Source organism: Xenia sp. Carnegie-2017, unplaced genomic scaffold (assembly GCF_021976095.1).
Source record: "Xenia sp. Carnegie-2017 unplaced genomic scaffold, XeniaSp_v1 HiC_scaffold_6, whole genome shotgun sequence".
In the NCBI taxonomy this organism is placed as follows: domain Eukaryota; kingdom Metazoa; phylum Cnidaria; class Anthozoa; order Malacalcyonacea; family Xeniidae; genus Xenia; species Xenia sp. Carnegie-2017.
The window spans coordinates 3,047,120-3,191,298 of NW_025813526.1; the positions used below are offsets into that span (position 1 = coordinate 3,047,120).

The 144,179-nt window shown below is 36.8% G+C and overlaps 13 protein-coding genes, 4 long non-coding RNA genes and 2 pseudogenes across 19 annotated transcripts; 8 read left to right on the forward strand and 11 right to left on the reverse strand.

The window, feature by feature from the left end:
- Nucleotides 1-11,043: 11,043 nt before the first annotated feature.
- On the forward strand, nt 11,044-27,968 carry LOC124457541 (piggyBac transposable element-derived protein 2-like). The gene is made up of 2 exons (XM_047007767.1): nt 11,044-12,081; nt 27,954-27,968. The coding sequence occupies exon 1, from the start codon at nt 11,139-11,141 to the stop codon at nt 11,913-11,915; it is 777 nt and encodes a 258-aa protein (XP_046863723.1). The 5' UTR covers nt 11,044-11,138; the 3' UTR covers nt 11,916-12,081; nt 27,954-27,968.
- Nucleotides 12,827-14,776, forward strand: LOC124456874. The gene is made up of 3 exons (XM_047007185.1): nt 12,827-12,934; nt 13,432-13,475; nt 13,838-14,776. The coding sequence occupies exons 1-3, from the start codon at nt 12,827-12,829 to the stop codon at nt 14,469-14,471; spliced, it is 786 nt and encodes a 261-aa protein (XP_046863141.1). The 3' UTR covers nt 14,472-14,776.
- Nucleotides 14,641-15,614, forward strand: LOC124456875. Its single transcript, XM_047007186.1, has 2 exons — nt 14,641-15,254; nt 15,575-15,614. Exons 1-2 carry the CDS (start codon nt 14,641-14,643, stop codon nt 15,612-15,614), a joined length of 654 nt encoding a protein of 217 aa, XP_046863142.1.
- On the reverse strand, nt 19,116-21,501 carry LOC124456876. The gene is made up of 6 exons (XM_047007187.1): nt 21,332-21,501; nt 20,824-20,984; nt 20,636-20,722; nt 20,140-20,524; nt 19,408-19,804; nt 19,116-19,273 (listed from the first exon to the last, which is right to left on the reverse strand). The coding sequence occupies exons 1-6, from the start codon at nt 21,431-21,433 to the stop codon at nt 19,116-19,118; spliced, it is 1,290 nt and encodes a 429-aa protein (XP_046863143.1). The 5' UTR covers nt 21,434-21,501.
- On the forward strand, nt 27,166-29,035 carry LOC124456877. Its single transcript, XM_047007188.1, has 3 exons — nt 27,166-27,630; nt 27,808-28,305; nt 28,853-29,035. Exons 1-3 carry the CDS (start codon nt 27,166-27,168, stop codon nt 29,033-29,035), a joined length of 1,146 nt encoding a protein of 381 aa, XP_046863144.1.
- Nucleotides 29,036-30,659: 1,624 nt separating this feature from the next.
- LOC124457542 (calcium-responsive transcription factor-like) lies at nt 30,660-31,576 on the reverse strand. Its single transcript, XM_047007768.1, has 2 exons — nt 31,330-31,576; nt 30,660-31,235 (listed from the first exon to the last, which is right to left on the reverse strand). The coding sequence occupies exons 1-2, from the start codon at nt 31,535-31,537 to the stop codon at nt 30,721-30,723; spliced, it is 723 nt and encodes a 240-aa protein (XP_046863724.1). The 5' UTR covers nt 31,538-31,576; the 3' UTR covers nt 30,660-30,720.
- Nucleotides 31,577-35,697: 4,121 nt separating this feature from the next.
- LOC124457928 lies at nt 35,698-37,054 on the forward strand (annotated as a pseudogene).
- Nucleotides 37,055-43,457: 6,403 nt separating this feature from the next.
- LOC124457586 lies at nt 43,458-44,042 on the reverse strand. The gene is made up of 2 exons (XM_047007809.1): nt 43,861-44,042; nt 43,458-43,780 (listed from the first exon to the last, which is right to left on the reverse strand). The coding sequence occupies exons 1-2, from the start codon at nt 44,040-44,042 to the stop codon at nt 43,540-43,542; spliced, it is 423 nt and encodes a 140-aa protein (XP_046863765.1). The 3' UTR covers nt 43,458-43,539.
- On the reverse strand, nt 43,755-45,919 carry LOC124457585. Its single transcript, XM_047007808.1, has 4 exons — nt 45,809-45,919; nt 44,613-45,063; nt 44,187-44,534; nt 43,755-44,123 (listed from the first exon to the last, which is right to left on the reverse strand). Exons 2-3 carry the CDS (start codon nt 45,057-45,059, stop codon nt 44,439-44,441), a joined length of 543 nt encoding a protein of 180 aa, XP_046863764.1. The 5' UTR covers nt 45,060-45,063; nt 45,809-45,919; the 3' UTR covers nt 43,755-44,123; nt 44,187-44,438.
- A 5,654-nt stretch (nt 45,920-51,573) lies between these two features.
- On the reverse strand, nt 51,574-52,923 carry LOC124456880. The gene has a single exon (XM_047007189.1). It carries the CDS (start codon nt 52,408-52,410, stop codon nt 51,574-51,576), a length of 837 nt encoding a protein of 278 aa, XP_046863145.1. The 5' UTR covers nt 52,411-52,923.
- A 2,774-nt stretch (nt 52,924-55,697) lies between these two features.
- LOC124457768 lies at nt 55,698-58,569 on the reverse strand. 3 transcript variants are annotated; one of them, XR_006952784.1, is made up of 4 exons: nt 58,217-58,569; nt 56,506-56,597; nt 55,937-56,305; nt 55,698-55,848 (listed from the first exon to the last, which is right to left on the reverse strand). It is a non-coding gene; the product is annotated as an uncharacterized LOC124457768 (long non-coding RNA). The 3 variants fall into 3 exon arrangements; XR_006952783.1 differs by lacking the exon at nt 58,217-58,569 and adding an exon at nt 56,903-56,918; XR_006952782.1 differs by lacking the exon at nt 58,217-58,569 and adding an exon at nt 56,755-56,823.
- A 29,511-nt stretch (nt 58,570-88,080) lies between these two features.
- Nucleotides 88,081-88,812, reverse strand: LOC124456881. Its single transcript, XM_047007190.1, has one exon. The coding sequence runs from the start codon at nt 88,810-88,812 to the stop codon at nt 88,081-88,083; it is 732 nt and encodes a 243-aa protein (XP_046863146.1).
- A 208-nt stretch (nt 88,813-89,020) lies between these two features.
- Nucleotides 89,021-90,032, reverse strand: LOC124457535. Its single transcript, XM_047007764.1, has 2 exons — nt 89,554-90,032; nt 89,021-89,313 (listed from the first exon to the last, which is right to left on the reverse strand). Exons 1-2 carry the CDS (start codon nt 89,771-89,773, stop codon nt 89,051-89,053), a joined length of 483 nt encoding a protein of 160 aa, XP_046863720.1. The 5' UTR covers nt 89,774-90,032; the 3' UTR covers nt 89,021-89,050.
- Nucleotides 90,033-90,242: 210 nt separating this feature from the next.
- On the forward strand, nt 90,243-91,927 carry LOC124456882. Its single transcript, XM_047007191.1, has 4 exons — nt 90,243-90,859; nt 91,115-91,231; nt 91,369-91,515; nt 91,616-91,927. Exons 1-4 carry the CDS (start codon nt 90,674-90,676, stop codon nt 91,925-91,927), a joined length of 762 nt encoding a protein of 253 aa, XP_046863147.1. The 5' UTR covers nt 90,243-90,673.
- Nucleotides 91,928-96,278: 4,351 nt separating this feature from the next.
- On the forward strand, nt 96,279-96,617 carry LOC124457536. The gene is made up of 2 exons (XR_006952651.1): nt 96,279-96,310; nt 96,401-96,617. It is a non-coding gene; the product is annotated as an uncharacterized LOC124457536 (long non-coding RNA).
- A 3,993-nt stretch (nt 96,618-100,610) lies between these two features.
- On the reverse strand, nt 100,611-101,676 carry LOC124457534 (annotated as a pseudogene).
- Nucleotides 101,677-105,421: 3,745 nt separating this feature from the next.
- LOC124457931 lies at nt 105,422-108,586 on the reverse strand. The gene is made up of 3 exons (XR_006952892.1): nt 108,564-108,586; nt 108,222-108,259; nt 105,422-105,531 (listed from the first exon to the last, which is right to left on the reverse strand). It is a non-coding gene; the product is annotated as an uncharacterized LOC124457931 (long non-coding RNA).
- A 14,112-nt stretch (nt 108,587-122,698) lies between these two features.
- On the forward strand, nt 122,699-123,876 carry LOC124456883. Its single transcript, XM_047007192.1, is given in 2 exon segments — nt 122,699-123,386; nt 123,388-123,876. Coding segments are annotated over 2 exon segments (816 nt in total). The 5' UTR covers nt 122,699-123,059.
- Nucleotides 123,877-124,493: 617 nt separating this feature from the next.
- LOC124458401 lies at nt 124,494-124,828 on the reverse strand. The gene is made up of 2 exons (XR_006953153.1): nt 124,737-124,828; nt 124,494-124,665 (listed from the first exon to the last, which is right to left on the reverse strand). It is a non-coding gene; the product is annotated as an uncharacterized LOC124458401 (long non-coding RNA).
- Between the last annotated feature and the right edge of the window lie 19,351 nt (nt 124,829-144,179).

Consider the following 144,179-nt stretch of genomic DNA (forward strand, 5'->3'; position numbering starts at 1 on the left):
ATAGTGGTTTTCGGAATATTACTTCCAGGGGTTTATGGTCGCTTTCTATGGTTATGGTTTTACCGTAGACGTATTGATGGAAGCGTTTGCAGGCAAAGACGACAGCTAGCAGCTCCTTTTCAATCTGTGCGTAACGTCGTTGTGTGTCATTCATGGCTTTTGATGCGTAGGCTACTGGACCCTGGTCTTGAATTAAAGCAGCTCCAAGGCCATTCTGTGAAGCGTCGACTTGGAGTATCACTGGTTTTGCTACATCGTAATAACGGAGAGTATTAGGATGAGTTAGTAAATGTTGTAGATCTTGAAATGCTTTCTCATGTGTTTCATGCCAGTGGAATTCAATGTTCTTCTTTATAAGTTCTCTCAGTGGAGCGGTGACGTCCGAAACATTTGGTGCAAACTTGGCGATGAAATTAACCATGCCCAACAACCGTTGGACGTCCTGCTTGTTTTCTGGTTTGGGGTAGTTCTTGATTGCTTCAACCTTACTCTCATCAGGTTTGACACCATATGCTGTTAGCGTTTCTCCAAGATATGTTATCTCGGTTTGCCGAAACTGGCACTTATCCTTGCTTAGTGTCATATTGACATCTGCTACACGATTGAGAACACGCTCCAGGCTGCGATCGTGTTCCTCCAGTGTCCGTCCCCAGATTAGTAAATCGTCGATATCTGTTTCGCATCCAGGTAGATGCTGAAACTTCTCGTGTACTGTTTTATGGAACACCTCTTGTGCGAACACTACTCCAAAGGGTATTACAGTAAAACGATATCGACCAAATGGCGTATTAAACGTCGTCAGGTAAGAGCTCTCCTCGTCAAGAGGCATTTGCCAAAATCCCGAGTTTGCATCCAGTTTGCTGAAGAATTTGGCATTGGTCAAACGGCTGGTAATCTCTTGCTGAGTGGGAAGCTGGTAATGTTCTCTGAGCAAAGCTTTGTTGAGGTCACGTGGATCGATGCAAATGCGTAATTTCCCAGAGCGTTTTTCATTAACTACCATCGAGTTAACCCATGCTGTCGGCTCATTCACTTTCTTAATTATTCCTTTGGATTCCATATCTATTAGCTCGTTGTGGACACGTTCTCTCAGTGCTGAAGGTATCTTACGAGGAGGATGAACGACAGGTGTTGCATTAGGGTTGATCTTGATATGATAAGGATCTGATATGCGTCCTAATCCGTCAAAGCATTTTGAGTATTTCTGAAATATTTGTTCTCTGGAAAGTCCTGTCAGTGAACTTACGTGTGTAGCCCCGTCGTTCTGTTTACTGCGCAATTGATCTACATTGTGGAATGTTACAAGCTTCATACTTTTGCAGTTGGCGCATCCAAACAATGATTTACCATTTTCAACCACTTGAAACTCGAGTACTTGCGTTGTTCCTTTGTATTTTAAATAGCATTTCCCTATGACTGGAATATTGTGACCTCCGAAAGCAGTCAATTTTGCTGTGCTGAGCTTCAATTTACTAAAACGTTGACGCTTCGGAGTAATAGTTTCATAATCTTTCTTACTCAGAACGTTTGTTTCTGCCCCAGAGTCAAGTTTCACTCGGATTGTCTTGTTGTTTATTTTTAGATATGCGTGTTCCTCACACTTGTGACAGCTGTCTTTACCATATCTATTCCGTGCGCTGAAGAGTCGCTTTCATAATCGACGTCGTGTATCGATTTCTTGTTGTTTTTTGTTTGTGATCGGCAGTACTTAGCGAAGTGTCCCAATTTCTGACAATTGTTACATTTTTTCCCATATGCCGGACATGATTTCGGCTCGTGAATTCGACCGCCATTGCCGCATTTCTTTGGAGATCTTCCGTTTTCCGGTTTGTTGTTTTTGCTTTTTTGGTTGCGAAATTTCCCTTTATAACCATGTTTTAGCTAATCATTCCCCAATGTGTCGACATTGGCAGAATTCTGGTCGTTTAGAGATTTCATTTGCTCGCGAGATACTTCAGACGCTCGACATATATCTACAGCTTTCGGCAGTGTTAAATCCGACTCTCGAAGTAAGCGTTCTTTGATATTTTGGTTTCGTATTCCACATACTATTCGATCGCGAATAAGCCCGTCATGAAGTGCTTCAAACTCACATGTTGCGGCGAGAGTGCGTAGAACAGTCACATACTAGTCGATGCTTTCGTTGTCTTCTTGATTTCGTATGTTGAATTTATGTCTTTCATACGTTATGTTCTTTCTTGGGTTGCAGTAGGTTTTAAACGCGGATTTTAACTCACTCGTTGTTCTCAACCACGTTATTTCTCCCTCAGCATTGGTCTCTGTTTCTGGCGTTGCGAATGTTAAGGTTTTATATACTTCTCTGCCCCTTTCTCCTACACACAAAAGAAAGTAGGAACATCTTTCCTCTTCAGAGCGTCCTTTAAGTTTGGTCTTCTCGAACAGCGTCCAGTGCTCCTCAAACTTACGAAAGTTTTCGCTAACGTTCCCGTCTAATTTCAGAGGTTTGGGGGCTGCCCATTGAAGGTTACTTGATGCCATATTAATTGCTTTTTATGGTATCCCACTTCTGACACCATGTAATAACTCTGATGGTTATAAGTCTACGTTTATTGTGCTGTCTCTCAGCTTACACGTTGTGCTCTCTACATGTGCTATTGTAATAATAAAATCATGCCTCAATGCATGTTAATTATATATGACGTAACGGAAGTTTATAGTTAATTATGTGCATATATTACAAATTGTTTACAATTTGACTTCATTGAAACAAACTCAAAATCTTGTACCAGTTGCAGATTTTACAATTTTGACAGTTTCTTTTTTCTTGATTTTGCAAGAAATAACTTACGAGAGTGCTTCTTTACAACAATGAACCCATATTATGTACTAAAGTTTTGTTGGGATATATATTGAGGTAATTATGAGTTTTCTTCAAAGAGTTATTGTTTTCCCCATTATATTTTTTGAGTTGCGCTCTGTGTTTCGACAATTGTAGTTTTTTCATTGAAATGCATTTTGTTTATATTGTTTATTGAAAAAGAAAATAGATTATCATTTTATGGTGGTTGGCATTGACATGTAAAGTGGATTGTAGATTAGATATAACTAGTTGCTCACATATTTTCATAATAAATTTTGTTTTGTTTGGTAATTCAGAAACACGCGTTTATGAATAATAGATTCTTTCATTTACCTTATAATTGGAATAAACACACAGTCCATGTCTATTTCCTTTTTAATTAAGATGTATTGTCAACACCATATCAATATGAGAAATAAGATTTGAAAATAGATTTGAAAATCTTCCAGTAGAAGACTGCGATGGAGATCAAGCATTGCCTACACTTAGCCCTCAACCTACAGAAACGATCAACACTGAAGCACAACTGAAAGCTTACCGCAGTAAGCATAAGAAAAAGTTTGCCGAATCAAGGAATGGCATTTCGAAGGAAGATGAAGAGCAGACCCACTACAAAAACCGCAAAGAATCATTTTCAACAGCTCTGATCATTGGTGACTCAATGGTCAAACATATCAAACCAAAAAAGATCTCAAGGGCAGCCAGAGGGAAATCTACTTGCCATTCTTTCAGTGGTGCCAAAGTAAAGGATGTACACCAAAATTTCTTGGAGTCCTGTAAAGATGAATATGATACCATAATTCTTCATGTTTGTACCAACGATCTGGTCAACAGTTATGCTGATGAAGTTGCTACAAGCATGGAAAGTTTGATTGCTGATGTGAAGAACCAAGCAAGTAAAGTGGGAATTTCCAGTGTAATCAAAATTTTTGATGGTAAGGTCCCATTAAGTAAAATAGCTTATTACAACACTCTAATTTATAGATTATGTGCTAAACATAATGTTTCATATATAAATAATGATGATATAGGCAAAAATCTTCTAAATGGCTCCAATCTCCACTTAAATAAATTTGGAGACAAATCATTAGGTAGTGCATTTTGCACTTTTGTTAAACCAGTAATGAATAGTCATGATGCTGCAACACAGTCAACAACCCACCAGTCTTTTTTCCAAAGACCTGGCAGATGGAGCAAAGAATGGACAAATTATTTGAGATATGTCAAGAGACAACTAAGCAAGTAATTAATTTAGATAATTTGGATGAGAAGAATGTGGGCAGCGATTTTTCTACCTGTTTTAAATTGGTTCCTAAAACTAGAGGCTTCAAAATGGCTTTTCTCAACATAGCCAGTCTTCCAATGAAGATTGATGAAATACGGTTGTCAAGGCCAAGCAAGCACATTGATTTGTTTGCCCTTAATGAAACACGTCTTGATTCTACTATAACGGATAATATGATTCATATTGATGGGTATGATGTGGTAACAAATTTTAGGTCAAGAAATGGGGGAGGAGTTTGCTTATACTTGCGTAGCTCCATTAACTACATAGTTCGAAAGGACCTAATTCCTTCAGAGTTAGAAGCTGTTTGTGTAGAAATTTGTAAACCTCATAGTCGACCATTTTTCGTAACTACTATTTATCGCCCACCAAACTCACCTAATGACTTCTTTCTACATTTTGAGAAGTTAATCAAACAAATTGATGATGAAAATAAAGAAATTTATATTCTTGGTGATCTCAATTGTGACATGAACCTGATACAGCTACAAAGAAAGTCAAATATGAATTGTATCAACAGTCACAGCTTATTAATGAGGCTAGACGGGTAACAATATCAAGTTCCACTCTCATTGATCATGAGGTAACTAATACTCCAGTCAACATTTCTGATTCCGGAGTTATACATACTGGAATAAGTGACCGCAATTTGATATTTGCCATTAGGAAAGGATTTTATACAACCAACTTTATGATTATTTGAATAAATTTCACGTATTAAGTGACTCTCAGTTTGGCTTCCGAAAACATCACTCAACAGCTACCGCCTTACTGGACTGTACCAATAGCTGGTATATGAATATTGACAAAAAATTATTCAACCTAGTGGTATTTATTGACTTAAAAAAGGCTTTTGATACTGTAGATCATGAAATTTTACTAAGCAAGCTTGAACACTATGGCATAAAAGAAGACGCTTTGTCTTTATTAACATGTTACTTGACCAACCGTTCTCAGTTATGTCAGATAAATGGAGCAATTTCATCTCAACAGTTGGTCAAGTGTGGTGTACCACAAGGTTCTATTCTAGGACCACTACTCTTTGTATTATACATTAATGACATACCTCAATGCTTACAAAAGACAAAACCCAGATTGTTTGCCGATGACACAAATTTAACAGCAGCAGGAAACTCACTGAAGTTGAAGCTGCTATGAATTTCGATCTGGAATGCCTAAGAAGGTGGTTGATTGCTAATAAACTAAGCCTAAATGTTGCAAAGACTGAATTTATGTTGATTGGCAGTAAACCAATTATCAAAAGTATAGCAAATCAGCAACCAAACATTGCGATAGAAAACAAAACAATAAAACAAGTTTGGGATTCTAAGTCTCTTGGTGTGACCCTCGATCAGCACTTGTCGTGGAAGAAAAATACTGACAATATTTGTAAGAAGATTGCCTCAGGGATATCAGCTCTTCTTGGGCGAAAGACTATGTCCATAAAGACACTCTTCTTTCCATTTACAACGCTCTTATACATCCTTTCTTTACTTACTGCTGTGAAGTTTGGGACGTTTTCGTCGACACTCAATCCAAACGCTTACAAAAACTTCAAAATCGAGCTGCTAGAATCATCGCAAACATGAGTAATGCTGATCACGAAATTGCTTTGAGAGCTTTAGAGTGGGAGCCTCTTGATATTCAAAGACAAAAAAGTAAAGCAAAGCTCATGTTCAAATTGCTTAACAATATGGGTCCAAAATCACTTACTAGTTTATTTAGTTTCAAAAGCGAATCAACTGATTATGAACTTCGTGGTTTTGATAAAACACTATGCTTACCTCAGCCACGAACCAATAGCATGAAAAAAAGCCTAGCATTTAATGGGCCACAAGTCTGGAACTCAATGCCAAATGAACTTAAAGAAATTAGTTCTCTAGCGACCTTTCAAAGAAAAATCGCTTCCCACTTTCCCAAAACAAGTCTGTACTCAACTAATTGTAAATAGCTTTCTCAACTAGCTATTACTTCATTTAATGTACATTTTAGTGTCTTGTGTATCGTAAAATGTAAGTAGTTCACTATTCTATTGTAATTTTCATTTTTGCACATGCCCCATGTGGAAATCAACTTGTATGTTGACAATGGTAAGCGTATGAAAGAATGTTATATGCAGTGCGGTGTTTGAAATTAAATGAAGATATGACCTTCGCACGTAGCTGGACAATTAAAGCAATTGTCTCATGAACCTGAAAAATTCAGGTGACTCAACGGGATCCCGTTGGGTTACCGTGAATCCAGTTGTTTGACATAATCTCTTACCACGTAGTACTGCTCTACAACGTCACCATTAGTGTCAATAACTTCTCTTATAATTGTATTCAATTCATTTATTACTTTTGCGTTGAAAGAGAATATATTTTCTGGCACCTCTACTGTTGATGCTTCAACTTCAAGTTCTGCTGGAACAAAGCCTGTCCAGTCTATGCCATAAGTCTCCCAGTCTATGTTTTCATGAGGAAGAGCTGCATTTTGATTCAATCGCATGTCATTGATCCAAAGCTGCAAAGGAGTACTGTTATGCTCTGTTCGAAGTGGATGCCTAATCCATGCTTCAAGCCATCGAAACAGACAATAGTCGATTTCCTTCATAAAGAGAGACCAGATGTCTGCTTCATTGAGGCTGATTGCTGCTATTCAGCGTGGTTGTTTTCTCGTGTAATTTGCTTGAGCGTTATCTGTTCAAGTTAATCTAACTATATCTACTTCACGCGAAGCACGTTGATGTTTTCAATCTAGTTTCCTAACAAAACTAGTGTGTTGTGCCTTTGCTTTTTCTGTTCTACGGTGAAATCAGTATTCGCTTGTAAAATTTTCTTGCCATTTTGTATTTGCATTGTTATACATTTAAACGGCGATTCTATATCTCTTGTGGGCGTAGTCAAGCGCATTTGCATCGAAGATACGCTATTTCCTTACGTGTATTTACACTAGTTGTTAATACTAAACTGGTGTAAGTGTGCTATAAACTTTTTTCATGTATTAATTGGTCTGTTTGACCAAAGACATTTCAGCTTTAGGCGTTTTTTCCTGTATAAATGTCTCTTCTTGTTTGTATGATCGAATGCATGACTGCATGCATTTCTAATTAATCATACGCCCCCCTTTTGCAAGTAATTTATAATAGTAATTAAAATAATAATATAATAACAATAAGTAATAATAATAAGATAAATAATGATACCTTAGGCTTCGAGGACCATTGATATCATTCTACATCCCGATTGCCCACTTCCCAAAAAGGGGCTAAGGATGTTATCACTTTGCTGAAGACAAGGGAGTTGTCTTGTATCGTCGAGGCTGTGGTGCAAATTTCGCCAGAGCGATATCGACTAACTTTAAATCATGCACGACAAATGCAAGCGTTTTCCAATCAAGACTGCTTTGTCCATGGTAAACCCGTGGAATTCAAATCAGTTTCACCTTTTACCTGGGCATATATATCCCGATTGTCTTATGGCATCCCTGACGAAGCCATTACTACAGCTCTTGCAGCATACAGTGGAGGAATCAAACCATTGAACCGGTGGTGCACAAAAACATTTACACAGGAGAGCATAATGTGCTCATGAAAATAACTGCAAACATACCAGCTCGTTTGCGTATATCAGGCCACTGGTGTGTAGTTAAGTACAGGGGACAAAAACCCGTGTGCTTTAAATGTCATAAGGAAGGGCATGTCATTGCAGACTGTCCTAACAACAAAAATACCGGCTCACAACAACAAGAGCAGGAATTAAATAATAATCAAAATAAAAATAATAGTGCTACAAGTCGTAGCAATAATAGTAATAATAATACAGAACTTTCTGTAACTGTTGCTCCTTCACTGCTACTAGTTTCGTATGCGGCAGTTGCAGGGAGCAATCTTTCTAAACTTACTCTCTCTGAGAGGGCCGATGGGTCATCCACCCCATTAAATAATAATAACCAGCCAGCTCCTGACTGCGCTTCCGGTGCTATGATATCTTCTGCCCCTACCGAAAGTGGTTACACTGCTGAAAACGGAAAATTTTTGGACCCACCAACAAGTCCAACTAGACGACGTGAGAAAAGACGTCACTCCCCGACTAACTCGCCCCAACTTGAGGAGAAACGCATTAACCAAGAAGAGTCGTCCGAATATCCCAGTGACGAAGACAAGGAATCTCTGCCACTCGTCTCGATGGACAAGAATGACGAATGCCCTTGGTCCATGATGGGTACGGATCAATCTTCCAATAAAGCGACATCAACTACAGCGAATGCGATAGAGGAATCTCATCCAGAGAATGTGCCCCTGCCTATGGATGATGAAAACGATGATAACAATTATGAAAGGACAATGAGCATAACAACAAAATGAACGATGATGATGATATTGATGATATGACGGAAAATGAAGAATCAAACAATGACCCTAATGATGAAGATGATGTAAATTCAAATGATGACAGTATGGACCAAGACAAATATCTCGATCTATTTGATATTGAATACCCGAGTGACGACAACGCCTCTTTTGCCACAGGGTCGGAAATCGACACAACGAATTCTCCATTTATAAAGAACTTATCAGTTGTGGTATCTGGTAAAGACACCTCTACAAATGATACAGCAACTGTTAAAGATCCAACAAATGTAGCCGAACAGGCACAACAACTGTTTAATTTGTCAGCAGTGCTTCCCACCGAGGGAGGTCCTTTCACCTTTTAAATTTTTTCCTTAACCCTCTAGGGGCCAAGCATTCTAAAACTTGTGCTAAAATTATAACCAGCTGGATTGTGGGTACATTTGGGGTCACATAACAGGTAAAGAGGCTATTTTAATTTTTTTGCTAGTATAACTCGCCTTTCTGAAATGTTGCTCCTGAGCAACAATGTTCATTTAGGTATAAAAATGCAATGAACATATTGAAAAGAGATATGCAAAAATTTGGCAAAAACAGTATATAATTTGATAAATTTTTTGAGTTCTTTTTCTGACTTTAGGGGTGCTTTGTGTAAGCAATTGGCCTTAATTGTACCAGTATACTGGAGACCCCTTTTTTTCAATTCAGTAGCCATAGCAAAACTGATGAAAAAGTGGTCTGCAAACACCTTATATGGCTTCTTCAGCAGGGTCTCAGTTAATTGAAGGACAACATTACCACCGAATCCACACCTATGCAGTTTTCTCCTTCTAATCCTGTACCTTTCCCTTGATAGACATCAAAGCTGTGGAGAATGCCATTTGGTGAAGCACAACCCCATAGTTTTATGCCCCACTTCTTAGGTTTTTTTGGAACGTACATACGCAGAATAGACCGTCCTTTGAATGGTACCATGATTTCATTGACTGATTGAAATTCCTCACTGCTGATTATTGAAAAGTTAGTCTGTATAGTTTTTTAAACCAAGGTCATACTTCCACACACGATCAGCCTTGTCTTCATCAGACATCACATTGTTGTCCAAAAAATGAAGGCTTTGATGAATTTGGCTGAATGGGTTGCGCGACATCTTGTCTGCAATTTGTCCATACCGCAATTCATTGCTCCAGTAATCATCAGTCTTTTGTAATCTAACTATTCCCATGAAACAGTAGAAGCATGTCATCCATGTATTTAGCATCACCATTGTCATGCATGTCTTCAGCATGACCAATGTCATTTATGTCTTCAGCTTTAGCATCATCACAACCTGGTGTAGCTCTTTCAACATCATTCCACCCCAACAGCTCAACATCATTTAATTCCAACAGATCATCAATATCATATCTAGCTCATCTTCATATGACAAAACTTCACATGCACTATCTGAAGCTGTCACAGCATCCAAAACATTGGTAAATTCAATAACTTTGACTGCAATTATAAAACATACAAAATTTTACAAAATGTCACAAAGAAAATCAAAATATATGGAAAATATGTTACAAAAAGGTATCTCAGAGAACAATTGTTTGATCTACAATTACAAGTTTTGTATTTTTTTAATAAAATTCAAGTCATTACTTCTAAGAATAAATGAATATTATAAAATACAGCATCTACTTACATGACGTCCATATTCTCATTAGAAGCCAATGTTGCTTGTGAGCAACACATTTATGTTACGATCGTTTCTACAAGTATGTTACAGTAAATCCTGAGTTTGAATATGTCAAAATATTTTTTAGATATTTATTATTCTTTGCTATGTATAAAAATCCCATAAAATTTACGCATAAAAGAGAACTAGATGAAATTTTCTTACCTTACACACACTCCCACACTGACTTGTTGATGCAGCCATTTCGATGACATATAGAATCTGTAGTATTTAGCTGAGCACCATTTTTTAGGGCTGGGGACAAGTTTTGGATGTTGTTCAGCAGCAACATTGGCTTAAAATGGGAAAATTTTGTATGCAAGATCAAAGACAGGGTAATATATTCAATGTTGCTAGGGAGCAACAGTGGCCCCTAGAGTATGGGGCGCCGTTTGTAAAAAAATTAACCCTGGAGGGCCCAAGGGGTCATATATGACCCCACGATTTTCATGGGCCGATTTGAACCTATGCGTTTACACACAATAAATATTGACCCTATTGGGCCAAAGTCCCATATATGACCCCTTATTCGTGTTGGTCTGGTAGCTATTGCATATGCTATGTCAGCAGAATATTTTCACAAAGATGGCGTCCTTTGCCCATGAGTGTGTTGATGTTTGTTGGTGAATTTCAAGTCTCCATCATGCTTTTATAGGGACTTTGTGAGAAAATCACTGCACACTGATAAATATTTAGCTCTTCCTTTATCTTTCAGTAGTTTTTGTGCAGTATTGTTGCTTTCTTCATGAAATAAATTCAATTTGAAATATACGGGTCATATATGACCCACTGGGCTTTACGTCAGGTGAGCCTCTTATTGCCTTGTTGATATATAAGCAGTTTATATTGAGCGTATGAACTATATTGTAGACGTTTTGTCGAATTGTTTGTTAAATACAAATTTCTTATTTGTATATATGAATTCATTTTGTAAATTTTCAGTGTTTAAATCTTTTCCTCTACATTGTATTAGTCAATCATGTCCACAAAGAACAATGATTACACAACCAACGATGTTCTCGCAATTCTTGATGATGACAAAAGCGATTTCAGTGAGGGTGGTTATACTGATTGGTCTGAAGATGATAGTATGTCTTGTGGGGACAAATCATGGAGCTTGGCTGAGGCTGGTTTTCAGAATGAACCAGTATTGAGTGGCAACGAAGATGATGGTTGCAATTGCAATGGTGAAGATCCCGAGGTTTATAATAGTGCTGAGGACATACCCTTGACTGCCAGATTAGTCAACAACAAGAATCGCAGTGTCCAGTATATATGGGAAAAGAAAACATTCGAGCCACAGAGTGACAAATTTCAAGGAAAAACTGTGACGGCCACAGATCCTATTGGTTTGTCTGAAACGCCATTACAGTATTTCAAGCGATTCATTACTGACAAAATGTTAGAGCATATTGTGAGGCATACGAACCGATATAGCACACTGAAACATGGAAGATGTGCCAATGCATCTTTGAAAGAAATGGAGCAGTTATTAGGTATGTATTTCAAAATGGGTCTTGCTGAAATGCCATCTTACAAAATGTATTGGGAAAATGGAACTAGATACCCAGCAGTTGCTGATATTATGAGCAGGAACAGGTTCAAGCTGCTTTTAGGTACAATTCATTTTGTGGATAATGAAATTGTTACTGATGACGAGAAGAAAAACAATTTTTGGAAAGTTCAACCATTCTTGGAAATGTTTCGCATGCAATGCCTTCAAGTCATTCCAATTCAGCATCAGTCAATTGATTAAATGATGATTCCATACAAAGGCAAGTTTGGCAACATTCGTCAGTATGTAAAAGGCAAACCCCATCCATGGGGATTCAAGGTTTGGTGTAGGTGCTCACCGAGTGGCTTGCTACATGACTTTGAAGTCTACCAATTTGAAATTGTTATAAGGTATATCATGTAAAATAGTTTTTGCCATGTTCAAATCTTTTTTAAATTACCCATTTATATATTTTACCAGACACATACAGTTTTATCATAGTTCTTTTTTTTATAAACGGTTACAATTTTAATATACAGTCATTATTTTGTTGTTAGTGTATTGTATTACTTAACACCCACGAAGGCCCAATGGGTCACATATGACCCATTTGCCCAATTTGTTCGGATTGCACGAAATTCTTAAAAAAGACCTCTGTTATGTTTAACCGGCCCATAGTAAGTGTTCTTGACTGATAAAAAATTTTTTTCTCACGTAAGCAAATTTTGGGCCCTCCAGGGTTAAACACACAAAACATTTATGTTTCTAATGCAATTTAATTTGTATTTTGACTTGCAGGCATCAAAATTGTTGCAATTTATTAAATGACAAGTGCAATTGCATTGTCATTTATTAAATCACAAGTGCATTGTTTTTACGATTTATTAAATCGCAAGTCCAATGTCATTGCCATTTAATATATTGCAAGTGCAATTTATTTGTGATTTATTATATCGCAAGTGCTATGTCATTGCGATTTATTAAATAGCAAGCGCAATGTCATTGTTATTTAATAAATCGCAAGTGCTATGTTATTGCGATTTATTAAATAGCAAGTGCAATGTCATTGTTATTTAATAAATCGCAAGTGCTATGTCATTGCGATTTAAAACAGGCTTAGCCTGTTTTACCTGAAAATTGGGTCGATAATTAATTGGCGGGAGAAATTCAACATGGAGGACAACGAACAGTTAACGAGAGTTATTTCGGAGGCAGTTGCTAACGCAATTCGACAAGCGAGCAACGAGTCGTCGGGAAATTCCAGCGAGCAACTTAATCAGGTATTTATCCCTTTTTCTCAGCACTTTTTCATCACAATAATGGTACACAGAGATGTTTGTTTGTTGAAATGCTTTGACGAGGGGCTGTCTCAGCCTGTCTACTTATACATATAAAAATGATGTTGAATAAAAAATTGAGGGTCATCGCCATTGCTGGTGATTTCCCTTAGATTATTATAGAAATTCATTTTAAAAAGTCAAACTTCTGGAAACCGAATATTTGTCCTTGACTTCTCATTAGGAAAAAAGTATTCTTGACTTGCAACCATTCTCTTGAGATTTGCAAAACAATGTTGCTCGCCCACGCCTGCTGGTGCCAACAATAACTCTGATAAAATATTCTTTTGTATCAGACCACCAACATGGATGAATTGCACGTCAAGATTCTGGGATTATTGTGCTAACCCAGACGTCTCGTTACCTTGATCACAATTATTTCAAATATTGACACTGGAGTAGCAATATGACAGTCTAAAATTATTATTTTAAACTGACAGGTTGATCGCTTTCAAAGTAATTCAGGAGATTTTGAAATTGACAGGTATACATACGCACACAACATACATTAATTTTATTTCATTTCGATTGGGATGGCAAAAGTACTGCCTCACAATAACGAGCATTATCGTTATCTTTTTTTGGAATCTCGACGCAAGTCTCTTTAAATAATAGCTACCAGCTCAATTTTATCTTCCTAGTTATTATGTCATTGGCTTACATGTAACATATAATAGAAAGCCATAATAGTGTTTTAATGATGTGTTTAGAAGATAACTTCGAAGATAACAAAAATCTTGTTTTATGTGAGATGCATACACATAACATTAATATTCCTAGTATTTTATTTTGAAATAGAAATTGTATGAAAATAGATGTTTAGAAACTTGTTTTGTCATTTCATAGTGTGCATGCTCCTGGTAGACCTAGTAAGAATATCCCGAGAGAGTATTTAGAAAATTTTCTATCAGTAAAGACACCTATCAGTGAAATAGCTCGATTATTGGCTGTTTCCCGGCCAACAGTATATGCTGCAATACAAGCATACAATATTCCTTACGAGGGACGATTTTCAAATCATTCAAACGACGAGTTACGTTGTTCTGTTGTAGCAATCAAACTAGGTCACCCAAATGCTGGTGAGGTGATGGTACAAGGTCACTTGCGCGCCAAAGGTGTTAACGTTCAAAGAAACCGAATCAGAAGTATCATTAAAGAAGTAGATCCTCGTGGTGTTGAAACACGTAGTAGCTTACGAATTCGCCGACGACGTTACTCTGTGCCATGCCCAAATTACCTGTGGCACATTGACGGCAATCATAAACTAATACGTTGGAAGTTTGTGCTGCATCATGGCATTGATGGCTTTAGCCGATTGGTTACATTTGGCAAGTTTTCAAACAATAACCGCGCATCTACGGTCTTGGATCGATTTAACAAAGCAGTCGAGAAGTATGGCCAGCCATTAAAAATACGCACCGGCTATGGGGGTGAAAATGTTCAAATATGGAGGAATATGGTTGTAGTGATTATTACATGAAGTACACCCACCTTAGTAACCGCACCTAGTTTAAGATAATTACTTATAAAGAGACATTTTGTAGATTTTAATTTAGTGTTGAGTAAAGCGTTATTTTGAAAGGTTGTTCTTTGGTGTTTACTTGAATTCAAACTTCTACTTCAATTTACTCAACACTCGCCTTATACCTATGGATAAAGTTTTGAGACCTGAACGGTTTGATGTTATTCCGAACGCGCAAGGCGCTGCAAAACGTTGGACGCACTGGCTCGCGACATTTGAGAACTTCATCGATGCAATACCGTCCATTCCTGATACACGAATAAATAAACTACACATTCCGGTGAATTATGTCACCTCTGATGTTTATCAACTGTTCTGTGATACTGAAACCTACGATGAAGCCATCACCATGCTGAAAACCTTATATGTCAAGCCTCCGAACGAGATTTTTGCTCGGCATAAATTAGCAACACGGAAACAACAAGCAGGCGAAACCCTTGACGAATACCTACAAGAACTGAAACACCTAAGTAAAGACTGCAATTTTCGTCAAGTCTCTGCTGCTCAATATCGGGATGAAGCAATCCGGGATGCTTTCATTAGTGGTCTATTGTCGGGAAGCATTCGACAACGTTTACTGGAGAATAAACAGTTGGATTTAGAAACGGCATTTGATCAAGCTCGAGCTTGGGATTTGGCACAAAAATCATCGGGGACATACAATTCGAATCCCTTCACAAGCGCTGCTGTTACGGCATCTAACGGACATGACGAAAATAATGAAGAAGGACTAAGCGAGAGGTATTTAGCCTCCACTTCACGTTCCGCTAAGTGCTTCTTTTGTGGTAATAAGCAACACCCCGGTCATTATGCCCTGCGAAAGAAGCTATTTGTAATAAATGTAAAAAAAAAAGGGCACTACCAAAGAGTTTGCCGTTCTTCAGCAGTAGTCTCTAATTTAACTCAATCAGCTTACATAACTCTAGCTGCAATGGGGGAGTCATTGCTAAGTTCATGTATTGACATTCGTTTAAAAGAAAGAACTGTTACAGCTCTGGTAGATTCAGGAAGTACTCATTGCTTCATACATGCTGATTTGGTTGAGCAACTTTCATTGACAGTTCATCAGACCAAAGAAAAAGTTACGATGGCTACATGTAATTATTCCACAAAAATGCAAGGATATTGTCTTAGTGTTATAACGTTAAAAGGCCGGTTGTATTCTCAGGTTAAGCTATATATTCTGCCCAATCTGTGTACTCATGTTATTCTAGGGCAAACTTGGCAAGCCCTGCACGAAAGTGTCACTATCCAGTACGGTGGTTCTGCCCCTCCTTTGAAACTTTGCAGTTTAACAGCTTTGAACCTAGACCCCCCACTTTTGTTCCAACATTTAACAGAGGGTTGTAAACCGATAGCTATTAAATCAAGGAAATATAGCCGAGAAGACAAAGAATTTATTACAACTGAAGTACAAAGGCTTCTAGATGAAGGTAAAATTGAACCGAGTGAATCACCGTGGAGAGCACAAGTGGTCGTAACTAGAAACGATCGACAAAAAAAAAAAGATTAGTGATTGACTACTCGCAAACTATAAATAGATTCACACACCTGAATGCTTATCCTTTGCCTAGAATAGATGATATCGTCTCTAAAATCGCTCAGTACAAAGTTTTCAGCACCGTTGATTTGAAAAGTGCGTATCATCAAGTCCCAATTCAAAAGAAGAAAAGAAATATACTGCTTTGAAGCTAACCAGCGTTTGTACCAATTCCGTCGAGTATCATTTGGAGTAACGAATGGAGCAGCAGCTTTCCAAAGAATGATGGACAACTTTATCGCTAAAGAATGTCTAGAAGACACGTTTGTGTATCTTGACAACATCACGATTTGTGGCCGGGACCAAGCCCAGCATGACATAAATCTCGAAAAGTTTCTTCAAGCAGCTAGAAAGCGAAATTTGACGTTTAATCAAGACAAATGCTCCTTCTCAACAACCAGTATTTGCATCCTTGGTAGTATAATCGCTAATGGAGAAATAAAGCCGGACCCGGCATGATTGAGACCTCTGCGAGAGTTACCTGTCCCCCGTGATTTAAAAGAACAGAAACGGATTGTGGGTCTCTTCCTACTATTCTCAATGGATCAAAGACTTTGCAGCAAAAGTAAGACCACTGACACAGAATTCTGTATTTCCAATGGTAGGCGATGCTCTTACTTCGTTTAATCTACTTAAGTCCGATGTCGAAAAATCTGTGGTCCAAGGTGTTGATGAAGCAAAGCCCTTTCAGGTGGAAACAGACGCTTCCGAGTTTGCTCTTTCAGCCACTCTCAACCAAAACGGTCGCCCAGTTGCGTTTATTTCGAGGACGTTAAGCAGATCAGAACTTAAGCACGCTTCAGTGGAAAAAGAAGCAGCGGCTATCGTAGAAGCCGTGAGGAAGTGAAGACACTACCTTACGGGTAAGCATTTTATGTCAATGAGCATGACCTCCGATAAGCTGATAGAGCTCCATGAATCCTTGTGTCACCCAGGAATAACGCGGATGGCACATTTTGTAAAAAACCGTAATCTCCCTTTCTCTATGGATGAAATTAAGCTCATGACACAGTCCTGCAAGATATGCAGGGAAAGTAAGCCTCAATATTACAAAACAGAAAATTTCCATTTAGTAAAAGCGACTCAACCCTTCGAGAGACTTAGTTTGGACTTCAAAGGACCATTGCCGACGACTAATCATAAGTTTCTTCTTACTATAATAGATGAATATTCAAGATTTCCTTTTGCTTTCGCTTGTAAAGACGTTAGCGCGGAGTCAATTATAAATTGTCTCTGCGAATTGTTTTCGATTTTCGGTATGCCAGCTTACATACATTCGGATAGAGGTTCTGGCTTTATGAGTGCAAAAGTTAAAGACTTTCTCTTCCAGAAAGGAATCTTGTCAAGCCGAACCACACCATATAACCCAGAAGGGAACGGCCAAGTAGAACGTTTTAACGGCACTCTATGGAAGACTATTTCCCTCGCGATGAAGACGCGAGGACTACCGGCCAGCTGCTGGCAAGAAGTTTTGCATGATGCTCTTCATTCCATCAGATCTCTGTTGTGCACCGCTACTAATGTAACACCGCATGAACGCCTCTTTATCCACCAACGAAGATCGACGAGTGGAACTTCCATACCAACGTGGCTATCCAAACCTGGACTGGTACTGTTGAAGCGTCAAGTAAAACAATCTAAGTATGACCCATCTGTCGATGAAGTAGAGCTAATCGAAGCAAATCCTCAGTATGCGCATGTAAAATTTCCTGATGGAAGAGAAGATACCGTAGCCACTAAGTTCCTCGCTCCACAAGCTGAGGAAAAAGAGAAGTTATGCGAGAAACCGCTACCACTATCGCCTTATAAAGATAATACTGTAGACGACCCACGTCAATCTCCTTTGGCCACAAAAGACGCTAGGAAACTAAATTATAGTTCGCCAAAGAAGGAAAGAGAAGGGAACTCACTACTAGAGGATCCCGCTCTACCTGATCAGTCGTCTTCACAACAGACACTACCGTTACGCTGCTCGCAGAGAGAAAAGAAACAACCCGACCGCCTGACATATACATGACATTGAACTAAAAGAAAAAAAAGACAATCGGGCAGGACCAGTCTTATTTAGATTATTTAATTTAGATTATATAGTTATTTCAAATAGGAGAGGGTGATTTTAGTGATTATTACATGAAGTACACCCACCTTAGTAACCGCACCTAGTTTAAGATGATTACTTATAAAGAGACATTTTGTAGATTTTAATTTAGTGTTGAGTAAAGCCTTATTTTGAAAGGTTGTTCTTTGGTGTTTACTTGAATTCAAACTTCTACTTCAATGGTAGACGTGCATGGCTCATCATCCCAACCTGTTATTGTTGGCAGCTCTGTACACAACCAGCGAATCGAGCGCCACAACAGAACTGTAAAGGAGCAAGTTATTAATGTTTTCAAACAAAAGTTTTACAATTTGGAAAATCAAGGGTTGTTGGACCCGTCGAACAGTACCGATTTGTACTGTCTTCACTACATCTTTTTGCCAAGGCTAAACAAAGCGCTATTGGAGTTCATCGCAGCACATAACAATCATAATATCTCAACAGAAGAAAATTGCTCACCAGTACAACTGTTTTACAGATATCGCCATCGTACCACTCTACAATTTGAAAGATTTAATGCAGGGGGTCAGGTGCATGGACTGAGTGCAGGACAACTGTTGGAGTTGAATGATAACCCATATGTAGATGTTTCTTCTAATGAAAATGTTCTCGATGAACATGGTTTGCATCAACTTTTGCAAACAGTTGAACCGTTATCTACTGAAGATGGAGAAATCCTGTATCAAAGAGCTATTCAGTTTGTTGGTGAATACTTACTTAACGTTAATGACTACAACTTACATATAAACCATTCAAATTAATTAAATGTAAAAGTATTGAAAAAAAAAACATTGTAAAAAACACTTGAGATTGTTTTTAAAATCTGCAACAACCTAAACTTGTTAATTGAACAACATAACACACAGCTGCACTGTACTCATTAATCTTCAAGCTTTCCCAAAACTGGGCGAATTTAATACTCCAAAATCAAAGCTTGTCTTGAATGTGGAATACTCGCTGTGTCCTAACGGTAAATAAAGAACTGGAACACATGTATTTGCTTTCGAAATTTTCCTTCTGTGAATTCAAGGGAAGACTCATTGTCGAATCCAAGAGGAGGTGGGCAGTATGCCCCAGTTGCAAAAATAAATACTTGAGTCAGGCTTGCCTCGGCGTCCCCATCTTAAATTGAATGAGAACAATAAAATGAAACTAAGAAAAGCAAACAGTTACAAGAGAGGTTTGTTGCTCCAAACAGAAAAATTGATAGCAGAATATTGTTGAAATCACGCTAAATATTGGTTCATTTTACCTACCCATGCAATCCTGTAAGTAATCTCGAAAATATACAACAGCCTCTTCTTGTGAAAATCGAATATTTGATCCTTCTTTGTCGTAATTAGGAATGAACAGAAGATCAACCAGTTGCACATCTAATTTACTCATTTCGCCCATGAAAAATACTTCTCTAAATTTTTCAGGATATCGTTGAATCGATTCCAAAACGCCAAATGTTTCAAGTCCTTCTTTAAGCTCATTGAGAAGAAACTGCACAGAATCCAATAGAGCATGTTGGACCAACAACGTACAGATTTGGGTTTTCTCATTTACATCTGACACAAAAGGAAGAGCTCCTTGGGCTTCTAACATGTTCTTTAAAACGTTGTCTTCAAGTATTTTGTTGATGTCATCAACACTACTGGCATCACTAATCTGAAAATCAAGAAAACAACTTTATTGAAAGAAAAATGGAACGTAAAAATATCTTTAATACGTAATAAAGTTTTGTCCAAGTCAAGTAATGATATATCTAAATCATCTCAACAAACCAGGGTAAGTTTTTCACGAAGTTCTATGTCTGCAATATCTTCCATACATGTTTGTCTGCAATTTCCATTTAATGCAATAGCGTTATACAGCGACCTGCTGAAGAAATTCCCTGCAGGTCCACCGTGCACAAGCGACCAGGCAATAACCAAATTACATAACCTCCACCCGTATTAATAATTTTATGTATTAATAATTACATAAAATTATTAATACAATACGAAATCATAACTTCGCTTGATCAATTCCCTGTTCTCACCCGTGGCATTTTTGAAAAGAACGCGATTGTCCTCAGGACCACAAAATATCCCAGCTTCAAGATTCACAGCGCGGAGCAATAGCCTAAAGTATTCTCTGCACGGTCCTCCTGCATCTACAGCACCCTCATTGCCTCCATGGCTATCAGCAAATTTAATTGACACAGCAGCTTTTGGATTGAATTTTGGATTGAATTTGATTGATTTGAATTTTTTCTTCTTGTTTAAATGACGACAAGAGTCGACCCATATTTGGCTACGATGAACATTTATGAATGATCTAGACTCCTTGTCAATTTCCTTTGCAGAAATATCTGACAATATCGACTGTAAGGATGCATATTCCTCACTGAAAAAATACCCACAAAATGGCCATCGTTTAAAGTGTGTTCCACCAAATCAAACTGCAGGACAATTAGGCAATCGATACAAATTACTTTATTTTGACCAATTATCTTACTTTCTCTCAGCCTGTGACGTTTCAACAAGCTCGACCTCATCGTCTGAAATAATGATTTCTTTTTCTATGATCATATGTTCATAATTGCTGAAAAAGTATTGAAAAAGACAATAATGAGCAAATCAACTGAATGTGCTTTTCCATCAATAAGGAAAATTATTTGTGACACGTAGTTAATATGTGACTACCTTACTCTTGGAGTACAATTCAATTCTTCACTTATACTGCTTTTCGAGTCATTTACAGTAATTTGTTCTTTTACAGGGTTTTCTTCATTTTCAAGCCTCTTGTCATTTACCAAATTTTCACCTCCGGGAGTGAAATCATTTTCAGACTCTGAATGCGAGATCTAAAAATACAATTATCTTTCATGTTATAATAATAATGACTGTAGCACATTGTTAGAAGTTGGCAATTCACATCTTCACAAATACATTTATTTTAACTTAACACTAGCTACTTTCCTAGTTTTACCTGTTTATAACTAAAAGTACTCACAGCTGATTAAAAGATAAAAAGATGAAAGGTCTCTACTTTAAATGCGATTTCTAATTTATTTGGAAAATTTTGTTTTACTCTCCCTTGCATTTGCAAAAATCAAATCAAAAAGCCAGTTGTAGACTGAAATTACACATAAATATGTTGTTGCAATCCTACAAATTCATACCCAAGACAATCTCGTTTTTGTAAACTTACAAAGTTATTAATAGTTGATTGTTGTATTTTCATTTTGAGGGGGGGTTGTTCAGTTGCCACATACAACGTATCCCTCAAGCAGATAGACAAAACCTCTTGCATTCCAATGAAACAAGGTGGAGGTTATGGGAATACAAAGCTTCTTTGCACCAGGAAGAGTGCTATATAAAAGTAATAATAAAAAAAATTAACTTATTAAACGTACATTCTAGTACCTTTTTTAACAGACCTGTGACAAAAAATCCAACAAATGATTTAATTTATACTGTGCGACAAAATTCCACAAAACAGCATAATTCACATGAACAAACCTTAAATACTGGAATGTGAACATGGGGCTGCTATCATTTTCAAAAAGCTCACGAAACAAACTATAAATTTCAGCGTTCATTTGATTTTCATTCCACGTGGACTCAAATGTCATTTTTGCCATCATGCCGTTTTCAACTAATTTTGTCCTGGCTTCACCCCTTGGAATTGGTATATTCATACCAATCACAGGGGGCAAGCAAAAAACATTTTTCGTGTGTGTTTTAGGCCTTGGAAAAATATTCGACTGTCGTCTTTTCCGGCTTGATGTTAGTGTGGCTGATGGTAACCCACCAAAAGAACTTGGCAGCTGTAGTGTATGCATTCGCACCAGGCAATGAGCGCCAAACTCGCATCGTTGTAACGCGCGTCGTGAAGTCTGAAGGTCTCTAATGCTGGAGAAGACGTTACTGCTGACATTTAATTAATAGAGGATCAATTATATTATCATCACTTACGGAAAGCAGCTGGAGCACGTATACGTGCCCAAGAACAGTGGGCAGAAGAATGCACTGCAGCTTTGCATTCTTTCTCTTCCAATAAATCTCCAGGAGTGGATGGCCTCACTTATGAATTTTATCGTACATTCTGGGAATGTATGGGTCCCGATTTAGTGTCGGTGCTCAATGCATGGTGTACCTCAGGACAATTTTCTCTCTCGCAAAGAACTAGGATAATTACTTTACAATATAAAAAGGGGGACAAATTGGATTCCAAAAATTGGCGTCCCATAACTTTATTATGCACTGACTACAAAATTTTAGTGAAAGTACTTACTGGCCGCTTGGCCAAGGTCCTATCCAGTGTAATTTCACCATGTCAAACGTGTGGTGTTCCAGGGCGTTTTTCGGGTGTAGTGGTAAGGCTAGTCCAGGACAGCATAGACTATGCCAATTCAAAAAATCTCGGTGGAGCCTTGTTGTCACTGGATCAAGAAAAAGCTTTTGATAGCTTGCATAAAATTTTGGAAAACATGAATTTCGGAACATCCTTTCGAGCATGGGTTCAAATATTATATACCACTTTATACTCGCGTGTTTTAATTAATGGAACTCTCGGGGGTACTTTTGCTATTTCCCGGAGAGTACGGTAGGGTTGCCTTCTTTCCCCCCTTTTGTATGTTTTGGCAGCCGAACCTATCTCGCGTGCCATTCAAGATTCGACGGAGATCGACGGTTTTTCTCTGCCATCTGGTGACCGATCGAAGATCCTTCAATATGCACATGACACCACCTGTTTCGTGATAAAGGATTCCAGCCTGCTGGTATTGGTAAATTTGTTTAAACGATATACAAAAGCTTCAGGAGCAAAATTAAATATTGATAATACCGAAGGCCTGCTATTTGGTCCATGGAAATCAAGAACGGATCTACCTGTTAGATTAAAATGGTCCACAGAATCTTTCATAATTTTGAGATGTTGAGTCGGCAATTCCACTCTGCCTGACTGGGACAAATTAGTTAAAAAATTTAAATATAAAATAACCTCTTGGTCCTTTAGATCTCTGTCTTTTTGCAGGGTCGGACACTACAGGCAAATACTCTAGGATTAAGTATTTTTTGCTACCAAGGAACGATCTTTGGTATGCCCAAGACAGTCGTACATACTGTTAATAAAATATTATTCCCATTCATATGGAGGAAAAGTAAAGAACCTATAGCACGCAGCTCTGCCGTTGCTCCTCGTCTTCAGGGGGGGTTGGGTGTTGTGCATGTTGGCACAAAATCTTGTTCTTACGTGCAATTTGGCTTGGACGTCTTTTGCTTTCCCAATATACCATTCCTTGGCCTTCTTTTTATTCCATCCACGTCAAGTCTTTAAACAAGATATTGACAGTTTTTTCTCTCGGGAAACCACTCCAGCCTATTTAATCAAGAGACTGCCTAAGTTTTATCAGTCCGTGGTGCATACATGGATGCAGCTCAAGGGACGATGGGAGGATAATTCGTGGTTGGTGGGAACAATGCCAGGTTCTTTGGTTTTTGTTCGGAGGTGGAAGTTGTTTGATGAAGTCCCATTTAATGTTGTAGTTACGTTTGTTTTCTTTCAGTGTCCACGTGTATTTAGAAAGTTCTGTCTCGTTCCGGTATTTAATGTTCGTAATGGATTTAATGTGGTTTCGATATCGTGTCTTAAAAGCGCATGCAGTAACACCTATGTAAGTTTTTGTTTCGTTGTTGTCAGTCGTTGTCACGTCGGCTTTGTAAATCACGTTGGGTTTCAGGCAATTGCCATTTGTCGGGCATAGGTGTTTCTGTCTGCAGTTACATTTCTTTGGGGGGTTGTTCTTGTTCTGGGTTGTGTCTGGGTTAAGTCTTTTTAAAATAGTCTTGTTGTGTCTGGTTATGAAAGTTTTCATGTTTTCGCCGCAGCTGTAGCTTACGCGTATTGTGTGTCGGTTGAATATCTTGGAGAGTATAGTATTTGGTGGGAAATGTTTGTCGATAAGTTGTAGGAAGTCATGGGCGATGTGTGTTTTTACGTTTTTGCTGTATGGTGGGTTAAACCAAGTGACGTTACGTTTTCTGTTGTACGTGGTGTTTACATTGATGTTTGATAGATTAAAGGTGAGTTGGGTGGTGAAGTTGCTTTGTTTAAGAGCTTGGTTGTAAATTGGTGCGGCATTTTCGAAGGTGTCTTTGCCAGATGAGAGTGTGTTAATTCGGTTGTTGATGGATGTGGGTAGTTGGCGTAATACTGATGGTGGGTGGTTGGACGATCTGTGAATGTAGAGGGGCTCGTCATTGGGTTTTCTATATGGTTTGTAGGTGTCGTTGCTAAGGTCAAATGTTACGTCAAGGAAGTTTGTGCCTTCATGGTTTCTCAGGGCTATTCTTACTCGACCAACTACAGCAACGGTACGGAAACAACGTCGGCTTATACCGTGACGATGGCCTTGCAGTCATAAAAACGAAATCTGGAAGACTCTGCAACAAAGAAAGAAAAACCCTCTCACACCTATTTGACGAGCTTGGACTAAAAATCACAGCAATTTTGCACACTCCCAAAGTTCCCTGATAGGAATAAGACAAAGTATACATGTACAGTATGTAAAAAGGAGACAAAATGAATTATGGTGAATGCCAGATTAGTAATGACCAGAGTGACCTGAAAAATATTTTATAATTGTATAATTGTTGTATTTTGATTGCAGTTGCATTATTATATATTTAAGTTACAGATACAAATACAACAGATACAAATTGACACACCTGTCATTTCTGGGAACTTTTTTTTCAGCTTCATTTGCTGTTGTGAAGGTTTTATGGGTAGATGACCTGAGCTTGGTACAGAAATAGCTTGACAATGCAATGGAGGATTGTTTCACATTTTCATCAGCATATTCAAATTTGAGGTATCTATATAGCAAGAATAATAATTATATTAATTATTAATCTACTGGATTGTTTTCATTGAGAAAAAATCATCAATTAACCCATTAATCCTCTCTCTTTTTACAAGTACTGTACAAGGCAAGTAAAATTTTCTGTAATTATAAAATTAAAATAACAAAGTGGAGTGAATTGCAACTTAGTAATGAGTTAATGATGCCCATAAGCAATTAAAACAAATACTGTACTACACTTCTTGTAACTTTCTTACTGAAGAAAAGCTTCAATAATGAGGTCGCTAACAAGACAGCCTGGTTTTAAACATTGAAGTTCAGCTGGAATCAGGAGATTTCTGTACATGTTTCTCCAGTTATCAGATGTGGCATGTAGACATGAGTAGAAATTCTGTTGCTCTTCTTGTTCTCCATCCTCTATCGTTTCTACTGGAACATTGACCTTGTACATTTTCTTTAGCATATTTGCCCTTGTACCAACGCGATTTCGATGCCACCAATCCAACTGTTTTTTTCCTGTTTTTTTCATCTTTGCTATGCAACCGATATTCTTTAACTTTTCCATTTTTCGTTTACTGTTTTCCTTTCTTGACTTTTTTGGAGAAGCACGAATATATATCCCTTCACTGCTCTTTGGCACAGTGGCACTGAGCTTAGAAATAAGGGTCTGCAGCTCTTTCGTCACATCACTCAAAACGTCTGCATCTTGGCTTAGGTAAGTCAGTTCTTTAAGTTGCTGTAATGTAGCCCTTGTTATATTTGCTGCATGTTTTGCAGTATCTCGTACGATTGTCCTTTTTTGTGGAAGTTGTCCCACAGCAACTGGTTGTACATTTTTGCTGTCTTGGCTACTTGACTCGATTTTGTCTGTGTGGGTGCTGGTGTTATTGTCGTCAATTTCCATGTCTTCTGGTTGATCATCATCACATTCCAATTCATTAACATCCTTATCAATCGTTTACAAAGATGATTCTCTGTAGTTTAGTGGCAGGTTATACCAGTCAGCACTTGTGTTTTCAAACACTGCAAACATATGCTTACAGGGGCATTTGAATTTTCTCCAGTCAGGGCAGCTGCAAGTGGGAGAGGCTAAATCAATCGAGTAAGTCTGCTTTGAACTCTCTGATGTTACTTGAAATCTTAACTCTCCAAGATCTTGCACGTCCTTCGTTGTGTACACTGCTGACGAATGTATTCTTTGCATGCAATGCTTGATAAATCCATGAGGCTGACCATGCAGAAAATCTGGAATTTCTTTGTTGTAAGCCTTGATGTTCTTATTAAGCTTCAGATTCTTCAGCACGTAGAGTTTGTACTGTTCTGGGCAAAAGCATTCCACAATTACTTTAGCAACACCGCTTAGTGTCTTGTCAGTTCCCTTTGAGAGGTAGTTATACTTGAAAACTTTATTTTGTGCTTCAATACCATTATTTGTATTGATCTTAATGTCTATTTTAGGTTCCCTATATGCTCTTGCCCATCGTTTTTCCTCAGGAAACCACGTTCCTTCGAGCCATCTCTGAACTTGGGCATTATTTTTATACACATCTGAATCTACAAGCTTCTTTTTTGCTTCTGCAACATTTGTAAATGGAGATTCTGTATTTGAAATCCACGGCGTGTAAACCATGCTTCTTAAGAGGTGTAGCAACTTCTCTCTATCCTCGGATGTCAGACCATGCTCACTTTTCTTTGTCCATCTTTCCCATGCTTGTTCCCTGTGGAAATCACATAGAAACAGTGGCGTAGCTAGAGGTCATGCTTGTCATGCTGAACATGACTTACTTTTTCGGCAATTTAGATTTTTTTCGATAATTAATTCTTTGATTTGTCTGTAAGACGTAGCTTTTGGTTTGCAGGCTTTTACAATAAAGTGCATGGAAGAAATGCGCTTGGGTTTTTGGACTACGCGTTGTGTTACGAAAAAAAGCCCGCAATTAGGGAAAACCTTAGCCACCTGAGCGCTGTATACGTTGCTTATTGATGACGTTTGAAACTCCTGCTTTCCACTTGAGAGCATGACTTCCTTCGAAAATACGCTTCTTTGATTGGCCAAATTAGGCTAAGTTCTTGCATACTTCCGCCAAAAGTCATGCCATGAACTCATTGCAGGAGTTTGATTGTTTTGACGATACGCTATTATACGATCATATAATTACTTCGATTGTTTATTTCGGTCATGGAAGGAGTTGAGCAAAATCAATCGACCATTTCCTTTTCCCCCTTTGATGGTCAGGATATAGTAGCAGAGCTGGTAGAGAGATCGTTTTCCTCACGAAATATTAGTGAGCAGAAACAAATAGCTCGCATGTCAAGGCCGATACCGAAGCTTACACTAAAGACGAATGATAGGAGCTTTCAAGAAAGTTGGTATTCGAACAAGGACTGGCTGTGTGGTAGTGTGAGGAAGAATAGATTGTTTTGCTGGCCATGTCTTTTGTTTCGTTCTTCCCCTAGAAAGTCTCCATGGGCTTCAACAGGCTATCATAACATGCATAGTTTTAGTGGTGACAGCATAAAACACGAGAAAACAAAATCTCACATGGAGGCATACAAGCAGTGGAGGTTATTTGATTCGAGGGAGAGTGTTGATGTTTTGTTTTCGAGAGCTCGGCGAGAAGCAGTAGAGAGGCACAATGAGGAGGTAAGGCAAACAGAGAGATGCTAAAAAATATTGGGGAGGCAGTTTTACATCTTGCCAAAGAGGAATGAGCATTTAGAGGACATGATGAGAGCAGGGCTAGTCTTAACCAGGGTAATTATAGAGAATTACTAAAATGCTTTGGAAAATTGGATTCTGTTTTTGACCGTCGTTTGCAAGGTAGACTGCAAGGTACAGAGAGAGTGGATGAAGGTGGAGTTTTTTACTGGGGTTTCAGCTGATGTCCAAAATGATTTAATTGAGTGTATTGACTCAGTCATTCAGGATGAGATTGATGATGAAATGAAAGAGTGTCAGTTTTTTAGCATTCAAGTTGATGAAACAACTGATGTTACAGCAAAAGCACAACTCAGTGCCATTATACGACTAGATAAAGGGAGTGAAATTGTGGAAAGATTTTTAAAATTTAGAAATGTTAGTACCGACCGAAGTGCACAAGGTATTAGTGATATAGTTAAAGGCATCTTAGAGAGATATGGAGAGGCTGTAATACCTAAATTAGTGATGCAGACTTATGATGGGGCATCTGTGATGAGTGGTCATCTAAATGGTTTACAGGCAATTTTAAGACAGGTGTACCCCTATGCTTATTTTTTTCATTGTGCAGCACATAGGCTTAATTTGGTTTTATGTCAATCTGCTTTGAAAATTAAGGAGGTGAAAATATTTTTTGCTAATGTTTCTTCATTTTCCACCTTTACAAATTCCAGTCCTGAAAGAAAATCCCATTTGAAATCTCATGGGGTTGATATACCTGCTCTAGGGGAAACTAGGTGGTATTTCAAATCTCGAGCTGTGTCTGCTATTTTTAATAATTATGATACACTAGTGAAAGCCTTTACAGAGATAAGTGAAAATCCTTGGAAATGGACTGATGAAACAAGTACACGTACTGATGGCCTCCTCCACTACCTTGAATCATTTCTTTTTTTGTTTCCTTTTACTACTTTACTACCAAATCTTGGAGAGATCAGCCATTTTATATGATATTCTACAAAATAGGTCTACTGATTATGCATTTGGCATGAGAAAAATTGAAGAATTTGGTAATTTTCTAATTTCCCTCCGCAATGAAACAGCTTTTGAAATTTGTTATTCTGCAACTGAAAGTAAAACTGGTCCTCCATCTCGAAAATCTGAGATAAATATAAATTTTAAACAGCTCTATTACGAAGTCATTGATTGTGTAACAAATATGCTTAAGGAAAGATTCACGGATGCAGAGAGCTTTTCATTTCTTGACTTAGTCAATCCTAAACTTTTTGTGCAGTGGAAAACAGCTATTCCTAATGAAAAAATTCAACAACTATCAGCAAAATATGGTCCTCTCTTTAATATACCTAGGCTTGAAGTCAACTTTTTTGTGTACCAAGATAAAGATTTTTAAAAGATAACTCCATGGAATTATTGAAATACATTTATCACATTGGTATTCACCAGTGTATACCAATTTGTTAAATTATTGAAACTTAACGCTGTTATTGCCATTTCTAGTGCTTCAGCTGAAACATCGTTTTCATGTTTAAATAGGGTGAAAACTTTTTTAAGGAATTCAATGGGGGATGAACGCCTTGGCTCATTATGCAGAATTTCAATTCATAAAGATATTTTAAAAGCAAAAGACGATCAAAAGCAATTACATCCAGCCATCCTGGATAAGTTTATTAAAAAACCTCGCAGACTAAATTTTTCATACAAATGAGTCTGCATGGCTCATTTTTCACTCTCTAATGCCGCTTTAAGCAAACCAAAAACAAATCTTTGAAAATGTATGTTTTTGATAATTAGTTATTGCACTTGATACAACCATTTGTCTCCTCTGAAGCAGATCAGCAATAATCACTAAACCAAATAAACTGCGCTTAAAAAAGGTGCTTGATAAAGGTTAAACTTTTCTGGAAAAATTGTGAAATGGTTTTGAAGGGTTGGAAAAAGACCGAGATAAGATGAGAATTGAGCATTTTCATTCTTTAAAAAATGTCCCAGATGGTCTCCCATTTCTAACCAAATTCCTCTTTTCAACTGAGGTGTGAGGGCGAGAATCTGGCGCCTTAAAACCAGACTGCTCATTAAAAAGGCTCTAATGAGGGCTGTCTATGTCGGAATCACATTTTTATACTTCCAGAGTGGATGTGTTGTGTGTTTCCTAGGCATGCTGATGAGCCCTGACATAGGGCGAAACAGTCCAAGACTGAAGGATATTTGAAAAATAAATTTAAACGGTTGTACGAGGCGTGACGTTCCATGTTATAGCTTCGTAAATACAAACCAAAAAAAGCGTTTTCCGGGAGTTTAAGGCATTTAATTTTCAAAATTTTTGACATTCGGCGCCAACCATGGTGGTGCCTCGTGGGCTGTGCACTAGCGTATGAGCATGACCTTGTTATCTCAACCAGCTTCGCCACTGCATAGAAACACTGATGCTCCCACGTCCTGAAAAACTGTAATTCGGAGAAAAAATCAAAAATCAACTAACTACTGTACATATAATGAGGCATGGCATTCTCAATGACTTTGCTCTTACTGCAACTTACTCTACGTTCTCGCAATTAGTAAGCCCTCAGCAAGCCATTTAATTCTAAAATAGTTTTTCAGACCCTTGACAATTTATAGTATAGTTTAGCAATGTTGCAACTTACCTGACTCAATGGAATGAATTTCAACAACTGAGAAGTCGGTCATAAAATTTGCTGGCTTCCATTCAGGATTCCACTCCCGCAAGACGTGAAGTGCTTCACTTACTTGCTCTTCCGTTTCATCTTGAACAACAAAATCTCCTAAAAAAAGTGTTGTATATTGCTTAAAAACAATTGGACTTCACAATGCACCATGCACCAGCAGCAGTCAATTGCCAGCGTGGGAGTTAACATAAGCAAATGATGTTGAAAATGACCATAATAGACTATAGTTGTTGTCTTTGTATGGAATGAAAAACGGGCTAGTAAAAGAAGGAGATTAAGTTTATTGTCTTGCTTCACTGTTACTTCTACCTTCATCTTAGTTTTTTTTTACCTTTCTCTGCTTTTAAAACATACGGGCATGTATGTTCATTTTTCCTCTATTTTATTTTATTTAGGTATTTTTTGACAAACATGTATGCATGCGCATTTTATAAGATGCAAAACTGCAGTAAATACCGACAACTGCGTATCTGTTGTTGGTTTTTACACAAACAAAGAAGAAAGGAAGGGCATAGTTGGTGGTTTTGTATGTAGCATCAATGAGTGAAATCTCGTTGCCATATTTGACCATCAGACGTTGTTGCCACTGTTCCTGATGAACATATAAAAGTTTCTGGCTTGGCTCTGCCGTTTCCCTTTCTTCCTTCACTGTACACATGCGTAAGTGAAACTTTGATGTGGGGTTTTTGCTTGTCCATTCGTCAATCATTTTTTGCAAATTCACCTGATCCAGTTTGCTAAGTTTTTGTTTGTTGGTAGCTGAGTAGATATGATTGATGATGTCTGTGCTGGTTGGATAAAATGACCGGTTAAGTGTTGAGGGCCTTGGACTTTTATCATCTTGGAACAATATGTTTTCCACATGGTAGGTAAGTAACTTTTTAACTTCCTGCCACTGTGTTACACCTATTTAATAAAAACAGCCCAATAGTTCTGGATGATAATGTAAGGCCGTATTGCCGTTAGAGTTTGATGAATGTTTAAAATCAGTATGCCTCACCTGCTGCAACAAGCTCGTGGATTTTCTCTATTATAAGCGGATGGACCCCATTGGAAATGCCGCACACTTCTCCGTGTGGGTGGTTTGTGTGTGCTTGCTGGTTTGGACCTTTGACAAAAAACCTCTTTATTTTTTTAATTTGCGCTTCATTGTGTTCTTTATCGATTTTTAACTTGTTCAAGAGCGATGGTTTAATGACTCGTTCCATCTACAATAATTTGGACACAACGCAATTAGTGTTGAGGCTGGCTTTAAGATGATTAGTTCCTTTAAGCAACGTCATATGAATCATCACTCTTCTACACAAGAAGAATCATAGATTAGAGATGAAAAATTGGCGACCGATCACTCTCCTGTGTTTGGACTATAAGATCCTGTCAAAAGTACTCACTATTTGTCTGTCTGCCGTGATAGCTTCGGTAATCTCCCCATGTCAGAGTTGTGGCATCCCTGGTCGATTCTCAGGTGAATTGATCTGTCTCGTCCAAGACATCGTGTAGCACGCTAATACTAACTCTATGGGGGTTGCTCTGATCCCTTTAGATCAAGAAAAAGTGTTCGATCGGGTGGATTGGAGCTTCATGCAGCGTGTTATAGCACGCATGAATTTTGGACCATCTTTTCGTGGGTGGGTATCCATGGTGAATGACACTTAGGGCGCACCTTTTTCCATCTCTCGTGGTGTTCGTCAGGGATGCCCACTTTCCCCACTGCTCTACGTGTTGGTAGCAGAAACATTGGCTCAAGCAATCAATTCAGACCCTGAAATAGATGGATTTCAACTGCCCTCGGCACAGACATCAAGTTGCAACAATATGCAGATGACACAAGTTGCCTTGTGTCATCAGACGCCAGTCTTTGTGCATTATTTACCCTATTCGCCCGTTTTGAACGCGCATCGGCAGCTAAACTTAATATTGCAAAATCCAATAGGACTGATTGATAGGACTGATTTACCCATCGCTCTACAATGGTCCAAGACCTTTTTAATCAGATTAGGCTGCCACGTCGGCAACGGTACTTTGCCGGAATGGGATGTCTTACTAAAAACATTGCACTTGCGCCTATTGGCTTGGAAACAACACTCGCTCACCCTGGATGGTGGAGCCCTGATTGCCAACACGCTAGGGCTCTCTCTTTTCTGGTACCAGGCAACCATCTTCTCGGTACCCAAAACAGTACTCCATGAGATTAACAAACGATTGTTCCCTTTTATTTGGAACAAATCTCGGGAACTTATTGCCAGAACATCCATCGTTCAGCCCCCCTCTCATGGTGGCCTTGATGTCATTAACGCGGCAGTTAAAATCAGCTCGCTCCGAGTCATTTGGTTGCGGCGTTTATTGACAAAAACCTTTGCACCACCATGGCCAGAAATGCTGGCTTATCACCTGAACAATATCTTTCGGCAAACAATCTTCGAACTCTTTCAAAGAGAAACAATCCCAGCATATCTCATCCGACGCAAGCCCAAATTCTATGGCTCACTCATCACCACCTGGGTGGAACTACGAGGTAGTCGTGATAAAGATGCATGGATCGTCCCTAGAGAGAAATCAACAATCTTCCTCTCGGATATGACAGCCAAAATTGGCTATACTATCCTCTGTCATGCCCAAGCCAAACCGCATAAGTCAGTCAAACGTTTTGAAAATCAACAAATCCAGGTACACTAGCCCTTGGTGTGGAGCTCCCTCCCATTATGGCGTTATGTGCGCTCGATTAATGACACAGCATTTATGTCATTCCATGGGGCCCTTCCAACAGCTGATCGTCTCGGTATGGACGTGAATGCACTTTGGTTTTGTGGGCAATCAGATTCCTTGATCCACCTATTCATGGACTGTCCAGCTGCAGTATGTCTCCTTGCTTGGATCACACCATTAATCCAAGCACATCGTCCAACTGTAGTACTTACCACCAGCACCATCTTCTTTGGATCCAAAAACTAGATAAAATGCCATCGGTATTTACTGCTCTTCTAGGAGTCATTCGCCACCATCTCTGGCTTAATCATCCGTCACCGTTTCGATCACCTTCGATCCGATCTTGTCCTGGCACTCCATAAATGCAAAGCCACTTGCCGCTTTACGATAAAGATGCAACAGCGACATTTAACACCACACATGTTCCAGGTTCAGTGGCTACTCGATGGTATCGTTGGACATTTACAAACGGACGGGTCGTTGGTCTTCTCCAAAGACTTTGTCACATAATGTGTTGTCTTGTGTGTGAATGGGTGAGAGAGGGGGCGCCTTCATTGGAAGTACTGCCTGATCACCTGTTCTGTATTGTTGACCTGGCCTCGCTTCTAGTGGCCTCCCTGAGTGTACCTGTCTTGCACTTGTGAGTTCGTAGTTCTTGCACACCCCGACTACGTTAACTCAGCCAGTCCCCACCCAAAATAAGATCAAGTGTAGTTTACATGACGTCTTTGGATTGCGCTCCGGATTTTTCGAAATTTTCCGCCTAAATCTCTACATTTTCGCCATAAAAATTCCTACACTTCGTAGCTAAAAGTTTTCTGGTCATGTTGAGACCATTTTCGTGTACTTTGGTGGAAGAAATAGTATAAAATTTGTTTCTTTCATTTCGATAATATACGCGCGCTGTTTTGTTCACGTGGCATCGAAGACATCGTTGGATTTCTCGACGTTCCTCGTACAGTTTATATTGTTTCTACATATCTAAAGATTCCTTGGAACCTCATCTACATTTTGGTAATATTTTTCTTCACAAGTTTATTTTTATTTTTATTCACACGAAACCTATGGCAATATATCCATCGTCAATGAAGGATCTCCAACACAACCATTTAAAAATATATTTCCCACTACTTCTTCTGCTTTATCTGATGTCTCCTCAAGTTCTTTAATGTCAAACTCGCCCACCCTCGCCAGTTCCTGTTACCCCAGATTAACATATTCAGATGAAGAAAACTCAACCAATTAATAACTACTCCAAACGATGCAAGAGAAAACAAGACACAAATGAAATGGTTGATGCCCTTTTGGTCAAAGCTTTACATAATGATTCACAGCTGTTGGGTAAAAAAGAAAACAATCATGATCAAGATGATACAGACAGTCTTTTTTGTCGAAGCATTATTGGTCAAATGAAACAATTGACCCCAAAAATTAGAAATAAAGCATGTTGTAAAATTTCTCAAGTTATGTTTGAACTCATAAATGAAGAACAATGAATTATTGTTTGTTATTTACATTTTTGGGGATTGCATTGAAATGTTTAGTTTTAACTGTTCATCCTTATTGCTAGACGAATTATAAATAGTGTTATGTCAGTACTAGCACATTTTGATATTTTACAACATTTCAACTAATTTCATGGAAGAAAATAATCTACAGCATTGTGGGAGATTCTGTGAGATAAGTTGCTATAGTTAATGATGGTCAAAAGGATTTGTTGTGCTGTTTATCATTTGTATTTGCCATGGTACAGAACCAGCTACAGAAAAGAAGTGGTCCCTAAAACTGTCTCAAACAGTTTTTGCATTTCTTGTGTAGATTTTTGTGCCAAGCTTTCCAATGTTTATCAATCCAGTGTAGTCAGTGACAAAACATCTCCATTCACCTGGTTTAAATCCATTTTGTGTCTCATTGTCACTGAATCCTGGAGGACAATAGAGTGATTCAACTTGATTTGGTCTTTTTATCATACAAAAGTTGTGCAAAGCTACAACAGCCTTGGTTACTTTCACAACAGTGTCAACTTTTGCAATGATAGGCCTTCGAAAAATCCTGAACCGTGATGCCGCAATGCCAAAACAGTTTTCTATTATTCTCCTTGCCCTTGATAATCGATAGTTGTAAATTCATTCTTTGAATCCTAATGCTGCTGCTGTATAAGGTTTCATTATGTTCACTTTCAGAGGAAAAGCCTCGTCACCTACAAATACATAAGGAAATTTGATAGATGTTTGCTCAATTTCTTCATCCGGAGGAAGATGCAATCGGTTTTCTAAAATACACTGGCCAAGAGCACTATTCGCCAATACCCCACCATCGCTGTTTCTTCCTGTATCACCTATATCGACCATTGTAAACAAGTAATTTGCATCACACACAGCCATCAGTACTATAGTGCGTCTTTTATAATTGAAGAACATTGAACCTCATTGATGAGGGAGTTGCATAGCAACATGCTTTCCATCTATTGTGCCTTCGCAGAGATCAAAATTCCATTTTGATTGAAAATCGTGTGCAATTTGTCTCTACTCGTCTTCAGTGGTAGATCCTTTTAATGTATCGCTACTTAGCATTACAGTCCAAATAGAGTCCTTAAGCGGTGACTTCACGTTTCCATAGTGCTAAAAATCTCAGTTCTAAACAATAGACCATTCGATTAAAAATGGCGACATTATCCATCGCTTTGCTTTTTTCTTTCGTCTCAGAAGAAAGAAAATCTATAAAAAAGGGGGAAAACCACTTTAAGTCAGATCACATTGAAGCATTTACTTACCAGCAGGGTGTTTTACGAGGAGAAGTACATGCAAGCATGAAAAAAAGTCTTATAAAGTGACGGTGAGTTGTTATTTGCATCATCAATCTTTTACTAGTAGCATCTTGCCGAAAAAACCGTTTCTATTTGCCGCACTAAATGCCATTAATCTTGACATCTTGCAGATTTATTTGGATGAAGAACATGAAATCAAATCAACCGAGTGTGAATGTCCAAGAGGCGTGTTTAAATGCAGTCACGCAGCAGCCCTCTTTATTCACGGTATTCACAATCTGAGCCGAACCGACGTGGAATGCCAGTGGCGGAAACGAAAGTCAAATACATCGCTTTCAACTCAAGCGGGCACAGAAATGTTCCCCCCACCTAAAAGGTATTCTGCTTTGTCGAGAAAGCCTACACAAGCTGACCGTTGCGCTTTGTACGAAGACCTGAAGGAATATGGGCGGTTTACGGGGCTCTGCTGGCTAATCAGCCCTGAGCCACCTATTGCTTACCAGCTTCCTTTTCCAACCATAGAAGAAATTATTTTCTCTGACGAGTTTCTTCAAGCCACTGGGCGTCAGGAGCAGCTGGACTGTTTGGTTCGCCTTTCCAGATTACAAGAAACGGACATTTTAAGCGTTAGCAAATTAACTGCTGGCCAGCAAGACAACCCGGCCTGGTTTTTGGCGAGAAGGGGCCGCCTTACAGCCAGTAACTTCGGCTCTGTCCTAAAGGCAAAGAGGATCACTCCTTCACTTATTAAACGTCTTCTCGGAGAGTACGACCTATCAAGGGTAAAGGCAGTGCAATGGGGAGTAAACTAATGAAGAGGAAGCCATCAAAGCATTCACCCTGAAAATAGGGTTGGCAGTGAAAGGAACTGGAATCTGGTTTCATTCATCTGGAATTCTTGGTGCATCTCCAGATGGTATCATTGATGAAGGAACTGTTCTTGAGGTGAAGTGTCCGTACACAGAACGGAACTTAACAGTAGCAGAGGCAGTGGAGTCAGCAACATTTTGCCTTGAAAAATGTACAAGTGGACAGGGCTACGCCTTGAAAAAAGAACCATGTTTATTGGCACCAGATCCAGGGAGAATTGTACTTCTCACATAGGAGGTTTTGTTATTTTGTGGTATGGACCACAAAGGATATAGCTATTGTAAAAATAGAAAGAGATGAAGAATGGGTGGCAAACATTCCTGTCTTGACCCAATTCTATTTTGATAATATATTCCCTAGAATAGTGGAAGGAGAATTGTAATTTGCTAATTATGGATAAATATTGTAATCCCTAGGAGGTAAAATCATCCCTTTACTGTTATATTAGTATGCCACCCCAACAGCTGTATTTTCTTCTAAGTAAGCCTCAGTCTACAAATTATTTTATTTCTGTTTGAACAACAATAATTATTAAAAAACTGTCCAATGTAGTCTTCAAGTATAAGACTACTCAAAAACCATATTTTCACATCCCTCTTTGATGAGAGGAAATGGCAAATTTACAAGTGCTGCACATAACTGAAACAAAATGTCAGCATAGCAGCGCAAATATGAAGGAATGAATCCTAAAATTTTGAATTCTTTCAGCCTAGCATTGGCTCTTTCCACATGAATCCGTGCTTTAGCTATGGCTTTTGTTTTCTTGACGTCACTGTCTGTGAAAGTTCCATTATTAAGAAAAGGTGTGATATTGACACAGACACCATGTGGTACAACATCCTGGATAAGGAAACCATGGTCTGCCAGAATCATATCTCCAGCTGTCAAGTGATTAAGGAGTCCAGACTGTTGCACAATGGCCTTGTCTGAATACAGCCGACTGACATAAGTAATGACTCCATTGGGCGCAACACCAACTATTGCCTTAAAGGAATTCATTCCTCTGTATGATGAATAGGTTGCATTTTGCTGACTCATCAATCCAGTGAAGTCGATTTGTTCGATCCTATTCCAAAAATGAAGCTCAACACTTTCCAAGCGATGAAGGCGAAGAAGTCTTGTAAGATTAAAGATAAAACTGTTACTTTGAAAAGTGACCGATATATATTTGCTCGATTGCTGGTGATACGTGGTAAGCGCGATGTATCATTACAAGAAGTACTCGCCTACTCTTTGGGCCCTATTCCATGGTCCTTAGCGACAACCGATGGTGGTTTGGTTAAAACTGTAAAGTCTAAATTGCTTGATTCTTTAGAAAAAGATGTTCCGGATCCTTTGCTTGATACTTTTCCAGAAAATTGAGTACAAGTTTTTGATGGTATGGTCATCATTCAGCAGCTCCCATCTCTCAGTTTGGAAACATTTGGTGAAATGTACGAGTACGTTTTAAAGCGTATTACATCTCACGCAGCACGTATAGTTTATTTTGTCACAGACCAATACCATGACCAATCGTTAAATGGTAGCGAGCGGCAAAGACGTGCAGCTGCTGGCTGTATTCGTGTTCAACTGACCAGAAGAGAACAGAAGCAATTTAAAAAGTTTCTTTGTTATGGTGTAAACAAAATCGATCTTGTAAAGTTTTTTTTAAACGATTGGTCAGATGCCGAGCGATTCAAATCTACTATCGGAGATACACTTATATTCTTCACATTAGAAAGTCAATGTTATCAGCTTAGAGTCGTGGACAACAAAATAGTATCAAAGTTAGAAGAAGACCTTTGCTCTAACCAAGAAGAAGCAGATACCAAAATGTTTCTCTGTTGCAACCATGCAACTCAGCTCATTCCACATCCAAATATTTGTGTATCGACTGTTGACAGCGATGTTGCTATCTTAGCTGTGTATTACAAAGCACAAATACCATGCAATCTGTTTGTTCAGATAGGAATGAAGGGGAACAAAAGAATCCTTGCAATTTCGAAGATTTTTGACTGCATTGGTGAACAACTGGCTGCCGATCTTGACACATACACTTCATTTGACAGTTATGAGGAATAAGAATATATTCTCTATTTGAAATCATTATTAGTTTGCAAACAATGAACTACTAGCATAATCGCAAAAATTCAAAAATTAAATTGTGTGATAGAATAATTTTGATGTTATGCATGCTACACAACAAATGAAATTATTTGAAGTACCGCCAAATTACATATGCGATGGTCGAAATATCGCTGGCTTATTTCTTCTCCGACTCAATTTTCATCATAACACAAAAGTCATCTAGTTAGCGCAAAAAAACGTGTTGGCTTGATTTCACAAGAAAAATTACCAAGGCCAACATCTGGATTTGTGTTCTATATCCGTACTCGGACAATTTTAAAGCAAAATGGAATTGCCCCGCGATATGGTGAGTTTTTTGACGCCATCTGCCGGACTATATGCACAGCCGCTCGTAAGGGTTATTACTTTCCTTCGTTGAGACGATTTCTTCAAATAAGGACCAATAGGGACCTCCTATCAGACCTATAAATTCTTCAATCAATTCTTATAACTACAAATTAACCAAATACCTCAGCTCTTTACTCCAACCCATAATACCTAATGACCATTCTGCTAAAGATTCTTTTAGTTTTGTCGATGATTTTTATCTTTTAACACTAACGCTCCACATGACAAATTCTTTATTTCTTTTGACATTGAAAGCCTTTTTGCCAACATACCACTGACCGAAACCATAGACATTGCTATTGATTTAATTTTTACCAACAACCCTACATTCAAAATGAACAGAACAGAACTAAAACTATTGTTTAACATCAGCACGGCCGAGACTCATTTTTTTGTTTAATTTTAAAGCAAAATGGAATTGCCCCGCGATATGGTGAGTTTTTTTGACGCCATCTGCCGGACTATACGCACAGCCGCTCGTAAGGGTTATTACTTTCCTTCGTTGAGACGATTTCTTCAAATAGGGACCAATAGGGTCCTCCTATCAGACCTATAAATTCTTCAATCAATTCTTATAACTACAAATTAACCAAATACCTCAGCTCTTTACTCCAACCCCTAATAACTAATGACCATTCTGCTAAAGATTCTTTTAGTTTTGTCGATGATTTTTTATCTTTTAACACTAACGCTCCACATGACAAATTCTTTATTTCTTTTGACGTTGAAAGCCTTTTTACCAACATACCACTGACCGAAACCATAGACATTGCTATTGATTTAATTTTTACCAACAACCCTACATTCAAAATGAACAGAACAGAACTAAAACTATTGTTTAACATCAGCACGGCCGAGACTCATTTTTTTGTTTAATTTTAAAGCAAAATGGAATTGCCCCGCGATATGGTGAGTTTTTTTGACGCCATCTGCCGGACTATACGCACAGCCGCTCGTAAGGGTTATTACTTTCCTTCGTTGAGACGATTTCTTCAAATAGGGACCAATAGGGTCCTCCTATCAGACCTATAAATTCTTCAATCAATTCTTATAACTACAAATTAACCAAATACCTCAGCTCTTTACTCCAACCCCTAATAACTAATGACCATTCTGCTAAAGATTCTTTTAGTTTTGTCGATGATTTTTTATCTTTTAACACTAACGCTCCACATGACAAATTCTTTATTTCTTTTGACGTTAAAAGCCTTTTTACCAACATACCACTGACCGAAACCATAGACATTGCTATTGATTTAATTTTTACCAACAACCCTACATTCAAAATGAACAGAACAGAACTAAAACTATTGTTTAACATCAGTACGGCCGAGACTCATTTTTTTATTTAACGGTAATTACTACGACCAAATTGACGGGGTAAGTATGGGCTCACCCTTGGCACCCATTCTAGCCAACATTTTCATGGGTTTTCACGAACGAAACTGGTTAAATAACTACAGCAACAACAAACCTTTATTTTTACCACAGATACGTTGACGACATTTTTTGTATTTTTCATAACAAAGACGAAGCATTACTCTTTTTTTAATACATCAACAAACAACATCAAAGCATAAACTTTACATACGAAACCGAACAAGACAATCAGTTACCCTTTCTTGACATCTTACTAACTAAATCACATGAAAACTGTTTGACCTCTGCGTACCACAAACCAACATATACAGGACTACTGACTAACTTTTTTAGTTTCACACCATTAAATTACAAAATTGGACTGATACGAACACTGACCGACAGAGCACGGAAACTTAACAACACAGACATCGGCTTTCAACGTGATTTAAAGAAACTAATATTCACTCTCCAACGTAATTCTTTTCCTTTTCATTTCATCAACAACACTATACAACACTATTTGGACAACAAGAAAAGCAGTGACTCATCTAACTCCACAACTAACACTAACGATGTACAACAACCTGACAATAAACGTTATTTCAAACTACCTTACATAGGTGATTACTCACGACACACACAACGCAAACTCACACAAATCATTAAGCGCTACTGCACTGACATTGACGTTAAACTTATTTTCACACCTTTTAAAATAAAATCGTTATTTTCGTTTAAAGACCCACTTCCCGAACTTTCCAAATCTATGGTAGTTTATCAATTTTCATGTGCGGGATGTAATTCCCGCTATATTGGTGAAACTTCTCGCCAATTATCTACCAGGATAAAGCAACATACTCACACAGACAAAAACTCCACTATCTACAAACATCTTCAAGCCTCTACTTCATGTAAAAACAAATTCTCACATTCCTGTTTTAAAATCATCGACACTGATCAATCCACTTTCTCACTCAAAATCAAGGAAGCTCTACACATTAATAAAACTAATCCCGATTTAAATATCCAAGTTCACCACTACAACACTATATTTACTTTATAATAATATTTTTTGTTATAAGTTCTTAATACTTATTTTTCTTTTCCTTTTTTGTAAATATTTTATAATTTTGTAACTTAATCATATTCCTATTCATTGTAATTAATTTATTCATATCATATTACGTATCATATTACTTAACACTAACCATTCTGCACTGAAGATGGCATTCTGATAATGCCGAAACATGTTTGCTTTAAAAAAAAATCGTCGTTTTTCTCAAGTGTTTTTTAAAATTGCTGCTAATTAGAAATTAGGGACCAATCCATTGAAGCAGTTCCTCGAATTGTTTTGGTGTCATTCGGAAATATGTAAAAAATAAAACTTGATCATATAACCAAAGATCTTTGATTAGTCGATTCATTTCTCCTTTAATATCACTTCTCTGTATAGTTTTCGCACCCAGACACTTTTCTTATACTTATCTCTTCGATTGAGCCTCCTCTTAAGTAAATACAACATCAAAAGTCGTTTATTTAAACTCCGAGCCTTGATCCGTTTGAATGTACGTCGGTTTACGTCCTGATGACAAAATCTTGTTTCTCTTTGCAATAACTACTCTTGCCTCCAAAGGTTTACGTCCTGATGATAAAAACAAGTTTCTCTTTGCAATAACTACTCTTGCCTCCAAAGGCACAATTTTTGGAGAAATTCTTTCAAAGTGGCTTTCAACCCAAGTCTCAGCTTTTTCAGCAGGTGTTAAGGCTTTCATTTTACATGTCGAATACTGGACTTGTGATGATTCACACTCTTCTTCATCTTTTGAAACTTGTTCTTCCTGTACTTGCAAGGCTTCTTGACGTATTTTTTCTGCATTTATTTCTTCTGACTCTTCATCTTTGCTTTCATGATCAGCAATTTCCTTTAAGTTAGTGGTCAATTTTGAAATGGCTTTAGATATGTTCACATCTTCTCGGTCGGTGTTGCACACATTGTAATATTTCTCAGCAGTCCTCACATCATGCGTCATTTGTCTTGCCAACTGATCTTTTGTTATGGTGGAGTGCTGCTCTCTTTGCAATGATATTATAGATTAGCGTAAGTTACTACTTTTCAGCGTTCCAGGTAAGTCTATGTTCAACTTTTTTCCGAACTCTATCAGCCTTCTACTAACTTGGCTCTCATCCAGAGCTTTTCCAGAAATGGCAATGAAAAATGCACCTCTACTATTGCTTCTGCCAGGCTCAGGACGATGATGAGAAGACAATGTAGCAAAAATTTGCCTCATGTTATTTAAGTAGGCATCTGCTATGCATTTTAGGGTATTGTCCCAATATAGCTTTGCGGGACCTAACGATTGTGTCTTGTGTACCAGTGTTTTTGTTACATAAGTGTGCTCTATCCATTCCCCTTTTTCAAACTCATCCACAGTTAAGTTTGCAAGTGCCCCGGATCGTTGGGCACTTCCAAGGACAAGCATTAACATGAGATAATCTCGGACTGTGCAAAATTCATTCACTTCAATGTAGTAGTTAGGTTTTGTGCTCTAGCACAAATTCCTTTCACTTCTTTCAATATTGAAGTGTTGGTCAACTCTCAAAGTCCTTTGACCTCAGCCGTTGTTTTTCTGCTTTTTCTATTTTCATTTTGCGTTGTTGACTAGCCGTTCTGAATGAAGATGGCCAACATTCAATCTTTTATTGCACTTTGAATTAATTCAAATTGCTCTGAATTTAACTGAGGGAAAATGTTGTTTATCATCACTTTTCTGGCAAGCATAAACTTCAACCATAACTTCAGAGAGACAACATATGTTTTTAGCGTGTTTGGAGCCCTTGGCTTTTGTAAGAGATCGTTTCCAAGGAAGAATGAATTTCTTAGCTGATCTAAGCTTTCATCTTGCCACAAGATGGATCGTCATTTGTTCATCTTGTAGCTCGTAAAACAAGCGACAAATCGGCGAGAATGATCTGATGCATCCCTTGGTTTTCTGAACTTTCCTTCAAATGATATCAAGTATTGGTAAAACATTTTGATAAGAGGCAGTTTTTCTATTCTTTTATTCTTTCCGATGAAAGCTCATCTTTCGGTTTCCTTGGTCTTTGGGACATGTTTTGGACTGCTTGTTCGACATCATCATCCTCTGTTGTGTTATGTTGTTCTTCTTCATGAGGTACAAACTGTGAGTAATTTACGTAGTTGCTTCTTTCTTTCCGTCGTTTTGCCATTGTTTTCTTCATTTTCAACTCATCTTTTTTATATTTTCTTGCAGCAATGGCTTCTCTGTTGTAACTACAAAATAGTGGAATACGTAATGACATCACCACTGGTTAGATAGAGAATGCTCATTTAACAAGAATTTTTTGTCATACCGAATATATTCTTCACTTTCCCTTTGAAAGCGATGAAAATTAATTAGGTGTTTGTCAAGTCTAATTAGAGTTTTTTCACAGTTTATAACAGGACATTTAGTTTTTCGTTGTCTTGCAGATTTTGGATTATCTTTTAAAGCTCTGTGCTTTGAGGCCAACGTTTGTGCACGACGCTTGGACATTTTGTGGTATTTTTTTAAATGAGATGATAAATACTTGAATTGTCCTTTGCACTGAGGGCATCGCTTGTATCGTCTTTGCCACTGAATAATTAAAATATTAAATTGACAAAACTTCAAATGAAAGCATCTAAAAAAGTTTTTTACCTTTTTGTTCTTCTTGTCAGAATAATACTTTCAGAAAGTGTTTCTATTTCCTTCAAATATAAATGTGTAACAACTAAAAATACAAAATCAGGGAAAGACACCGAAAATAGCACCTTCTCTTCTCCATTTGAAGACACGTCATCCCCAGGCATTTCGTCAATTTCTTCCTCAGTTTCACATTCCAGTTCTTTTCTTCTTTTTTCGGGAGGCTCATTGTCACTTTCCTTTTGGAAAAAGGTTTGTTAAATTTATTCATACAATGTAAAATTGAATAGATAAAAATTCCTCAAAATGAAAAGCAATATTTTTCATTTTGTGCCTTGTTCTTGTTGGACTGTCACAAATCTCCTAAAAATGAAATAAAACATATTTCATATAAAAAAAGCATAGATAGTAAAGCTTTGTTCTTTTTAGTTACAAAACTACCTCTTCGCTACTACTTGATGACAGTTCACCCTCTTCTTTTTCTTCATTCGATGATGTTTGAATAATCTCGCCCTCCTCTTTTGACGATGTTGATGACTCGCCACTTTTTTCTATAAACAAATTTGCTTCGGCCTTTTTGTAATTGAAATTGTTGGCAGTTCCATAAATTCTAATGAGTGCTTCAGGTAGAAGCACCGAAGATGCAAAGTCAAATAGATTACTGGCTTTGGTAATGTTGTATCTTTCAAGAATTAACTGCAATGTCTCCTCATGTTCATTCGTTGTAAAAAAACCCATTGGGACATTAAAGTTTAAGTCATCTCGGTCACAGGAAGACTTATAAAAAAGTCTGTATCTTTCACAATCACCTTCACCCTGTCGTATCATGTCCAAATCTTCAGCAATCTCATTAAAGACAAGTTCTACATTGACTTTTTTTGCTGACATCTTCCTAAGTAATAAAGATGAAAAATGGATTTTTTTGTAATTTTGCTAAAAAAATTTAAAGATTTATCTCCCCCCGGATTATTTCCACTGTCACCAAAATTAAATGGTTACATTGGCCATTGAATGTCCTTACATATACCTTTAAAACATTAAAGAAAATAGGAAATTGACATTTTACAAAAATTTCAAATTTTAAAGCTGTATCTCCCCCCCTGGATTTTTTTAACAGTCACCAAAGTTAAATGGTTAGATTGGCCATTGAATGTTCTTACATATGGCTTTAAAACGTTTAAGTAAATAAGTATCACTTTTAAATAATTGGAAAAAATGAAGAAAGTCAATTTTCCCCCCCTGGATTTCATGGCGGCTCGAGACGCTCAAAGGCATTTGCCTAGATTTGGTAATGATAAAGAAGATAGCATGGTGTTCTTTTCTTAAAACGATTAAACAAATGAGTTATGGACTCGGAAGGGTATACACTTAACAACAAGTTTAACAATATATCATCTGTAGTAATGATGACAAAAAAAAAACACTGCAAACTAGATTGACAAAGTTCAAAAACCAAATAAAAAGCAGTTGCAAGCATAAGAAGCACGTTACATGCTTAAGATGAAGTTTTAATTTTCAAATGGAAGTTGAAATACAAAGATGAAAAAATAAAAACATGGAGTGAAATGATATTGTCAAAGTTTACCCTCTTTTAAATGAAAACTTTAAATTTTCGTATCAAGCAGGTTCTTACATACCTTATGTTGCTAATTATTAGAAAAAGCTAACGAAAAAGCTTCAGATTCCCCCAAACGAACCAAAAACACTCCTCTCTCAAAACATGGTGTTTCCAATATGGCTGCCAGGTGAAAAAGGAAGTAAAACTTATAAAACAGGCGTTTATTAGAATAAACTTGTTTTATAGATATAGTTTAATATTTTCTTAAACATGTTAAAGCCATATGTAAGAACACTGTATGCCAAATATACCATTAAACTTCGGTGACTGTTGAAGAAATCCAGGGGGGGTAGATACAGCTTTTACAGAATTATTAGAAGAAACTTGTTTTAAAGATATATTTTAATATTTTCTTAAACATCTTAAAGCCATATGTAAGAACACTACATGCCAAATATACTATGAAACTTCGGTTACTGTTAAAAAAATCCAGGGGGGATATCGACCATTTAAAATTTTATATTTTTGGAAAAAATCAATTTCATATTTTCTTAAACATTTTAAAATGATATATGTTGTAAGATTATTAGATGGAAAATATAACCATGTAATTTTGATGACTTTTAAAAGAATCCAGAGGGGAGAACCACCGTTAAAAATGATATTTTACAAAAAAATAGAATCAATATGACAGATACTCCTGAAAGTCTGTATGGTAGTTCACACACCATAGACACACTCACATGGCCATTTTTGTAAAAACTGAATAAGATTTAAAGACAATTTCCCTTCAATCCACAAATTTCCATCAAAAAAAGTAAAAAATCAACAAATTTCCAAATAATCAACAATATTCCACATTTTTTGTCTTGGAGGTAGTTTATTGAGATTTTCCCAAATTTGAAAAAAAAAACACACAGTTAGATAGCTTATGAAATGCCAATCATTGGTAGCTAAGGACAAATTTTCATATCTCTTAAGGGTAAAACGACAATTAAGAAAAAGTAAATCAGCCAGTTTTTTTGTCTAAAAAATGAATCAAACAACATAGCACAAGAATAATTTGTTATTAGAACACTCATGCAGTGTTTGGTGCTTCCAATATTAAAAATTCCTTAGATAAAACAATTTTTAAAAATCCACAAATTTCCACGATGGTCCTAACTCATTTTAAAAAAATCAACAAGTTTCCATAAAAAAATCAACAAATTTCCACAGATCAACAAATTTCCAAAAATCAACAAAATTCCATAATAATTCAATTTGTTCAGATTTCAGCATAAAGATCGAATTTTTTTTTTAAAAAAAGCACAGATTCATTCTAAGCATCGCATTTTACTTAGGGAACAATAGCTTTTTTCTTTTCTGAGATATTTTAAGTTAACTTTTTCAAAATTTGGTCTTCGTATGAAGAAGATGTATCAATGAGTGAACTACTTGACACTACCTAGACTTTGCCGAAAACCAAATCGAGAGGTAGGACCATCGACAGGGTTTTGCACTGGAAGGTCGGGGGAGGCAGGGGAGTGCACCCACGAAATTTCAGCTCACGCGGTGAAAAGGGCGTGGCCTTTTCAGAAAAGTGGAAATTTGTTGATTTTTTTTTGTATTATTAAATAACTCCGCCCCTTTTAGAGATATAGCCGTCCCCAAGAGGTATGTAATTGTGTGTCAGTAGCACTATCCTCATGCAAAAGCAGGTCACCAAAGACGGCCTCGTTACTTCTTAAATGCCTTTAAAGTATCGATCCACAAATTTCCAATGGTCCTAATTAGGGCTAGATACGAATTGAAGTACATCATCAGAAGGTCAACCCACTGCGGACCTCATAACCACATATCTGTCGAGCACCAAAGAGCCCCGCACAAAGAAACTTTATTATACATACTCCTCCTTATGGTCCAAAGTACGCCATACATGCCGACGACTATCTATAACTTTTATGTACTCAGATAAAGAAGCCCCCACAATCTCAGCTGAGTCCCTACCCATCCAATCTGAAAAAGCAACATACTTCTTACACCAACTTGCTCTGGATCGCTGGTCAAAAGAACTATTAAATGCCAATGACCAGGGCAAAGTGGCACGTTGTCTCGCAGAAGACCAATATGGTAATGGCTCAGCTTGGCATTGCACAGGCCTTAACTTACGCTTCAAAAATTGGAGGTTCATCCACCGAGCTCGTCTAAACCTACTCTCTTTGAATGCAAACAAAGCAAGATACTCGAACGTAGACCCCACTTGCCGACTCTGTACACAGCCTAAGACCCTTCCGCACGTAGTTTGTCACTGTAGACCCCATATGATGCAAATCAGATCACGTCACAACGCCATAGTCAATCGACTGACAAACGCAGTACGCTTTGGAAAGATCACAACAGACAGGACGATCAAGGGTTCGAATCTCAATCTACGCCCAGATATCGTTGTTGAGGAAGACCAGTGCGTGTTTGTTATCGATGTAATGTGCCCCTTCGACAACGATGAAGATGCATTATTAACAGCTGCCCATGCCAAGATCAACAAATATCTCCCATTGAAACATTATATCGAATCAACGGGGAAGAAATGCGAAATCCTACCCTTCGCTGTCGGCGCTCTGGGCTCATGGTACAAATCCAACGAAATCGTCCTTACAAGCTTAGGAATGTCACGAAAATATAAAACCCTCTTCAAGAAGCTATGCTGCACGGATGCCATCCAAGGCTCACACAATATCCATCGGCTACACCTCGGATGCGATGATGAACTCCAAGACGAAGAATAAACATTTAAGGAAGAAACTATACATATAGAGATATAAACATACAATCGTCATATTAACACTATATAAACTTTTTATTATTTAGAATGAACGTTGATACTTCGCAAAATAATGACTCACTTTGTTTGGTTCTATGTAAATACGTGAAAATGCCTCCTGTAAATATGCCAAGACAACTAACTGGTCCCATCATTTTATGATATTAAACTTGATAATAACTCTGCAGTGTCGATGATTTTAAGCAAGATGGTGAATAGTTAGTTTTGCATGAAAGTGATTTTAAATGGTGTCGATAGATATGCGAGTTTTTGTCAGTTATGGGGTGTGTTCCCTGATTCTAGTGGATAAGTGATGGGAAGTTTCACCAATGTATCGGGAATTACCCCCGCACAATCGAATTGGTATACCACCATAGATTTAATAGAATCAGGGATAGGATCTTTGAATGAGAAGTAGTTTTTGATTTCAAAGGAAGTGAAAATTAGTCAGATTTAAATGTCAGTGCAGAAGAGTTTGATGATGTTTGTAAGTCTGCGTTGTTTGTGTCGTGAATGATGTCCGATGTACAGTAGTTTAAAGTAAAGAGTTTCTATGGACTGTTCGTTGTTGTTGGTCGTGATTGTTATATCGGATGTTTTGGTGTTTGCTTTGCAGTTAGTATTAGTTTTGTCATGGAAATATCGTTTGACACTTTTGTTGATTAAGTGTAGTGGGAAAGAGTTGCTTAGTAAAATAGATGTGATGTTCTTTAGGTCTTGTTGAAAGCCATTGTCGGTGTTGATAATTTTGTATGCTCTGTCTATAAGTGTGTATTAATCTAGTCTTGTAAGAAAGTGGTGTGAAACTGACTGCACGTTGTGCATGAAAGGTAGAGCCTTGTTCTTCATTACATAACTAAAGCCTGGTTTCCATTAAATCGTAAGAGTCGTAATGGTTGCAAGGATCGGAGTGCGAATGTCGTCACAACTTTGCTATTGACACGTTTCCATTAAATCGCAGTCGCGTGTTGAGTCGCGTCCACTCGTGTGTGACAAATTCAAAATGGAGTCAAAGATTGTTGACGAGGCGCTTGTATTATTTCACTTTGGCTGCTTTCTGACCTTACTCGGCCTGTGGAGATTATATACAAAAGCAAGAAAACGAAAGCACAGATTCTGGGTTCGCAGTATTTTTACTGAGACTAAACGACGGCGCTATAGTGACTATTTTAATCTAGTTCAAGAGCTAAAATTAGGAGACAGAGAATTTTATTTCAGGTACGCAACTTAATAGTTTTACAGGTGAAACCAAGTTAATTTTCATAAACTGAAAATTTTCCTTAATTAAATTTGAAGGGAAATATAATGGCATTCAGTTACATAGCCATCCCCACAACGGTCCTGTAACGTGAATTTCTGAGCATTGTAAGTTTTCATTGCTTAAAAAGTCTGCACAAAAAATATTTGCATTGCAGGACCAAATTTGCGTGCTGGAAACCTTGATGTATATATTTTTATCTTTTAAGATATTTGAGGATGTCACCTGAGCGATTTGAACACTTGCTCTCAATAGTGGCACCTCTTATCACAAAAAAAACCATGCAATAGCAGAACACCTATTTCTCCTCAAGAGAGACTTATCCTAACATTGAGATTTTTGGCCAGTGGAGATTCACAACAAAGTCAAACATTTGCATTTAGACTTGGTAAAACTACTGTGAGCAATGCAATTATAGAAACAACACATGCTATTTGGGTTGCATTGAGCAATATTTATTTGAAATGTCCCATATCAGAAAATGATTTTTTGAGGATAGCAAAAGTTTTTGAAAATGAATGGAATTTCCCAAACTGTCTTGGTGCTCTAGACGGAAAACATGTGGCTATTGAATGTCCCAAAAGAAGTGGGTCTGCCTTTTTCAATTACAAAAACTTCTTTAGCATTGTCATTATGGCAATGTGTGATGCTAAGTATACATTTACAATGGTCGATGTTGGTGGATATGGTAGAAATAATGATGCTGCTATATTTGAAGAATCTCAATTTGGGCAGGCATTTACCCATGGACGAATGGCTATACCAAGTCCTACTTTAAGAGGAACATTCACTCTTCCTTATGTAATAGTGGGTGATAATATATTCCCTCTGAAACCTTGGTTAATCAAACCATATCCAGGCAGCTCCTTAACAATAGAACAGCGAGTGTTTAACTACAGACTACCCAGATGTCGTCGCACCATTGAAAATGCCTTTGGCATTTTAGCTGCCAGATGGAGGGTATACAGACGGCCTTTAAGGGGTGGATTAAAGGGAATAATTAACATTGTTAAAGCAACTCTATGCCTACATAATTATCTGATTATGACAGATAATTCATTCTACACTCCACAAGGATTTGTGGATTCTAACAACACATCAGGTGACATTGTTAAAGGTGACTGGCAATCAATTGTTGATGGGGGAAGCGGTGGCTTGAACCAGCTTCCACGAATGGCCAGAAACAGATGCTCTTACGAGTCTACGTATGTACGAAATACATATTGTTCCTATTTCAACAGTGAAGAAGGACAGGTTCCATGGCAATTGGCTCATGTTACAAACTTGGGACCATTGCTGCCAGTTCAAGAACCTTAACGACCAATTGTCTTCTTCTAAGTGCATATATTTTTGTATTTTTTGCAATTTCTAGAACTAGATAGTAATTTTTATGGTATAAACGGTAAACGAATATCTCCTCAAACTAACAAAAATTTTTATTCTTGAAACAAAATGTATTAACTCATTGTAAGCCAAACTCAATTGAAGATTTATTGTTATTATTATATACGTTATAAAAAAACAATCAGGTTCATTGTAAAGTTATGTACATGTTTACTCTGCCATAAAATTGCTAGAGAATCATCCAATATGAACTAAACCAATAAAAAAGAGTTTTACTTTTTCTAAATCTCATTTGCATTTCTTGAGAAAGTATGCCAGTACAGGCACAATAAAAATTCAAAGCGACACGTACTATTTAAAGCACTACAACTATTTGTAGGTGGGAAATTCCCTAGATACTGCCTGATTAAAGGTATGGAAACTTAAGGGTGCACCAAATTCAGAAAGAAGTTGTAGCTGCTGGGGTTGTTAGTGGTGTGCCAAATTCAAAACCTTGGAGCAACCGCAAAATTTGACACTTGGCCAATCCTTTTGTTTCAGGTGGCAGCTTTCTGATTTGAGAAACTAAACTTTTACAAAACAGTAAACCCTCATCATCTTGGGATTTATCAGCTAATTTTGAGCTGAATGACTTTTCAAAATTATTGATTGTTTTCAAGAATGCATCGTCAATGTCGCAGTTTTTCACCTTTTTGGAACCCTTTGCCAATGGTCTGTTGTTTTGCTCATTTCTCATATCGCTTGTGTTTCGTTTTGTACAATTTTGTTTATTTTTCATTGAAGAAAGGGCGATCTCTGGAGAGGATGAAACTGTTATGTTTGACACATTTTCAAAAGAATCAATGTCTTCCTCGCCTTCTTCCATATCATCCTGTAATATGGATGAATCATTTTCCAAGTGGTGAAATTCGCTGACACTAGATTCTGCATCGGATGTTGTGCCCACTGAATGGAAAGATGAGGGTAGATTAGTGAATGTTTTCCGATGCTCAATGAACGTATCCAGCCATTGGTAACATTTTTGGGAATTTTCGCTGTTATCAGATTCTCTTCCTGAGCCTGACGGTTTTCTTTTCTTCCAATTACGAACGTAATTAGTCCGTATATTTTTGTACTTCTTAATGCAATCTTCAACAGACAATCCAGCAGTTTCCGCCACTTTACTCCAAGCGTTTTCTTTCTTGAATTTATCTTTAAAATCTTTTGAAAAGCGATCATACAAAACTGGATACTGTCTTACAATTTCCTTAAAATCTTCGTTTGTAATGGCCGCCATTTTGTTTTTATAGATGCGGGTGGGTCGCGGGTGCCGGCGTAGCCTGAACTCTACCTGAAAAGCGGCGCGCTATGGTTTCTGCTATTATGGTGATTGCTAGATAGTATACTTCAAAATAAGATTTCCGCTGGGAGACTGGTGCGAGTTTTGCAATATCTTCGGAAAAAAGAAACGAGAGCATCACGAGTATACCGTGTTCTTTTGAAGGATGTCCTTTTTTGTTATAATGCAATGCGCCATTTTTAAAATTTTGCGGGAAAACAATTAATGAACACCACGCATATAGGCTATAGTTCGTCATTATAAACTTATGAAAATTTACTATCTTTGTAATGTAAATTTTTCAACGAATTAATGTCAATGAATAAAATTTGGGACTGCTGTGACGGCCACAGGGCTGCCGTGCAAAGCCTGTCTGATGTAATGCAGCTTATCGTGAAATACGAAGTTGAGACAAACAGCAAGTTCATTGTCTACTACGGTGATAAGAGCTTTGGATCAAAAGGTAATTAGCTCAACAGTTTAATACATCGTCAATTTAATAAAAATTAATTTGAGTGGCAGTTGAAAAAGCTGAAATGTACAAAATTAATTGCATAAAAAAGTAGTAAATAGCATACTAATAAATTAGGTGCACTTTACTACTATAAATAAAGAGACACAACGCTCTGGTAATCGTTTCTTCTTGCGCTTAATTTAATCGTAATATTACGCTTTTTAAAAACAGCACAACCAAAAATTTACATTGATATAAGACGTCCCCGGTTGTAAAATTTTAATCATTAACATATTCAGATGTTAGAAAAGACAACGTAAAAGTTTACTGGGAAAGGAAGAATGAAGCGTTACAAGGGCCTATTATCCCATTTGACGGAATACCTTTTGTGCATGTCGGAGATAAAATTTTATGGTGCCACCAAGGAAAAGACAAAATGAAAAATCTAAGCTAAAGAAGAAAGAGAAAATCAGCAGCGACAGGTAGTCAATGACTAGATTACTGTAATAAGAATGATAGTTTGCGTCCTCTAAAATGTTGCTAAGACATCTCGTTGCCTTTTTCACCTTGTGTATTCCTGCACAATGTATAATCTGCGCTAATAAAATGCAGCCAACTATACAATATTTTACGTCTTCCTTGTATTTATAAAGAATGTTAAATTTATACATTTTTAGGTTACAGACCACTGCTACAATTCTACGCGAAGATTGTTTGCTCAAACGACAAAGAAGAAACAATGCCCAGCTTTAATCTATATAACGCAAATTGCAAAATTCCCTAGAATGAAGGTTTGTTAAACACTATAAAATGAAGACAAAATAATATATAATTATAAAAACTTGTGCGTAAAAGGACATTACAATGTTTTACTCTTTAGTTGGACAAGGACAGTATCTTCTTCAGAAGAAGAACAGCAAAGCAATTACATGAGACAATGAAAACTGGCACAATTAAGAGCAGCGACATCGAGATGCACTATGTCGTGAAGTTTCCTCGCCCTTCAGAACACAAAAATCACATAACTGGAATGGTAAAATTTGTTTAAAAAGAGATTAGCTATAGCTAAAAATTTTTGTAAAAGTTTTACACCTTGCAGGCAGCTGGTATAAGAGAACCATTGGATCCAGTGATAGTGGAGAAGCTAGCAGAGCTGGCCCGCGACGGTGTTCACTCAGTATGCGAAGCACGTAGATATCTTGAGTTATTTGTAAATGGTGAACTATTCAAGGGGTGTAAACTTCCAGATAAACTTAGCAGGCGATTTTATCCTACGAACAAGGATATCTATAACCATCTTTACAAAGGAAAGCCGAACCATTTTTCTTCCAATGATCAAAAGAACTTGGAAGAGCTTATTAAAAAATGGAAGTTTGAAAATCCACAAGATTTCTTTCTGTTTTGTCCTCACTCCGGCAAACCATGTGCAGAGGAGTCAACAGAGAACAATGATAACACCATCTCAAACGAAGATACAGAGGAATCGTTAGAGATGGACACAAGCACTTTAATTTTCTGTCATCAAACGAAATATCAGAAACACCTCCTAGGAAAGTATGGCAATCAAATGTGCTTACTCGATGCCACCTATAGAACAACGAAGTATGATCTCCCACTTTATTTCTTGTGTGTGAGAACAAATGTATGTTACCAAGTTGTTGGATCATTTATCATACAGTTCGAAAACATCAAATGTATACAGGAAGCGTTGATGGTGTTTAAGGAGTGGAATGCTGATATATGGAAGCCTTCTCGTTTTATGGTAGATTTCGCCGAAGAAGAAATTCAAGCACTCGAAACAACCTTTCCAGGTATGCAAACGTACAACAGATTTGCATCGTGGTTTTAAAGCTCCACGATAACGCTTTAAACATTTACGGAATTCCCCCCGATAAACTTTATACGTGTATGAATATATTGTCGCATTTTTTGCCATAATTCTAATCGCATGCAGACCAAAAAGTTAAAAATCGAACATTGAAAAATGCTAAAATAAACATAGTTGGTGTCGTTAGAGAAAAGTAGTTATTTCATTACATATAAAACATTTTCATGTAAAATAGATGCGGAAGTACTTCTTTGTGATTTTCATCGAGAGAAATCGTGGCAGGAGTGGACGTCAAAAATAGATAATGGTGTTTTTCAGAATAAACAGGAAATTCTAAATCTACTACGCAATATTGCACATGCTGCTACGTCTGAACAATGTCAAAAGTCAATGAACGCCCTGACAGAAAGCATATTTTGGAAAGAAAATCTCAAAATGAGAAACTGGTTTGGTGGAAAGTGGCTGCCAAACATTAAGGTAGTAAACTAAATATAGCGATGGAATCAACGTTGATAGAAAAGCGATGTACTATTCATGAAATAGTCTAAATTAATTTTGCTATTTTCGAAGGAGACCCTTTTATAAAATTATAAAATTTTACTAGGCAATTTTGTAAAACCAAATCTCCAGGGCTTATATCGTTGTATTATTTCATAATCTCAAATAAAATACTATGTACTAGCAGAACATGCAAAATATACTGTATTGATCGTTTTCTTACAGAGATGGTGTCAAGCGTATCGGACAGGAGATTTCATTTGTGCAGTGAACACGAACAATGGCATTGAAAGACAGAATAAGGCATTCAAATATGAGTACCTCCATGGGAATAAAGGGTGCTCCTTAAGTGATATGCTGACAGCACTTGTTGATCGGTTTCTCCCAAATACCTTCGAAAAGTTAAATTTTTAATACTTCACAATACTATAATGATTCTATGTTTTTATAACGAAAAAATACCAGTTTTGAAGGAAAAATTCATTTCGTAGGGTTTTTGTTGTGTGACACAGGCCCCTTCTTTTGAAAAAACAACTGCTTAATTAACAAATTATTGAAAGGTGTGATTAGGCTAACTACAGCGGCACTTACTGTAGACTTTAGTCATCTTTGGATTCTAATAAGATGTAATAATATTCGTGAGTGACGTTTTCCTTTACAATTTTAGATATGCTGAGCTAAATGTTAAATGTCACGAAGGTTACCGTGCTTATAATGAGGAACTTCCAAAATTTCTGCACAACAGACCTGCCAGAATGGTGTCTCATATTATGAAGCGTTGGGATAGTGACATTAGCAAAGACATGGTCCACATGGTGTCCCCAGGGGTCTTTGAAGTAAAAAGTTCAACAGGGAAGGAGCACCATATCGTACTTTTTGGTGATGAACAAACGCTTCCAAACTGCACCTGCGTAGACTGGAGACACAACAAACTTTTGTGCAAACACTTCTGTGCTTGCATAAGAGCTTTTCCAGAGTGGAAATGGGATAGACTCAGCCCACTTTATCGAGAAAATCCACTTTTCATCTAGATAACACCATAGTTCCAGCAGATAACTCGCTCGAAAATATTCCTAGTAAAAGAGCAGCAGAATTCACCTCAACACATTAAGAATGAATCGCTTGTGCCAAATGATGCTGATGATTTTGCTCCTCTTCCACCGAAAAAGACATATGGTAAAAATGCTCTACGTCTCAAATGTAGAAATCTAATGAAAGAACTATCCAGCTTGACATTTCTTATAGATGACAAACAACAACTATTGTCTCTTACCAATGGTCTTAATACATTGCTAGAAGAAGCACGAAACTCTGCACCACAGGAAGCAGGAATAATTCTTCAAGATTCACTACCAAAACAAGAATCTAAAAAAAATGACAAAATCAAAAATAGTCAAAAGAAGCAAACAAGAGTTAAGTCAATTAATATTAGATCCTATGGGCGTCCTAAGCACCCATACACTGGTCGAGTTGGAAGACGTGCAGAAATAATGAAAAAATTATAAAGTACATATACCAATACCTTCTGGTAAGGCTGTGAAGAGGTGTTCAACGGGACCTAATGTAATTGACCTCAGCTCGCCTAATAAACGGCTTTGAAAATCTTTCAAGACCACAGCCTTGGCTACATGTTTCAAATATAAATTTATCTCTGGTTGATAAAAACATACTTAGTTCAGGAGATCTAATGAACGACAAACACATCAATGCAGCACAAATTCTTCTTAAAAACCAATTCCCAGAAGCATGTGGCCTAATGGATACACTGATAGTATCAAACCAACTTAGTGGGGAAGGTTTACCAAATATAAACAGTTCAATGACTAACATAATCCAGCTTCATAATCTTCCAGGTCATTGGCTAGTATCTCAGTCAAATGGACAATCAGTGATAGTCTACGACTCTCTGTATCCTGGGATGACACATCCACTCACCATGCAATTGGTATACTTATACAAGAGTATAGCAAAAGGAGGTCTACTGCTAGTAAAACTCAGGTGCTGTCAAAAGCAAGCAGGATTTGTAGATTGTGGTCTTTTTGCCATAGCTAATGCAGTTTCTCTTGCTAATGGAATTTATCCTGGAGCAGTCATTTTCCAACAGAGCCAGATGCATCAACATCTAAAACAGTGTCTGGAAAGAAAACAGCTCACAATGTTCCCACATGAAGTAAACAAAGAGCCTTGTCATATTCTGGAAAGGTCAACAATGATAAAATGCTGAAGGACTGTTCATGATGTACATTTTTATAAAATCAGTAGTGGATCTAGGGTAAGGAAAAATAAGTTATGGGCAATATTTTTCAATTCAAGTACCTTTATAACAATGGCTTTGTTTAGGAATTTTTCAAGGTTAAATGAAACCAATTGATGGACTGTTTCAATGTATTTTCCTAGATCCACCACTATATATATAAAAATAATCATGCATGAGACATAATGAAAGGCCATAGAAAAGCACATTTGGATTATGGGACATTGCACAATTATGGTTAAAATTATGGATAAGTATATTGCTATACACAGGTTATGTTTCTCTCTTCACATGTTGCAGTGATGATAATCAGGGTGGGAAACAGACAAAGTGTTGCATCAGCCATCAGAGAAAAATATAGTGTCTGGTCTTAATTAATAACCTGATAGGTACTGTTCTCAAATGCCATATCATGCTAATCATAAACTGATTTAATGTAAATAAATTTGTAGTAGACTAATATTGCTACCTAATAAGGCTGTTGATGTGTCAACCGGCTCAACCCGTGTAAAATTTCGTTTGTTAAAGATTTACCTGAATTCGACATATATCTTTGTATATCTCGCCGTCTCATATGTTTGTATCTCATAGTCGTATATATATGTACATATATATTAATGAGTGAATATTCCTGGATGTATTTTATGGTATATCTTGATAATTTGCTTCAATTATATGAGTAAAATAGTATAATTATTCAATACATTTATATATTTTTTGCGATTCTTACCTTGAGGAGAATGAATTTCTAGCATACTGCTTCAATCAAATACCAACAACTTCATCACAATAAAACTCCTACACTAAACTATTCTCATTGATAATAGGTTTACCCAGGGTTTATCGCTCTATCTTTGTTCGTTATTCGTGATGCTCTCGTTTCTTTTTTCCGAAGATATTGCAAAACTCGCACCAGTCTCCCAGCGGAAATCTTATTTTGAAGTATACTATCTAGCAATCACCTTTCTGCTATGCTGCGTTGCTCTTAAATTATCGCAGGGACGTTCCATTAAAATGATTTTGCATCAACAGTCGCAATCGTCATCGCAAAAATCGCCACAAACCTATCCTTACGACTTTATTGCAATTGTCGTCTTAATCGCTTTGAATCAAGTTTCCATTAAGTCGCAGAAGTCGTAGCGACGTATGCGACGCGATATTTACGACTCCTACGATTTAATGGAAACCAGGCTTAAGTTTAGTTCAGCGTGTGAGCATAGTTTTATGCAAGTTTTTCTTGGTGTTTTTTCAAGAGCTTTGTTTAGAATAGTCCAATCGAGAGATGATAGAGTAGACTTTAAACCTTCAGCCATATTTGTTGATTCATTTTCTAATTTGTTTTGTCTGATGTTCTCAGTATATGTTTGTTATGATTGTTGATTATTTGTTCAATATTGCTCATGCAGCTGTAGCTGAGTTTGATGGTGTTACGGATGAATATTTTCCTAAGTTTATGGTCTAAGGGGAAGTGTGTCGATTAATGAAAGGAATTTGTGGCCAATGTTCGTGAAGACGTTTTTGCTAAATGGAGGGTTGAAGCAAAGTAGATTTTGTAGAAGTCTGGTTTTCCGTTTGGTTGTAGCGTCTGAGTCGAATTTTAGTGTGTATCGGTATCCGTTTTCGTCGAGTGCTTTTTAGTATGGAGCAGTTATTAGGTCAAATGATGCTTTGTCGGATGATAAGGTTGATAGACGTTTGTTGATGGTGGCCGGTATGTTCTTCGTTATGGTTGGTAGATGGTTGCTTTCGCTGTGGACGTATTGCAGAGAAGTGTTGGGTTTTGTGTAAGGTCAATATGAAAAATTTTAAAGATTGAAGGTGATGTCAAGGAAGTCGATGATTTTCTTGTTTGCTTCGATAGTTATGCGTAGTCCATTGTTGTTGAAGTTGCGGCATATCTCCTTTTTCATGTTCTCTGTTTCTCTTGGTGTGGTGTTTGAAATGGCAAGTCCATCGTCTCGATAAAGTCCCATGTCTGTTTGATGTGTTGTAGTTGAGAAAGAAGGTGGCATCCTACAACTTCGCATGTCTCAGCTCCGTCGAAGCTACCCATTGTGACGTCGAATGTTGAGTTATATTTCTTTTGCCAGGGTTGTTGGTTGTGTATAAGGAATGAATTCTTAGCGTGTATAATGATGTTTTTTTCGGCGTTTGTGATGTTGTCGTAGGTTGTAGCAAAATCCAGTGCTTTGTTTAGTAGGTCTTGGTTAATGGATGGATAGAAGTCTACGATGTCGACAGATATGAACGTGAGGTTTTTTTTGTGTTTCATAGATTTGAACCACTGGATCACAGATGATAAATTTTTTCAATGGTTGAATGAGGTTGTTTTTATGATGTTGCTGTTAATTCTGTCCAGTATTTTCTTGCTAATTTTACCAATTTTGGATTTTGTTGGGTTGATAAGTCGGCAGGTTGGTTTATTCATAAAGTTTGGTTTATGGTCTTTGAGTGTTATGCATTTTTGTGGGTAGTGGCTTCTACTCTGTCAGATATACCCAGTTGTGATGTGATATTTTTGTCTTCGATGTGGATGGCTTTATTGTGTCGGCATTTGATTTCTTGTATGATTTTGTGATGTTTTGTTCAAGTAGATCGTAGTATGCTGGCTTATCTAGTTTGTACAAATTCGTTGTTTTGTTGGCAGCAATTAGTAGCTTCATTTCGTGTTTTTTTTTAATTCTTTTGTTTATATTTAAATGACTTGTATAAATAGAGTAAATTTTCAAATTTTGGTATAATACTCCTAATGAAAACATCTTGTTCAAAAAAAGTGATTGTAACTTTTTTTCAATGAAACAATTCAATTCCAATTTTTCAATGTTGCTGTGAATTTGATGTTTTTTAGGGGCCGATTACATGGACCGAGTTGTCCCGGTTAGCCGAGGTGGGGCAATTTTACCGATACTGCGGCCTCTTTAATAATTGCTATTAAAAACCAAATTGTGATTACATTGGAAACGAGTCAACTCGCTTTGATGGGATATCGGCTGTTGAAAGCCAGGACAACTCGGTTATCCGGGATGAAAATTGTCTCGTTTGCTCATGTAATCACTTTTTCCCAAGTTGCCCCGGTTAAGCGAGTTGAAAGCTATTGTGTGAAGCATGCGCACTTAGTTTAAATTTGCAAAATAGCAGAAAGCTCTATAAACGATAATGCAAAGAAAAGTAAAAAATTTAAAAGATCTGCCACGATCGACATAGATAATTGCTTTCAGTGGACGTTAGAAATGGTTAAGGATTTACTGGAAGGGTTGCTCAAGTACAAGTCTCAAATGGAGTATAGAAACTCAGATTTCAATGCAGACAAAGTTAAACAGTATGAAGCAGTTAGAATTATTTTGGCCAACAAATATGACAGTTCATTGTTTGGGCCGACAGAGATTTCTGCATATACTGAAGAAGACAATAAGGAGGATTATACAAGGTCATGTGAGAAATTCAAAGCCCAAATTCGACAAGGATATACTTGAGTTCAAAAAAATGAAACATCTGCGACAGAAATTCAGTAATGCTCCTGTTACCTCAGGTGCAAGATCAGGCTCAGGAAAAATGGTTATGGAGTTTTGTGATGTAATGGTCAAAATATGGGGAGGATCACCTGCAACAGAACCATTGCAATTTGGTGTACAATCAGCAGAAAAAGAAGGTGAGGAAGGTTGGGAAATTAATGACTTTAATACAACTTTGTCTGATGAAATTGAAGAATCTTCTCGCATATCTGATAGTTCTCATCATGAATCCATAGCAGAATGCAAGAATGCTTTTAGTGAGAAGGAAAAGCATGAAGCAATAAGAGGCAAATGAATGTGGTATCTACATTGATTGATAACAAACGTAGGCACATGGAACGTCAGTTATCAGCTTACCAACGCGACAAAATCTTGATGCAAGAATAAAAAGATGAACAATAATTTCGTAAAGAGATATCAAATTCCCTGAAAGAATCCAATTTATTATTTGCAGAGTCTTTGAAGGCAATTAGTGCTTCAATGACTGCTCTTGCTTCTTCAATTCAAAAATCATGTGAATCGTCACAGCACATCAGGCCACCATACCCATCAGATCGAATGCAGTCCACAAATCTTATGCCGCAGTTTCACCAAGGTATTAATACCTCTAATTACGTATTTCCACCTGATATGTCTGGCCAGTCTTTCAATATTCCCCATGTAGAAGGCGATGGAGAACCCTTGCAACCACATCAACATCAATATTGACTTTTAACATTTTATTGGTTAAAAACATCGTACTTGTTTTATTTTTTATGTTGAATTCTTACTGAGTAATTCTTTGTTACATTGTCTTGTTAGAATGGAACAAATGTTCTTTGTTTATGAAATAAACATGTATTTGAAGAAAAAACTGTTGCTTTGAGAATATTAAAAAGACTACTAAAGCAAATGTGCATTAACATATTGCATTTAGTGTGTCTCTGACTAGTTCTCCTTCCCTGGTGGTACTTGAGTACACTGGATCTGGGCTGTTTTTGTGGGCTATTTCTTCATCTATGTTCCTAGCTATTTGATTTTGGACAATCTCCTCATCCATGTCTCTATTATGCATCTCACAAAAATTATGGAGAACAAAATAAGCTAAAATAACTTTTGGTACTGCATCCAGATTCATTTTTCTTGTCAAAATTGACCATCTAGCCTTTAGGCGGCCAAATGCACATTCTACTGGGTTTCTTGCGGCTCTTAGAATGTTGTTAAAAACTACCTCCTCATTGCTTAAGCATGATTGGTATTCTTTAATGCAGTTGGGTGTTAAAGGATATGCCGGGTCACCTATGAGGTAGTTAGGTATCTTGTCATGACGAGGTAAAACATGAGTGAAGGTTTGTGGTAATCTTCCCAATTTTAGTTTATTATTTATGAATGAGTTTGAAAATACTTTCGCATCATGAATGCTGCCAGCCCCCTGCAGTCAACATCCATGAATAAGCTATTTGAATCACAAACAGCTTGAACATTAATGGAGAAAAACTGTTTATAATTGAAGTAATCTTGAGAATCAACCAGAGGTCTTTTAATGGGAATGTGAGTACCATCAATGCAGCCAAATGCCTGAGTCATGCCAAACCTTGTTTCAAACTCAGCCACTTTTTTCCTCATTTCCACTACCGTTTGTGGAAGGTGCAGATATATTGGACAAAGATGTATACAAATTGCATTGCAAACAGCTAAAACAATTTTAGAAACTGTACATTGATGAACACCAAAGGCATTCGCTGTCATCCAAATAGAACCAGTGTCTTTCAGGTAATATAAAGTGATAGCGAGTTTTGTTTTCACGAGAGTGACCTATAATTTGGAGTGTTTATTCCTTTAGAAATGTAAGGTCGCAACTCCTCGCACAATTGAAAAACTCACTCTTTCCACATTCTAAAGCTTCACTTCCACTCATCATCTGGGGTAACTCCATCAAACATATTCTTCCACCATAAGTCAGTTCTTCCTTTTTTGGTCCATATAGTTTGCTTTTTCTGACTAAGTTTCCTAGCTCTTATGTATCGTGCTTTTTCTTCAGCTACTGATTTTTTTGTGGCATAGTAACTATAAAAAACTCTGTGAACATATTGCTTGTATGCTGCCCATAAGTAAATGAAACAATAAAATTGAAAAAGTGGACAGGAAACAAGAATGGAGTGATGTGAAAAATTCATTGTTTACAAAATGTTCCCCATATTTTCCTGCAAAAAATTCGAAGTCTCTATGGAGCCAGGAGCCCGAGTACCCTAGAGAACGAACACTGCCAGGACAACTCGGTCCATGTAATCACTTGAAAAAAGCTAACGCGGATACCCAAGACAACTCACCTTGCCGGGACAACTCGGTCCATGTAATCGGCCCCTTAAAGACATAGTAAATAAAATAGGAAAAGAAGCACCATTTGTTAATGAAAATGACGAAGAGATATATATTGATGAAAATTTTGTAATGAAAGTTTGGAATCACTTAACTATTCATTTTTTTCTCAAGTTCTAATCAAGCGTGATTTACAAGTTGTTCAATTTTGTGTTTCATATAAAGTAAAGGGATGTCTGTGATAGTAAGATTTTACAAGCAAGCATATGAAAAAGCAAATTTTACTTATTCTAAACGTATTCTTGATTATTAAGGACATGGTTGATCCTAAACTCAACAGTTATATATACGATGAACATGAATTTTTTAAGTATTAAAATATAATGAATTATATACTAATGAAGAATGTCTTAAAGAATTTTGGAAATTATGTGTCACATATGAATACATAAACAAAAATGTTGATGAATATCCTGATAGAATGTTTGCACATTTTAGATAATTTAATTTCTTAATATATTTTTATAACTATAATATATTTGAGTATTTTCGTTCTTATTCTTACGTTTTAGTTCATAAACTATTTTAATTCTTTGTAAAAAACATTTTAGATAAACTTACCATTTTTTTACCATTATCTAAAGTCGAATTATGATTAGATACATTCAAAATGTTCATTTTTAAACATTTTTCTAACAAAAAAAAGCGAACACCACAAGTAGTTGTATTAATATTTTGATGTCTGTTATAAGGAAATATTTTAAAATTTAATTTTTTATCAGTTGCTAATTTTTTCCATCTTTTATTTTTGTAATGTTCTGGAGTTAAACCAAAACTATCAAAAAAGTATAACTTTCCCTATTTTCCACACCGCCACCCAATGTTGACCTGGTTTATCACTAGTATCTGTATTCAAAATCCAACCACCTTAATAATCAGCTGGAGAGACACCTTTGAATTTTTTTTTATCATGTTATTATTTCCCAAATAAGTTAAATTAACAGTTGTTAAAAACTTTTCAAACGCATTTTATATCCATTTTTTATTTCCCTATCTCAATGGTTTTCATTGAGTAAATGAAGATTATAAACGATATGGGGTAGTACGTAAATTTAAATACAATGTAGGAGTTGACAGGCTAGATGTAGGTGTAGTTGATAATGACGGACAGTGGCGTAGCTAGGAAAAATAGTCACTCCCGCCAATCCATCTCGCGCCAGAGGCGCGACCCCACTAGGGGGGTCCGGGGGCATGCTCCCCCGGAAAATTTTGAAATCCAGAGCCTTGGAAACAGCATTTCCTGCGATTTCGAGGGAATTATTTGTTGTACAATAATTTATAAAACCCATTTTGTTAGCTGCATTCTTAATGTGGCAATCGTTGAAACTGCAACTAGTTAAAAGGTACTAAAGGTGGCTCAGAGAAACGTTACGCAGGAGACAATTGTCCCCTAAAACATAATTTACTCATCACTGCCCCTGCATAAACAGAAGAAATTTGTATTAGCACAAAAATAATATAGTATACGACACTTCTAAAGTGCATAGAGAGAGATTTTTCTTAGCATTCTACTTGTTAGTTTAAACTTGTTTAGATTGGGGCAAGTAGACAGGGATGGCTTTATTCTTTAAAGTTATGCTTAATTTTCTCAATGAAGTACCATGTATTATACGAACAAATATCAAAACACATACTATACTCATCATTTATAAAGAAAGGCCAGCCTCCTGGGTTTTTCTACAAATTTTCAACCACCTCGTTATGCAACACCTCTGATTCCTCTTTCTTTTCAATGATATCTTTGTGAATAGATATTCTACACAAAGAGCTAAGCCGACCTTGACCCATTCTATTTCTTAAATAGCTTTTACCCTTTTAAGCAAGAAAACGACCTCTCTACTGAAGCACTTGCCACTGCCAACACACCATTCAATTTTAACAAATTTACCACTTGACCTAAACTCGACTGGAGATTAAATTTGAAGATGTATTTAAGAACCTCATTACTGCACTCTTTGTGAAAGTCCTTGTCGTTGTAAATGAAGGAAAGTTGACTCTCCAAAGTTTGGATGTCAAAAGAGGACTATACTTATCTTTGAGAAGATTGATCTTCTCCTGTGGAACTATGCCCTTCCATGTAGTAAATAGTTTAGGATTTACAAGGTCTAAAAACTCGAACTGATTAATATCTTGAAATCGTTCACTTAACATGCCTTTAATGGAATCAATAATCTCAAAATAAAGCTGTTTGTAATTGTATCTACTATCTGCTCTGGTTGCTGGTGGGCCTACTTTTTCTAGTGCAGTTTGGTAAAACTCAGTGAAAGCTTGATCTGTGCGAAGTGACACAATAAACTGCTTGAAATTGTCAATCTTGCTTATGCCATAGTTAAAATGGGTTTCCCTATTTTCAAGAATGGAATACAAAATTGTGGACTGTTCTAAAATCCTGTAAAAAACACCCACTAGAAAACAAAAGAGAAAGCTATCAAGATAATGCAGTAAGCCACTTATTTTACTTAATGACTCATCATCCCACCCAGCTGGTTGTTCAAGTACCCCTCAAAAATATCTAAAAGTTTTTCATAGTTTTGTGCAATACATTGATTAATCTAGAGCGATAATACCATCTTGTTTCACCAGGGCAGGAAACTCAAGGTTGTTAGATGTGAGAAAAGCTTTTCTTTTGGGGCATTGCTTGTAAATGTGCTGAATGTAGCTATATTAATAAAAAGATTTTAACAGGAGAAATTGATGAGGCTGACTGGCATAGGACCAGGTTCAATCTATGAGCTGCACAATGAACAAAATGAGCAAAAGGATACTCTTGTCGAACCAATGCTTGAACACCATTGATATGGCCAGACATGACAGAAGCACCATCATATGTTTGTAAAACCAGTTTTTCTTTTATATTAGAATACTCACCAAGTTTATCTTTGACAACTTGTGATATTGCTGTGGCATTTCTGTTCATACTTACATCCACAAATCCTAATTGCCTCTCCATAATTTCACTTGCTTTGTCAAACCGAGCAATAACACTTAGCTGCTCTTTGGTGGAGACATCAGATGCTTCATCAACCTGAATACTCATAAATGTGCAATCATTTATTTCCTTTCTGATTTCATCTTCAATAATTGAATCAAGACAGCTGATAAGATCATTTTGAATTTCTGGGAGACTCCAGTAAATCTTCTGTCACCAACTATATCAGATTCTGCTAGTCTACTGTGCAGTCGACGCTCAAATACAGAATCAAACTTAGCAAAACATTCGAGCAACTCTCTATAATTACCTTTGTTCAAGCTACCTTCGGACTCATTGTGACCTCTAAATGGCAACTCTTGCTTTGACAAATACAGCACGGCCTCAGTAACAGTTTTTAAAATTTCTCGATTTTGTCTTACCTCCTCATTGTGACGCTGAATCTCATTTCTTCTAGCGAGAGACATAAGACAATCAATTCGTTCACTAGCTCCATACGTTTTCCATGTCTTAAATGCAGTCAAATGCGATTTAGATTTTTCATGCTTCTTAGCATCAGACATAATACTCCGCATATCGTTGTAGCCATTCTTAGTCCACGATGGCGATGTTTTTGGGGAAAACATTAGACATGGCCAACAAAACACTTTCTGCAAGGTTGTACTGCCACACAGCCAGTCCTTCGCCTCATACCAATCTCTCTGAAATGCTCTTCCTTTATTTTGGATAGTTAAATCAGGAGTAGGCCGTTCATGAACGATAACATTCTGTTCGACCGACGATCGAGCAGAGAACGGTTTAGCTAATAAGCTATTTACTAAATCAACATCAGTTGAGCAAATCGCAGTCGCACTTGAAGCCATTGTGTCATACACAAATACAAAATAGCAATTTGAGAGTAAACACAATGGAAAATTAATACCGACAATGACACGTAATTTGATAACCACTAATCGCTGTACTCGTATTAAAAGGTCGAATAATTACAACCTCCGCCAATTTAAAATAGCGGGAGTTCGACTATAAAAACAGCAGATTTGAGCATGCGTCAAGTCCCTTAGCCAACCAGAATTCAAAACTTCTTATATAGAATTATATTGTATGTTCCGCCCTCTGAAGATGGGCGGAATACGTGGAGAATCGCGCGAGTATGCAATGTGCGAGAAAAGGCGGTTGCTAGGTTACATAACAAATCTTGAGATTTTGCTGTATTACGATTACGAACCACCTAATAAAAGCGTAAATATGAACGAATAAAACATAATATTACAAATTGTTCGTGAAATAATGTGTATCTTATGTCCAAATAGAATATTTATTATTTTTTTGGGAAATTTCTACTCCCGCCGGGCGGGAGTAGCGGGACCGCTAGCTACGCCACTGATGACGGACTAGATAATCTGGGGATTTGTGAGGTTACTGATGACGAGGGTGCAGATAAAATTGGTGTGTATGAGCTTCTCCTTCTTTGACTACCAGTTGTATTGCTTCCATTAGAATTTATATACATCTCTTTAATTTTAATAGATCTTATTTCATGTTTTTTTGAGATTTAATGTTTTTCTATTAGATATTAAATCATTTACTAAATCAAAGTACGTAAAATTACATTTTTTTCCATTTATTTTTTAATCTTTTTTGTTTAAACCATGATTATTGAAAAAAACTTGAAATTAAATTGTGATGATGTGCTTTTGAACCCCTTGTTATTATTGGTGTTTTAAAGGGAGTACTACCATCTATATTTAAAATTTCCTCATCCATTATATCATTGGTATCTATAACTTCCTCATTTTCCAACCTTCTTAAATCATCCGCTTTATTCAAAAAATTAATTAAATTCACTTTTTTCTTTCATTTTTTTCAACAAATTATATGCTTTTATTACATCATGTCTTTTTCTGTTATTACTTATTTCATTACTCAAATCATCTTCACGTTTTCTCTTCAATTCTGCTAATAATTTATTTGACCTGTGTCAACAAAACAAAATTTGTCAACAACAATTGTTTACCATTATTAATTATTATTTACCATTACTGTGTTTTCCAATAGCTTTGATATTTTCATTTAGTAATATAAAAGTGACTGTTGGTGTAAAAGTATGTTTTTTTTAACTTTTTGTGTTCCCAGCCCAAATGCTGCACTTGACTAAACCTTGACTTAACACAATATAAACGTTACGTTTACACTACAAACTCATTAGAAAATTCGGCGCGCGGCGCGCTCGTATGAAAAGAGTAGTAAAATGTCTAATAATTTTTTTATTTTTCATCACACATTTTGTGATGCCAGGTCATGAATACCTACCTAGTAATAGGGTATTTTTTCCAACGCAGATAAACATTGGAATTATTGAGCTACATGGTAATCAATTGAAAATCAAGCAAGGCTCACTTCCTATTGATGTAAAAAAATCTGATTCTCATGTTGTTGTAAAAACTGCTGCGATGGAAAAGCAACTGGCTCACAATAAGCGACTCCTTGATGAAAATTCAGAATGGGTTTCACTGTACCCTGATATGGAGTTAGTTTTACATTTACCAGACACTATAGAACCATTTTTTTTAGAAAAATACAAGGAGTCCCTTGACAGGCCATACAGTCGTGTCAATTTGTATGTTTGCAAGACTTTGGATTATGAAAGTGAGGATTTTCATTACATACTAAAAACACTTTGTTAACGAATAATTATTAGCATTTAATAATTAATGTAATTCTGTAAGGTCAAATATATAATAATTATACATATGTCATAGTGCATATGTCAAACAGTAAAAGTGTTACATGCAACAATCTTTAAAGGACATTGGCAACGAAAATTTTTTTTTCATACGTTTATCATAGATAGCTATGGAATACTTAATTTCGTGCTTTCGTGTCTCTTGAATTTTGCTGTTGAGAAAATTTGACATAAAGTTGAATCCTTATCCGCCATTTTGGAAAAAAAGCCTTATGCTAAATTATGCCGGAATACATTACTGACGTCATTGGCTGGTATCCACTGAATGACACAATATAAAATAATAGTATTACAATAATATATAGCACATTTGTTCACTGGAATTTTAAAACAAAAACAACAGTCGGCGGTTGTTAAGATTAATAAAAGTTGTGTAGTTTATCACGCTTATATACTTTTCCAATATTTAGTTGTTATAAGACGTAGAAACGTTTATTTTAGCAGATCTTACAACTAGGCTTTGCCGACATACCAAGTGTAAGCCCAGACAACAACTAGCGCGTTTTATACACTGCACATTTCGTGCAATAGAAATATTTCATTTTCCCATATTACAAACCTGTGACCAACAAATGAGTTATACGTTTAATTTATTATTTGTAGACATAAGAGTCTTTGAAAGATTATGTAGTTTTATATAGGTGATAAGCTCTAAGCCGCGATGTTTTGTTCTTGACTGTAGAGTTTCGTTTATCCGTAATGTTTTACGTGCGTGTTTGCGTGCACAATGTACAAGTACACTTTTCGATTAACTTTATAACTTATGAATGAATACAAGTTTTGTGTGGATCACTCATGCATTTTGCTTTTGCGCAGTTCGTGACAATCCTTTGACAATGATATGGCATCGCAATTGCAGATCATAACAAAGAACATTAAAGAGCGTCTGTCTAAGACTAAATTTACGGTCTTTCGTGATAACATGCGTATTTAAAATGTGTATAAAGTCCGTCTGGTGACGCGAAGCGTTTTCGTATGCTAGCATAAACACAAGCAGGAAATAGTCTTCGATGTTTCTTCCCCAAAATTTGAAAAATCCACCTAGAACATCTTTGATATGCGACTAATACAGTATGTTACAGCAAGATATAGTTAGCCACAATAACAACAAATGCGGTTGCGGTTCTAAAATATGTTTACCCATGTAAGCAAGCTTCTAGCGCATGTAAGCAAGCTTCTAGCGCATGCAAGCAAGCTTCTAGCGCGTGCAAGCAAGCTTCTAGATTATGTCCTAATTAGTAATATTTGAAATTATAATGTGACATAATAATGATATTACATGATAGTAGTTGGTATCATGTAACAGGATGTCAAGATAATTGTTCCAGAAGTGTTGAGGAAATGTGTGAAGGAGTCGGGTTTGCTTGTGTATTCTCTCTAGATCCTCATCAGACAGGGGCCAGTTTTCTTCAAGATGCCGACACACGTCTATCTTTAACACACTTTCTGAGAGCATATTGTTCCTAAATTCTTGGTGTGTTGTCAAGCAATTTATCATTGAGTTTCTGTTTGGCCTAGCAAAGCCTCATACTCATCGTATTCAAGTGCTTTTTCGTGGCAACAAAAACACTCGATTGCCTTTTTTGACAAAGTACAATGTCCACACTTACACCAACTAAGAGTTTGAAGGCCAAGCATTTGCTTTCTCAAATTCAGCATGTATTTCATCCTCTGACGAGGACAAGTCGCTCTGCTCACTCTCTTGTTCGAACCGCTTTCTTCGCTTGTTTCGCCTTCACTTCAGGTTCATATTGATAGGGCAGAACCTCACCCGGTTGATTTTCGTATATGTCATCCATTACAGCAAAAAAATCCCGTAAAATACGCTTTAAATGTGTTGTAACGCAGTCAATCACAAAGTATATTGTATTGTTGTTTTGACTGCTCACCAGCCAATGACATCACTACCGCTCCAGATAATTTTTTCAAAATTTTATCCAAGATGGCGCAATTTATAAAACTTTTGCTGCAAATATCTCAGCAACAAAATATTTTTGAGAAAAAATTTTTCTATTTTAGTTGTTAGACATCACAAAGGTTCAAAAATATGCCATAAAAATTTTCGTTGCCAATGTCTTTTAACTTTAACACCGCTTTCACTAGAGGCTCCAAAATTGTGATGCTCTTGAGATAAATTCTTTCCAAGGTTTGTGAGTATATATATTCTACTTTTTCTTGTCAGTCTTTATAAAAAATGTTCCAGTTACATATTATAAAAGAAAAGCATCTACTAATTTATGTTCTATTAGTATTTCATGAAATGATAAGTGAAAATTCATTCAAGTGGAATTTAAAAATAATGTGGCTTGCTGTCCATCTTTACTACATTAAATGTTGTATGTTCCAGGTGAAAGTTTTGAAGGGGCTACTTTTATCCCAGAAAGTATCGCAAATGAGGTTATGGGGTGAGAAGTATGGCTTATTCATCATTGTAACGTGATAGCCAACTTCCTGCACTATTTTTAAAAAGATGATATTTTAAAGTGGTGAGTGGATGTGTTACGTGCATGGTCCCGAAAGAATAACTATTAATTTTGGTTCTATTTCCACACGCAACAAAGATAGTGTGAACCAGTTATATTTCTCAAACAATTTATTAATTAATGCGTAAATATTAAAGTAGATAAGTGTCTTAATAATAATATCAATAAGTATGAGTAAAACTTATCTCCTCTGTCTGAGTACAACCGCGAGTCTTTATTCTTGAGCGTTCGTGAGTCCAACAATGACTGACTATAGTTTTCCAAATAGATTAAAGGCACAGAAGCCAAAAGATAGTTATGGCACAGAAGCCAAGATAGTTGTCTGGTAGATTGTAGCTTGTCAACCTACTTCGGTAGGCTATGCCTCCTAAGTTTGTCTCCTCGTAGCTTGTGCTCGTAGGTTGTCCTCAGTGGTTGTAGTCAGTGGTCTAAACTACTGATATATATATAATATCTAATGGAAAGTATTGTGGTTTTGTGACCTACATCCCATACGCAATACAGTATGTTACAGCAAGATATAGTTAACCACAATAACAACAAATGCGGTTGCGGTTCTAAAATATGTTTACGCATGTAAGCAAGCTTCTAGCGCATGTAAGCAAGCTTCTAGCGCATGCAAGCAAGCTTCTAGCGCGTGCAAGCAAGCTTCTAGATTATGTCCTAATTAGTAATATTTGAAATTATAATGTGACATAATAATGATATTACATGATAGTAGTTGGTATCATGTAACAGGATGTCAAGATAATTGTTCCAGAAGTGTTGAGGAAATGTGTGAAGGAGTCGGGTTTGTCAGGTATGCATTTTCTCTGTTTTAGAATGTAATATATAACAGTTTCACGTTAGGCGAGGATGAACGAGTCCCAGTGATTTGTCATGACGTTTCCCTAAACAAAAGGCATGCGATAGCCAGAATTCTTGTGAAAGGTTATACTAAAGAGTGCTATTTTTTAATCAAATTTCTCGAGTTTTCTTGTGCTCCAGTCTTAGGCGAAGATTATGTCTCAGAAGATATGTACCTGGGTTCCTTTATGAAGTATATTTTGACCACTGTGGTTGAAAATGTACTTTCTCATTCTCTTGCAGTTGATGATGAAATTGTGCAGAATTTTTACCAGCGTTATGAGTGCAAAAAAATATTAACTAAAGAAAATTTTATAGAGTTAGTTGTTGAAATTGCTCACAAAGAACTTGTGCAAAGATCACCATATGTGGTTGCTGGTTGGACATCCTTTGTTTGCTAAAACCACACATTATGTCAACAGACGGCTTGTTTTAGATGTACGAGTCGCTCCACCCTTGTACACAAACGTCTGCAAACTTATTAAAGCAGATCCAAAAACCGCTGTTGAAAATGAGTCTGTTGGTTATCTTAAAAGGTGGATTAAAGGTTTGGATGCAAACGGACTGGCTAAATTCTTAAGAATTTCAACAGGATCTGATGTTATTTTATGTGAAGCAATTGAAACTGCATTCTCTTCCCTTACTGGTACCTCTCAGAGACCTATATTTCATACTTGTGGTGCTGTTATAGAGTTGCCAATCACTAACGATAATTTCTGCGATTTTCGAGAATGATGCAGTATTATGGCTCAAGCAGACATTGAAATGGGCTTGGTACAACTGCTATTTTAGCTTACTTTATTGTTACAACCGTACGACATGTTGTCATTTACTTGGAAACTTTGCTAACACATTCTCAAACTTTTGGCTAAGATAATCTACGTTATGTTTATGTTATGAGTACTATATAGAGTACCAGTTCTGGCACACTTCACCCCTGGCAGACTGCATACATAGATCTGAGTGCCCCAGCCCTTGTTCGTTTACACAGTACTTTGTACTGTGTATATAACAGTCCCGACAAAAAATCACACCGGATAGCACAAAGGCCAATCCCAGGACAATGGCAGGAGCCAAAGACAGCTGGCCCACCCCCAGCGCCTGTGCAGCCGGCCATCGGGGTCTATTAGTTAGAGAAATTCTCACATAGAATATATGTCTTGACACATTATCATGAGGCAGGGAAAGAACAAGTGTATGTGGTTATTACCCGGAAAGCTGACCACATGTGGGCGAAGCTCCATAGGTGAATGCTGCTAACTTCGTATGAGGCCGTTAAGGGAAGGCGGGCGACTTCCACAACCATGTCAAAAGTGTGGGGTCGGAACACAGGCAGAAACTATCCTTTGTCAAGCCTGCGGTGCGAATAGGGTGAATCATAAGCTCGTTTATGCCAAGAAACAAGCAAGAAAGAGTTTTGCTATAGTACTCGCCGATTATGAATTAATTTTGACATTTTGAATTAATTTCGATTTAGAGATTTATCTCACGTAGGGTATAGCACTAAGATTTTCGACACTCATTTTCAACTTTCACACGAGATGAATACTGTCGTGAAGCGCGACCGGTACGCAGGTACGCAGTTAAGTACCCTCTACTTTAAAGAGCATACAAAAACGAGCTTGTAAAACAGTGAGCCAATGGCTGGAGAAAAAAACATGTGCCCATTTCCATGATTACTTTAAAATAAATAACAAAAATTGTTATACAAGAAACATGGTATCTCTTATAAGAATTCCAAAAGTCAAATTAGATTTTGCTAGACAATCTTTTTACTTTCAAGGTGCAAAACATAACAATATGCCCTTTGAAATAAGGAATGAGAAAAACTATAAATTTCTCAATCTATTAAATGAATTTTATAAATGATAGCTTTCATATTCTTTTTATTTTTTAATGTCTTATTATCTATTATTACTTTTATATGTATGTATTTTAATAATCTTTTTATATATTTTATTTTTTATATTCATGTAAGTAGAGGTCACATTTTGATAACAGTGTTCTTGATGCTGAAATGTTTTTAACCTCTGTAAAGATTAATAATAATAATAATAATAATAATAATAATGTATGGGAAGTATTGCGGAGTGCATCTGCAACAAATCCGTCATGGCTCCAGTCCCATGTCAGAGTTGTGCTATCAGCCGCAGGCAGAGGCCCAACGATGCGCAGATTTTGGTCAGCAAGCCGAAAAAGCTCGCCTTGATAGAAAAGAAGCCTGAGCACTAAGGCAGTTTAGCCTGGTCCTAGCCGAGGTGGATGCCAGGAATTTCCATTTAAATAAGGGCGTATGGTAGGTTATATTTACCGAATTTCTATTGTATGCTAGGCTACATCCATTTAGAGAATAGTGTACGATACATTATATTCACTGAATTTTCATTGTATGCTAGGCTATATCCATTTAGAGAATATCGTACGATAGATTATATTCACTGAATTTTCATTATGTGCTAGGCTACATCCTTTTAGAGAATAGCATATGATAGGTTATATTCACTGATATGGATAGTGTCAAGAAACTTCTCCAACTATATGACCAAGGCGTAGTCAGCATAGACGCGCTGAACGCCTTCCTAAGGCTCTTTTACTGCCCGCTGCCCCAGTGCCCACGCCTAGAAACATCACTCCGCCTACTGAAGATGAAATGGATGCGTACATCAATGAGCTTTCGGCTGAAATGCCTTTGAGGCGTAAACCACGACGTCCCCCAACATCCACGCCAAGAAAATGGCAGAATGTCACTCCGTCTATCCCCAAACAGCGAAAGCACAGGCCCACCATGTCTACTGATGATGAAATGGACACATACATCAATGAGCTTGTAGTTGAAATTAAACAAAAAATGCCCCACAAGGGCTCCTCCTCACCACCCAAGGAACTTAAGTGGAGTGAAACGAAGGCCTTCAGCTATCATCTGAAAGCCAGGAAAATGCAGGTGCTGAAGGGGCACCCCTCTAAACGCGACTTGATGGCTTTCCTCAAAAGCGTCAAGCCCTACATCAAACGCAAACTCGTCAAGGAGCTATTAGCTCTACGAGGAGTTAAGTTCCAGTTGGCTGTAGAGATTGAGCTTTGAAAGGATGAAGCAAATGGTACTGAAGTGCTTCAAGCACCAGTGTTCCTTAAAAAGCAGATCACACTGCTATAGGTAGATGAGATTCCGCAAGACCTAGATGAAGCCTTCCCAACTATCCTGGAGAGATTGGGTCTGAGTGGATAGTGGATCGTGTCAAAACACTGGTTTGACATTGCTTACTACCAGCCTTTATGCGGAGGCTCATACCTTCCTCTCCCCCCTGCAGTCAAGAATAAGATGGCAAGATGACTGCCTCCGCTGGTCTTATTGGGCTGCGCTGTTTCCCGCAGCTAGAAATCCGCAACGGTCGGGCAAGTATCCCACTAAAGACTGCCTCGGCTTTGCGGGGCTGAGCGCACCCACACTGCTCTCCCAGCTTGAACGAGTAGAGTGTCAGAACGACCTTGCTATCAACGTGTATGGTTGGGAAGGCAGCGTCATTCCTTGCGGTAAACATTGTGCGCCTAGACGTAAACTTTGTGCGCCGTTGACAATGTTGCATCATCTTGGTGTGACAGTTTTCGTTCGCTGGTATGAACTTTCATCGCTAGAGTAGACACCCCTCGTTTATTTCATGGTTGCATCTTATAATTAGGGAGATATCATGAGTGTTTGATCTCAAGAATATCTATAAACATTTAGGCAATATAAAATTCAATCATTGATAGTTATCAACAGATCGTAGCATTTGTTTGAGAATCAAATATTTTTTCAAGTGTGACTTTGTGTTTTGCAATGTACAAAGCCTATCCTTTGTATTGTGTGGAGTGTCTATCTGCTGCAACATCTGCATATGATATCAATGTTGTTAAATTTTTTTACTCTTGCTTGGAAAAAAATTGAGCATTCTGAGCATGCAACCTGAGACAAAAAGTTTTTGCTCTGTGATATTGTGGTTCATGTTTTAATAAAAGTTTTAATAAAGTTTTAATAAAAGTTTAATTGTTACTCGGCTTCAGCCTTCAATCTCTGAAATACTACAAGGCTTTTTTCCCAGTTTTGTGGATCCCCCAATCTCAGTTGTAAGCAAAGTATTCTTGATATGTGCGAGATTTGTCGTCATTTGGTAGGTTAAAATGGTGGTCAATCTCTGGAATGTCTTGATGAAGATAGATCTTTTTGCAATCCAATGTATGGGCAGATTCGGCCAAAAAGAACAGCTGGTTGGGTATGCCGTGGGCTGTATATGGTACCGTGACCTACAAACGTAATGACTGTTCCACGACTGTATAATGTCATTAAGACTTTGTTTCATCACAATGACAAATGCAAACCAAAGACATTCGACATGAAAATTTTGACTTGTGTCCAAAATCACATTAGCTACAAGGTCTTTGAAAAAGTTTATCCACCACGACGCCCATGATCTACGCAGCATAGCCCACCAGGCTTCACTTCTTTGATTGCTATGGGAAGAGCCATATTGATGAACCGTAAAAAACTCTGAGCTGTAGGCATTACACGATTTTCCTTCTCTCTGTCAGTTCTTATGATGATCTGGCAGTTTGTTGTTCTTTTACACAATTAAAAAACAAGTTTGCAATAACGTTGTGATTATTCTTGCTTATTGTGATTTCAAGGCAGATGATGCGTCGACTAAGACCATACATCCATGAATTGGGAATCCAAAAGGTTTCAATTTACCATACCCTTCAGCACCCCAACAGTGATACTCTCCTTGGAAGTTGATGGGTAATCTTGACCCTTCAGGATCGAGTTCGCAAAGAATTGATTCCATGAATTTTATTCGTTTTTTTACGATTATTTCGTACTTTTGCTGTACCAATCGCCACATTGCTCGATATCCAAGCAGTTGACCACAGCCATCAAGCTCGCGCTGTATACATTCTCTTACTGATCTTACGAGGCATTGTAATTCCTTTTACCCAATCCAAACTTGTTCAATTTACTTTTGAGTGTTCTGTCATGAAACTTCTCCATGAAGTCTAAAATAGTTTTATCTTTGTAGTTTTTCTCGAAGTAATATCTTATGGCTTCCTCCATATTTGTGACACGGCAGATATTAATAATGATGCACTAAGGATGTTTTGAAAATGTCGAGTTTGTGTCTGCGTATTTAAGTTTGTGTTTGTGTATTTCAATTTTCGTTTATTTGAATTTGCATTTGTGTATTTGAATTTGCATTTGTGTTATTGAATTTGCGTTTGCAAACCATAAAGAAGCCTACACTAGAGTTTCTCTTCAGGGACAAATTTAAAGTTAAAAAACTAAGTCGGACAACTAACGTCGAAGTAATATCTTATGGCTTCCTCCATATTTGTGACACGGCAGATATTAATAATGATGCACTAAGCATGTTTTGAAAATGTTGAGTTTGTGTTTGTGTATTTGAATTTGCCTTTGTTTATTTGAATTTGTGTTTGCGTTTTTGAATTTTTTTGTGCAAACCATAAAGAAGCCTACCCTAGAGTTTCTCTTCAGGGGCAGATTTAAACTTTGAAAACTAAGGTATAACTAAGGTATAAACGCGTCACTTTAAAAATTCCGTGAGATATTCTTAAATTAAAACACTCAAGTGCTTTAAAATTTCCGCAGGATTTGGGTCTATATACTGATTGTGGTTGGTTTAAATTGTTCAATTTGCGAGCGTTCATAGGATTTGCAGGATCTATGTTCATTCAGTGATTCATATGTGCCCAGATGAACCAGCTATTTAGCTGTGATTAGTAGAAATTTCTTGCAGATCTATGCTGGTTTAAAGCTTGTGATTGGTCAACATTGCTAATTTTCCAGGTTTAAGCAAAGTATCGTGAATATACAGTAGACTCACTCCATTGAAATTTTTAGCGCCACGCATATCTTATTACGCATGTGATTACCACAGTGGCAGCCAGTCAATTGCTTATTTTAACCAATAGGAATGATGAAATGGCTAACGGCAGCCAGTAATCTAATTAAATATACAGCAGCCAGTTGCACACGAAGTGGACCTACTGTATATTTTCTATACTGAGGTTTAAGACAACATTTTGGCAGGATATGGCTATTTTTGGTAAATGATGTTGCCAAATCTTCAGATTTGATCGGTTGTTGCAGCAAACTTAGTCGGATTATATTTGTCTACTTCACTACGCTTCAATACTTATCGATCGTGATGTTTAACTCTAGCAGTATTTTACATCGGGTTCTCTCTGAAGTAAAAAAAGCGATGGTGTTGCTTAGCTTAAGACATTTATCTCTTGAGTCCAGTTGTACACTCAAAAAAAAGGAACATGTTTTTGATGTATTTTTGTCCTCGTCAGGCTGCTCAATGTTTTCCACGGAGTTCTCAAGAGTTTCGTTTATTATCTGAATTGTATATGCGTTTTTTTAAAGTAATGCACTATAATTACATTAAAAACTGCTTGGCTACAAGACTTTACCTCTAATTTTCTGCGCTTTGCATACGCGTTTCTAGTTGCCTCCGGTTTCCGTTTATCACCAACTTTCGACCTCGAATAGTCGAAGATCGTTGGTATTGCGTCTTTCTTTTACCTTAACCTGGTTGGTCGCCATCCTAAAGATTTCAGGACTCCGGGGTTTTGGACAAAACAGCAGGCTTCAAAGTGTGCCGAACAGAGCTTTGACCTTTTCGAAGGATTCCAATCTTTCCTTTTCACCTTATCGACCCATGCTTGGCGTAAAGGATTTTTAGCGGGAAACTGAAAACCCAACTTTTCCGCCTTAGATTGGTTCTTAGAAGAACCGTTTTGCAGTTAAATGCCACACAGTAAACCATCTTAAAATAGCCGATCAAAATCAAACTTTATTTATGAATTCATATTTGCCGCTTTCTCGCGCGAAATGTCAATGGCAACTATTACGTCACGCCGAGAACTTTCCGACGATAAACCGACGGAATATTTTTTACTTCTATTCAAAAAAAAAAAAATTCACACGTTGATATCTCTTAAAATAATCATGGGATTGTTTTCAAATTTTCTTTGAATAGTCTACGCAATATATACATTTTATATGTCAAATAAACAGAAATATGAATTTTGCATTTCAGGTGACCTTTAATTAATATTTGTGGTATTTAACTGACATGTATATTTATACGTGATATTGAAGTAATTAACACGCTGCAATGTACTTGTGTTTCATATCATCTGAAAGAACGTGTTCCAAGGATTTTAAATAAATTTTTATTATTCTGGCCTACAGCTTAGAAAATATTCAAGATTTTGCATTATTTAATATTCCCTGTATTGAACTGAGATGTATATATATACCTGATTTTGAAGTAGTTAACATGCTGCAATATACTTGTGTTTAGTATCATCTTAAAGATCTTGTTCTGAAGATTATAAAGTGTTTTTATTATCCTGGCCCAAATTTGTAGAGCGAATCTGCAGCTTAGAAAATACTTGAGACTTTTGCATTAATTAATATTTGCGGTATTTAACTAACATGTATACATATACCTGATTTTGAAGTAGTTAACACAATGCAATATACTTCTTTTTAGTATCATCTTAAAGATATTGTTCTAAGGATTACAAATATGTTTTTAATATTCCAGCCCAATTTCGTAGAGTGAATCTACAGCTTAGAAAATACTTAAGACTTTGGCATTAAGTAATATTAGCGGTATTTAACTGACATGTATACATATACCTGATTTTGAAGTAGTTAATATCCTGTAATATACTTGTGTTTATTATCTTCTTAAAGATCCTGTTCTGAGGATTACAAATATGTTTTTATTATTATGGCCCAATTTCGTAGAGCAATTCTACAGCTTAGAAAATACTTGAGACTTTTGCATTAATTAATATTTGGGGTAATTAACTGACATGTATATATATACCTCATTTTGAAGTAGTTTACACGCTGCAATATACTTGTTTATAGTATCATCTTCAAAACCTTTTTTGGGGGATTACAAATATGTTTTTATTATCCTGGCCAAAATTTGTAAAGTGAATCTACAGCTTAGAAATACTTGAGACTTTTGCATTTATTAATATTTGCGGTATTTAACTGACATGTATACATATACCTGATTTTGAAGTAGTTAACATGCTGCAATATACTTGTGTAGAGTATCATCTTAAAAATGTTTTTCTGAGCATTACAAATGTTTTTATTATCCTTGCCCAAATTCCTTGAGAGAATCTACAGCTTAGAAATACTTGATACTTTTGCATTAATTAATATTAGTGGTATTTAACTGACATGTATATATATATATATATATATATATATATATATATATATATATATATATATATATATATATATATATATTGGTAAGGAGAAGAAAATACACAAAAACTACAATTTCATCCCGACAAGCCTGTTTCGTGATTGCTCACTCTTCAGGGGATTTAATGAATAAAATACTTAAATGCTTAAATATATATACAAGATGATGACGGAAGCTAGTGTATTAATCAAGGTGTATAGTTTCAAGTTAGATGACGGAAGTTAGAGTATTAATTACGGTGTATGGTTACAACCTGCCGACTTATCAACCCAACAAAATCTGAAGTTGGTAAAATTAGCAAGAAAATACTGGACAGAATTAACAGCAACATCATAAAAACAACCTCATACAACCAATGGAAAAACTCATCATCTGTGATCCAGTGGTTCAAATCTATCAAACACAAAAAAACGTCACCTTCATATCCTTCGACAACGTAGACTTTTATCCATCCATTAATCAAGACCTACTAAACAAAGCACTGGATTTCGCCTCAACCTGCGACAACATCACAAATGCCGAAAAAAACATCATTATACATGCTAAGAATTCATTCCTTATACACAACAAACAACCCTGGCAAAAAAAACATAACTCTACATTCGACGTCACAATGGGTAGCTTCGACGGAGCTGAGACATGCGAACTCGTAGGAAGCTACCTCCTTTCTCAACTACAAAACATCACAACAGACATAGGACTTTATCGAGACGACGGACTTGCCATTTCAAACACCACACCACGAGAAACAGGGAACATTAAAAAGGAAATATGCCGGATATTCAACAACAATGGACTACGCATAACTATTGAAGCAAACAAAAATCATCAACTTCCTCGACATCACCTTCAATCTTAACAATTTTTCATATCGCCCTTACACAAAACCCAACTCTTCTCTGCAATACGTCCACAGCGAAAGCAACCATCCACCAACCATAACGAAGAACATACCCGACGCCATCAACAAACGTCTATCTTCACTATCATCCGACAAAGCATCATTTGACCAAATAACTGCACCATACCAAAAAGCACTCGACGAAAACGGATACCAATACACACTAAAATTCGACTCAGACGCTACTACCAAACGGAAAAACAGACTTCGACAAAATATACTTTGGTACAACCCTCCATTCAGCAAAAACGTCTACACGAACATTGGCCACAAATTCCTTTCATTAATCGACAAGCACTTCCCCATAGACCATAAACTCAGGAAAATATTCAACCGTAACACCATCAAACTCAGCTACAGCTGCATGAATAATATCGAACAAATAATCAACAACCATAACAAACATATACTGAGAACATCAGACAAAACTAACGACAACACCGCGAACAAAAAGACACTTACAAAAACATGCAACTGCCGACAAAAACAAAACTGCCCACTTAACGGAAATTGCCTGCGGTCATCCGTTGTTTACCAAGCTACTGTAAAACGCAAAGACAATAACACAACTGAGACGTACATTGGACTTACAGAAAACGAATTTAAGACTAGACATAGAAATCACACTGCCTCTTTCCGCCACAAAAAACTACGAAACTCGACCGAGCTCAGTAAGCACATTTGGACCCTTAAAGACAGCAATATCGACCACGACATCTCATGGAACATCATTACACACAGCAAACCATACAACAGCACCAGTAAAAGATGCAACCTTTGCCTTAAAGAAAAATTCTTCATCCTGTACCAACCATCCAAATCATCCCTCAATAAACGCAACGAACTTATTTCCTCTTGTCGCCATAGATCCAAAACACTCCTATGTAATTTGTAACCATACACCGTAATTAATACTCTAACTTCCGTCATCTAACTTGAAACTATACACCTTGATTAATACACTAGCTTCCGTCATCATCTTGTATATATATTTAAGCATTTAAGTATTTTATTCATTAAATCCCTGAAGAGTGAGCAATCACGAAACAGGCTTGTCGGGATGAAATTGTAGTTTTGTGTATTTTCTTCTCCTTACCAATATTTACGCTCTGCTCTCGGGCATCGAGCACTGTTTTATACGGAAAATCATAAATTATAAACTTCCTATATATATATATATATATATATATATATATAAGTTTGAAAATTTGTAATCCAGGCATTGAATATATAAAGATAAACGTTTCTCCGATTTTAAATGATTTTTATTGAGCTTCGACTCGTTGCTTCAAGCCTTCATCGAGCCTTCAGATGAAGGCTCAAACAACGAAAGCTCAATAAAATCATTAAAAATCCAGAGTTATCTTTATATATATATATATATATATATATAAAAATAAATGCCGAACTAAAACTAATCGCTGACAACCTAAAAATCGCCGACCGAATAAACTCCATGAACCATACTCCAGCATTCATATCTTTAAAAGACCACAAACCAGACTTTGAAAACAACCCCAAATGCCGCCTTATCAACCCAGCAAAAAGCCACCTCGGAAAAGTCAGCAAATACATCCTAGACAACATCAACAACATAATACGAAACGAACTAAAACTAAACCAATGGCGCAACACAACAAATGCTATCACTTGGTTCAAATCCATCACCGAAAAACAAAGAAAATCATTCATATCATTCGACATAGTTGACTTTTACACATCGATCACCGAACACCTACTGGACAAATGCCTAGCGTGGGCAAAACAATACACAACAATCACAGAAAAAGACCACACCATTATAAAACACGCAAGAAAATCACTTCTTTTCCACCAAAACAAATCATGGTCCAAACGCAACGCTACCAACACGTTTGATGTAACCATGGGCAGCTATGATGGAGCGGAAGTTTGCGAGCTTGTAGGGCTATTCTTACTCGACCGACTACGGCAGCGGTACGGAAGCAACGTCGGCTTATACCGTGACGATGGCCTTGCAGTCATAAATACGAAATCTGGAAGACTCTGCGACAAAGAAAGAAAGAAAAACCCTCTCACACCTATTTGACGAGCTTGGACTAAAAATCACAGCGATGACAAACCATGAACGGACAAACTTCCTTGACGTAACATTTGACCTTAGCAACGACACCTACAAACCATATCGAAAACCCAACGACGAGCCCCCTCTACATTCACAGATCTTCCAACCACCCACCATCAGTATTACGCCAACTACCCACATCCATCAACAACCGAATTAACACACTCTCATCTGACAAAGACACCTTCGAAAATGCCGCACCAATTTACAACCAAGCTCTTAAACAAAGCAACTTCACCACCCAACTCACCTTTAATCCATCAAACATCAATGTAAACACCACGTACAACAGAAAACGTAACGTCACTTGGTTTAACCCACCATACAGCAAAACGTAAAAACTCACATCGCCCATGACTTCCTACAACTTATCGACAAACATTTCCCACCAAATACTATACTCTCCAAGATATTCAACCGACACACAATACGCGTAAGCTACAGCTGCGGTGAAAACATGAAAACTTTCATAACCAGACACAACAAGACTATTTTAAAAAGACTTAACCCAGACACAACCCAGAACAAGAACAACCCACCAAAGAAATGTAACTGCAGACAGAAACATCTATGCCCGACAAATGGCAATTGCCTGAAACCCAACGTGATTTACAAAGCCGACGTGACAACGACTGACAACAACGAAACAAAAACTTACATAGGTGTTACTGCATGCGCTTTTAAGACACGATATCGAAACCACATTAAATCAATTACGAACATTAAATACCGCAACGAGACAGAACTTTCTAAATACACGTGGACACTGAAAGAAAACAAACGTAACTACAACATTAAATGGGACTTCATCAAACAACTTCCACCTCCGAACAAAAACCAAAGAACCTGCCGTCTTTGCCTTGAAGAAAGGCTACTTATCCTGAAAGGACGTAAAAAGAACATTTTAAATAAACGTTCCGATATGTTTAGTGCATGCCGTCATGTAACTTAACACCTTTTAGTCGATGTATATAGTCAGCAAATAAAATATTATCTGTCAGTTGCCTGAAGATCGCCCTACGGCGTGAAACTCTGAGTAGCGACAGCAAACAATTGTCCATTTTATTTTATTTTAGTTCATTTTATCTTACGCTCTTCTAATATATAGAATATTGCGCTCTTTTATCCAGGAATATTATCCATAATAATATATATATATATATATATTCCTAATTTTAAGTGTTTAACATGCTACAATACTTCTGTTTCATATCATCTGAAAGAACGTGTTCCAAGGATTTTAAATATATCTTTATTATTTTCTGGCCCAAATTTGTTGAGCAAATTTACAGCTTAGAAAATACTTAAGACTTTAGCATTAATATTCTCGCTATTTCACTGATGCGTATATTTATGCCTGATTATGAAGCAGTTAACATGCTACAATATACTTCTGTTTAGTATCATTTAAAGATCTTGTTGTGAAGAGTACAAATATGTTTTTATTATGCTGACCCAAATTTGTAGAGTGAATCTACAGCTTAGAAAATACTTAAGATATTTGTGTTAATTAATATTTGCTGTACTTAACTGACATGTATATATATATGCCTGATTTTGAAGAAGTTAACACGCTGTAATATACTCGTGTTTGGTATCATCTTTATATTCGTCTACTGAGGATTACAAATATGTTTTTATTATCGTTGTCCAAATTTCTGTAGCTAATCTACAACTTAAAAAATACTTGAAACTTTTGCAATAGTTACTATTTGCATTATTTAATTGACATGTTTATATGATATATACTTGATTTTAGAGTAGTTAACACCCTGCAATATATTTCTGTTTAGTATCCTTTTAAAGATCTTGTTCTGAGGATTACAAATATGTTTTTTTATCCTAGCTCAAATTTGTAGAGCGAATCTACAGCTTGGAAAATACTTGAGACTTTTGCATTAATTAATATTTGTGATATTTAAAGCCCGCCGCACACTAGCCTACTTGCTGCGCGTACTTGTTATTCGTGACAAGTTGGATCGACAAAAATTCCAAGTGTGCACGGAAGTTTCGAACAACATTTGTCATTCGTGACAGATATAAACCCATTGCATTTACGTCACATTTTTGCAACGTCACCGCCGGAAGTTATGTTCTGGGGGTCAATGGCATTGTATTCTCTATTCAATGTATTCTCTATTCTATGATTGTGGCAAGCCAATGATTTATTCTATAAGCAATACTGTGTGAAAGGTCCAATTTAGTAAAAATGCCTCCAAAAAAACCAACTCATAAAGGTTTCCTGCCCGGTTACTACGCTAGTATAAGGTCAAAAGAATGTAGGGAGAGATATGAGGCAAAAATTTCATTGATACATTCTGTTGACCTATACGAGATACCAAAAAACGACTGGGAAGATTGTGTGGAATTGTGGCCGAATGTTTCTTACATAAACGTGGGCATGTATTTATTGTTTTCAGTAAGCTCATACACACAGGACGAGCTTATGAACTACAAAAGTCTTTTGTGCTACCAGAACTTCGCGAATGGCTGGGTTCGAGAAGTTTTGGTAAAAGAATTTGGCGATAATCGGCTGATGATTGCGAAGGTATGTGTGTTCATTAATTATCTTCACTTTTCATAAGCGATATCTGCTTCCATTTCTAATAGATAAATGTGAAACGCTAAATTTATTACATTTAAAAATTAGCAATGATTTGTTCAAACACCCTCCATATTTCTTATCAATCATTTGTTGCTATCTAGGTAAATCACTCGCAAAAAATGTATGAGAAGCAAATGACTCCATGGGTTATCTGTGAGAAGGAAGGGAAGATTTTATCTGGTCACTGTGATTGTATTGCTGGTTTAGGGGAAAGCTGCTCCCATGTAGCATCATTGCTATGGGCTTTAGAGGCTGGTGTCAGAAAAAGGGACTCTCTTACTGTCACTGACAAAAAAGCCTACTGGGTCCTTCCCTCAGCCGTAAAGAAAGTGCCATATGCAAGAGTAAGACACATCTGCTTCTCAAAAAATGGAGCTTCAACATCTCCCACAGCTATTTCCAAAACAATTCCTCCGCTTCCACCTACAGAAAGTGAACTGTCAAAGTTTTATGCAGCATTACAAGCTACTGAGTCAAAACCTGTGATACTTTCCCTAGTTAAGGAATTCTCTGACCCATTTGTTCCACAGTCCTGTTACCCTGATTTGCCAATTGTGATGTCTAATATTTATGACAAAAGCTTGTTAGGTGCTGACCTTGCTACCTTGATAGAGGTTGCTCCCCACAAGCTACTACTCTATACAGTCCTTCCAGAGCAGCAAAGAATTGTCAAAGAGATGACCAGACAGCAGTCTGAGTCCAGACTTTGGTTCAGAATGAGGACTGGCCGGGTGACTGCCTCAAGATTCAAAGCTGCGTCACGGACATGCCCAGATAGTCCATCAAAATCTTTAATTTTGAGCATTTGTCATCCTGAGCTAGGAAAGTTTAGCACTGCTGCTACACGATGGGGGTGTCACCATGAAAAGCAAGCTAGGGATGCATATGAAAGCTTTCAAAGAACTAAACATTAGGCCTTCAAAGTAGAAGAATCTGGCTTCTTCATTAATGTTGATCATGGCTTCTCATTGGTGCAAGTCCAGATGGGCTGGTCAATTGCAAGTGCTGTGGCAATGGTGTCTGTGAGATTAAGGTATTTGATCATGATATATCTAAGCATATAACATAATGGAGTATTAATTATATCAATAATTAGAGCCTTAGCAATTTTTTGTTATTGTATATGTTTAGTGTCCCTATTGCCATAAAGATGACACATTAGACACATCACTAGCTGACAAGGACTTTTGTCTGGAAGAAACACCAGTTAGAAAACGGCTTAAAAGGAAGCATTGTTATTATTATCAGGTACATTTTCAGATATGTGCAAAAATGTGTGGTTAATTGTAATCAGTATCAGCTGAGTCAACACACAAATATATATTGCATACATGTACTAGACAGTAATCTTAGAATGTCATTTTATTTCAGGTCCAAGCTCAATTGTTTTGCAGTGCACGCAGCTATTGTGATTTTGTTGTGTGGAGTGAGAAAATGCTCTACATAGAAAGAATTTTGCAAGATGAGAAGTTTTGGAAAGAAAATGTATCTCGAGTAGTGAAATTTATTATCAAAGGGATCCTTCCCGAGCTGCTTGGGAAATTTTACTCTCGCACACATCAGGAAAAAAGAATACGACTCAATGTATAAAGCTACATACATTAGCAGATCCAGGGTAGGTCAGAATACATTATAGTAGCTAATTTTAAATTCAAAATAATTTAACAGCAATGTTGCTGGTTAGAAATTTCAAAAAAATATTTAAGAACCAGAACATCATCAATAATGTTAGTTGTAAAGTATTTTAAATGGGAAATATATTTATATCAACGTATTCTGACCTACGCTAGATCCACTATTGCCTCTAAATAATAAACATTCATTCAAATGGGACTACTGAATCACACATGTTATTCAATGCACAGCTGACTGTTACTATTTTGTCCAGTGTGGTCTTTCCTTCTTTTGAAACAACAAAGTCTATTGGTTGAGTTGCAGAAAGGATTCCATATTTTTTTCGAATATTGCCAATTACACGTTCCACATGGATTCTTACATTAGCAATCTTCCTAGTTTGTTGCACCTCAATCCCGCTTAATTGCTTTTTTCCTTTTGTAAAAGCTGGTATCTTTACACGAGCACAATACAATCCAACAGATTCTTGTATGTCAAACCCTCTGTCTGCTAGAATTACATCCCCTGGGGTTAGCTTTTCTAGAAGACCACATTCTTCTGTTAAGTGTTTGTCACTGACACGACCACCCCATCCATCAGATATGAAGCTTACACTACCTTGGGGAGTAATTCCTATCAAATACTTGACAGTGTTATGGTGTTTGTATGATGAGTATGTCTGTGCCCTGGCTAAAGGATTAGATGCACGATCAATGAAAATCTCAAAACAATCAATTATCACAGCACATGCTGGGCAGTTCTTGCGAAAATCCATGGGCATTGTTTTTAATAAGGCTTCTCGTTCAGGCCAATGGATAAGTGGACAAAGCCTGCTATGTAGAATATCCATCATTTGAATAAAAACTCTGGAAACAGTTGCTTCATGAATTCCACCAAACCTATAGGCTAAGTCTTTACCAGAAAGGTTGAGTCTCATTCTCATTAATGTAAGAATGAGTCTCTGGAAAGGGCTAAGCATACACCTGGATGATTGTGACAAGAAGCCAGACACAAAGTTGTAAAGGCACAAAAGAAGCTTCCAGGTAGGTAAACCTGTATAGAAGAGTACCTTTTCATCATCATCTTTAAATGCATCCTCATTTAGTTCCTTTTGCAATAATTTTTTCTTTAAATCAGAATTTTCCTTAGAAAATCCACCTCATCTTCAAGTAACCTCAGCTCATTGACAGTTTTATCAGTCTGTGTTGACATTTCATTTCCTTTGGTTCAGAGGTGTCCATTTTATCAACAATCTCATTGGGCTGCTTGCTTGACATTGCTATAAGGGCATTAGCAGTTTCAGATCGTCTCTTCTTTTCAATTATCCCTTGGTAGCGAGACGATCGTTCTGTGTTTATCTTTTTCACATTGTTGTGGCCAAGATTTTGACTTGGTGCCCAGTCTGGGTCATCTTTCTTTTGTAGGTCTGCTGGTTTGCCTGTAGGAATTAATTCATTCTATTTTATGACATTTACAAGAAAGGATGATCGAAACTTAAGGCAAAATCCCATTTGCTGACTGCTTCCTTGCATGGAATACAAAATGCCATACAAAAATATAATACAAAATATACGCAGATAATACAAAGATATTTATCACAAATAACACATTACTTATTTAGCTAACCATTTAGCTGAACACTAGTATCTTGGTACTGATAAAGACAAGTGTTTTTAACCTGATATGAAGTGGTCGCTACACACACGAGCATTCGCAAACTTTTCTGGCGTAAGATCTTCCCTGCGAATTCGTCGAAGCCATTCCTTTTGCCTTTCAAGTTGAAGTTGCTTCTTGTTGACATTCACATTACTTTTGACAGCAGGTAGGCGAAAAAACCGTTTATTCTTTTCTCTATTAGATCGATTCGAGCATGCAAAAACAGCGCAAAAGTGAACCATGATGACCGAAAGTTTTACTTCCTATTACTTATTTATAAATGGCGGCACCTTACTTGACCGGAATGCACACTCGGACATCTAGCAAAAGTAGGCGCATTCGGAAACTTCTTACGAAGATGATTTCCGACACCCGAGGCGTATTTTTCGTATTGCGTGGATTCTGCGTAATAATTTTGCGTGTAAAGCCTTAATTCGTGGCAATTTAAAACTTATCGCGGGAAAATGGAAATAATTTAAAATAGTAAACAGTCTCCGCATATTGTACATCACCACACAAAACAAGCGAAGTTAAATTTCTCTTTATGTTTCCGCTGGTAAACTGTTCTTATAAGAACAAGCACATATTTTTATACATATGAAAATTATTGACATTTCAGCTTCGACTTTATTTAAAATCAAACTGTCTGAACGCTCTGGACTTGTGCAAAATGTAGAGGAAGCAGAAAGTCTCCTTAGAGAGTACGAGTTGGCAAGCACAACTAATTTATGTGGAAATAAAGCAAAAAAAGGATTTGGGAACACAGGTTTGTATTTTTTTCTCAAAATATAACTAATCTATATCGATCTATATGCTTTCCTTATTTCTGTTTTCCAGATCAAATTGTTATATGAAACCTGAATGTTGTCATATTCTTTAATATAAGAAGTACTATAATAATGTCCATGGACATTTGAGTCTTACTATCTTCAGTCTGTCGTTGTGTGTCGAACGAGCAAGGAATAGGGAAACTACACTAATCGCAAAAAAGGTGAAAACCAACTCATAGGTAGTACTTTAGTCTAAAAAAGAGCAAGAGGAAAAGCACAGTTTTTCGTTAAAAAGGTTTCGTTTAATGTGTACAGAATACAACCACGTAAATCACACAGTAATGTTGTATATAATGGTTCAATTTGAACTAAATGAAATCACTTATTCTATTTTTAATCAAAAAAATGTTAGATCTCATAAGTGCCAATCACAAGGTTTGGTGGGAAGATGGCCAGCTTCCATTTGACCATATACCGTTCGTTCAAGTGAACCATAGGGTCTACGATTGTCGTCATGGGGTAGATAGGTATTCAAGCCAAAAGAAGAAAAACAGAACGGTAATATAGATATATTATTCATCTGCTAATGCAATACTACAGATTTAATAAAAGTAAAATGAAAGTGAAACGACGTTGCTAACTTTATAGTACGTTGCAATTAAACTTCCAGTGTGAAGAGCTTTGAGGGAAACTTTGAGTTTTATTGTATTTTTAACATTCTTATGTAATCTTGGTTTCTTTCTTCTTCATGAATTTCTTCAGCTGCCTTTCCTTTTAGGTGTAATTATTTACCAACATGTTTATATCTTTTAGTCAAATTCTAGCGACCACTCGTTTAAGAAGCACAGAAACATGGTTCAAGGAACAAGAAAATTGAACTGTTCAGCACAAGTTCACATGAGAGAATACATCAGATTTCCAGACTTTAGGGTAATTTTAAATAACAGTGTTTATTCGTATGCATTACTCGATCTGTCAGGTGTAAACAACAAAATGTCTGGAGGTGTCCAAATCAATTTGCCTTGAAACTTTACTCACACAGGTTTTTGATAAATTTACGCCTTTAGATTAAAGAGCAAACGGTTTGGCGACAAAAATCGATGTCGAAAAAACTTAGGGAATGCTTACAAAAAGGTGGAAATGCCAATGGAGAAAGGTGGATCCATATCCAGTTGCCTTGCCTATCTGAGCACAAAACTCACCCTATAGGAAGCGTAAGGATATATTTAGTCCTAGTTTTTGTACGGTGCAAGTCAATGTCTTGCTATATTGTTTTTAAACCTTACGTTTTATAATTGGCTCCTTTATATGTAGGCTGGAGGTCTTTATCAAGGAATTGATAAGATGCTTGTTTCCAAGATCCAAGAATTGGTTGTTGCTGGGGCTTGCTCAGTTAAAGAAGTTAGGAGGCATCTTAAAATCTACGTGGAGCAAGACGTGTACAAAGCAACAAAGGCACCCGCTAAAAGCAATCGGAGATTTTATCCTTCCAAACAAACCATACGCAGCCACATTTACAAGGCAGTCATCAAAGAACGATTTTCAAAATTTGACCAAAAAATCTTCAAAAGAAAACTGGAAACTGAGGTGTCCCGACGAGTCTTTCTTCTTTCACCCGCTTGCTAAATATTCAGCATCGTCTTTGATTACTCAAGAAAATAGTGTTGATAACGAAGAAGACGACGATGACGATATTAATGACAACACAGTTTTGCCAGAGTCAAAAAATGGATTGTTATTCATTCACCAGACTGTTGATACAAGGCAAGAGAATTTTATAATTTGCTAATAATATCATTCTTACAGTGCTCGTCAATAATTACAATACATGTTGATTTCGTTAATTTTCTCCCGCGGACAAAATTTATAGAAATGGGTGTGGTAACGAATTTACCCTTCTAGATGCCACTTACAAAACGACAAAATACAGCCTCGCTTTGTTTTTTCTTGTGGTGAAAACCAATGTAAGCTATCAAGTCGTTGGTTCTTTTGTTCTGCAAAGTGAAACATCGTACGCTATTGCGGAGGCTCTTCAAGTTATAAGAGGTTGGAACAACGAGTGGAATCCAGCATATTTTATGGAAGATTACTCTGAAGAGGAAATGTCGGCGATAAACCGAGTATTCCCAGGTTAGTCAAGAAACCTAGAACTAAACTACTTTCAAAGGCACACACAATGCTACACACCTCTTTTGTTTTTAATTGAGGCAGAAACAGGCAAATTTCTTTTTTTGTGGGGTGGAGTAAAAGGTACAATCTAGTCAATACACTTCATGTTAATTGTACGTATATATTACAGAATGTCAGACATACATCTGCGATTTCCATCGAGAGCAAGCGTGGGAGCGATGGCTTTCAAAAAGCAGCAATGGACTGCTCCCGTTAAAAAATATGATTCTTGCAAAACTATGATTAATTACCAGAGCGAGGACGGAGGCTGATTACGAGGAAAATGTTAAAAATTTTAAGTCATCAGAAGAATGGAAGACAAACCCAAAACTGCGCAACTGGATTGGCAATACGTGGTTATCCCAATACAAGGCAAGAGAATTTTATAATTTGCTAATAATATCATTCTTACAGTTCTCATCAATAATTACAATACATGTTGATTTCGTTAATTTTCTCCCGCGACAAAAATTTATAGAAATGGGTGTGGACCTTTCGAAAAGATCGACTGCTAACAGTCATAAACACAAATAATGGCGTGGAAAGGCAAAACAAAGCTTTCAAGCATGAATATTTGGATGGCTACAAGAATTCAACGTTGAGCGTCATGCTGACAGTGCTTATTTTTTTCTTTTTATTTACTTGAACAAGTCTCTTAGGCGATGGCAAAGCCAGCCCGATTTTTTCCTCCAACAAACCAGATTTCTCAGCAAAATTATTGTTCATTTCTTTAGAAATTCGATGCCATTCATTGTCTTTCCATTGATTAAACACAAAAATATATGATTTGTAGAGGTACAAAAAACGGGCTGGGGAATTCGCTGCTGCTGTTAGCGCTAGTATTTTAGCAGCAACAACGTTGGAAATTCTTGTCTAATTTTACAGATACGTTGAATTAAATACGAAATTGCAGAGCAATTACAGGCAGTACAATTATGACGTCCCGTCATACCTTCACGAAAGACCACACTCTATGATTAGGCATTGTATGGAAAGACTTGCATCGTCAGAAGATACCCTTGCATCACACATCATGGTTTTTGACGAAATGCATGGATTTTCAAAGTTCGTAGTCAAGACGGCATATGCAAGTTTTATACATTGTCGTTTGGAAGTGATCCAGGTGATCTTCCAAGCTGTGATTATTATGACTGGGAAAGACACAGGTTGCCATGTAAGCACTTCTTTGCGATTTTCAAGAACTTTCCATTTTGGTCATTTGATAAACTACTGAAGTCGTAAACAGAATCTCTATTTTTAACAGTTGATCGAATAGGTTGCACGTCTGTAATGGAAGCAAAGACATTTGAGGTAAGCCAATGTCACTCCGATGATTCTTCACAAACCGTCAAAGCACCAGAGGAAAACGAAATCCACGTAACTAAGGACAAGAACATTTTCCCCACCATTGTAGCTGAGCTAAAACGAAAGCCATCTTCACATAGAACAGAAGCCGCAAGGTGCAGAGAACGGTTGGGACAAATAAAGAATTTAACTTATGTTGCTGAGGGATGGGGAAATGGCAATGTTTTGCATGAAGTAAAGGTCAAATTGGATGAATGTTATAAAATACTGACTGATGTTTCTCCAAAGGAAAATGGTTTAGTGTTGGAAGTGCCAGATACAAAGAAATCTGCCCCAAAATGTAGCATCAAAAATAGCAAGTGTTTAGTAAATCCGTTTAAACCCATCCCAAAACCGGCAAAGAAAAATCCCTGGTCAGGTCAAAGTGGTGCAAAAGCAGCAACTTTAAAAAGAAGTTATGCTTCAACATTAACAGAAATAGAAGGAAAGCTAGCAAAGATTGGACGAAATGATTCAAATATTGTGACAGATGAAATAAACTCTTCCCATTGCAGACCTATTGAGCCCTTGAACAAAGAATCAGGTGATAAACTGGAAAAGATCGTTCAGACCCCAAAGCGTGGATTTTTTAAGCTTAGTGACATTGACATAAATATAATCATCACCAGAAAAGAGTTAACAGATAACATCATTGGTGCTGCACATAATGTTTTGCAGAAACAATTTCCTGTCGTACTTGGTTTAGAAAACACAACACTTGGCCCTGTTACCAATTTTTCTGTACATCGGGGTACTTTTTTCCAGATTCTCCACAGAGGTACTCATCACTGGGTATTGGTTTCAAATATTGACTGTCAGCCTGCTTCAGTCAATTTATATGACAGTTTGTACCATGGAAGAGTCAGTTCTTTAACAACAAATTGCCAACCTACTCCATGAGCCATCACCATCAATCACAATCAACATACCACATGTCCACTATCAATCCAATTACGTTGACTGTGGGGTGTTTGCAATTGAATTTCTTGTGTCATTACTTTTTAACCAAGATCCAACAACTTTGATGTATAATGAAGGTTCCATGCGATCACACTTGTTGAGTTGTCTGAAAAAATATGAGTTCACTCCTTTCCCTTCGACAAAGAAAAGGAAAATTGATGACAAGAGTCAAATCCAAAGAAAATTGAAATTTTCACTGATGTGCTACTGTCGAATGCCATGGAACCAGAAAGATGTGTTTATATATATCTAATTTTGATGAAGTTAACACGCTACAATATACTCGTATTTGGTGTCAGATTAAAGATCTTGCTATGAGGATTACAAATATGTTTTTATTATTGTGGCCGAAATTCCAGGAACGAATCTACAGCTTGAGAAATGTGGAGACTTTTTGCGTTAATTAATATTTGCGGTACTTAACTGACATGTTTATATACATGTAATTTTGATGAAGTTAACACGCTACAATTTACTTGTGTTTAGTATCGTCTTAAAGATCTTGCTATGAGGATTACAAATATGTCTTTATTATTGTGGCCGAAATTCCAGGAGCGAATCTACAGCTTGAGAAATTTGGAGACTTTTTGCGTTAATTAATAGACAAGTTGTCATGTTGCATTATTTCACTAACGTCTAAATATGCCGGGTTTTGAACTAGTTAACACGCTGCATTATACTCGTATTTGGTGTCAGATTAAAGATCTGGCTATGAGGATTACAAATATGTCTTTATTATTGTGGCCGAAATTCCAGGAGCGAATCTACAGCTTGAGAAATGTGGAGACTTTTTGCGTTAATTAATATTCGGGGTACTTAACTGACATGTTTATATATATCTAATTTTGATGAAGTTAACACGCTACAATTTACTTGTGTTTAGTATCGTCTTAAAGATCTTGTTCTGAGGATTACAAATATGGTTTTATTATCTTGGTCCAAATTCGTGAAGCGGTTCTACAGCTTGAGAAATGTGGAGACTTTTTGCGTTAATTAATAGGCAAGTTGTCATGTTGCATTATTTCACTAACGTCTAAATATGCCGGGTTTTGAACTAGTTAACACGCTGCAATATACTCGTATTTGGTGTCAGATTAAAGATCTTGCTATGAGGATTACAAATATGTCTTTATTATTGTGGCCGAAATTCCAGGAGCGAATCTACAGCTTGAGAAATGTGGAGACTTTTTGCGTTAATTAATATTCGCGGTACTTAACTGACATGTTTATATATATCTAATTTTGATGAAGTTAACACGCTACAATTTACTTGTGTTTAGTATCGTCTTAAAGATCTTGTTCTGAGGATTACAAATATGGTTTTATTATTGTGGCCGAAATTCCAGGAGCGAATCTACAGCTTGAGAAATGTGGAGACTTTTTGCGTTAATTAATATTCGCGGTACTTAACTGACATGTTTATATATATCTAATTTTGTTCTGAGGATTACAAATATGGTTTTATTATCTTCGTCCAAATTCGTGAAGCGGTTCTACAGCTTTGGAAATAGTTTTCTTTTTTGGTTTAATTAATTTGTGCGTTATTTAAATGAGATGTACTTATGTCTAATTTTGAAGTAGTGGTAAACACGCTGCAATCATTTTTCATTGGGTACCATTTTAAAGATGTGATTCTGAAGATTGGAAAGATGTTCTGATTATCGTGGCACAAGTTCGAGGAGAGAATCTACGGCTTATGAAAAGAACAACACTTTTGTGCTATATAATTTGTTGCAATATAATTAGAACATATGTGTCTTATTTATTTCGTCGAATTGTTGAGTTTATGCTAATTTATGCAAACGTCATTTTAAGAATTTCACGGTTTAAAACCTTTGTCGTATCCTGTGTTTGCGTCTTTCATGACTGATCGTTGAATCGTTGATGTCAACGGTTTTCCTGTATTATCGAAGCAATTATTACTTTTGCGATAAAAGTTAATTCAGGATTATATTTGAATCTTTTGTGCTCTTCTCCTTTTCGTGTAACGCTAAATGATGAAGGTACGTTATCGCTTCTTCTTGTCTTACGGTCGTTCATGTCCTTAATCATTCACTGCATTTGTTTGTGCTTTTCAGCGCACTGCTGGTCGTCCATCGAAATACACGTTTGACGTGAATGCAATTGTTGCAGCTATGTCAAATGTGTCTGGTGACCAAAACGATTCTTACAGAAAGTCAAATAGCTTCTGGGGGAAAATTTTAGTTGAACTTGGGATTAGAAACAAATTGCTTGCACGGAAAAACCTATATCTTCGCTGGCACGATAACCGGAATGGCATGCGATCTGCAATCGAGCATGGGCGATTAGAGGTACGCAAAGGATATTTAATTTCATGTATTGATCATTCGTTTGACAGTAAACGGTTTATGAATTTTGGGCGGTTTGAAAATTATCTTAAAATTTCTGATTGGTTGTTTGTGTAAAGATTACGAATTAATTATTTTTCAAAACGTAATGACCGTTTGAATATTTGTGATATCTTCTGCGCATGCGCTGATTGATAACCGATGTTTGTGCTTGAGAATTATTCAAAGCGAAAGCAAGCCCAAAAATTTTCTGCGAACTTAAATTAAAATGCAATTTGTCATTTGAGTTATTAAGATTGTTGTATTTTTGCTGTATTTGATACGTCGCTCGCTCAGTGCATTGTGATCGAAAATTTATAGCATTTTGTACATATAGCCTTTAAAATAAAAGAGAATATTTACGTCGCATAGGTGAACTCAAAACACTGCCTAAAATTTTATGCCTTGGTTTCAAAAGATTTGTTTCAAATGGATCAGGAGTTACGAAGAGTTGTCAGAGAGTTCCACTGCCATTAAAATTAACATTGCAGAATGATGGTGCATCGGCCACTTATCAATTATCCTCATGTGCATTGCATTACGGCTCAGGTATTGATGTTGGCCATTACACAGCTGTAATATTCAAAGATGGAAGAGTTTATGAGGTCGACGATACATTCGTCTCTGATATATCACAAAAGTGGAAGCAAAGGTGTCAACTTATGCGTACATAGCCTTTACTCCGCTGAAAATTTTAGTGACAAAGGTTATGGAGACGAACGACAGTCGTCAACCCAACTCAGCGATGATAGTGACAATGAGGACATACCCGAAGTACAAGCTCACCAAATTTTGTGGGCTCTGTTCATAGCACAAGTCGCCAACCGCACAAACGAATAGTAGAGATGTCCAATCAAAGGTCGATAGTTTGCCTCCGTCAATTGCACAAAATATAAGAAAATGTGCAAGGTATTTCACTCACTTTGTGATCTCAATGTAAGAAATGAACGTGTTGCTTCATTTAAAACACACGGATACAATCTTCTGGGAAAAGATATCAAAACTCTTGAACCTTTGGAAAAGGGTTTTCAAACGATACATATGTTCTTTCCAACCCTGGATGGCTCAATGATGAGGTTATAAATTGTTACCTTCTATTGCTAACAAAATTACGGAAAAGTTTGGATTGCGTAGTTTTGCATTCACGACACAATTCATGACAAAACTTCGATCCGTACGCCAGCCGAACAATAAAGAGCTTTCATGAAATGTTAAGGAGGCACTACCGAGGTGTTTTGTTTCATCTTTACGACGTGATTGCAATTCCTATAAATGTTGGACAAGGTAGTCACTGGTGTATGGCAATAATCAACACTGTTGAATGTTGCATTTATTTGTACGACCCCATGGCAAGAGGCAGTCAATATCTAACATTGGTAGATAATATAAAATTTTACTTCAAAGAACTTTACCGAATGAGAGGTCAATGTATCGAAATAGCAAACAAAAATTTCGTGTCGGAATTCTCGGCCCATTGGGAAGACAAATTTCCAGCGCAGAATGATGCCATTAGCTGTGGTGTTTTTGTCCTGGCTTATGCTTGTTATAGAATGGGTTTATATGATCATAGTCCAAATATCTTTTTGATAAACGCATTGCGACCAATAATTGCTAATGAGCTGTACATTAATGAACTCCTTTTCATTTCAAAAACAATATTTCCTCGTGACGTTAGATGTTGTCAAATACCAACGTCTTACAAGCAAAATGTCGGTCGTCTCGTAACTCTTAAATGTTTTTGTAATGGGGAAATACCTAGACAGTTCCAATGGAAACACAATGATAACATTGTTTCATTAAATCAAACTTATAGCTTTACATTGGAATATCATAATTGTGGTGAGTACGTTTGTTATGTTCTTTTCAACGACGAGCAAACACATCTCACAAACACATGTATTGTTACCGCTTTATGAAAAATCAATGAAGAAACTAACTGTATGTCTTGTATATACCGATAAATTCATTGTTGATGCACAACTGGCTGCTCTAATGCGCCGTTGCTGCAGAAATGTCAGACAACGCAACTGGCTGCTCTAATGCGCCGTTGCTGCAGAAATGTCAGACAACGCAACTGGCTGCTCTAATGCGCCGTTGCTGCGGAAATAGAGAGCTTAAGCAACAACGTTTTATCCGACAACGGCGTCGTGAGAAATCGCGGAAGACTGGGACGAGCATGACGTTCCCGCGTATATTTAAAACAGTTAAGCAAAGTTCGTAATAGAAAGCGGCGGTAGAAAGTGAACTCTTTTTCATGTCTTCGTTTAAAACAATACGAAACTTTTGTCTTGTGCTTTTTGAAGAAGGTTACATTACAGAATATGAATTGATCATATTGTACAAGGCATATAAATCAAGGAACCCAGAGCTTCCATTCAAAAATTATGAGCCATTTTGTTTAGATAATCTAAGTGAGGATGAATGTAAAGTAGAATTCCGAGCCAACAAACACGGTTTGATTTTCCTCCAACAGAATCTTAGAATCCCTGAAATAGTCAAGTGTCCACAAAGGACAACATGTTCAGGACTGGAGGGGCTATGCATTACCCTTGTCGATTTTCAGACATGATTGGCAGATTTGGGCGACCAGTTCCTGAGTTGTGTATGATTGCAAATATCATCATTGACTTTATTTATAATTATCATAAGCAAAAAATTACAGAATGGAACCATGATCTTTTAAGCCCAGAATATCTACAGGTTTATGCCAATGCCATCCATGAAAAAGGAGCACCTTATGAAAATTGCTTTGGCTTTATTGATGGAACGGTCAGACCAATTTCACGGCCAACAAAACATCAGCAAATTGTTTACAATGGGCATAAAAGAGTTCACTCTTAGAAGTTCCAGGGTGTGGCATTGCCAAATGGTTTGATTGCACATATTTTGGTCCAGTTGGTATGCTTATATTATTTAAATGAAAATATTATTGTAAACACTATATTGTACAAGCAAAACAGTCTATAACTCAGGCAAATACTTTCTATATTACAGAAGGAAAAAAACATGATGCTGGTATGCTGGCTGACTCAAACTTCCTTCAAGACCTGGAACAAAATGCTTTTTCTGTGGATGGGAGACCATTATGCATATATGGGGATCCCGCTTATCCACAGAGGATTCATCTACAAGCTCCTTTTCGGCATGGGGTAATCACAGACAGAATGAAAGAATTCAACAAGCAAATGAGTTCAGTTAGAGTGTCTGTGGAATGGTTATTTGGAGATGTGATCAACTCATTCCGGTTCATGGACTTCAAAAAAACCCTTAAAATAGGTCTAAGTAGTGTTGGGAAAGCATATATTGTCTGTGCATTGTTAAGAAATTCACTCACTTGCATGTATGGAAATATAACATCCAAGTTTTTTCAGTTAGATCCTCCAACCTTGGAGAATTACTTTATAAGTAATTAATGAATGCCAAAATGACTCATTAAACACACAAACAATAAGCAAGTATGTAACTTGTTATGTAAATACTGACAAGTGTAAGTGAGAAAGTTATTATAATTCAAATAACAAAACATTAAAAGTTCATAGTTACACAGATTGCTAAAACACAACAGTTAAGAATTCTTTCCTTGTAAGTGACAACACAATCTTACTTGGTTGTGAACCTCTAAATAATGTCAAGAAATGCTGTTGACAATTGCTGTTGTTGCTGAAGAAGTAAAGCTTGGCTCTCCATCATTTTAGATTTTGTTGTTGCATCATTTTAAGACTTCTGTTTGTTGTGTAGCTGCTTGGATACTCAATTGATTTTGTATTTCTTGCTCATTTCGCTTTACTTCTAGTTCTGCACGACGGATTTCAATTTCCTTGCTTGATCTTTCTCTCAAATATTCGACTAATTCACAACTTCCGGCGTACTTTCTTAAGCTTAACATCTGAGTTTTGCCATCAGATTTTCTCTTGCATGTTTCGCCCATTCGTTCCAAGGCTGTCATCCTTATATCAATAGCATTTGCATTTTCCTTTTGCTTTTGAACTGATGCTACCTCAAGGAAGCTGTCCTCTTTTTGGCACAACTCTTCAATCAAACTTTCTTTCTCCGACAGTTCGTCGACATCAATGCCACTTGCCCTTTCTTCTTGCGCATCTTCTGCTTGAACTTAGCTTTTAAAAGACTCCACGGTCTCGAACACTTCTCTTGTCTTTTAAAGTAAAGACTGGCGCTTCCGTTTTATTTAAGTTTTCGACGATTGAATCCCATACTAATCCCCGATTGGGGCTTCCCTTTTTGTATTGAAACAGATCACTAACCATCATTTCTCTCATCAACAATAAATCGTGCTCATCTGTCCACTCCATTTTCTTTGAATTGTCAGCCATATTAATTTTAGAGAGGTTTTAGAGGCAACCTTGAAACAAGTATTTTCACGTCGGCGCGTAGGCCCGACGGCGTAAACAAAATACATACAACGCTGAACGGAAATAAAAACAACTTCCTCTTGCCGTTGCCGTCCAGTAAAACGTAGTTGCTTAAGCTCTCTAATGTCAGACAACGCAACTGGCTGCTCTAATGCGCCGTTGCTGCAGAAATGTCAGACAACGCAACTGGCTGCTCTAATGCGCCGTTGCTGCAGAAATGTCAGACAACGCAACTGGCTGCTCTAATACGCCGTTGCTGCAGAAATGTCAGACAACGCAAGTGGCTGCTCTAATGCGCCGTTGCTGCAGAAATGTCAGACAACGCAACTGGCTGCTCTAATGCGCTGAGAGACGTCTCGTAATATATCACGAGAAAATGCGGCTGTCCATGTCGGAATTGCACCACCCTATCGCGGTGTGGTTCCTAGGCATGCTGATGAGCCCTGATATTGGGCGAAACAGTCACATTCTTTAAAGAATAGAAAAGAATGAAATAGATTAGATTCAAAGTCGAAGCATCGTATAGTTACGCTATTTTGTATTAGTACTTCACTATGATGAGTCATTTCTACGATAGGAGTGAGGTCAGTTACTTTTGAAAGCAAATTAGAGCTCTGTCTCTTTCTGTCTATGTCTAATAAAGCTATCTTTCTGGTAAGATAGCTTTATCAACTTGTGTTAAAAGGCGTTGAAGGGCAACAAAAGTCAGAAAGTAAGGACATCCTAGAATATATTAGTATCAGTTGCGAAATTGTATGTTGTATGTACGAGATCAAAATGGATACTTGCACGCTTCATTTGTACGATTTTTATTGTGCGCTCGTTCGCTACGCTCACTCGTTTGTCTTCAATCCCTCTTCTACTCGTGCATAAAAATCGTACGCACTCACCAACCATGAAGGAATATATTAAAATCACGTGTTAACCCAGACCATTTTACAATAAAGATGTCATTCTGATGTCAAAACATGTTTGTCATCGAAAGATGTCGTTCTGATGTCGAAACATGTTTGCGCTTAAAAAATCGTCGTGTTTCTCAAATTGTAATGTTTTATTGACAAATAACTTTAAAACACCAACACTATTCTGGAGTTTTGATTTTTCGTGCTATTATTATACTCTCCTACATTATTTAAATTTCGAACCTATGAATGTTTTTTTGCAACATATTATTTTTTTAGTGATTTACAATGTCTTCAAACTTGACAGCTGACGTCTTTTGTTTCATAGCTAGTTTGTCGATGAATGACGATGACGCATGCAAATGCGTGCACCAAGGGTTAATCGTTCTTCGACACAAACAATAGAAATAAAATCAGTTTATGGTGTTTTGTTTCTTCAATCACTGCAAAAACAATATTAAAATTTTTTTGATTTGAAATCTGCCATACCGACATTCTGTGCGTCATCGTTGAATAACAAACTACGTCACAAAGTTGTTGCATTTTCCAGTCGATGTCAAGTATGCTGACTTTGGAAATTACTTTTTATCAGCAAAAAAAATAAAACATGCTACCTTTTGTTAGTTTTTTCTACAAAAATATCAGCAACAGCCTACTCGGATCGGTTCAGAGATCATTTTAATGTTTTTGTAGAAGACGAAACTCTTACCAAAAATTCTGTAACTTCCCTACCAAACAACACAACTGAAATCTTCAAAGGAGTGGCCTTTGCTTTGCCGCCTTTTCTCTTTAGTTCACTAATTAGGAATGCGATTGGTCCATCATAAAGAAGTAGTAATGCGATTGACCATCAAAAGAGATACAAATGAAGAAGCCAGTGTTAATATCACGCGTCATAATTCTCATTCACTTTTGTTGAGTGTGCCGTGGTAATAACAGATTATTAGAAGTGTGTACGGAAAATGTAAGTGAACAATCCTTTATAGCAACTAGATTGTTTCAATAATTTTACCCAAAGTAAAATAAGTATATATATTTAGACACAACCATATGCATATTTTGATTGTTTTTATGCTTGGGATTGCCTTATTCTCTACCAAAAGTTTTATACATTAATACGCTGCATCACATGGTACTAAAGCATAAATATTTAAGCTTTCTCCGAGGCGAAACTATAATGATATTTTTATTGTATTTATGATTCCATTTTTATGTAATGTGTCACTGCTTGAACGTTCGTTTACTCGTATAAACGCATGAGCATCGCCGCGTTTACACATGTCGGTGCCCAAGGCATTTTCTCATTGCGGTACCCCATGACGCATTGCTACTTCCTTTTAGCATGGATCGCGGGGCACATGGCATATTTGCCACTGTGCGATATCGGCGCTGGGCATAAGACGATAAGTTTGTTCACGCTGTACAACTAATGATAAACATTATTTTCTATTTAGAAATGGCCGAAAAAGAAGCACAAAATGGTAAAACGATAAGTAACATTTTTTGCAAAGTTTCTTAGTTTTCTGCATTAAGTGAAAAGAAATATTTCAACTTGTCTTTATGGCAAAGTGTACAATGTTCAACAATAGTTGATTCAATTCTATTACATCACCATCAACCTTACTTAAACGTGCTTATGCTAAAGAATAGTCGCAAAAGAATTGTGTTTATTAACATGCATGTTATCCAATCAGTTTAATGTGTGTTCTTTGTACCAGATACTCAAAACAAACGAGAGAGGGGGGATAAAGGTGAGCCAGTTCTTCGGAATAGATATAAAATTTCAAAAATGTTAATAGCTAAATACATTTGCATAAAGATGACTCAAACCTACAAAAAATATCTCTTTTTTTATGAATCGTCTTAATCAGAAGAAGAAAATCGAAAGAAGCGAAAAGGTTTGTTGCATAATTTTTACAATATATCGACTAAGAGTGTTTTTTGTACTTGTGCTTAACATAGTACGTATACATGTATGATAATTGAATATCTTTATGATCGTTTTTCATGTTAAGCGAACGCCAATGAATATAGTATAAAAAGCTGTTCCGCAACACTGTAAAATTCACTATCGCTTTTTATAACAACCATCTAAATGCATGGTTGAGAACAGGTTTCCAATTCTAATACATTTTTATTGTATTTTGTTGGGCATGGAAAATCTCTAACGTCTTTATCGTTCGCAACTTTTTAGCAGACGTCGAAAACAAGCAAGAGGAAATAAGTGAGTTTAAACTAATGACACACTTGTTTGCACAAATTATATGTTGATTTTATTACTTTATTATTTCAGAATGTAACACATGCAATGAAGTGGGGCACGCCCCTGAAGATTGCCCAACCAAACCGCGTCGAGGGACGCGGGGTGCCAGGAGAAGCCGCGGCGGACGGCGTGGTCGTCCCCAATGGCGAGGCCGCGGAATTTGGCGTGGTCGAGGGCGTGGAAGGGGCGTGGCCAAGTTGTAATCAATATATTTACAACGTAGAACAATTTTCATTAAATATATATCAAACAAAAAAGATTAAAAATTTACTTCATCAATTAAGTAGTGAAGCTTTTTAAACTATATTCGCACAGAATAAAAAGAAAACATTCTGATTCTGACTCAATTCGATCAATCAAAAACAAAACTTATTTCAAAACAATGCAAAAAATAAATATGATTTTCTTTTGTTATCTCACATTGTTCTTACCATCTTTTGCAGGGACTAAAGAGGTTAGAAAGTCTTTACTAAAGAGGAAGAAAAAAAGTTTAAAAAAATCTCCAAAAAAAATAAAAATTTTTGAAAAAATATCTTTCCTGTGTCCAATCATTATTACAAACAGCTATTCATTATCAATCAATTAAATTCGCCCGGATGGAGGGCAAATTCAGGTCCCCGTTGTATTGCCACCTTGTTTCGTGAAGCACTAAAAAAGTATACACGAAGAAGCCCAAACCATTGTGCCATCTGACATCCAGCTTTTGTTTGGCTCGTTCTTTAATAAACTGCATGTAAGTTTTTAAGTTCTTAAGGAAATTTATCAACTCAAACGTTAAAAAATGTTTTTTACGAGCTGTTATTGTAATTACATGTTGTTTATAAGCTATATGATATGTCCATTCAAAGAAACAACATACAAAACATTTTTCTTCCTATTTGTAATACTCGGAACAAGATCTCTAAGCTGATACCAAACACGAGTATATCACAGCGTGTTAACTAGTTCAAAATCCTGCATGCATTTTAATTAACGCAAAAATGCTCTACATTTCTCAAGCTGTAGATTCGCTCCTGGAATTTTGGCCACAATAATAAAGACATATTTGTAATCCTCATAGCAAGATCTTTAATCTGATACCAAATACGAGTATATTGCAGCGTGTTAACTAGTCCAAAACCCGGCATATTTAGACGTTAGTGAAATAATGCAACATGACAACTTGCCTATTAATTAACGCAAAAAGTCTCCACATTTCTCAAGCTGTAGATTCGCTCCTGGACTTTCGGCCACAATAATAAAGACATATTTGTAATCCTCAGAACAAGATCTTTAAGACAATACTAAACACAAGTAAATTGTAGCGTGTTAACTTCATCAAAATTAGATATATATAAACATGTCAGTTAAGTACCGCGAATATTAATTAATGCAAAAAGTCTCCACATTTCTCAAGCTGTAGATTCGCTCCTGGAATTTCGGCCACAATAATAAAAACATATTTGTAATCCTCATAGCAAGATCTTTAATCTGATACCAAATACGAGTATATTGCAGCGTGTTAACTAGTTCAAAACCCGGCATATTTAGACGTTAGTGAAATAATGCAACCTGACAACTTGCCTATTAATTAACGCAAAAATGCTCTACCTTTCCAAAGCTGTAGATTCGCTCCTGGAATTTCGGCCACAATAATAAAAACATATTTGTAATCCTCAGAACAAGATCTTTAAGACGACACTAAACACAAGTAAATTGTAGCGTCTTAACTTCATCAAAATTAGATATGTATAAACATGTCAGTTAAATACCGCGAATATTAATTTACGCAAAAATGCTCTACCTTTCTCAAGCTGCAGAATTGCTCCACGAATTTGGGCCAGGATAATAAAAACAGTTAACTAGTTCGAAATCTGGCATATTTAGACGTTAGTGAAATAATGCAACATGACAACATGCATTTTAATTAACGCAAAAATGCTCTACCTTTCCAAAGCTGAAGATTCGCTCCTGGAATTTCGGCCACAATAATAAAGACATATTTAAAATCTTTGGAACACGCTCTTTCAGATGATATGAAACACAAGTAAATTGTAGCGTATTAACTTCATCAAAATTAGATATTTATAAACATGTCAGTTAAGTACCGCGAATATTAATTAACGCAAAAAGTCTCCACATTTCTCAAGCTGTAGATTCGCTCCTGGAATTTCGGCCACAATAATAAAGACATATTTGTAATCCTCATAGCAAGATCTTTAATCTGATACCAAATACAAGTATATTGCAGCGTGTTAACTAGTTCAAAACCCGGCATATTTAGACGTTAGTGAAATAATGCAACATGACAACTTGCCTATTAATTAACGCAAAAAGTCTCCACATTTCTCAAGCTGTAGATTCGCTACTGGAATTTCGGCCACAATAATAAAGACATATTTGTAATCTTGAGAACAAGATCTTTAAGACGATACTAAACACAAGTAAATTGTAGCGTGTTAACTTCATCAAAATTAGATATATATAAACATGTCAGTTAAGTACCGCGAATATTTATTAACGCAAAAAGTCTCCACATTTCTCAAGCTGTAGATTCGCTCCTGGAATTTCGGCCACAATAATAAAAACATATTTGTAATCCTCATAGCAAGATCTTTATTCTGATACCAAATACGAGTATATTGCAGCGTGTTAACTAGTTCAAAACCCGGCATATTTAGACGTTAGTGAAATAATGCAACATGACAACTTGCCTATTAATTAACGCAAAAAGTCTCCACATTTCTCAAGCTGTAGATTCGCTCCTGGAATTTCGGCCACAATAATAAAGACATATTTGTAATCCTCAGAACAAGATCTTTAAGACGATACTAAACACAAGTAAATTGTAGCGTGTTAACTTCATCAAAATTAGATATATATAAACATGTCAGTTAAGTACCGCGAATATTAATTAACGCAAAAGTCTCCACATTTCTCAAGCTGTAGATTCGCTCCTGGAATTTCGCCACAATAATAAAGACATATTTGTAATCCTCATAGCAAGATCTTTAATCTGATACCAAATACGAGTATATTGCAGCGTGTTAACTAGTCCAAAACCCGGCATATTTAGACCTTAGTGAAATAATGCAACATGACAACTTGCCTATTAATTAACGCAAAAAGTCTCCACATTTCTCAAGCTGTAGATTCGCTCCTGGACTTTCGGCCACAATAATAAAGACATATTTGTAATCCTCAGAACAAGATCTTTAAGACGATACTAAACACAAGTAAATTGTAGCGTGTCAACTTCATCAAAATTAGATATATATAAACATGTCAGTTAAGTACTGCGAATATTAATTAATGCAAAAAGTCTCCACATTTCTCAAGCTGTAGATTCGCTCCTGGAATTTCGGCCACAATAATAAAGACATATTTGTAATCCTCATAGCAAGATCTTTAATCTGATATCAAATACGAGTATATTGCAGCGTGATAACTAGTCCAAAACCCGGCATATTTAGACGTTAGTGAAATAATGCAACATGACAACTTGCCTATTAATTAACGCAAAAAGTCTCCACATTTCTCAAGCTGTAGATTCGCTCCTGGAATTTCGGCCACAATAATAAAGACATATTTGTAATCCTCAGAACAAGATCTTTAAGACGATACTAAACACAAGTAAATTGTAGCGTGTTAACTTCATCAAAATTAGATATATATAAACATGTCAGTTAAGTACCGCGAATATTAATTAACGCAAAAAGTCTCCACATTTCTCATGCTGTAGATTCGCTCCTGGAATTTCGGCCACAATAATGACATATTTGTAATCCTCATAGCAAGATCTTTAATCTGATACCAAATACGAGTATATTGCAGCGTGTTAACTAGTTCAAAACCCGGCATATTTAGATGTTAGTGAAATAATGCAACATGACAACTTGCCTATTAAATAACGCAAAAATGCTCTACCTTTTCAAAGCTGTAGATTCGCTCCTGGAATTTCGGCCACAATAATAAAGACATATTTGTAATCCTCATAGCAAGATCTTTAATCTGAAACCAAATACGAGTATATTGCAGCGTGTTAACTAGTTCAAAACCCGGCATATTTAGACGTTAGTGAAATAATGCAACATGACAACTTGCCTATTAATTAACACAAAAATGCTCCACCTTTCCAAAGCTGTAGAACCGCTTCACGAATTTGGACCAAGATAATAAAACCATATTTGTAATCCTCAGAACAAGATCTTTAAGACGATAGTAAACACAAGTAAATTGTAGCGTGTTTACTGTATAAAAACCATACTATCTTGAATCCTGTGGTACCTTCACAGTCGACTTTGCATGGCTGTAGATTCGCTCCACGAATTTGGGCCACAAAAGTAAAGATATATTTGAAATCCTCAGAAAATGTACTTTCGGATGTTACCAAACACAAGTATTTTCCAGCGTGTTTATTTCTTGAAAATTAGGCCTTTTTAGATGTCAACATTTATGCATTGTAAACATCGCGCAATTATTTAACGTAAAGAGACAAAAGCGGAAGTAGTCTTTAAAAGGCTGTAGATTTGCTCCAAGACTTTCGACCAAAATAAAAATAGTATAATCCTTGTCTAAATAACTTGGTCTTTACAACGGCACCAAACACGTGTGCATCTTTTGCTTTTTTGTAGCAAAAAATATGGTTTTTTTCTATTTTGTTTCTGAAACTGATGTTATTTAATAATATTAAAATGAATGTGGTGTCAACTTCACACTTTATGCTAATTTTGAATGTTGTGGTGAATCCTGTGGTGAATGTGAGGATGAATGTCAGGATGAATGTTAGGATGAATCCTGTGGTACCTTCACAGTAGTTTCCTACTTGACCCCCAGAAGAAGCTGAACATCAGCTGTGACGTCATGTGCAAAGGGTCTATTCCAAATATCAAACATATTGGATATTTTTTGTCACGAGTAACAAAAATCCCAAGTGTGTGGCCGACGAAAAGCAAGTCCTCCTACAATGATGACACTACGCATGCGCACATTAAATTAATGTAAACACAATATGGCGGATAGCAGTGATGGCAGTGACACTAATATCAGTGACACCAACACAGATAGCAATAATGATAGTTCCTCAGAAGACAAAAAAGTTTTGCTATTGATTTTGTTGTTGAGAAAGCGACGGAGACGTTTGAGAGCTGTACATCGTAAGTTGTGGACAAAGCGATGGATCCAAAGAAGACAATCGCAAGGAGTATTTAACAATCTCGTTCGAGAATTAAATGCAGAGGATCCAGAGAAATTTCGACAATTCCATCGACTTGATCGGGATTGCTTTGATAATATCTTACAATTGGTTCTGCCTTACATTACTAAGATGGATACACACTTGAGACCAGCAGTGAAACCTTGCGGCGTCTATCTGTAACTTCGTTTCCTCGCCACAGGTTTGAACTGAGGAAATATATTATCTTTTTGTTCAATTCATTCCTGTACATGAGCAACTTATTATTTATGTTATTTTAACTTAGGAGAAACATTCAGGAGTTTGTCATTCCAGTTTCGTATCGGTGAACGAACAATTTCTGAAATTGTGGAAGAGACATGCCAAGCTCTGTATATGTCTCCAAAACAACAATATTTGAAGGTAATAAAAGTTTTAATAGGCAATATATTGAACATGTCACTTTGAAATAAACTTTAGACAAGTTATGTTTAGATAATACAAAATTTCATGATACAAATACGTTTACAAATGGTTGTCAAGTGTTGTGTTGTTCAATGTTCATGTTCATTGGATGGAGACTGAATAGAAGGAGAAGAAAACTGAAACTGCCTAGTGTTGTCTGCAACTTGTAGAGTTGGATGGAATTCAGTGTGCTGTCTTTGGAATGGGAGACTGTAATGTTGATTATTCAGTTGAGATTGAAATCTTGAAACTATATCATCAACTTTGGATCTATTTGTTGGGTGGTTTAATGGCCAAAAAGTTTGATCTTGTGAAGAAGTAGGTGTTACCATTCCAAAAGTCTGCCTAGTCAAAAGCTCTCCACTTTGTGCTTGGAACAAAATGTTATTGATGTGATGTTGAGCCACAAAACGTACTTTGGGTTCCAGTTCTGCTAATGTGTAGGATACATATCGGCCAAAAGTATCCGTTTGGTTCTGTCGTTTATTGTCAGTTTTTAGTTTCTTATTTTGTTTTTCTGACATTGACTTAGCCAGTCCTTTGATGAGATGGTATTCTTCTTCTGCTTGCTTCTTTCTACTATTTTTTAACTGAAATGGCTCTTTAGTTGATCTTGTTAAGGGAATGTCAATCTCATCTCCCTCCAAAGGAGTTGGACTTGGTGTTTCTATATTAGCTTGATAAGACATGTTATCATCAGCAACACTTTCTTCATCAGGTTGATCAATTATGCTAGTATCTGATGGAGAGTCACAGTGCTCCTAAAATGTTTTATGAAAAATATAATTTAAATGTTATTTTTAGACTCCAACTTCTGCTAATGAATTGTTAGAAATATCGAAAGATTTTGAAAGGAAGTGGAACTATCCATTTTGTATTGGGGTGCTTGATGGGAAGCATATTGCCATACAACAGCCTGTTTCAAGTGGTTCAGAATTTTTTAACTACAAACATTTCTTTAGTGTATTGCTAGTGGCTCTTGTTGATGCTAACTATAAGTTTTTATACGTGAGTGTTGGTGCCTCAGGGCGGGCTGGAGATAGTGGTGTGTACAACGAATCAACTCTGAAAAAAGCATTGGATCAGAACACTCTAGATCTGCCACTACCTGCTCCTCTTCAACCAAATTCAGTATGTAAAGTACATTATCATATTGTTGCAGATGATGCTTTTTCCATGAGCAAAGCATTAATGAAGCCCTATCCTCATAGACATTTAGAGAGAAACAAGTTTTTAACTACCGTCTTTCGAGAGCAAGGCGAGTGGTGGAAAATGCTTTTGGAATTTTTGCTCATAGGTGGTGTGTGTTTCTTACAACATTACGATTAAGTCCAAAGAAGGTTACACAGTTGATTTTAGCAGCCTGCTGTTTGCACAACTACTTAGTGGAAAAACAAAAATCAACATACACAGCAGCTGCAGATGTTGAAAACAGAGACCATAGCATTTCAAATGGGCCATGGAGAGGTGATCCATGCTTAGCTAGTTTAAACAAATTTAATTCAGATAGGAACCCATCAAGAAATGCTAAAACACAACGTGAGTATCTGACCACATTCTTTAATGGCAATGGCTCAGTCCCATGGCAGGATCTTATGATCAAATGAACAGTTTAGATGCAGACTTTTTAATGCATCCCAGGTTAATATTGGTTATTGTTAAATTACCTTACTGATTAACTGAACTGCTAAACAATTCATTTCAATTTAGAAGATAACTAAGACTAAATTATATTTTAAAACAATTAACTGCTATCTTGCCTCATGAAAATTGAAAAGGAGCAATAGTCTTGTCTGAAATATTTCATGATATTAAAATAAAACTTTTCACCTCTCCCTGTTTCTCATCAACATCTAAATGGACATAAATAGGAACAATATGCACTAATACATAAATTCATGTATCTGATTTACATGTTGATGATCCATAAATTTTTCTACTTTCCTTTTTACAGAATTGTCCCAAACAATTTGATGTGTCTAATTTAATGTTTGCACAGATGCTACTTACAGAATCCATATTGGATATAGGGACTCTTGTTGCAATGTAAGGTGCCAGAAACTGCAGCTTTTCCAACAACTAGGTTCCTCTCTTTGTCGGATTTTTCCGTGCACTTCCACTTGGAGCAATCTTTTTAGCCCTTGTATAACTGTTCCTGAGGGACTTCAGCTTAGCTTTTACCCATTCAACTGCAATATACAGATGATATAATATAAGGGGGAATACAGCACATGGCAAAGATTCATAACTTACCAGTTTGTCCTAACTTTTCTGCAATATTTTGATAAGCTTTCTCGCGTGCATCACGGTTCTTGAAGTAGGACGATCGCACATCGTATAAACACCGATAATCAGGCCAGATATCAACCAACTGGTCTTCTAAGATAGCTTCCGTAACAATTTCACTACATTCGTTCTGATTTAACGTGTCAATGCTATCCGCCACATTGTGTTTACATTAATTTAATGTGCACATGCGTAGTGTCATCATTGTAGGAGGACTTGCTTTTCGTCGGCCGCACACTTGAGATTTTTGTTACTCGTGACAAAAAATATCAAACATGTTTGATATTTGGAATATCTGTCACGAATGACAAATGTTGTTCGAAACTTCCGCGCACACTAGGAATTTTTGTCGATCCAACTTGTCACGAATTACAAGTACGCGCGGCAAGTACGCTAGTGTGCGGCGGGCTTAACTGACATGTATGTATATTCCTGATTTTGAAGTAGTTAACACGCTGCAATATACTTGTGTTCAGTATCATCCATCAGCGTAAGTACACAATATATTATCGCAGGCTCATTTTTTGTGGGTAGCAGCTGCGCATGCGTGGCTAACAACTATAATACCGAAAAAGTGTCTGTCCCTATCCTCGGGGTTTGTCGAATATATCAATGAAAACAAGGAGAAGAGGAATACTGCTTTGTGCATTTGTCGATTTTCGAAGAAGACAGCACATTTTGATTTTGAACGGACATTTCGAAGAAGACAGCACATTTTGATTCTGAACGGTCTGTTTTTAGCAATAATACTTGCTGTATTTTAGTCATATTCGGATCTTCATAGGTTATATGTGCATTGTAAATAAGGTCGTTTTGAGAATGAATGTATAATGTCAAACTTTATGCGATCAATTATCAACACAATGAAATAGTTGCGTGATGTGAAGCGTCCGTAGTGCAATGACTGGAATCGGCACAGAATCGCTGGAAGACATAATTACATGTTTGTAACATGTTTGTAAATGAAGATTGTCCAGGTTGGTATAGTCCTGAGAAGGACTGTTTTTGTTGTTTTCGACTGATGTTTCGACAACCTTAGTGGTAGTCATCTTCAGATTAGCCGTATTTGTTATCTGGTTCTTATGTCTTTGTATTGTGTGTACAGTAAATGTGTGGGTGTCAATTGAGTACTGTCATTGTGAATTAGTGTAAAGTGTAATGTTTTTAGACATTTTAAATGGACGACGAGTTTTTTATCGTAAACATGTTTCGGCATGCTTATGCCATCTTCAGTACATCGAGTGAAGGTGATTATGCTATTTACATGATATATATATATATGTGTATTTGACTATCGTTAAGTGTATTAAATTACAAAATTAGTGTTAGATATTATTTTACAGGTTAAATATTGTATTAATGTGGTATATTTGGTTGTTGAGGTCTGGTTTGAGTTTTTGAATGTATAGCGCTTCTTTCAGTTTAAGAGAAAAAGGAGAGTCGGCAGTGTCTAAGATGCGAAAACATGAATGGTTGTATTTTGATTTGCAATGTGGTGAAGTGTGAAGGTGTTTATAAATATGTGAGTTTTTGTCGGAATGTGTGTGTTCTTTGATGCGTGTGGAGAGATGGCGAGTTGTCTCACCAACGTAACGGGAATTACATCCCGCACATGAAAATTCATAAACCACACAGGATTTGAGTAGAGATGGAATACTGTTTTTAAAACTAAAAAGATTTTTTATTTTGTAAGATGAGAAGACCAATTTGATTTTTAAGTCAACACAGAAGCGTTTTGTTAACTTTCGTAGTTTTTGTTGAGTGGTGTGTGAGTATGAGCCAATGTAAGGAAGTTTGAAATAGTATATGTTTGGTTTGTTTTGGTTAGGTTCATCTGATGCACTTAACACACGTAACGATAGTCAAATACACATATATATATATTATGTAAATAGCATAATCACCTTCACTCGATGTACTGAAGATGGCATAAGCATGCCGAAACATGTTTACAATAAAAAAACTCGTCGTTCATTTAAAATGTCTGATATCCATCGTGCTTTTAAGAAATAATGTTTTTAGTTGATCATTTGTTTGTATTGTGAATAAGTCATTTGTAAGGTGCCGGTAATTGCTGTAATCTGTTCAGGGAATTTCTTCTAAGTTGGTATACCAACTTTCTAATGTAAGCCGTTGTGTATAGTCAGTACAGTAAGTAATGCATTTTACCGAGTTTCAGTCAATGTTGTGCTTTGTGAGTCGGTGATGTTCGGCAATGTGATTAGTTTTGTCTTGTTTCTTTGTAGCTTGTTTGTGTTCAGTAAGTCTTATGTTTATGTGCCTGCCAGTTTCCCCAATATAGGTGGTGTGGCAGTCGGTTTTTAATAAAACAGCACCCGTAAGAGGGCTATGAACTATTTATAGCAAAAAATGGCCTTTTGTAATGTATATCAAGTATCAACTGATTATGCCCCATATACAGTAACTAAGGTGTTATCACCTGGTATGATATTCCAGATAACAGTTTCTCTCCTTGTTGAAACACAGGTAAACTTTGCACTTTTTACACATAATATAAGAGCGATTATTTTTACAAAGCTTGCAGCGTCGCCGGTTTTGATTGCCACATCTGGCATGTGGCCAACACAATCGTACCGCACATCATCTACCGGTATGGCGATGGGTCGCTTTCTGAATGGTGGATATGCTTTTCCAAGCCTTTAAACCTTCTGCAACCAAGGCTTGAAATTTGCTACGCTTCATGAATTAACCATTTTGCTGATGCTTGCGATAAAGAAGGCATGAGTTGACCAAGGCAACTGTCAAGGTATAGTACAAGATGTACAGATACCATCGTCTGGACCTGATTGAATATCAACAGAAAGAGCAGAGCATGTCCATAAGATCAATCCCTCCCATGAATTTGTTATACTCATTAACTATTTCGGGTTTAATGTCAAGAAACTTCTTCTACGTTTTGCTCCATCTCTTGGCCACTCGCATTGGCTGTGCGCCACAATAACTTGAAACCAGTGTCACAGCTTTTTGTCCAGCCATCTCAGAACAACAATTTTCTTGTTTAAGTCAACTTTCATATCTCATGATCCTCGGCCTTTTGATTTTAGGTCTTTTTCAGAGACTAGTGGACATCCTTTCAATCAGTTGTTACAAATAGTCCCAGTGAATTGAATCCTTCTCCTAAAGCTTTTTAACTAGGGGAAGTGAAGTGAAATAATTGTCTGCAAAGTTTCAATACAACCTCACCGCTTACGCCAACAGCTGAATGATCAACGGTTTCTTCGGATGCCCTTTTTAGACCTAAAAGTCATGCATAAATCCACTTGTTGAGGCCTGTGCCCATAACTTGTAGCCCCATTTGGTTGGTTTTTTCGGCATGTACACACCAGGACCATCTTTAACTCATCTACCATGACCTCATCAATGGATTGGTGCTCTTCAGGGGTAACTATGAGAAAATTTAACCTCAGCTGATTCAGCCATGGTCCCAGTTTTCAATCCAATCTTTTTTTTGATCATCAGTAACTTCATTATTGTTAGCAGAATGAAGTGAGCTAAGGAGCTTTTGGAACCAGTACCTACTCATTTCATCAGCAATAGCTGGAAACAGAGTGGCACTTTCCCAATAAGCTCTCACTGATGGAAGCTGAATCAACCTCTACACTGTAAGTATTTGTTTGTTCACAAATATTTTCAATCATCTCGCTTGAAACAAATTGATGAAAAATTCCAATGGTGATGGCCCTAAATCTTGCAGTATGTATTCTGTATGTAAATTTTGCAGTATGTATTCTGTATGTAAATCTTGCAGTATGTATTTGAGAGGAGCTGGAGGAATTCTTCCGCTTTTGTAATTCAACCAAAGGGACATTGGTTGGCCTTGACAATGCAATGACTTTGTCTGCCATATAATAGTTCGCATATACACGCTTCTCAAAGCCATCTACGAAAATCTTAGTTTTCTCTTACATTTAGAGTTAAGGAAGAGCTATTTTAGTTTCTATATAAATTGTATTTGTTTTTTTATTGTATTTTCAAAAATGGGAAATCTTAAAAACAGAAAGAGAAAACGGCCTAGAATTTCTCCTAAGAATACGACAAAGAGATTAAAAGATGGCGCACCTCGTGATCAAACAGCTGGGCCTTCATTCACAAAAATTGGCACTGAGAGTGCAAAAAATGTTCCTTTCTTGGGGAATATTGACACTATAAGAGAAGGTACCATATTTATTGATTCTTTTGCATCTTCGAAAACCTTCTGAAATGTCCTGACTGTGCTGATGATGTGAGGTGTCATGTTGACATGAGTAAGAAGCATGGCTTTGCTCATTACATTGTACTGCAATGTGTGGGATGCGATTGGAAGCATTGTTTTAATTCTTCAAAAAAAGAAGGGCAATCACATGAAATTAATGTACGGGCAGTGCTAGCTCTTGGAGAAATTGGTAAAGGTCACACTTCTATGACGACATTTACTAAAGTTCTAAACATGCCTCCTCCACCAAGGCGTGACAACTTTAGCAAAATTCTGGGCAAATTTAGCAAAAAAACTTAATCGCGATGGTGAGTACATGGTTTAGTTTGGTGTGTTTTCTGCCAAGCCTTCAGGTGAAGGTGCACCTTGAACATGCTATAAGTAATAAGAAAGAGTACACAGAAGTTACATATTTCATGCATGTTTTATTTTTTCCAAGTTTTTTAAGTTCCCTACTGTTTACACCAGTGACTTCTATATTTACTAGAGTATGGTGTGGGATGAAATTATGCAAGGCTCTCCCTTTACAGATTATGTCATAGGCAGTTCAGGAACTCTGATGTTCAAGATTTTGCAACTTGGTGGATACAGTTGAATTTTTTGTGAATTGTACTGCACCACATCTAGTCATCAATTGCATGGTTAAAAATGCAGTTGCCTAAATAATAAAAGATCTTTGTGTTAATTGTGTTCACTAGCTTAATTTCTTAAATTTTTTTATTTAACTTTTTTAGTTAACTTTCTGAAAAACAAGTGGAAAAATCTCTGTGATAGCTTCAAAAAATGTCTTGACAGAGAAAGAGATATGAGCAGGTCAGGTGCAGGTGCTTATAAGCCACCTCGCTGCAGATATTTTAGTCAATTGGCATTCCTTCGGGATACACTAAGTAATCGCACCACCCATAGCAACGTTACCATCCAGTCTGTTGAACCACAACATTCACAACACCAGTCCCCATCCTCGTCTACATCATCAGAACCTATTTCTTGTGCAGAAGGTATTTTAAATCAAAGCTTCCCTAATGTTGAACCTCAGGCAACTATAGTTTATCGTAAAAGGAAAAAAAATGATGACATGGATCCTATTGATCACTACTTAATTAATGCCATAAAAGAAAAAGATCAAGGCAGTGATAAGAAAGAACATGAAGATGAAGGTTTCTTTTTTTGTAAAAGTATTGTGAATGTTTTGAGAAAGTTCCCAAGAAAAAAAAGTCTGGAAGTAAAAATAAAAATTCAACAGATTCTTCTGGAGGAGATGGATGATGAATGAGGGAAATGTGAATATTCACTTTGTTTTGTCTGACAGGTTTATGTTTTGTAAGTTTTGTTGTGGTGTTTTTTATTTTGAAAAAAATTTGAATTCCTTGCATGAATCATGATCATTTCCCATGCAAATTTTAGGGATGACATTAATGTCTTTTAAATAAAGTTATCATGATTTGTGGCAATTATTTACATCAACATCATATGCATGCCATTGCCAAGGGACCTCTCCTTCCTTTGAATTAAAATATTTACAAAAATTGTCTCTTACTTCTTTAGCATCTTTTGCATAGTTGTTTGAACCAACTCTTGATATTTAACCCAAACCAGTTGTATCAACTACCATATCTCGCCAGTCCCTCCTTTGAAATGTCCATTGATTTCATGGTCAACAAAACCTAATGGACAGTATCGGTTTATGTCTTTCCATTCATTAGGTAATTATGCAAAGCAACACAAGCTTTGGTAATTGAAATAACTGTGTCAACTTTTGCATGAATTGGACGTCTAAATATTCGGAATCTTGCAGCCAATATTCCAAACGAGTTTTCAATTATCGCCTGGCTCTTGATATGCGATAGTTGGTCACAAGTTTCCTTATGTCCAAATTAGGATTTGCATAAGGCTTCATCAAGTTCTGACGTAATGGGAATGCATCATCTCCAAGAAAGACAAATGGAAATAAAACATTTGAACTGTCTATCTGTCTTGGTCTAGGCACTGGCAGGAGATTCTTAAGAATAGAATAGCCAAGATTGCTATTAGAAAATACACCACCATCACTTTGCCTGCCTGCTTCCCCAATATTGACCATTGTAAATTGGTAGTTTCCATTACAAACTGCTAGCAGCACAATTGAGAAAGTTTTTATAATTGAAAACAGTGAACCACTCCTAGCAGGTGCTTGAATGAGTACATGTTTTCCATCAATGCACCCCAAGCAATTAGGAAAATTCCAACGTTTTCAAACAATTTGGCAATTGCTAACCAATCTTCTGGTGCTTTAGGCATGTTCAAAATGTTTTTCTCCAACATTGCTTCCCAAATAGCATTCGATGTTTCGCTGACAATCTTTGATATTGTGGTTTCTCCAATTCTATAACTCATCGATATGGTTGAGAAAGAGTCACCCGTTGCTAAATAGCGCATCGTCACACATAATCTCTCTTTTAGTCCGGAGGATAAGCTCCGAAAATTGGTCAGATTGTTCAAACATGTGAAGAAAGCATGAAACTTACCACAAATTGCTAATTTGATTTATAGATCAAAATAAAAGTGAGACCCCAGCAGGATCAGCTTGTTTAGGGCACTTTTCAGCCGATTAAAAGTTTGGTCAGTGGCTTAAATCGCGGGCTTAATGAGGCTTTTATAAAACCGTTTTAAATATAAAAATGTTAAATAAAAATGTTGTATTTTATATAAAAACAACAAAACACCATGAAAATTTCGGTAAAAATTAATTAATTGTCGAAAGTTACCCTTTTTAAAGGTTATTTCAAAAACTGCATAAATTTTGGGCTCCCTGTGGCAAAAGCCTGGTCGCCTAGTTAATTTGGCATTTCCAGACGATATAGTCCTATTTCTCGATAATTTTTTTGATTATTTTTCGCTTTTAAAATGTCCTTAAACTGGAACCTTTGTGCCTTATGTCAAAAAGACACAAAAGAAAAGATTTTATGTCCGGAAAAAGCTTCAAATACTTTACTTGCTGGCTCAAGTTACAAGACAATTGCAGAAAACTTGAAAGAATTCGAGAAACTTGATTCGCTACCTATTAACATTCCACTTTCTTCTCTTGACGATGGCAGAGGTAAGGAATTCCTAATCAATTAAAAGTGAAATAAACTCACAGATCAAGTATGAGCCATAAATTGTACTTATTTAGCCTTATAATAATACTTTAACAGGCATTGAAAATACTTTAAGAAATCACAGAGCATCATGGCACAAATCGTGCTATAATAAATGCAATACGCTAAAGCTTCAGCGGGCACAAAAGCACAAAAGTGAAGAGGAATTTTCAACTGAGGATCCAGCAATATTAGGAGCTACTAGTCCAGCTAAAACAAGAAGAAAGACATTTGAATTGTCAAGTAAGAGTAGCAATGCTTTATCATGTTTTTTCTGTGATTGCACAGAGGGTGATTTGCATAAAGCAGAAACCATGTCAATTACCAATAATGTTCAATCAGTGGCCGAGACGCTTCAAGATTACAAACTGTTAGCAAAATTAGCACAAGGTGATATGCATGCAAGAGATGCATATTACCATAAATCATGCTTGACATCTCTCTATAACCGTCAGAGAAGCAAATTAAACCAACCACAAGATAGTGCTGTTGATGATAAAAATGAAATAACACCTGAGGCAATAGCCCTTGCAGAATTAAGCCTATATATTAGTGAAAGCCTGGCAGCTGGTGAAGCAGTTTTCAAGATGTCTCAATTGTCAGAGCTCTATTGTTCAAGACTTGAACAATTAGGAGTAGAAGTGAAAGGACGTATCAACTTCACAAGACTGAAAGAACGACTTCTCACTCAAATACCAGAGCTGCATGCATTTAAAGATGGTAAAGATGTGAAGCTGGCAATGCCAAATGATATTGGAACAGCTATGGCTTTTGTACACAATAGGAACCTAGACACCGCTGCATTGTACCTTGCAAAAGCTGCTAGTATAGTATGAAAAAAAATGTTCTTGAAAAGGGAACCCTTTGAAGGCACGTTTACACCAGAATGCCAACAACAAGCAGTCCCCGATAGTTTACTTGCCCTGATAAATATGATTTTAGAGGGTCCAAATATAAATAATCAAAAGAAACAAGAGGTGTCAGGAGCCAGTGCCGCTTTAATGATTTCCCAACTGCTAATATTTAATTCAGTAAAGCATGTACGATCAGGTGCTAGCAATGCCATTCGACATGACAAGTCAAGAGAGACACCATTAACCACTTCCACGGCGCTCGTTGTCCATGCAGAAACAAGAAAAAAAACATTGGTCGACAAGTTTTATAAGCTAGGTCTTTGCATTTCTTATGACAGACTAATGCAGATATCTGCAGATCTGGGAAACAAGTGTTGCAAACTGTATGAGAAGGAGGGTGTTGTATGTCCTCCAAAATTAAGAAAGAATATCTTTACTACAGGCCAAGTTGACAATATCGATCACAATCCGTCCTCAAGAACCGCTAAAAATTCATTTCATGGAACAGCAATTTCCCTTACACAACATCCTTCTCTTGACTCACAAGGAGAAGAACGAGAACAAGTGCCACAGGATAACACTCCCACAAAGTCAAAGGTCGTCAACAGTTTACCTGAATTCTATACAACTGTAACTCCTGTCACAGATGAAGGTAAAAGGATCTCTTTGTCCCAAAGTCACTGGCTCTTTTAAACCTAAACAAGACCTGATAAATAAAAGCATCAAGGAAGAGGAGAAATGGCTAAAAAGGGTCGACGAACTTTTACTCAAAGAAAAGCTTGAAGAAAAGGATTACTTATCATGGTCAGCTTACTTTGCATCTGAGCAAAACGTAGTTTTGAGGCCCAATGCAATCACCTCTTTATTGCCACTTTTTGAAGACAATGCTCATACTATGGCTATGATAAAGCATGCAATGAAAACCGTCAAAGAATCTACTAAGTTCTTAAACCCTAATCAAACTCCTGTTATAGCGATGGACCAACCACTCTATGCACTCGCTAAGCAAATACAGTGGAACAACAAAATGAATTCGGTGAAGATAAGTACATGGTAATGATGGGTGGCCTGCATATTGAGATGGCAATATTAAAGATGATTGGACATTGGTTAACTAACAGTGGGTGGGCAAGGTATGGTGTAGATTTGTTGTTTTATAATCTCAATCTAATAACTAACATATATTTTACTTTGAAGTGCTCTAATTCATGCTGAGGTTATGACAAGTGGAAGAGCGGATTCTGTTTTGAAAGGATCGCACGTGACGAGATCTCGCTATGTCCACCAAGTAAGTGCCTGTGCAATTTACCTTATGCAGAAAATTGCTTACCAGGAGTACATCGAAAGTTGTGAAGACAAGCCCCAAAAAGTTATGAAGCTTGGATAAAAGAACAAAGTGAGCTTTGCCCGCAATTCAAATACTGGGCGACAGTATTAGACCTCGAAATTCTTCTACTGCAGTTTGTTAAGGCTACCAGAGAGGGTAACTTCCAAGTCTACTTACAAGTGCTTGGAAAGGTACTTCCTTGGTTTTTTGCGATGAACTTGTCTAACTACTCTAGATGGTTGCCAGTACATGTGAGAGATCTCTTACGATTAGAGAAAACGCATCCTACTCTTTTTACAGAGTTTAGTGCACATGGAAAATTTGTGGTTCAGAAGTCCCAACATCGTTTTCTATGATGTCCCTTGACCAAAACCACGAGCAAGAGAACGAAATGATAAAAGGTGATGGTGGAGCAGTGGGCCTCACCGAGTGCCCAACGGCCCTAAGACGTTGGATGATCGCAGGACCTGAAATTGCAAGACTGGTAAGAGAGTTTGAGTGTTCCTTTGGCGTTCAGTGTTCTACAAAGAACATTACTCACCACGAACAGACACCATCTGTCCAAAAGAACTTTGCAAAGATGTAAAATCAATGTCTGCTGCATTAAAGGAGTTTGGAAACCCTTTATGGAAAATAGCAAGGATCTGATTGTCGTAGATACGAAAGAAATAGAGCCTGAGTGTGTTATAGAGTCGATTTATACAGCTCGAAAGATCGGAGAAGCACAATACACTAAGTACGTCGAAGAGAGACTTGAAAAGTGTAACACACCAATAACTGACACAATTGAACGCAATAAGCTTCCACTTTTTGGAACATCAGTACCAACGACAACCAACAAGACGAAACTTCAAGTCACAACATTAAAGAATGACTGCAATCTTTTTGCAAGGTTGTACATTGCTTGTCAGTCAAGAGAAGGGAATCTCCAAGAATTTTTTAAGCATGAAAACCAGAGTACTCCTCCTTCATTATCATCAGGGGACAAGATGCGAAGTGGCCAGAAATCAGAATTGATTGATTGTCTCGAAGCTGATGTGCAGACCACCTGTCCAAATGTTGATGTCAAAATCTTGGATGCCGCAGCTATTGTAAACATGCTTAGCCCAGGGAAGTGTAAGACCTTTCAAGAATACTCCAAATCAGTGTTTGTTCCTTATATTGTTCAACAAGCAAATGGTATTAGAAGAATAGATCTTGTTTGGGACCGTTATATACCCGACAGCCTTAAGCAGGGTACTCGTTCATCGCGAGGCGCTGTAGGGGCAAGAAGAAGAGTATGTGACATGGCTGTGATCCCTGCAAACTGGAAATCATTTTTTAAGATCAGATGACAACAAACAAGAACTTTTCAAGTACCTCAGTCAGGCAGCAACATCGATTCAACTGCCAAATGTTACAATTGTAAGCACTTTTGAGGAAGACATAATAAGTTCGAAGCCAATCGAAAAAGATGAGTTAGCTCCCTGCAATCACGAGGAGGCCGATACGCGCATTTTCATTCATGCAAACCATGCAGCGAAAGGTGGAATGAGGAAAATTGTCATAAGAACTGTAGACACAGATGTTGTTGTGTTAGCAATAGCAAACGTGCACAAGTTAGATGTAGATGAACTTTGGATTGCTTTTGGTGTTGGTAAACACATGAGGTACTTACCAATTCATAACATTACACAAAGCTCGTTGAGTAGGGAGCAATGTGAAGCCCTACCCTTCTTTCATGCTGTCACTGGTTGTGATACTGTGTCGTTCTTTGCTGGAAAAGGTAAAAAAGACTGCATTTCAAGCCTGGAAGTCTTTTCCTGATGTTACCAGTGTGTTTCAGCTTCTTTCATCTCCAAAAGAATCCATCTCAGAAGAAGAAATGGAAAAATTGAAAGATTTATCATTATTATGTATTCCCGCACATGCCCGCTCTCCAACATCAATGATGCTAGACAAGCTATATTTGCACAAGGTACTAAGACAATCGACCACATTCCACCAACCCAAGCCTCCTTGGTACAGGACATTCGGAGGGCAACTTATCAGGCTGGTCATGTTTGGGGTCAGTCGTTAGTTTCAGTTCAACAGTTACCGCTTCCTTCGCAGTGGGGATGGCAAATTAATGGCAGATGGATTCCTACATGGAGCACTCTTCCAGAGGCTTCCAAAGCGTGCAACGAACTGGTGCACTGTGGTTGCAAGAAAGCATGTAGGGGCTTGTGCAAATGTACCAAGTCCAATCTTCCATGCACAGCATTGTGCAAATGTGGTGGTAGCTGTTACCAAGATTAATAAGTAAGTAATATTCCCTAAATAATACCGAAAATGAATCAAAAGAATACACTGCAGTGAAGACGACAGGTGATACAATATCATTATTAAACATTTTCATGCTCTTGTAAAAATTTAATAACACCAATAAATCAAGAAATCCCAAATATTCTTCTCATTTTTTTATTGAAAGTATGTGAAATTTACTGGTATAAATGACAATTTATACGAATTATATATCGCTTAATAATACTTACTTCCAAGAGGATATAAATGCGATGAGAACTAAATTGTTTTGTCGATTTTCTTTTTATTTGAAATGGGATCCCTGTGCCTTTACTATTAAAATATATGACAAAATTTATTGATAATTTTCTCGGAAACAAAAAGGTATTTTGCTGGGGTCTCACCTCTATTTTAATTTCATTGATAAACCAATGCAAAATAGTGAATTTGAGACTTTCTTCATGAATTTGAACAATGCTAGGTCTTATACTCCGGACTATTCAGGTTTTATAACATCTCTCCGAGTTTCCTGTTTATAAATTTTTGGCACTATCCAGCTTAAAACCTCTTCCATCTGGCTAGGATCCATCCTGAATTGCTTAAAAAACAACTCATGGTCGTGCAGTTTCAACTCCTGTACTAAGTTCACAAATTCCCCTCGTATTGCACGACTTTTAAAAAGCTTTCTGACCCAAAATCTCTTTTTGTATTTTTTCAAACGTCTTTTACTTCTTCGGTATATCAAGAGCAGGCAAATTAATTGTTTGCGGCTGAACTCCATATTGCTATATTATTTAAAAGTTGGCGCTCTTTTTCTCATGCGTGGAAATCGAATTACAGGAGAAAATTTCGCAGAAACAAAATTTCGCGCGAACTATTTCGCATTTCGCTGCAGTGGAATTAGGCCTTAACTGATGGCAAAATAGATGTGCTCCAAAATTATTATGGTCTGGCAATAAGAGAAAACCTTCACAGTGTTGAGGAAATGGCAAAGGCTGTGAAGGCATCACTTTTTCATGTGGAGAATCCACAGCATCACCTTTGTCCAAAAGGAATGGACAGTTGGTGTGGATATCAACGTGACAAGGATGGTTATAACCACAAGAATGGCATGCCAAAGTCCATTGTTGATTTGTTAGAGCCAATTTTTGAGGATTTGGCTGACACTACATTATTAAACAAATGTACAAATGGTTTGACACAAAATCCAAATGAATGTTTAAATGGACTTATTTGGATAGATGTCTGAAGACAATCTATGTTGAACATGAAACTGTGGCTCTTGCCACATATTTACCTGTTTTGAAATTTAATGATGGAGACATTTCCTTCCTAACGATATTTGAAGATTTGGACATAACACCAGGTTTCTTCACTTGCCAAGGTGCGCACATTTGTGACCAAGCTCGAATAAAGCTTTCACCAAAAAAAGCACTGAGAAGCTGAAGGGACAAAGAAAATCCCTAAGATAGAAAAAAGTATTTAGACAAGGCTGAGGACAATGAAAGAGTTACATATGAGTCAGGTAGCTTTTAAACCCTGTATAATGTTATGAAAACTTTACTATAACTTTAACTTGACTTTTCTCCATTTCTAGAAACTGACATTTTCCAATTTTTAAATTTTCCTCACAGATGAATTATTTCCGCACTTTTTTCCGAAAAAATGGTGGATTAAAACCCAAAATATCCGACAATTCAATAGATCGGCTGTTAAATTTTTGTAAAGAATTTGAAGAAAATTGAAAAATCTCATTCTCTAGCTAAGATTATTGGCTTTTCAAAAATATATTATTTGTTTCATTGTGATGACTTGTTCTTGAGATATCATGTTAATATGAAGAATGTGAAGAATGTTATATGCAGTGCGGTGTTTGAAATTAAATGAAGATATGATCTTCGCACTTTGCTGGACAATTTAAGCAATTGCCTCATGAACCAGGGTCCAGGTCGTATTTGACGTAATCGGCCAAACTGATCGCCAAAATCGGCCAAACTGGATTATAAAAGGCCAAATTGCTCATTGCCACTGAACTATATATGTTAAGTTTTTAAATATACCGAAACCATTTCGAAACATATTGCGCGCTTGAGTACTGTGTTGTATTTCTTGACAAAACCTTGGAAATTATGTACAATGCATATTGAAAACAATGACTTTGTAAAGTGACTATTAAGTCAGTTCAGCCTATATTTCAACAACCGTTCCAAACAGTTAAACAAAAACATAAAAGATGAAAGTATGTATGTATATCAATTAAAAAGATATAACAAAAAAAATTGACAAATATTTTTGTCTAATAAGTCAGTTTACATTTTTGTTGATAATGACTTGCAAATCTTGGAATGTTGAAAAGTTATAAAATTCATACATCATCAAACAACGGTAACAGTTCACAGTCAACCACCTGCTCTTCTTTGCCCTCCCGGTTTGTGTTTTGGTTCCATTCTTCATCAAGCTGGTCCATGTTTTCCGTTGTGAACAGCTGAAACATTCTATCTGTCACTGTGAAATCTTTGCAACATTTGGAATGGAAATAGAGAGTTGTTCGGATTCGTGTCAACGCGTTCAGCGTCTTAAAAGACATTCGGTTGCGAAGCTTATTCTTAATAAATGTCACAGTACTAAACAAACGCTCAACGATAGCATTACTAATTGGCACTGACAAACAAGACAGTGCATAGTTTGCTGAAGTTGCAAACTTGGCATCTTCAAGATCAGATCTTTGCATTTGTCGGACCTGAAGCCAAAAAGAATCGGTATCAGTTGGAATGTTACCCCCAGGAAGCTCTTCCTTCCAGTTAATGTGAATCATTTGCCGGTATTCTTCTTCAATTTTGTCACTGTCCTCTCCCATCAGGTGCTGGTACGGTAGCTTTCCAAAATCCACTCGTCGAACTTGGTTGAGAACTACATCTGGGGTGAGTGCAACAAGCTCTGAAAACACATTTTTTTGATCAGGAAGACGTGCCTCTACCTGAGAAATACAAGTCATCAGCATTTCGAGACAGCGTTGTTTTACAGCCAGCAGGGTGTTCTGGTTGTTGCTGTCGTTCTTTTGCAGAGCATTGAACTCGGCCATAAATTTACTTCCAAAATCAATTTGGTGCAGAGTTTTCTTATTACCGCCGTTATCATACACTCTTGATTTCATTGTGCGATGGTGAAGATCAAGCTCTCTCAACACTTTGTCAGGACTGGACTTGCTCGACTGGAAAAGTGCATTTATTCGTTCAAACTCAGTAACCACTGGAAGCGCAAATGTAAGATACAAGTGGTTAACATTATCTTGTACCATGCGGAGGAGCTCTCTTGCCTTGTACCTTTGGGATGGCGTCAACTTTTGACTCTCAGTGGTGATGTTTTCATAATATTTTTGCAGAACGTCCCAATTCTTGTAAATTGCTGAAATAACTTTGCCTCTGCAAAGCCAACGCGTACTACAGAACTTCACAAATGGCATCGTAGTTCCTGAAAAACCGATAAATCCTGTGCTATCATTCAATTCATCGTGAAACGCTTTATACTCATCACGGCGAATTGTGCTCTGCGAAAACCAAGCAGGAATTTCCTCTAAAAGATATGAAAGTTTACTGGGCAGCTTGTTGAAACCATGCTGAACACAAAAGGCCAACGAATGGCAAATGCACTTCATAAGTATACAACTTGGGTTAATTTCTTTGATTCTGGACCACACTGAGTTATGCTGCCCAACCATTACACTGGCACCATCGCATCCAAATCCCACACAATTCTTCAAATATAAACAGTACCAGTCCAGTGTTTTCTTCATGGCATTAAAAATCAGCTCCCCAGTTGCAGAAGACATTGGTACAATTTCAAGTAAGCAGTCGGTTACTTTGCAATGTTTCTCACTGAAGTAACAAATAATAATTGCCAGATCCTTAGCGACTGATATATCCGTCATTTCGTCCACAATTAAAGAAAAATGCTTTCCTTCAACATCTTTTTTGAGATCTTCCTTTAAAGCTGGAACTACGACTTCGGTGATGATCTTCGTGCATTTGGTGCGGTGCAATCTAATATGTTCCAAATCACTTTTTTTGCCATATTTTGCCAATATCTCACCAAAATGATCTACTGTCCGGATGGATCCATGGCAAGCTGTCTGAACAGCGATCATAATCTCGGACTCCTGTATGGCATGTTGAACTGGTTGATGGAAAGCAAGTTGTCAACGGCCGTGAAAAAGAACTTCTAGATACAAAAGAGCGATGAATATCACTTTTTTCGTGGGTCGCCAGAGCATCTCGCTTAGCCTGTAACAAGCGACGGCAAAGTTTACAATATGCTTTGTCCTTATTATTAGGTGCTTCAGATACCCAGCTAAAATCTTTTTCCCATTTGGAATTGTACTTGCGGCCGCTATCGTAACTTGATTTCCATTTTGGCATTTTGAAAATTTTATAACGAAAAAAAGAACGTTCCCAAACAAACAACTCTACACCTAATCACAGCCTGATTTTCACATCTGTTAATACTAAGTAAATGTTTGTTATACAAACAAAGCACAAATAGGACATGAAATATGATATATTGATATGTTTCGCGAATACTGCACGTGAATTAGCACGTGATACGCCATTAACTAGAATCGAACATTGAATTATTGAACAGCAGAACTACCGATTGAGAATTACGATAATAAGAAGGAAACACATATTAGAGACAGAAGTGTAAGAACTTTGTGAACAGAAGAACCAAGAGCTGCCCTAGAGTAGAGATGCAAATTTTCTGTTAATTAAAGTTATATTAATTGCTGGGAAAAGGTTGTTTTTGAGCTAATTTCCCCTAGAGCCCAACGGTCAGCGAAAGAATATAACGCGAAAAGGCTGGTATGAATTCTTAACTCTTGCTTTATTCTGGCGTGTTTCGTGAAATAGGAAACAAGTTATTTTGTGCAAGAATGACATTAAACATTAATTAGAAAACTATGAGTGTATCATGCAACACAATTAAACATATTTTCATGTGAAAATGCAACAGAGCTGAATATTGAATAACAAATCAGGCTGAGGAAGAGCATAAGTACTGGGTACAACCACAACAGTACTCATCTGATACGTCATTATCAGTCAATTACGAGTAATATAATTAATAATAAAATTTCATGACATCAAAATTTGAAAAGGCCAAAATAAGCCAAAATCGATTTGGCCGGCTAGCTTTAATTTTCCCGGCCAAACAGGTTTCAAAAAGGCCAAATTTCAGTTATTTGGCCGATAAAAGGCCAAACTGGCAACCCTGTCATGAACCTGAAAAATTCAACTGTGACTCAACGGGATTCGAATGCATGACCTCTGCGGTGCCGGTGCAGTGCTCTGACCAACTGAGCTATGAAGTCACACAGTGGAGAGCATTTAATATCATGTTAATGCTGTTAATTAATTATGGGCTAATTAATGGCTGCCATAATGGATAATTAGTGTAATTAGCAACTGCCTGAATTTTTTTGTGCACATCATTTTCTATCACCTTACTCATTCAGAAAATGTTATTTTCACCTTAAAATGTTTAAAAATAAAGCAAAGTTGCTATAGAGGGGGTGACCACCTTAATATCTCCACTGTCACAGTCATCGCTACTATTTTCTCCTTGCTGATTATTAGTAAAGTCCTCAACCTCTTGGTCATTTTCAAGAGTGTATTATTCTTCAGAATCCCCATCACTGAATTCAAACTTGCTATCGCTTTTGCCGATCAACTCTAGTAGATCATTTACTGTATAATCTTGTCAACTTCTTCGCATGCTTTTATATGAAACTGTCAACTGAATGAACTAAGATAAGCTATGAAAAATACATAATGACACTTGTTTATATGCTTGTATAAATGAAACCGCTAAAAAGTTATAGGTTTGCAAAAGTGCAATTTCTACTGCGAACAACTCAAAGACATCAATACAATGAAATCGAATTATATCGTATTTGTCCCCCCCGTTTTTTGAGTTTAATAATTTAATATGGTGGCCAAGAGTGCCATATATGTCACGATGGGGATTAAAGAGAGAAAATAAATATTTAAAGCAAGGACGTTCCCATAATAGACATTCCCATAATAGACATGTGACATATTTTTCACCAGGGGTCTTTAAGGGTTAACTAAAATCATTCATTACGTTTTGACAGAGACATTTTTAGTGCCATCAACAAATGCTGCAGCAGTTATCTGAAACTAGATAAAATATTCACAACATATGGAATCCCAGAAACATTAAAAACGGACAATGGTCTCCCTTTTAGTAGTAACGAATACCAACGATGTCTTATAATGTTAAAAATGAAAGGGTTATACTGGAGACCATATTGGCCACAATGCAACTGCAAAGCTGAACGATTCATGCAACCCCTGGGAAAAGCTTTAAAAACAGCTTAAGACGAAAGAAGACCTTGGAGGCAGGAACTAAACAGATTTTTAATGCAATACAGAACGGCACCACATTCAACCAAAAAAGTTCTACCATCAGTGTTGATATTCAATCGTGTGGTGGAAGGCAAGTTACCAATGCTTCATTAATGTAACATCGTGAACAAGCACAAACAAGCACAAGAAAATGACCAGTCTCGACAAGCGTTTTACAAGCAATATGCAGACAGCAGACATAAGGCAAAACATCGAGATTTTATTGTGGGTGATTGTGTGCTTGCTAAGGAAAAAAGGCAAAACAAACTGACCAAAAATTTTGACACGACACCATACTTCGTGATTGCAAAGAACAAATCACAGCACAAAACAATAATGGACACAAAGTCACAAGAAATATATTACATTTTAGAAGAATCCCTGTGAAGAATGATGAAATGGGCACAGATATTGACGATCAAATATCCCTGTTGTTTTACAACAACTTCGATAGTAACGAACAATGCACAAAATACACCCCATACATAATTTTAAACCAACACAAACAGAAGGCCAAAGAGAGAGAGAAAAGCGTCACAAAGATATGGTAGCACATTATGGTGGAAGTAGACATCTTTTAAAAAGGGGAGAGTGGTGTAGTAAAAAGATACTTTAAAAGTTTAATTGGTAGATATGATTAATAAGAACTGGTATACTGTAGATAGGATTAATAAGAACTGAGGACGAGTGAGAGAGGTATACATAACAACGGAGATAGCATAAGAGGATATTATTATTGATATTTTGGGAGCGAAATTAAAAGCTATTACAAGTAAAACACTCAAACGACGTTTACATGCAAGAAACAATAAAAATTCACTCTACATGGTTAACTACTTTGAATCTCATATTAGGAAATTTCCTCAAGGAAAATGTAATTGGAAAGATGTTTGGTTGTATGATGATTTTTGTTGGAAGGGAAACATTGTTCATTGGTTGCAAAACCGGATTGTATTTAACAATGTGTAACATATTCCTTTCCGAGATATGAAGTTTAGTAAAAAAGAAGAAAATTATGGTATTGCATGTAAGAAACAATGGAAGCAAGAGGCTTAATACATGAATTGCATTGTTCAGTAGCTAGGCTATTGTACAGATTGAGTGTGGGATACAATTTCATGTCATATCGTCGGCAGCATCCTATACATAAAGGACAGTTAGAAATCAACAAATTTTATAAAAACATAAAACGGTCATTTCTGGATCAATAAGTTTCTAGAAAAATAGGAAGAGTATGGCAGTTTACCTGAATTATTTTTCCAATGAAATTATCTTCCACAAATCACGGTTCAAACAGTACTTATGCAATCTGCAGGCATTATTGCAAATGACAAAGTCTGGCGCTAAAGAAAATTGAAATGCATGTGCATAGCATCAGACACATTCGGTGATGTTACTGCACTGATAACTCTGTCAGAGCGATTCACTGATAATACTCTGTTTGTAACAGCATTAACAAAACTCACCATCAGGAAAACGTTTTCATAAAATAGTAAATGGGATATTTGATGATTTATGATTCCTCATTATTTTGAATCCATAACATATACCAGGAAAAAAATGGAAGGCACAATGCCACTTAATGCAATAGTAAAAGAAATCTTTGTTGGTGCTGTACATCATGTAAATACTGTGGGATAAAAGAATACAAATTATTCCAGATAATTGCCATGCTTCTTCTAGGGTCTAGTGACTTAGGCACAATCTCGCTGCTAAGTCTTCCTGTTGTCAAGAGCATAGTTCCCTCGTTGAACAAGTTCTAGCAGACAAGGTATATATCCATGCGATGAATTTTCAGACAACGAAGGTAAGTTGTGTGGCTAACGACACTGAGCATTCTCAACCTCGAACAGATATATAGCCTTTAGTACCAATTCTTTTAGTAACGGTTGAATACTATTGGGAATTTCATCGTTAGTCTCAATGGTGTTAAACAATAGGGACACTTCTTCATGAAGAAGTTTTATATCAGTTGAAGGATTGTCTTTTGGAATTGGCTCCTTCCGACATTCTTATCAATCATTTTCATTGTCGCATATTGAGTTTTTTTCATCCCCATCAACAGTGTCTACCACGCGTACAATGGGTACCTAATGATCTTTCTGTTGCTTCAATTTGTTCAAAGTTTGCGTTAAAAAATCCTTGTCTTTGATCGTCACTCATGTCGTCTTGTTCAAGAATATGTGAGAGCTGCAAATCTTTATTCATCATATTCATCATAATCGGACTAGTTTCAAGTTTTTTTTGTTTTTCGTATCTGTTAAATACATCTTCATGAACAAGAATCATACATTTGTCATGTTTCATTTTGTGAACAAACTTCCCAATACACTTATAACAGGCGGCAGTAAAGCAGTTAGTAAATTTCCTCCTTTCTGATTCAAAAGTTTTTTCTTCTTTGCTCGTGAGATTTTTTTGTTAGCTAGCGCTCTCAGGTGTTTCTTGTACCTTGACAACAGTTGCTTTTGACTGGCAGATACTGGGAAAGTATCTTTAAAAACATTGATAGCACATTCACATATGCACACAATAACGTCAGAGGGTCCATGCTCAATTTTCACCTTTCAAACTTTTGGTTTTGATTTAGCTTGAACTTGCAGATAAGGAATATATTTCTTCATTCGTTTTGACATGATGCATTTATGAGTGTTTCTGTCGATGCTTATCGCTTTTGTACATACACAATGTTCTTTTCATCAGGCAAAATGTTTGTTCTGACAAATTGTCAGGGGTTAATTGATGTAAATCGAGCATGAGATAACCCTATGCGCGGCTCGTAGCGTGTTGAAACGATTTTACTTGGCTTTGCCAGCAAATATAAAAATTAGCTGGTGCTTTAAAACGCACGTCCATTGTCTTGTAAATGAAAACACAATTGTTAAGCGACAAATCTTGAAACAATCCAAACACATATGTTTTCATCTGAAATCTCAACGCAGTCTATTTGTGTGCACGTTTTACAAACATAACAAGGGTGATTTAAACCATTTTTGAATAACTGAAATCATTTGTCACGGAAAGCCAGAAGTTTCGCAGGGTTAATAACATTGTAATGATCACCTTGTTTCTATAAAATAAGCTTTTTACTTCGACGGGACCCACGTAAATGACTGTATTTCGAGCATTAAAATCAATAACCTGAATTTGATAGTCTAATAGAACCCCTTGAAACTTAGACAATTCACGGAGACCACAAGGACCGCAGGAATTATTGGCCTTCTTGTATAATTTCAAAGCTTCTCGCTTCTGATTAGCTTTACCCTGCTTAAATTGTTTGAGTTTTTGATTCTTGTCCACTATGGCCTTTGCAACAACAAGAGTGCCAGCACAGCAGAAATTATCCTTATTTCGTATAGTAATAATTACTTTTTAACTAGGCTGTCTTTGCTATAATCTAAAGGGATGTTTTCATTACTCTGCAAAATTTTCGTTATTTCGGACATCACCTCGTTTAAAGTCATTTGAATTGCAGGCATCAGTTGTGTGCTTATGGGGGACTTGAGTTCACTTGAGTGGATCATGATTCGCATTCTGTCTTCTAGAGGTGTGACTTAATCACATGCCTTCTTTTTCTGCGTGAAAAAAAAGAACATTTTCTTCATTGAAGCTATGTGAGGGAAAAGCATGAAAATAGAGAACTATTTTCTTGTACCTGATCAATTGTATTGGCAAAACGTTCATTTAATTCCTTAACAATAACTTTAATCTTGTACACTTTATCATCTCTAGGTCTTTCCATCGTTGCCCTGAAAACACACGCTGATGCACCAAACTTTTTCACGAGTTTTTCGGATATCTTCTCCATATTGAAGTGTATTGTGTCTTCAAAGACATCAGCCAAACGGTCATCTCTTTTTTTCAGCAGCTTGAACTTTTGTTCTAGTAGCTTTGCAGATTTTTCTTGCCAATGTAAGACTTTGTACGTCCGATTTTGGCTTAGCCAATTCTTTCTGGATTTTTCTTATAAGACGTTTTGCCTTCGCATTTTTACGTTCAGCACGTTTCTTCAAACGCAGGTCATATAAATCCATATCAAAACAAATTAAGAAACTACTATTGATCACTCTTGATAAAACAAACCTGATGTAAAATAGATCCAACCTTGCCCTTTTCTTATAGTACTTTGACCCCTACAGAGATCGTCATTGCGCGTGTAATGATGTAATAAGGAAAAAATAGTTTTGAAATTGAAATTCATACATAGATTATATTGTAAAAACATCAAGATTATATGGAATTTAAAAATTTAAAGTTTGTAAATTATGTCTTTGGACATCAGTAATCATATGATTAAGGCTTCTTTTAATTATATTTCCGTTAAAATTTTTTCCCATTAAAAATACCAAAATAATAAGCCTACAGGTTCATAAACATGCGGGCTCTAGCTGTGCTAGCTGATTATAATTACCTCAAGGATTAAGTTTTGTCTGCATTTTTTGATTGCTTGATTAAAGTTATTTTTTTTATCACATTTCCATCAAAATTCTTTCTCAGCATGAAAGATACGAAAATAGGAATTATTTAGCTTCGCATAGCACAGGTTCTGGCTATGTTTAAGGTTTTGCCCACACGTAGCCGGGTATTTTTAAAAAAACGAAGGTTTTTTTTCTCTTTTTTGGCCTTCCGTCCACACATAATGAGCGTTTTCAATGACAAATACGGAGACTTTCGAATACGATAGCATCAAAACTGGAATCCACGCTACGCACTCTAATGATTTGTGCTTATTCTTACGTATTTTGGAGATTTAGCATATTCTTATGGACAGTAAACACGATTTGAAAACGATACGTGTGGATGCAATTTTTTTAAGATCTAAGCCTCATGAAGGCTATTATTATTATCTCAAGGACTCTGTTTTTCAATTGTTTGAGTAAGGTTTTTTAAATCATATCTCCGTCAAAATTCTTACCACGAGGAAAATACCAAAATAGTAAGCATAAGCTTCATAATGCGAGGCTTTGAGCTGTGCATAGTGATCATGAAGCCGATTATAATTACTTCAAGGATTAGGTTTTGTCTGCATTTTTTGATTGTTAGATTAAGGTTATTTTTTTATCACATTTCCATCAAAATTCTTGTTGGACCAGAGTTGTTGGCGTATGCATCTGACGTTGCTTGGAAAACCACCGCTGCAAGGATTTTAGTCTCATTCCGGCAGAACTTAGAATTGAGGGCCTGTTCACACTAAGCTCACTTTAAGATCGATCCGGAAGATCGATCTGAGATCGATCTTGTGAATGACCAAGCTCAATTTTGTGAGTGTTCATACTTAACTGACGCTACACGTAAGCCGAGCTAGTTTCCTTGCCAACAAAGTGTAATATTTATATTATTGCAATCCAAATATGGCGGACGAAGTGATCCCAACCATTTTCAATATTACATCTGAATACCACAAAAAGATGCCAATGCGTCATGAGGGAAAAAAGAAATATTTTTTGAAACTGAGAAAGCAGCAAAGTAAAAGAAGAGATGGCCAGTTTTATTTTTGGTTTATTGGCGCTCTAGGAAATAAATTATTGAGTGAAAGACTTCTGGGTGGATGCAAGCAAAGGCACCGGTTTGTTGTGGGGAAAAACTATCGATATGTGGAAAGATGATGGGTTGTGGCTAGAAAATTTTCGTATGTCTAAGGGAACATTCGATTTCATTTGCGACAAGATCAATGACACTCTTGCGAGAAGGTACAAATTTCAGAAAAGCTATCCCTGTGCCAAAGAGTAGGAATTTGTCTTTGGCATTTGGCTACCAATGAAGATTTGCGTTCTTTAGCTTGGCGTTTTGGTATAGGAAAAAGTACAGCCTGTGGAATCGTGAACGAGGTTTGCCAAGCTATTGTTGATGTGTTACTGCGTCTTGTTATCAAATGGCCAACGGGCGATAAGCTGATAAAGCTAAATTACTCATGTTCTTAAATTAAATCAAAGTTTGTAATATGTTTGTTGACTTTCAGCATCGTGGTGAACATTGTAGAATGGTAGTTGCACAGGCTGAGACCTCATTGCTATTGCATTTGCATGACGTGACATTGACTCCTTATAAACGTTAAGCTCTTCCTTTCGCAACTCTCGCTCTTTTTCTGCTTCTTTTTTCATTTCTGACAAAAACATTTCATCGGACTCCTTGAGATATTTGTTATGCTCTTTCATTGCATTCTCGAATGCCACTTGCATGCTGGAGGGCTTTGCCTTTCCCCTTGGTATTCTTTTCCTTGGCACTGATTTATTTTCATATTGAGATGGTAGGGATTCCTCATTTGCTTTACTAGTAAACTTCTCATCTGCGTTACTGACATCTACATAACATATCTCATAATTGTTACGACGTAATAAAACAAAATATAGTACACACATGCAATGCTCAACTATTCACCTGCTTCAATGTAATCGCAATATGGGCAAACAAGTCTGTCATCATCAGCGTATACTGCAGTGCTGTTTCCAACATGGGCTCCTGCTGTCCTAAGCTCCACAAACTGATCGCACTTAGGACATTTTTTTCAACGATTCTCCCATGTACATATTTTCTTGTAAGCTCGTCTGCTATGAAATGCAAAACCAATATTTTCTTTTGCAAAAAACACTCGATATCAACTCATCCACGATAACTTACCATCATCATCATGCACGTTAATGCATTTTATTTCAGCTTCAGCTGATGAACATGTTGATTCATCAGATATATCGATGACGTTTTTTAGACCCCTTGCTTCTGGTCTGTCACCCAAGAAACTGTCCATAACGTTAAAGAATTTATGTTCCTTGCCTCTCCCAGCTCCTGATCGTGATAATGTGTCTTTGAACATTTTGTATTCAGATTTCATATGCTCAAATTTAGTTCTACATTGCGTCCAATCACGATCTATCCCTTTTTTTTTCATTATAATGCTGATTTTTTTATAAATATCAGCATTTTGTGGGTACCTTTACCCTTTGTTGAATTTCTTCTGTACTGTAAGCTGAGAGGAGGGCTAAACAGTATTTTTCTGACCAAACCTCTCATTTTTGCGCCATTTTTGCAAGCTTTTTTCTCTGTTTTGATTTTAAATTTTGAGAAAAATGTCTGCGTTTTTTACGGAAACAGCATGGGAGCTAAACTGTTCTATCGAAATAAGCTCACTTACGTTCACATATAAACCGGATCGATTTCAGATTGATCTCAGACCACCTTTCAAAGCGAGCTGACTGAGATCGATCGCAAATTTTAGCGAAGGTTCACACTTAGCTCGCTTTACGTTAGATCGATCTCAGATCGATCTAAACGACCAGTGTGAACAGGCCCTAAGTCCCCGTTGAACATACAAGAGACTATTCAGATTGTTAACTCCACCAGCAGACGACTGATACCAGCACGGTTTAACCACTGTCACAGACGAATCAAGTATTACATCCAGCAGCAATACATATTTGACACCCAAACATTACAACTAAAAACATCACACCTAAATCACACATCACAACTAAAAACATTTCACTTCACACTAATTCACAATGACAATACACAACTGACACCCACACATGTCCTGTACACACAATACAATGACATAAGAACCAGATAACAAATACGGCTAAACTGGCGTTTACTCCTCATTTGACTCTGAAGATGACTACCACCTTCAGAGTTCTCATTTACTGGCTCTAAGGCATACAGTTGAGGAGCTGAAAAATCAAGACAAGGAAGTAGTTATAACTTTTATAGACTTTCGCAAGGCTTTCGACTCCATGAACCGTGATTGGATGTTTGAAATTGAAATCGTCTCAGCATATGGAATCCCATCATGCGTTGTTGATGCAATTCAAGTAATGTACAAAGACGCCTGTGCTAAAGTACTCACCCCGGAAGGAGAAACAAATGCATTCAAGATTGACACTGGTGTTCTTCAAGGCGATTCCTTGGTGCCTTTTCTATTTATTATTGTTCTCGATTACGCACTCTGCACTTCCATCACCAGCAGTCACGGCCTCACACTCAAGCCGCGCCGAAGTAGCAGATACCCAGCTGAAAAACTTGCTGACTTGGACTACGCTAATGACATTGCACTTCTTGAAGATTGTATTGAAGCTGCTCAAGAACTCCTAAGGCGTGTAGAGAATGCCCGTCAAGAGGTTGGTCTGCACCTCAATGCCCTGACACAATACATGCATCTGAATCCATCATCTGTCACTCCCCTGTTTGCATCAGATGGCTCTAAAATCGACTGTGTTGAAGACTTCAAGTACCTTGGCGGTTATTCAGATACTGAGTATGATACATTAGTAATGTTTATGTATGAATGAAAAACAGATGGTAGCATCAATTGAATCTATTTATTAAGTACCCGAAAATATTTGCAAGTTTTGACACCAGCAATAAATATATTCATAAATTCAAACAAAGTTATATCATGTCATTTTGCCATGGGACTGAACCACAGCCAGAAAAGAAGTTGGTTAGAAGAATGCGTTGATGTTTAGCATGTCGTGATGAGTTTCTGTTAGTTGAGTGATTTAGTCTCACCATTGAAGGGTCTTCTCTCCACAATCCATTCGAAAATGTACATTCATTCTGTTCAACATCAGCAGCACTGGTGTAGGTGTGTTTGTGTTTCTCAATTAGCTAGTTGTGTAGGCAGCATGTAGCTAATATTAAATAGGTGACTTTTTCAGGACTTAATCTATGGGCAAAAATCCCGGAATCTGTGGGCAAAAATCCCAAATGCATATTCTGCAACCCTTCTTGCTCGAGAGAAACAGTAATTGAACACCCTTTGCTGTTTATTCAAAGACCGATGAGGATATGGTTTCATCATACTTGTTGTTAGAGCAAAAGTATCATCCCCCACTAAATGATAGCTTATTTTTTCAGAAATCCCTTCAATAGTTGATGGAGGAGGTAGATCTAAAGAATTACTCTTAAAAGCATTAATGAAAGCTGAGTCATTGAAAATCCCAGCATCTCCCGCACGTCCAGCTGCTCCTGCTTCAATATATATAAACTTGTAGTTTGCATCAACTATAGCCAAAAAAATACACTGTAGAAGTGTTGGTAGTTGTAAAACTCAGAGCCTCCATGAATTGGATTTTGAATAGCAACATGCTTTCCATCAATTGCACCTATACAAAATGGGTAGTTCCATTTTGTTTGAAACTCTTCAGATACGTCTAGCCATTCTCTTTTTGTGGATGGAGTCTGAAAATCAAAGATAACTAATATTAATTTAAATTCACTTTTTAGCTATCACCACCTGATGATAATGATGATTCACCTCATCAATCACACGAGTGTTCGCTGGTAGATGAAGAGAGTTTTCACGACGATATCCCAGAATCATCAAGCGTTCTTGATGAAGATGCAGATGATGGTGCTAGTATCACTAGCAAAACTAGCATGAGTTCAAGAAAGTCATGCAGTAAAAGAGCAAGAAAAAGACAGGCAGAGGAAGAGTTAAACTTGCTCAGTGGTTTGACCCAATCACTTTGTGAAAGACAAAAGAAAAGGCAAAAAAAAGATAGCAATGGAAGTGATAATGCCATTAGTGTTTTTGGGCAATATGTATCCCGAACGTTAGCTGAGTTTGATCCAAAAGTCAGACATTTGGCCCAAAATAAAATAAATAATATTTTATTTCAAGGACAAATGGGAATGTTAGGGCTAAATGAAACAAATCAGCTGAATTCTCTGACAAGACAACCAAACTGGCAACCAATGTGCCAATCAGTTAATGTTGACCCTGCCAGCACTCGTACTTTAAGTGGTTCTTACCCAAGCCATCAAATTCGAGGAGCATAACAATTGAATAATAATAATTAATGCACCCAAACAAGAAGTAGAAAATTATTTATATGTTGATTATATATGAGGTATACAGTTTATTTTTTTAATAAAAGTTGTTCTCGGGAGCAATACTTTACCTTCAGAAATTTACTTCTCATGTTAGAGTATATTGCAATACATGTTTCTTCTATTATTGCAGAAATAGTTCTTTCGCCCATGCGGAATGTAAAGGACAAGCTTCTAAATGTTTCACCTAAATGAATAGTTTTGTTACGTCCATAATTTTCTCATTGCCTCAAGGTTAGATTAACCTTGTTTTACTGAATTACTGATGACTCATTGTTTCAATTTGGCAAAAGTACATAAAAATAAAAACAAATTTTTCATATAACACATGTTCCCTAATAGTTCAGTAGCTGGAAAATCATTAACATAATAATGATGTTCTTACTAATGTTTTAAACAACACAGAGGCATTTTCTTATTTTCAGAACACTTGTCAACTCGTAAAGCACATACCAGTTGCCAAATAACGAAGAGTAACTGATAAGCGTTCTTGGAGTAATAGCATTTCACATGGTTGTGTCCCTTTTAACAATTGCTTCGTGTACAAATCCCAAAATTTTTTCAAATGACTGCCTGTCCACCCGATGAAACTGCCGAAATTTTTCAGGATCTTCGGCATTTAATTCTCGTATGAAGTTATTAAATGCGCCTTGCGCTTCTCGTCTCATAATCCACCGCTTCGTCCATGTTTTACGACAAGAAGCTGGTAAACGCCTGCGTCTACGGCGAATTAGCAACAGGCATAAAAGTGCTATTTCGTCTTGTTCTTCGGAATCAGAAAATGACACAGAATTTAACTCATTTGAGGAAGCCGCCATTTTGGTTTGATATGAGATTTATTGAGCATGCGCTGTGATGAAAACACGAAAGCAATTTGCTTCAAGAGGCCGCACACGGCCAAATCGACAAAGCATTTCGCCACGCGTGGCAAAAAATATCAAACATGTTTGATATTTGCCAGTTCTGCCAGGAAAGGCAAAAGTCGTCGGAAACAGTACGCGCACACGAGAGCAACTTGCTCGCGCCACTTGACACGAATGACATTTTGCTAAGCACATAGCTCTCGTGTGCACCGGGCTTAAATGTGAAAAATAAAAAGCATCTCGACGGCACATACACAAGAATGCTTAGAAACGCTTTGACATATCTTGGAAAAGCCATACTACCAACAAATCTCTGTACGGTACGTTTCCTCGTGTGTCTGAAACGGTTCGTCAGCGGCGTTTGACTCTTGCGGGCCATGTTAGTCGTCATGAAGAGCCCGCTGGTAGGCTTCTGCTATGGACACCCTCAGCAAAAAGAATTGGGCACCCGTTTATCACCCTCAAGAACATAATTGACGAAGAAACTGGCTTGTCTGGACAAGACCTGTTGACTGCAATGGCAGATCGCCAACGCTGGCACTTGGAATAAGTTCATGTTTCACCTGAGCCATCTGGCATTGGATGATGCAAGGCAAAGCAATATAATATAAAATACATAACTGTGTTAAATGTTTTTTATCCAAAAACAGCAAAAAATATTAATGAAGATAAATGTTGGTGTTAGAATTAAAATTTTCAAAATACTTTATTCAAAGGGATGTTACTACTAAAAATATAGATAAAAGTTTATATCCAATTTTGAAGTTTAACTTACCAAGAATTAAAATACCATCGGGAATATATAACAATAAGAAAGTTATATCGCTTTTACATGATTATTTAAATGATTTTAATATTTTTTTAATAATAAAAATGGTAAAAATAATATAATTTTAACAAATGAATATACTTGCTACTATGGTCAGGCGAAAGAATCTTATATTAAAGACGGTAAAAAATATTATTTTAAAAATTATATTTGGACAAAACCCATAATGAACAAAATAGAATATATTGATTATGCTACAGGAAATAATACAATAGAATTTAAATTAACTTTTTCAAAAAAATTAAGTTTTACATTGGGATTAGATAAAGAAGAAATAAGACATACATTTGATTCTGGATTTGATTCTACACAACGTAAATTTTTAAAAGAAATGAAATTATTTCATTGTCCATATCTTCCTGATGAGACAGTTGGAATAAATAAAATGTTTATATATTGTGATAAAATTGATAGCGAAATTGTTGGTGATTCAAGAAGTGAATTGTTATGTATTGCTCCTTTACATTATGCAAATGAAGTGGAGACGATTTGTTTGTGTACAATCCTCCAATTATAAAAAAAAATTAATTTCTTCATTTATTAAAGATTTTACTATAAAAGTATTGGATCATCAAGGCAATTATATACCATTTGATTCTGGAAATATAATGTTGGAATGTCAAATTGGTTAAAAAATGGAAATTAAATTACGTCCTATTAAAATACCTCAACATAGCCATGCTTATATTAAAGGATATATTATATCCTTTAATTTATCAGGAATTAGTAATAATAATAAAATTTTATAGGAAATAAGGAGTTTAAAACCAAAAAACTTCAAAAAAGGAGGATTTAAATTAAATATCTGTTCAGTAATTCCATATATTTTTATTACTTTTACAAGTGGAAATTGTTATGTTTATTAATTTATGTTAATTTAATAGGATTTACGTTATTAGTTATGTTAATTGTTATAAAGCTAAAATATATAAAAGGAGTTAACTTGTACTATCTACGCAGTGGTTAAATACACATAAATGAAATATAAAACACTACAATTGGCGACAAAGATTCGATTCTGATGGACGAAGAAGCCCAAAGTACACAGACAAATGTTGGTTTTAATGTGCCCTTTATGGGACATATGGAAGAATATTCAACGAGTACAGATTGGAAGCAGTACGTTGAGCGGCTTGAAATATTCTTCGAAGTAAATAATGTACCAAGAGAAAAGCAAGCCTTGAGCATACTTACCTTGATGGGTAGTAAGATGTATGCGTTGTTAAGATGAATTACAGCACCAAGAAGACCAAAAGAACTTACATATAACCAAATTGTAGAAACTTTAACCCAACATCTTGAGCCAAAACCAATGGTTATTGCTGAACGATATAAGTTCCACAAGGCTGAGCAAGGACAAGCGGAATCGATTAGGGAATATCTTGCCAAATTGCAGAGATTAGCAGAAACATGTGAATTTGGGAGTTATCGAGACGAAGCAATTCGAGATCGATTTGTGTGCGGATTGCGAGATCGATCGATTCAACGTAAGCTACTAGGCGAAGTTGATTTGACTTTAAAGTCTGCGGTAGAAAAAGCTTGTGCGGCTGAATTAACGGAGAGAGAAACATCAGCGTTACACGGAGAATTACTGAACCGAGTGCAAATAGCATCCCTCGAGTGTTTTCGCTGTGGTAAGAAAAATCATTCTCCCGATAAGTGTTATTTTCGGAAGTCCAAATGTCACGGTTGTCAAAATTATGGACATATATTAAAGAAGTGTCCCAGGAGAGATGGCAACAACATGAAGAATACAAAAAGTGAAAAGTCGAGAAGGGAAGATGCTAAGAAAAGAAAAAAAAAATCCAGCGAAATTCACAACGTTAAAACACATAGCAACGTTGACAGTGACAGCGAAAGCCAAGAAGAAGATATGAAAACATGGCCGGTGTTCACATTAACTGATTCGAG

Excerpts from the sequence above, each read along its gene's own strand:
- LOC124456882 (XM_047007191.1), top strand. The coding sequence starts at position 90,674 with ATGAAATCACTTATTCTATTTTTAATCAAAAAAATGTTAGATCTCATA. Across the intron at positions 91,232-91,368 it reads TCAGATTTCCAGACTTTAGG|ATTAAAGAGCAAACGGTTTG; the intron begins GTAATTTTAAAT and ends TTACGCCTTTAG. Across the intron at positions 91,516-91,615 it reads AAACTCACCCTATAGGAAGC|GCTGGAGGTCTTTATCAAGG; the intron begins GTAAGGATATAT and ends CTTTATATGTAG.
- LOC124456874 (XM_047007185.1), top strand. The coding sequence starts at position 12,827 with ATGGAGGACAACGAACAGTTAACGAGAGTTATTTCGGAGGCAGTTGCT. Across the intron at positions 12,935-13,431 it reads CCAGCGAGCAACTTAATCAG|GTTGATCGCTTTCAAAGTAA; the intron begins GTATTTATCCCT and ends TTAAACTGACAG. Across the intron at positions 13,476-13,837 it reads GGAGATTTTGAAATTGACAG|TGTGCATGCTCCTGGTAGAC; the intron begins GTATACATACGC and ends GTCATTTCATAG.
- LOC124456880 (XM_047007189.1), bottom strand. The coding sequence starts at position 52,410 with ATGGCGGCCATTACAAACGAAGATTTTAAGGAAATTGTAAGACAGTAT.
- LOC124456881 (XM_047007190.1), bottom strand. The coding sequence starts at position 88,812 with ATGAGACTCAACCTTTCTGGTAAAGACTTAGCCTATAGGTTTGGTGGA.
- LOC124457585 (XM_047007808.1), bottom strand. The coding sequence starts at position 45,059 with ATGTCAGCAAAAAAAGTCAATGTAGAACTTGTCTTTAATGAGATTGCT. Across the intron at positions 44,535-44,612 it reads CATCAAGTAGTAGCGAAGAG|GAGATTTGTGACAGTCCAAC; the intron begins GTAGTTTTGTAA and ends TTTCATTTTTAG.
- LOC124457541 (XM_047007767.1), top strand. The coding sequence starts at position 11,139 with ATGTCCACAAAGAACAATGATTACACAACCAACGATGTTCTCGCAATT.
- LOC124457586 (XM_047007809.1), bottom strand. The coding sequence starts at position 44,042 with ATGTCCAAGCGTCGTGCACAAACGTTGGCCTCAAAGCACAGAGCTTTA. Across the intron at positions 43,781-43,860 it reads GAAAGTGAAGAATATATTCG|TTACAACAGAGAAGCCATTG; the intron begins GTATGACAAAAA and ends ACTATTTTGTAG.
- LOC124456875 (XM_047007186.1), top strand. The coding sequence starts at position 14,641 with ATGGATAAAGTTTTGAGACCTGAACGGTTTGATGTTATTCCGAACGCG. Across the intron at positions 15,255-15,574 it reads GAAGAAGGACTAAGCGAGAG|TTCATCAGACCAAAGAAAAA; the intron begins GTATTTAGCCTC and ends TTTCATTGACAG.
- LOC124457535 (XM_047007764.1), bottom strand. The coding sequence starts at position 89,773 with ATGGTTCACTTTTGCGCTGTTTTTGCATGCTCGAATCGATCTAATAGA. Across the intron at positions 89,314-89,553 it reads TAGCGACCACTTCATATCAG|GCAAACCAGCAGACCTACAA; the intron begins GTTAAAAACACT and ends TAATTCCTACAG.
- LOC124456876 (XM_047007187.1), bottom strand. The coding sequence starts at position 21,433 with ATGCAAGAGGTTTTGTCTATCTGCTTGAGGGATACGTTGTATGTGGCA. Across the intron at positions 20,525-20,635 it reads ACGTCACAGGCTGAGAGAAA|TGAGGAATATGCATCCTTAC; the intron begins GTAAGATAATTG and ends GTATTTTTTCAG. Across the intron at positions 19,274-19,407 it reads TTACTTACAGGATTGCATGG|ATGGGGACGCCGAGGCAAGC; the intron begins GTAGGTAAAATG and ends ATTCAATTTAAG.
- LOC124456877 (XM_047007188.1), top strand. The coding sequence starts at position 27,166 with ATGGAAGGAGTTGAGCAAAATCAATCGACCATTTCCTTTTCCCCCTTT. Across the intron at positions 27,631-27,807 it reads TAGAGAGGCACAATGAGGAG|GTAGACTGCAAGGTACAGAG; the intron begins GTAAGGCAAACA and ends GTCGTTTGCAAG. Across the intron at positions 28,306-28,852 it reads CTGCTTTGAAAATTAAGGAG|GAAAGATTCACGGATGCAGA; the intron begins GTGAAAATATTT and ends AATATGCTTAAG.
- LOC124457542 (XM_047007768.1), bottom strand. The coding sequence starts at position 31,537 with ATGGAACGAGTCATTAAACCATCGCTCTTGAACAAGTTAAAAATCGAT. Across the intron at positions 31,236-31,329 it reads CCACGAGCTTGTTGCAGCAG|GTGTAACACAGTGGCAGGAA; the intron begins GTGAGGCATACT and ends TTTATTAAATAG.